This window comes from Hippopotamus amphibius, chromosome 8 (genome assembly GCF_030028045.1).
Source record: "Hippopotamus amphibius kiboko isolate mHipAmp2 chromosome 8, mHipAmp2.hap2, whole genome shotgun sequence".
Lineage (NCBI taxonomy): Eukaryota > Metazoa > Chordata > Mammalia > Artiodactyla > Hippopotamidae > Hippopotamus > Hippopotamus amphibius.
Genome location: NC_080193.1, coordinates 8,963,533 through 9,069,484, shown reverse-complemented (window position 1 = coordinate 9,069,484; position 105,952 = coordinate 8,963,533). Strand labels below are relative to the sequence as shown.

Below are 105,952 nucleotides of genomic sequence, written 5' to 3'. Positions count from 1 at the left end.
GTGGGCGTGGTAGTTGTGGCGCACGGGCTTAGTTGCTCTGTGGCATGTGGGATCTTCCTGGCCCAGGGATTGAAGCTGTGTCCCCTGCACTGGCAGGTGGATTCTTAACCACTGCGCCACCGGGGAAGTTTGCCCAGAGATTTTTTTTTTCTGGAATCTGCCTACAGAAATATCTGTATGTGGGCCCTGGGATGGGCCCGCAAAGATGTTGGTGCCGTTGTTGTTTAGAACATGTGACAAAAAGGGAAACGGCTTGTGTGCCTATCACTGTGGGAGCGTTAAGGAAACGGTGGTCCTGTCGAGTGAGAGGATACTCTGAATTCGCTTTTGGGGAAACAGTCTGAACAAAAATACTATTGTTAGCATTTCCCAATTTACCTTTCACATAAATGATTTCATGTGAAAAATCACTATAAAGTTGGTTTGATGGCGCTTCCTTGAGCCAATGAGGAAAGCATCCGTGCTCAGTGAATTGTTGACAGATGCGGTACCCTAGGGGTGAGGGGACTTGTCACACAATAGGTGACTGGGGGACAGGGCCCAGGTCCTGGGTCTGGCCTGCAGCTCATCCTCCCTGTGGTCTGCGGTCTATCTTACGTAAGGGGAAGGGGCAGCCCTGGCATGGGGGACTCACACCTGGGAGTCACCTGTTTGAGGTGTGAGCCCAGGCTTCTGCTACCCGGGCTTTGGGCATCCCTAGAATGGAGGCAGTTGGTGCCTCTGGGTCGGGTGTGGGGGCAGAGCGGGCCCTGGGTGAGGTCGAGAAGGGAGATCCATCACACATTTCCCAGGCCACCCTGCACGTGGATGTCTTTGCACATACCAGGTCCTACTGGGGGGCTCGCCAAGGCGAAGGGTACAAGCATTGCGTTTTCAGAAGTGCTGCCAATGACGTCTCCAAAATGTGCCAACCATTTCCATTCCGTCTTGGTCTAAGAATGGTTCCATTTCCCCACACCCTTGACAGCACTGCGAGTTTCCAGTCGAAGAGATGAGAAGTGGTGTTCCATTGTAGTTTTCGTTATGGTTCCCTGATTACCGATGAGAGAGGGGCATTTTTCTTTTTAAAAAATATTTACTTGGTTGTGCTGAGTCTTAGTTGCGGCACGTGGGCTCCTTAGTTGTGGCACGTGAACTCTTAGTTGCGGCATGCATGTGGGATCTAGTTCCCCGACTAGGGATCGAAGCTGGGCCCCCTGCATTGGGAGTGTGGAGTCTTAACCACTAGACCACCAGGAAAGTCCTGAGAGAGGGGCTTTTAACCTCATGGAGTTTCTCTTCTATGAATTACCTGTTTCTATCCTTAGTTTCCATGTGTATTGGTTGGGTACCCACTGCTTTTCAAATTTTTTTTTACAGATTTTTTTCTTTTGATGTGGACCTTTTTTTAAAAAAGTCTTTATTGAATTTGTTACAATGTTGCTTCTGTTCTATGTTTTGGTTTTGGGCCAGGAGGCATGTGGGATCTTAGCTCCCTGAACAGGGATCGAACCTGCACCCCCTGCGTTGGAAGGCGAAGTCTTCACCACTGGACCGCCAGGGAAGTCCAAGGTTTTCAACTTTTCTGAGCCACAAAATCCTTTGTTTGAATAAACTCTTCCTAGGAGTCCTAAGTTGAATGAAAGCAGAGCTGCATGCTGGAGGAGGGGGTGGGGTACCCTGAGGGCACCTGTTTGTCCCTCTTCCCTCACTGCAGGGAGCCCCAGGGCTCAGTGGAGCACAGTTTGCAAACAGTCGCTATAGTCCTACCACTCCAGCCACAAATACGGGAACCGAGACCCAAAGCCACCCAGAGCGGTAATGGCCGAGGCAGGGCTCCAGCCCAGGTCACGTGACGCTGTCCGTGTTCATTCCAGAAGGATCTCTAAGTAGATGATCCATCCATGAGTGACAGTTTCATCACTTCTTGTCTATGCCCTTCACTTCACTTGTTGTTTTGTGATGATGGCGGTGGCGGTGGAGTGATGGTGGTGGTGGAGGCGATGGTGATGAGCGGGTCATGACGTGGGTGGTGGCGGAGGTGATGGTGGTGAACATCCTTGTGCTGTTCCTGATCTTCACGGGCACGCTTCCAAAATTTTCCCGTGGGCATGATGTTTGCTGTCGTTTTCTGGTAAATGTCCTTTTTTTCAAGTTAAGGAAATTCCTTTCTATTCTTAGATGGCCAAAATTTTTGAGTTGCAAATGGGTATTGAAGTTTATCAAATGCTTTCCAGTCTCTGCGAAGATGAGACAGTTCTTTTCTCTCACTGTGTGGCACTAGATGAAGACATCCTTGAGACAATCCAGAGGAACTGATTTTGTCTCAAGCAGGGAACCTCGCTCTCCTCCACTTTCCCTGTTCCTTCTTTCCCTCTCCCTAAACACAGACACTTTTCAGGCCCGAGGAGCCGGACAGTAGAGGAGCGTGAGGCATCGGAAAAGAAATGATCTCCCGGTGCTGGGTCAGCGCTTTCCGCCTGCCTGACTTCTACTGCTGTTTCCTGTACTAATCCCAGGGGGGACCGCCCCCACCCCCCCATCTGGTTCCAGACATAGTCCGAGACATTCTGAGGTTGCGTTAAAATGCTGGTGGCAGACAGACAGGGGAGGATCTTGAAGCCTCGCATTCCTCTCCAGGATGCCGGAGGAGGGGGGGAGGCCGGGCGGGTGTGCGGTGGGGGAGGAATTTGTCTTGGAGGTGGGGTTGGTCCGGGGTATGGGGAGAAGGGCTGGTTGCTAGGCAAAATCGGCAGAGATGAATCATGTTCTGGCACAAGTTGGTTATGGGCTAAAATGAGAAGTTATCCAAGGATGTGGAATCTTTTTGTTTGAGCTGGAAGGGAATATGGATTCATCGGGTCCAATCCCCTCGTTTTGCAGACAGGGGAACTGCAAATATAGAGAGGGAGAAAGGTTTGCCCTGAGAGCAAGGAGCGGATCTCTTGCCTCCTAGCTTTTTCCAGGGACTGTGGCCAGAATAAGCCTTTGGCACCGCCTCCTGTATTGTGCGCGGTTACCGTTCTAGACATCCGAGATTTCATGGTGAATCCTCAGACGGGCTTTCCCTGAGCAGGAGAAATCCAGAGCGTTTCGCTCTGGGGTGACTGAACAATGTGATGCCAGGGTGGATGGGGGAAGCCTGTTTGGGGAGATGGCATTTGAAGTGAGACCTGGGTGCAAGAGGCAGCCCTGGGAGGCTCTGGGAAGAGGGCTGCAGGCAGTGGGACCAGCCAGTGCAAAGGCCCTGCGGGGGGAATAAGGTTGGTGAGTTTGAGAGTCGGCAGGGAGGCCAGTGGGCTGAGGGAGGCAAAAGGGGACAGGCAGGGCCTTGGAGGCCAGAGAGAGGCTTGATGGGAAGCTGTTGTCTGACATTAATTAGGGGGCGTGATCCCCTACATGACTCCTTCTCCTGCTCCATGGTGCTAAGGGCCTATCCTGTGGATGAATAAGCAGTTAGTAAGCACCTACTGTGTGCCCACCTGTCCTGGGCACTTCATTTGTGTGGTCTCATTTCACCCTGCGACAGCCCCTCCCAGGCTGACTGTCGGAAGAGGACAAATGGGAGAGGCCCACGCTTGCCTATGGCCACTCTGTGCAGGCATCCCTGACCCAGGCTCTGTCCCTTGAGGCCCTCTGCTCAGCTGGAAAAGGACTGGCCCGCACGAGCAGCTTGTCCTTTGGTTCAGCTCCTTAGGAAAAAGAGTGGGAAATGTCGAGAGGAAACTCAGATCCCGGAGGCCGCCCAAGAAGACTTGCCAGGGAGCAGGGCCACGCTGGCCTGAACCTTTGGGGTTGGAATGGATGAGCACCCACTTGAAGGAAGATGGTCCCCAGGGGCCCTGCTGTGGTGGGAAAGTGAGAATCCAGGGCTGAAGGGCATATGGGACAGTGTGAGAAACTCCCACAAAGCTCCCTTGCCTCCAGATAGTAAGCCCAGCAGATGCCTGGAATTCCACCATTAATGATTCACTCATTGGTGGTAAGCCTTGCTTTTGACTCCTCTTCTTGTAAGATGCAAACCTCCTTTGGAAAAAAGAGTGCGAAGATGAAGTCTCAAACCCAATAGTGTGACAAAATTTAGAGATTTTAAGTGATAGAGGCCTGGATGCTGGATGACTCCGAGGGGCCATCAGATTTAGAGCTTCCCATGGGGTCAGTGGAGACTTTTGTTGGGGCTATCCTGCCGCCCATCTTCTCCCTCTTCCCAATCCTGCTTTCTAAACTGGGCTTCCACAGGTGTTGATCCCAGGAACACTCCTGAGTAAACACCCTGCTCGTTGACTCCATCTGAGAGTCAACTTTCTGGGGAATCTGACCTGTAGCAACGAAGGTGATGATGGTGATGTTGATGATGGTGGTGTTGATGATGGTGGTACTGTTGGTACTGATGATGGTGATAGTGATGATGGTGGGGATGATGATGGTGGGGATGATGGTGGGGATGAGGATGGTGGGGATGAGGATGGTGGGGATGATGGGGATGATGATGGGGATGATGATGGTGGGGATGATGATGGTGGGGATCATGATGATGGGGATGATGGTGGGGATGATGGGGATGATGGCAGGGCTGGTGGGGATGATGATGGTGGGGATGATGATGGTGGGGATGATGATGGTGGGGATGATGGTGGGGATGATGATGGTGGGGATGATGGTGGGGATGATGGTGGGGATGATGATGGTGGGGATGATGATGGTGGGGATCATGATGATGGGGATGATGGTGGGGATGATGATGGGGATGATGATGGTGGGGATGATGATGGTGGGGATGATGATGATAGCTAACATTTATTGAGTGTTTATTACATGCCTGGCACTGTGCTTTTTTTACTTTACTTGTGATCATTCTTTTAATCCTGACAACAAACATATGACCTAGGAGCTAGTATTCTGCTGATTTTTCAGGAAGGGAGATCAAGGCTCAAAGACGTTAAGGACAGGGCTTCCTAGGTGGCGCGGTGGTTAAGAATCTGCCTGCCAAAGCAGGGGACATAGGTTCGATCCCTGCTCCAGGAAGATCCCACGTGCTACGGAGCAACTAAGCCCGTGCGCCCCAAAAAACAAACGAACAAAAAAAGAGAGGTTAAGGACATGCTTAAGGTCATATGAGAGCTCATGGCAGAGCTGGGGTTAGGAGCCATGTCCCTAGATCCCCATCCAAGATTGTTCCCTCATCCTGCGGTCCTGCTCAAAGAGGCTGTATGTGGTGGGGAGGTGTTTTGGGGGTAGGGAGTCCAGCCTGACTTCCCCACTGGGGGTTCCTCTGATCCATCAGTCTAAGGGCCCCGGGGGCAGGATGGAGGCCCCTGGAACCTCTTTTGCACCAGCAGCTCCAGGGCATTAAAGGGTTGTCCTCATTGGAGGCCTTCTGGAGTTATTCTGGGATCTGGGCTTCTCTGAGGTGAGGTCAGGAGCTGGAGTGTCTAGCACAACATTTTGAAAGAGCTGGGCAGTGAGGGTGCTGGTGGTATTTGAGGCTCGGCCTGGGGAGTAGCTGTGCCCTGCGGCTGACCAAGCACTGTGGAGAGAGCTTGTCCAGCAAGCCACGTGTAACAGAAGTCATGTCTGTGTGTCCCCTGCACGGGGGCAGCCAGACCATGACTTTGTGTAATTTTCGGGGCCTTGCTGTGAGGGCATGTCTCAAGGCAAAGGCATCATGGGTTGGAAGCCTGGAAGTTATAGTATTTTATTTTATTTTACTTTTATTTTATTGTATTAAGTTTATTTTATTTTAAAATGTAAAATTTAATTTTATTTTGCTGTGCTGCGCAATATGCAGAATCTCAGTTCCCCAACCAGGGATGGAACCTGGGCCCTGGCGGTGAAAGGGCTGGGCCCTAACCACTGAGTCACCAGGGAATTCCCTATAGGATTTTAAAAACAGTAATAGTAGCAGCAGTAGTAACAATAGTAGTAACAGTTGATACCAGGAATGGTACTAAAAAGACCAATGCTAATAGTAACAATAATATCAGCAGGAGAGAGAATAGAGCAGTGGCAAGCTGAGAGCTTGGGCTGGAATCCTGCTGTGGCCACTTCCTGGCTCTGTGATTTGGACACATCCCTTTACCTTTCGGTTTCTTCATCTGTAAAATGGGATAATCATAGACATTTTAGGATTTCTGTGCAGAGGATTGTAAATGGGCTAATCTGTATAAAACACCCAGCAACTGTGTCTGGTATGTCGCTGGGGCTGAAGAGTCACGTATAATCATGACAATCACTGTGACCTCTATGAACTGTTTTTATATGCCACGGCCTTTACAGGCATCATCTCATTTAATGGTCACGTCAACTGGACCAGGTAGGTGCCATTCTCATCCCATTGTGCAGATGAATCAATGGAGACCTGGGGTGGTTGAAGTCTCTAGCTCAAGGTCACACAGGGGTAGGCCGCATTTGAACCCACCATGTCTGACTCCGATGTGCCGAGCTCACTCTGCTCTGCCAAGCTGCTGCCTCCCTGGGCAGAGATGGTCTTCTCTGGGGAGGTGGCTCTTTGAGGGGTTGACGGATGTCATCTTGGGGGATGGAGGAAGCAAGTGGACAGGCCACAAAACACCAATGAGAGATACGCTTCACATCCATCTTCTGGTTGGGGCTGGGGCTCACCTGCAGGGTCCCCCGGACTCTGCCAAGACTCAGTGGGACCCTGAAGTCTTCTGTCCCATCATGGGGGTGGACAAGAGTCTGCCCTCTTGTCACAAGTTCAAGGGGCCTTAATCATCAAAAGTCACCCCTCATTTGCTTGGCTTTTTAAGAAGATGCTGTGATAGAGATGGCTCGTTTTGACATGACAGTGCTTAATGGGAAGTTGTAACAGTGCATTTGGATGTGGCCAGAATCCAGGAGCAACATCTAGGAAAGGTTAGAGATATGGTCACAGCCATGGTGTGGTGCTTTGAAGCGGGTGGGAGGTGAGCAGAGGACCTGAGCTGGAGCTCTGACCTATACCACTTCCTTGCTTTGTCACCTGAGGCAAGCCGTTTCACCTCTCTCAGCCTCTGTTTCTCCATCCATCCATCCTCCCTCCCACTCATCCATCCATCTACCCACCCATCTATCCACTCACATACTGTCCATCCATCCACCCTTCTACCCATCCTCCACTCATCCATCCACCCACCCATCCACTCACACATCCCTCCATCCATCCATCCTCCCATCCAGCCAGCCAGCCAGCCAGTCAATAAGCATTCATGGAGCCCCTAGCAAGTCAAGAGCTGTACCAGATGCTGGGTCCCATAATTAATAGAAGACTAAATTATGAACCATCATACATGGCATGCTGGGTAGCTATTAATAAGAATGAGGCAGGTCTATAGGAACCGATACACAGAAATACAACTAAGAGGAAAATAAAAAGATGCAGAAGTATGTGTAGTATGCTACCATTTGTGTACAGAAGGAGAAACAAATGGTCTATTTAAACACATGTATATGTGGATATGCCTAGAACATTTCTGGGAGGATACCTGAGAAACAAGTACCAGAGATTGCCTCTGAGGAGGGAGACTGGGGAGTTAGTAGGGGTGGCAAGGAAACTTACATATCATCCTGTTCCCTTTCAGGCTGTTTGAATTTTTTGAAATAGTATATTACCTATTTAAAATTGAAAAAAAATATTAAAAAAAGAGTGTCTGAGTAATGATATAGAAAAACAAGGAAGGAGTATGGGAAGGAGAGGGGACTGTGGGAGCAGTGGGGGCACCTAGCTCAGCCTGGGGAAGTCAGGGGAGGCTCCCCAGGGGAGGTGGAGTCTGAGATGAGGCTCCCAGGCTGAGTGGAGGTTAACGGAAGATGCCTGGCGGAGGGTGCAGCATAGGGCCTGAAGGGAAGGTTCTATGAGGCTGGAGCAAAGTGATCAATGTGGTAGTAAGGTTGGAATTTGTGTGAAGGGCATGGGAGAGCCATGGACAGGTTTCAAGAGGGAAAGGGACAGCGTCAGAGAGGGGAATGGATCCCAGCAGTGAGGCTGGAGGCAGGGAGGCCAGTGGGGAGCCCAGGAGAGGGATGATGGAGGCCCCGACTAAGGCAGATGTGGGGGGTGGGAGGGGGAGAAAGGGAGGTTGGAGATGGGAAGTGACACCTTCTCACAGGATGGTGAGTCCCCACAGAAATAATTTCAGCAAACTGTTTTGCAAAGTGCAGGGCACCTCACAGTGGTTCTCACTCAGGGCTGCACCCTGGAAACTCCTGGGGAGCTTTGAAAAAACGCCAGTGCCCAGGCCGCACCGGCACAGCATCAGATTTAATTGGGCATTGGGGTTAAATTGGGCTCCTGGATGACTGAGGCACGGCCAGGGCTGCGGTGCTCGGCGGTGAGTTGGCCAAATGCATGGATTGGGGCTCACCCTGTGTTGGGGTTCTCCTTCCCCCAGGTGCTCAAGGCACAGGTGAGCCTCGGATGGTGTCGCGTTCTGCCAGAAGGAAACAAAGCAGCAGAAGCCTGTGGCTTTTGGGGTCACCCAGCCCAAGCTCGTGGTTTGGGAGTAGCTGACCTCCTGAGCTAGTTTCCTTGTTGGAAATAATGCCCACCTCAGGGGGCTGTCCTGATGGGATTACAAACGTAAGGGCCTGGCCCAGAGCGCAGGCGCGCGGGGCTGCTGTAAGTGACGTGTCGGGATCTCCCGTGGAAGAGTCTACATGGAGATGCTGAGCTCCACGGGATGCCGAGATCGCTAGACCTGAGCTCACCTAAGGGGACATGGTGCCCTCGTGTGGCTCAAACTAGCTGTGTCTTTAATGGAAGTTCATACAAAATTTTCATTTCTTTTAGCTGCACGGCCACGTATTTGGAGCTTTGGGCTATTCTGGTAACATTGCCGTGGCTGTTTGTGAGCAGCTTCTGATGTGTAGAATTTAGCCTCTGCTCTCAGAGGATGTAACCGGGACAAAAATGTCTCATTTAAAAGAGTCACAAAAGAACAGTGGTGGGGAATTGCAGGGTGGCCACATATAATGAGACAAGCGCAGCCTAGAGGGACTGTGAATTAAACAGTAGAACATGCCACACAGGAAAACGTGACATGGTTCCACCCGGTGGCTCTAATCTGAGAATCTGATGAAGGCCCTGCTCTGTGGCCTTCCCCGCAGGCCGGGGGGGTGGTGGGGGGGCTTTGAAGTTCTGTTCCCTTCCTCAGAACCCAGAGGAGTTTTTTCATTTTTCTTTTTTTTTTTTTTTAAACAAAGGAGGTATATTTAAGAGAAGAGGCAGCCAGCCTATGCCTGAACATCGGGAAAAACAAAAACATCTCACTTTTGAAGCTGGAGATCTGAGTCTTAGTCGGCATTTCGGGATCACGTTTTCACTAGAAAATTGGGCCTCCGTTAGTGGGGCTTTTGGCTGGTGCGTGACTGTGGGCACCTCAGCATGTCTACCCCGGGGGCAGATGGGGTGGGAGGAACGGTGATTAGGACATGTACTATTTGTCCCCGGGCCAAGGATGGATGTTTTGAAGCTTTAGGTCACTGTACACGTGGACGGTTCCGAATGAACTACTTAAGTAGCACAGCTATGCAGGTGTGGACAAAAGTTTCTTCCCGATGGCTGGGCTTATCTGCCTCCACACAAAATCACCCAGGAGGTTCTCAAGAGTTGAGTCCTGGAACTGCCTGCCCAGACCTACAGCAGAACCCTGGGACTAGAAATCGACATTTAAAACTCATCCCTCAGGCCTCTTTATGGATTTGGTCCACAGCTTTAGGTTAGTGACCAAGCCAGCATTTCTCAGATTTCAGGATTTCACAAACTAGTCAAATTACAAAAAGAATCTTCTGGACTCACTTTGAGTTGTCAGCCTGTTATTTTGTAAAGAATGAAAAGTGAAGGCCAGCTCCTTTCATCTTCCTCCTTGTTTTAGAAAACATTAGTGACAGCTGGCTTTGAAAAAAATCTCCGTGCGGGGTCTTCACCGCCCAGTGCGCTCCAAAAGCTACGTGTCATCACCGTCCAGTATGTGAACAAACCCCAAGGGGCTGAGGACTGCCCTGTGAGGTGGGGGACCCTAGAGACGAGGCTTACCAGAGACAAACACTGTCTTACATTCCTTTATTACATATATGCAAATCTGTTTTATGTACAATACTTGGTCCTACCATATAATCTTACCAAGGCATTCGACTGGTAATCTTCCCCGCAATAGATTCAGGGAAAGTTAGATATTTGTGCACTTCACGAGTACCCAAACCTGAGACTTAACTATCGATTTCAGTTTTGAGGCCATATGCACAATGTGAAATAGACATACACTCGGTTAAGGCGATGAAAGTGAGAAGCCACAGGATTCAGAACTAGACTGTGTATTTTGCTTGTATTAGAGTTACACCGTGATGACAAATGCTGTGTGGATCTCACCGCGCTTTTATTGTAGTGCAAGGGCTTCTGAACAGCTACGTGACTGCACGGTGAGGGGGCAAGCAGCCTGTGAGACCTGCAGGAGGCTTTGCCGGGGGCTCATTTCTTCTCGGCCTCTGCTTTCTTGGGTTGTTGTTTCAGTTTATAATCAGCCAGGGCGGCCTTGATGGCATCTTCGGCCAGCACTGGAAGGAAGAGAACGAAAGAAAGCCAAAGTTTCTAGGATTTGCAGCAACAGTCGTAGGGAGAGAATCTTTAAGAGCTGAGGCAGCGGTGCTGGGATGGGCTTAACAGCCACCTCAGCGGGCGGCTGGGCACGGAGTGAGCCCCGCCGGCCGAAGGCTGTCGCCTGAGCCGGATCCTTCCTGAGGGGCGGCTCTAGGGACAGGCTGGGGGGCAAATACCCGAGATTCTAGGTTAGTCCCTTAGCCTCCTGGACAATCATGTTTTCCTGCTGGGACAGGGTGAGGGCTTTATACGTCAAGTGTCTGACACACAGGAGGGACACAACAAATGTTCGTCCTCAGCTGCCCGCACAGCAGTCAGGATAAAAGCGTGGACACTGGCGACGCTGGCAGGTGGGGCGCAGGCCGTGCCAGTTTGTGGATGGGATGGCATTTGCGGGCCGTCTCGCACTTGGGAACTTTTGTTTTGGAGCCGATATGAAAAGGGAGGCTTTGGGGAAGATAAACACGGAGAGCTGGAATGGCTGCAGAGCGCGCTGGCTGAAGCTGTCGGTACCTAGGAAGGCCTAATGAAAAGGCGGGGGTTCCTCCGGAACCATGTGAAAATGCTGACAAGCTGCGGCCCTTATTCCTCGGTACCTGCAGTTTCAGCGCAAGTGGAAAGAACCCGGGTGTCAACAGACCTCCATCCCTGCCCTGGCACTCACTTCTCCTGCGAGTCCTACCCTGGCAGGAGGCCTGGCTCTCTGCTGATTTTTAACTGATTTGGTCAGTCAACCTCCATCAATAAGTGAAGGCTACTGTTTCCCATTCCCTCCTTCCCCTAGAAGGTTGAGATTTAAAAAGCTTTAGACTGAACTGGAAAGCCAACTATAAGCCTTAAGGCATCTGGGCTTTCTCTGAGGAAAGTGAAGAGAGGGGGATATTGCACAACTGTCATTTCATGTCCACAGATGCAGACCCCGACAGTGACAGCATCTGGAAAGCAAGCGAGGAAACGCACAACAAACAGGATTATGGTGGAAGCCGCTTTTTCTCCTTTACTGGTCCCAACTTCACCACAGCAGGGTGGGAACAGCACAGATTCTGGAATCAAAGACTGGGGTTTGGACTCTGGCCCTCCCACTGAGGAGCTGTGTGACTGGGGTGCTTTAACCTGGGCCCCCGTTTCCTCCTCTGTGAGGGGGAGAGGTAATGACACCTGCTGGGGACTGGAGGACGTTTCCTGAGGGTTAGCAGTGAGGCCACGACGCGCTCGGCACGATGCCCGGCCCACACCACCCCTGCAGGACTCCCCTGGAGACGGCAGTGAGACCCTGGGGCTCCAACCCACTGGAGGTCGTGAAGACGGATGGCACAAGCTCTAACCCTCGGAGGTTATAAAGGCGGACACCACGACCCAAAAGGACTCGCCATTCCCCTGCCACAGATCAAGTGGATGCCACTACAAACTACCCCCGCTGTCTGAGCCCGCCAGCATCCTGGAGGCGACGCTTACTGGAGCAGTGCAGTTTCACAGGTGGGAGGCACAGCTCCTTGGCGATGTCCGTGTTTTTGATGGTCAAGGCTTCCTCCACCTGAGAGGCAAACGGGACAGATGGGCAGTTTTAGTGATGCTTTGTCTGGTGGGACAGAAAATAAAAAAAGGCCAAAGAGGCCCCCACGATAGGGTGTCAGGGGACGATTTCCATTTAATAACCCTGAACGGAGGACTCCCACTTCCACATTCAGGCTGCAGCTGGGCTCCTCAAGTACGAAGCGTACACACCTGCACTGTTCGGCTGGGGTGAGTCAGGTCTGCTAAGACGCTGCCAGGAGCCGGGAGCAGACCCCGGAGGGGTCTCTGAGGCATCCGCTTAAGGCCAGCGACTCAAGCCTTTTTTTAAAAGGCAGTGATTTCCTTCACTGGTTTTGTGACTATCAGCTTCTCTGCTGTCCTTATACTAAATGTTCAGAATAAATCCCATCAACTCTAAGCGTGGATGGCATCAGGGAGGTGGAAGGGGCGGCACCTAGGCCGGCAGCGGGCCAGAGCACAGTCAGCTCCTGGGAGGTGAGCTCTTGGGGCTCATCCCCTGCCCCAAGGAGAACCTTTCTACTCCAGGCGGACTGAGAAGGATGCCGGGGGTTTGTTGGGAGCCTGAGGGCATAAAAGGAGGCAGGCCTGTGTGGAACGGAGCCCTGCTGCCTTAACAGCCAGATTTCCCGGCCTGCACCCGTCTCCCAAGTCCACTAACTCCACTGAATTAAGCTTCAAATTCTGTTCCTGGAAACTCACATGCGAGGCTCTCAAGATTAGAGAAAGGCCCTCTCCCCACTTTCCGATCATATTCACGGCACCTGCAGAGCCAGGCCCTGGGAACACAGGCACCCCATCTCATTTCCTCCTTCCTTGAGGATAGTTCTGGACAAATCACTTCACAGCCACTTCCGGCCAGAACAGGTTAGGCCTCTGCTTCCTGGGCCCTGAGGAGCTTGCCGGCCAGGAGGCGCTGAGCCAGAGGGAGCCGGCGGCACGTGGCCTGGCACAGGCCTCTGTGACTCAGCTCCCTGAACCTGGGCCCTTGGGGCTGCAAAGATGAGCACCAGCAGGCTGGCTTGTCTGAGAGGTTTTAACCACGATGGGATCTGAGAAAGGCTGATTGTTGTTTCGTGAATTCTTGTGAGCCACCCGCAGTCCTTCCTTCCTCAACACAAGGGAGGAAATAAACAAAACGACAATGCTGCCACCCCCCAGACTCAGACTTCTAAGAACTGGTAACATCAGCGGCCTTGAAAAAAGCCAAAGATTTCACTTCTATTGTGTTAGAGGGGGAAGTGAGGCTCTTTTTTCAATTTAGTTAAAAACAGAACACCACTAAAACCCCCAAACAGATAAAAACAACAAAAAACCTCCAACTAAAAAACACTTAAAATTATCCATAATTTCCAATGTGGAGAAGAATTTAATAAAAATCTGGATAAGCAAAATTAAAAAGAGAGTTCTTAGACTCTTTGGGAAAAAATGATAGGTTTTTGTTTGTTTGTTAACACTAACTAGGCCTTTCCCTTAACCGAGAGCCAGGTTTGTGGGGAATGTGATTTAATTCTAATCTGCAAAAACCTTACCGTCTTCCCCTTTACCCATTCGGTGGCTAACGAGCTGGAGGCGATAGCAGAACCACAGCCAAATGTCTTAAACCTGGCATCCACGATCTTCCCCTTTTCATCCACTTGAATCTAGAAAAGAGGAAGGAGGTAGCAGCAGATCTGGTGCCGCCCTGTAGAACCTGGTGCTCTTGGAGGCCCACCGGGGCGCTCCCTAAGAGCTTAGTCCTGCTTTCACACTTAAATGTTTGGGCATTAATTACTGCGTTTCCACTGTTTCAAAGAGCTCAGTGATGAAAAGTTAAAAGGAGGAACAATGGTACAGAATTATACAGGCCTCGCTGGTAAAGATCAACCAAAAATATGCCTCTTCCTAACCCCAACCCTAGCCTGATTTTTGGCTATGAGGTTCTCCTCCCAGTTGCTGGGTCAATGTGCATCTTTAAACACTGGGAGAGTCTGCAATAAAGGTCTCTGGTTAATGCTTTTTCCTTCGGCACCAAACTACAAGTAGTGGTTCTCTCCTGCCTTGTTTCTGTTTCCCAAGATAGGCATGAAGCCCTCTGGCAGGGTGCCCACCACAGTGACGAAGGAGGTGTGGAGAAAGCTACGGTTTATCCGCAGGGCCAGGCACTACCTGCATGTCGTCTCCAACGTGGGGGAGGTTTGATTTATTGCGTTTCCTGTCTCTTTGGGGATTGCTAACTGCACGGTTGTGGTTTTCCTGTGATTGGTGAAATTCACAAAAGATCTTACTTAGCTGAAGTTGGAATTTAGGCTGATTCAGTGAGTACAAAAGTGAGATCAGTTTACTGTGTCAGAAAGGGTCAGCGTAGTTTACTAGCATGACTAGGACTCAGCCCCTGCTTGAATCATTTATAACACTGACTTGTCCTACCTCATAGGAACTGAGATGGGGACCAGATGCGATGCGGTACATGTAAACGCTAACTGTGAACTACGGAGCACTGGTCAAGCAAAGGGGTCACTGTCACGACCAGTAAAGATGGAAACCAGGGGTACCTGTAATTTCATGACATCCCCACACGCTGGAGCCCCCACCAATCCAGTTCCAACATTTTTAGATGTCTTATCAAGGGACCCCACATTCCGGGGATTTTCATAATGATCAACAACCTGAAACGAGAGGGTGAAGAGAAATCACAATCACTCTTTTCTGCTGTGGGTCCTCCCGACTTTGATGGCAAGCTCCTCAAAGTCAGCAAGCTGAACCTGGCAGGGCACCCCTAAATGCCACATTTCACCTGGGTAGGGATTCAGAGATTTGAGATACTGGAGAAGAATCAGCAAAATCCTGTCTTAACTCGCAGGACTCTGAACCGCAAATAATTACCTGAACTTTAACCACCCCAAGGCACCAGACTTGGGCTCAAACAGCATTTTTTTTGTAATATCCAAAGGAAATCCATTCTCAAAGGATAAGGATTGCTGTTTGAAAATCCTAAAAATAAGTATGGTCCAGAAATGGAAGGGTTTCTCAGAAGCTTTAAAGAGAATGCTACAGGAGGAACAAGGCTGTGGAATAGGTCCATTACGATCTCGTTACTATGTTGCGGGTCCCTGAAATTTCTCTGGTGCAGCAGCGCACCCCGGTGACGGAAAGGCTTGCGCGCGCCAATTCATTCCGCGTGTACTGTCAACAACACGCAGCCCTGGGTCGGGCAGGAGTGAGGTCAGTGGGCAAACGCGCACAAGCCAGAACAGAATAAACATCTGTTCGAGCTGGCACACGGAAGGCTTTCAAAACCTTGAAAAGGTTTGTCTCCCAGTTAGCAGTAAGCATCCCCATCTTTTAGCCCCCTGCCCCACCTATCCGACCACGGAGTTTGACTCCCAAGCCCAAGGACCTACAAGATAATATCCAATCTGGACTTTCTGCCCTGGGTTGATTTACCGCATTCTTTAGTTAACCGGTTCCCCAGTGAGAGAGTCTCCTTTACACCCCCGGAAGGTAAGGGCTGCAAACTACGCCCCTCTCTCTACTCACAGCTCACCACCACCCCAGACAAAAAAAAACAAACAAAACAAAAATAAAAACATTGTGACTGTTGGTTACATGTCCGTCTCCACTCGGAGGCTCTGAGCTCCTGCGACAGGAACATCACCCCAAGTGGCCTGCACGTGCCGGGCATGTACGGGGGGGCGCTGCTAAGACCCCATCTGACACGTGGGGAAACGGGTCCAGCACAGGGCGCTGACTTGCCCCAGGTCACCTGGCCAGGGCAGTGGCCGTGGCTGAAGCCGGACCCCGCGCCGCTGCGTGTCGGGCTGGCAGGTCACAGCAGGACCCTGCGTCCCGGGCTGTTGGTGGGGTCTGAAGGCTGGATGCACGAGATCGCAGCCAGCAGCCGGGCCCACGGGCAGCGGCCACTAGATGAGCGGGAGCTGTCATTCTTGTTGCAGACGCGGGTAGTGCCCCTGCGCAGCCAGGGGAAACTAGTCCAGGCAGACGCGTGCCCCCTCCATCGGGGCCGGGGGCGGCCGGTACCCTGGGCCGCAGTGCGGGTTCCCGGGCCCCGCGGAGCCCGGCGGCCACTCCTCCTTATAGGCCGGGCCTCCGCTAGGACGCCTGAGTCCTCTGGCTCGTCCTCGCACTTCCGGCCCCCCACCCCCGGCCGCTGCGGGCCCCTCGTCCGCTCCCGCCCGCCCCTACCTTCTTGTGATAGAGGCGAGCCGGAGCTGACAGCTCCCTGGCCGGCAGGCGCGGGGCCCGGAGTAGCAGGGCCGACGCCGCCCGCCTCAGACGGCCAGCTCCAGCCGCCGCCATCTTGCGGGCTGGCGCCTGCGCAGGTCGAGCGCGAGACCGAGCGGCGGGGCGCGCGAGCGAGTCGGCTCCCGGCTGGGAGCGCGCGCCCTCTAACGTCCCGGCGACTTCGCGCCTGCGCCCTCCCGCTCCGCGCACGTGTGAGCGCTTTGGTCCCGCCTTGACTACGCCCCTGCCGGGCGGATTGGGCGAGGAGCCCCAAGGTCTGGAGTCTCAGGAGGGTTTGTCCTCCGCGCTGGGTTCTGGATCTGAGGGGTCTGGGGCTAGAATTGTGGACCCAAGTTCGCGTTCACAAAGCCCACCGCCGGAACGCGCAGAGGATCAACCTAGTCCACCTTTCTTAGCCCTATTTTGCAGCTTAGGAAGTTGAGGATCAGAGTGGTTTAGTAACTTGTCCTAGGTTGCCCAGAGCGTTAGACTCAGTTGGGATTTAAACTTCAACAATCCTCAGTTAGAATCCCTTTTCTGCTCCTAACTGGCTGTGTGATCCAAGGTGAATGACAGCGTCTTTCTAAACCTCGGTTTTCTCTTTTGTACTAATTCAAGGACAATTCTTTCATCCACTGAGAAAATATGTGTTGAGCATCTTTCTGTCAGGGCGCTTTGGAACCCACCGAAAAGAAAAACAGACATGATTTCTAACGTAATTAAACTTGCTGAGGGAGAAAGGTGATAGACAGACACACCAAGGCTTTCCTACCCCCCAAAATGGGAAGCTTAAAGAAACGAATACTTTTAAGAAGTGTATGTTTATATCTCTATTTCTATAGAAAAGCAAACTGTCACAATTTCTATGACAAGACATGGCAATGAAGATATTCCAAGTACATGTTCACTAATGTAATTTATTAATACTGGTTTGCAGAATGTGATCCTCGAAAACCAGAAAACTCACACGTGTATTTAACTGCTGGGCATCAGGCATTACATAAAGGGGAGGAATCTCCTTGGGAAGTGCGTTTTTCTCATGAATGGTGCAATCGACCCTTCCCCCGAGAACCTGGACTTTTCTCTGTGTTTGAGGCTCAGTTGCTGGGGCGACTGAACTACGCGCCAGGTCAGAAGAGGCGGTAAGGGAGGAATTTATTCCAAGAATCATTTAGACCTTCTCAAGATGGCGCCAAACCCTTCATGACAACCATCACGTTCCCTCCTTGACTTCCTCTTTGGCTTCCACTTCCTGTCTAAGGACCCAACTTATGTCCGAAGTTGTGGCGGAACACATGCCCTGTTAGTTTTTTTTCTCTGACGAGAACTATTAAAAGTATATTTAAAAGTATATTAAAAAGAACATGAATTCCGGGTATTTCGAGATTTCGCCGTCATCCGAGGCTCACAGTTGCTCTCTCGGTGGCAGGAGAGCGGGGTTTTGATCAGGCGCACGCTGCGGGCAGCCCCTACTCCAGAGGGTCTTCGGCGGCCCAGTGAGGACCCGGGAGTCTCGGAAAGCGCAAGATGGCGACGGCGGCCGCAGCATCGGCTTCGGAAGCGGAGGCTGAGCCCAAGGCCGGGCCCAAGGCCGAGGGAGAGGAGGAGGAGGCTAAGGCGGCTAGGACTAGGAGGAAGGTGTTCTCGCGGGCCGTGGCCGCCGCGACGTACAAGACCGTGGGGCCGGAGTGGGAGCAGCAGGAGGAAGGCGTGAGTGAGAGCGATGGAGATGAGGAGTACGCCATGGCTTCCTCCGCCGAGAGCTCCCCCGGGGAGTACGAGTGGGAGTACGACGAAGAGGAGGAGAAGAACCAGCTGGAGATTGAGCGGCTGGAGGAGCAGGTGGGTGTGGGGGTGGGCGGCGGGCTCCTTCCCTCAGGTTCCCAGGCCCTGGCCCGCCTCCCTAGTCCCCGGCGGTAATAAGGTCGCCAAACTGCAATTCATCAGCGCGGCTCCCGTCCTTCGAGCGCTTACTGCTCGCCAGGTGCTTTGCAACCGTTGTCCCATTGAACCCTCGCAAGAACCCGGTGGAGGAAGTAGTGTATTTTATGGGAGGAAACTGAAGCTCCTGGTGGAGGGAATTCTCTTGCTCAAGATTGCACTTCGTTCAAGTGGCGAGTCAGGCTTTGGACTTTGAATCGACTCCAGAACTCCAGCTCTTAGCCACACCGTTCAGCTGTGTCCAGCTAGAAATAGAATTCTGTTCCTAAAAGAGAGTTATTTGCCTGTAGGAATGACGGCGATGATGAGCCATGGCGTGTTAGGGAAACTAGTGACCATGACGGTGGTAACGAAAATGAGAAGGGAGGGATTTCAGCGTCTGGAGACTAAGGCCCCAGTTCTAGCTCTTCCACACCTGCGTGCACTCGGGCCCGTTTCTTAAAGTTTTTGAGCTTCGGCTTTCTCATGTGTAAATTGGGAGAAACGATTCTCGCAGGTAGAATTGATATAGTGGTACTTAAAGCCCCGGTGATTAAATCACTCGTGGCTACGTGATTTCTGATCTGTACCCTTATGGGATACAGGTGGTGGTATCTCCTGTGTAATCCAGGATCCCAGCAGGAAACAGGTGGCTCATTCAAATTAGGAAGGTTTGAGGAAAGGTGGATGAAGGGATTACTGTGTATAAATAGGGCGGGGAAATCAGGCGTCAAGGCTGCGTACCCCAGGGCTAGTAACAGCAGGGCCTTTGGATGTCAACCTTTAGGTCTGAAAAGGTGATGGGAGTGACTGGTTTTCCAAAGAGTTGTGGAGAGAGCATCTGAGAGAAGTTGAGACATTTGTTCCACGGGTGCAGCCCCAGTTTCCCATCAGGGATTGGAGTGGAGAAGAAGGACCCTGACCTGCCTGCCTGCCTGCTCTCTCTCTTTCTCCAGACAGTCTGCTGGTGCCTTCTGCTGGGCAAACCCGGCTGGAAGCAAGAGAGCCAGAGAGCCAGAGAGCCCATCGATGTGGTCCACACGGTGGGTCCCAGGACAGGGAGGAGAGAGGGTGGAGTGGATTTGGAGGAGCAAACAGATGGAGCACATTGTTATTTTACAGATGAGGAAACCAAGGCTCAGAAGGAATGATGAAGTGATTTGGTCAGAGTCACTCATCAGGGGATTTGAACTTTTCAAGGTTGTCTGTGGACCAAATGCCCCACTGGCTATGAAAATGATGTGAGGTTGTTAGCCTGGGTTTCTCACTTAACTGTGCTGGGTGTGAGATTCCTTATAACATCCCCTCTGGAGGTGATGTTTTTGTTAAGTAGTGAAACAGTTGTATCATCTCTTGGTAAACTTTTTCCACTTGTCATCCCATCTGAACCAGCTGGGGGAAGGCAGGTGGTTACCCATTCTGCTTTTTATAAATAAGAACGCCAGAGTCCATTCAGTCTTTTATTCATTCAGCAAATGCAGTGTAATACGAGGTGCCCGGCTGTCTGTGTCCCTGTCCTGGTGGAAATGTGTTCTTCTGGCCTTGGGCCTTTCAATAAGCCGTTAGCTTACGCGGTAGGGGAAATAGGATTACCTCTTTAGGGTAAGAGGATGCTTGGAAGCAGAGCGATTAAGTACTTCGTGAGGGTACCCAGCTTACTAGAGAGGAGGATGAATCAAGGCGGAGGTCTTCTGGCTACTGGTGTTGTGCACTTGCCAGCCCTGCCTCCGGCCACCAAAAGTGACCACACAGGACGGGATCCAGCAGGTGATAGTGAATAGAAGAGCCTCGGGCTCTGTTCTCTTTTTCTGAGGTCTAGAAATGGACTTTTACGATTTTTCCAAAACTCCCTACCACCTCCGAATCCCACGGCTCCTGCTGTAACGCGTCTCCTGGTGGAGCGTGATGGTCAGTAACTTCCAGAGAGGCCTGCGAAACACTCAGCCTTGTATTTGCAAATTCCAGTTCTCACCCAGAGCGTATTTTATGAAAGCTTGCAGTTAGCGCTGGTATCTGTCCAGGTAGCAAAAGCGGAGATTTCCCACCATTCGATTTGTGGCCCAGAACTAAAAGTGGCACCTCGTGGTGCCTTACAGGTGGTGTCAGCGCTCTGAGCCTGTTGTCCCAGTTGGCAAAGGGAGGGCTGTTGTGGAGCTTAAGTGACAAGGTGTGTAAAGCTCCGGGCAGCGTGACACACAGTAGGTGCAGTGCCGAGACCTGCTCCCTTCTCCTTCCCCTCCTTTTCCTTGATTGCAGCTGAGTGTCCTCTCCACCAGGCCTCTCTGTCGCCTCTCTGCCCCGAGTCCGGGCCCGGGTCTGGGTCCAGGTCCAGGTCGTGCTGTTAGGGAGTTAGGAAATCAGTTCGCAGAGCGCTTGTGCATTGGCTAAGCCGCCTCTTTCTTTCAAGCATCCTTTGTCATTAATGATGTTCTGAGACCAGACCAGACTAGACTGGCACATGTGCTCATTTGTCAGCACAGTTGAACTCTCTGGAAGGTCTCTTAAACGCATGTCAGTGTGCATTTAATGTACATACTCTCAGAGCACCTCTCCATATATAATGTCTTCAACATTTGAGCCTAAAAATCAGAAGTTTAGACCAAAAATCATCTTAGAGACAGTTCCTGTACTTCAGTGACTTTTGTTATGTTTCTCTTCTGACTGCCCGTGGTGTTCGAGGGAGGGGCGCTTGCATAGACATTACTCAGGCTAGGCAGGACTCGCCCACCCCTGTTAATTCTCAGAAAACATGTTCAGACCCAGGTGTGTTGCGAGTGATGGGGTGACAGGGAGAACTGTGCCTGCTCCTTCTTGAGGATAGTAAATTTTTCATGGTCTTCGCTTCTTACACTGTTGTTACTTGTGTGGCACACCTGACAGCCAGTTTTGAGACATCAGTGTGTTTCGGCAGTCCACTTGAGATCCAGAGGTGTACTCCAGCGCCTTCCGGTACAGACAGGGAAGCAGAACCGGTGGAGGTTAGAACGCTTGTGTCCTTCCTGACCTAGTCCTGTCCTTTTCCAGCTCATCATGTCATCATGGGGTGGGTTCAGCCTGTCAGGTTTTATAAATTATGAGCAGGAAAACATTGCTAAAAGATTTTTTAAAAGATTACTGATCATGGGGTTCTCTGTTATTGATTCTTCTTTACTATCTATTTGCCTGTAATTTGATACATACAAAGCAGTTCACATCTCTAAATTGTAAAGGATGGTAATGAGATAAACACCCTTGCTCCAAGAGTGGGGACTTCATAGTACTGCTGCCGGTCCCTACAGCTTCTCCCCGGTTCTCCTGCCCTGCCTTGACCCCCGCCCCTGCCAAACCCAGGTAACTACTTCCTTGATCTTGTGTGCTTCCTTCTCTTTTAAAGTGTATAGTTTTCCCCCATAAAGCTTTTAAAAAAGTGGATGGTGCAGTGTGTAATCACCTGGGAGTGCTTTCCACTCAGCAGTGTCTCTGAGATTCAGCTGTATTCCTTGTAGCTGCAGGTTTTGACTGCTGTGTATTCAGTACACCAGGGTGGGAGTAGCCTACAGCTTCTCAGTTCTGGCATTTGAATTGCTTACAGTTTTTTTTCCTATTACAACAAGCTACAAGGAACATTGTTGCTGTTAAACTGTGCCACTCTTGAACCCTGTAAGAGTTTCTCTAAGTCAGTATTTTTCAAACTGGGGCCATGGTCATGGGTCGTGAATTCATCTCAGTGGATACACCCAGTGCCCCTCTGTGATACACTTTCTGTGTGTGTGGGTCTGTTTCTGGGCGCTCGCTAGTGTGCTCTTGGTCACTTTGTCCTGTGTCAGTTCCACAGTCTAACTCATTACTGTCGAGACAGATGCTCCTGTGTGTAGGTTAATGCAACAGCTAGTGTCTAGATTACTGAGTAGATTGTCAGAGGGCAGTGTTAGTTGAATGAGTTTTAGGTCATGTGTCATCTCCAGAGAGGGAAATATTTTTTGCTGAAATGTTGGTGGCAGATGTTGGAAGAGTAGATGCTAGTCTGGTCTTGGTGTATAGACTTGATGTAACCCCATACGCCAACTCATTTGAAAGCTTTTTAAAAAAAATCAAACACTTCGTTTTGAGGTAATTGTAGGTTTTCCTGCATTTGCAAGAAATAATGGAGACAGACCCTGTGTGCCCTTTACCCAGGTTCTCCCCGTGGTGACCGTTTGTGAAACTCCAGTGTAAGCTCACAACCCACGTATGGATGTTGACAGAGTCAACACACAGATGGGCTCTGTCACCTCCGGATGCCTCCTGCTGCGCTGGCAGGGCGGCAGCTCCTGACCTCTAGCATGCACTAATCTGATCTCCATTTCTGTAGTTTTATCACTTTAAGAATGTTATGTAAATGGAATTATATAGTATGTAACCTATAGTGTGTAAGGTTTTTTCACTCAGCGTAATTCCCTCAAGATTCCTCTGAGTGTGTGTTTGGTAGTTGGTTCCTGTTTGTGGCTGAGTAGTAGTCTGCAGTGTGCGTGTCCCATGGTTGGCTTACCCATTCACCCATTGAAGACCTCTGGGTTCTTTCCAGACTTGGCCATTAGAAATAAAGTTGTTGTGCACATTCTTGTATAGGTGTTTGTGTGAACACAGGTTTTCTTTCTCTGGAAAAGTGCCCAAGGGTGCACTTGCTGGATGATGTGGTAGTTGTGTGTTGAATTTTATAGGAAACTGCCAAAAACAGTTTCCGGAGTTGCTTTGCCCATTTTGCATTCTCATCAAGCAGTGTATCAGTGATCTAATTTTTTTTTGCATCTTCTTTGGTATTTGGCGGTATCACTGTTTTTCCTTTTGGCCATTCTGATGGGTCTGTAGGGATAGCTCATCGTGGTGTTGGTTTCTATTTCCCTGACCGCTAATGTTGACCAATATCACGTGCACATACTTGCTGTCTGTGTCCACTTTGGAAGTACATGTTGGTTCATGTCTTTTGCCTACTTTTATTTTATTTGGATTGTCTTTTACTGTTGAATTTGGAGTTATATCTTTTAGATATGTGGTTTGTAAATTTTTTTTTGCATTCTGTAGCTTGTCTTTGCATCCTAAGAGTCTTTTACAGAGCAAAAAGTTTTAATTTTGATAAAGTCCCAACTTTTTGAATGTTTTTATCATGAATGGTTGTTGGAGTTTGTCAGATGCATTTTCTGTATCAGTTGAGATCATGATTTTTGTTCTTCAGCCTCTTACATAGTGGAATACAGTGATTGATTTTCAAAGATTGAGCTAGCCTTGCATACCTGGATATAACTCCCCTTTAGTCACGGTGTGTAATTCTTTTTGTACATTGAATTTAGTTGTATATATTTTCCTCTCTACACTGTGCTAGGTGCAGTCCACTTATTTTGATTTGCTGTATTTTCACTTTCACTCACTTCTGTGTATTGAATATCTTAAATATTCTTTGAGATTTCCTTTTTGACCCATAGATTATTTGGAAGTGTACTACTTAATTTCCAAGGGTTTAGAGATTTTCTTACTGTTATTGATTTCTAGTTTGATTCTGTTGTTACCAGAAAACATACTCTGGATGATATAATTTTTAGAAAATTTGTTGAGGTTTGTTTTATGGCCCAGGATGTGGTTTCAGTGAATGGTCCTTTGGGCACTAGAGAAAAATATGCATCTGTTACTGTTGGGTGGAGTATTCCCTATAGGTCAGTTAGATCATGTTGGTTAATGGTGTTGTTGAGTTCTTTTGTATCCTTGCTGATTTTCTGTTGCTGAAATGCGGGGGTGGGGGGGCGTGGGGAGGAGTGTTGAAATCCGCAGTATAATTGTGGCTGTGTCTGTTTCTTTTTTTAGCTCTGTCAGTTTTTGCTCCATCAATTTTGAGATTCTCTTGTTTGGTGCGTACACTTTTAGGGTTGTTTTGTCTTCCTGGTGGGTTGATCCTTTTATCATTATGTAATGCCCCATTTTATCTCTGATAATTTTCTTTGCTCTGAAGTCTACTTTATGTGGTGTTAATATAGCCACTTTTTTTTAAAGAACTTTTATTGAGATACAGCTAACAGACAATAAACAGCATATATTTAGAGTGTACACTTTGGTATCCCAGTCTCCCAGTTCATTCCCCCCCAACCCTCCCTGCTTTCCCCACTCAGTGTCCATATGTGTGTTCTCTACACCTGTGTCTCTATTTCTGCCTAGCAGACTGGTTGATTTGTACCATTTTTCTATATTCTGCATATATGTGTTGATATACAATGTTTGTTTTTCTCTTTCTGACTCACTTTGCCACTTCTGCTTCTTTTTGAGTAATGTTTGCATGTTGTATCTTTCCCCATCCTTTTACTTTGAACCTACCTACATCCTTGAATTTGAAGTGAGTTTCTTGTAATCAGCAGAGAGGTGGGTTGTTTTTTTAATCCACTCTGCCATTCTCTGCCTTTTAATTAGTATATTTAGACCATATATTTGTAAGGTAATTATTGATATGTCTAAAGCCTGACATTTTATTTTTTCTGTTTGTTTCCTCTATTTTTTGTTCTTCTGTTACTGTTTTCTTGCCTTCCTGTTGGTTACTTTAACATTTTTAGAATTCCATCTTGATTTGCTTATAGTGACTTTTTTTTAATTTAATTTAATTTATTTTTTAAAAGTATTTGTTTATTTTTGGCTGCTTTGGCTTCGTTGCTGTGCGTGGGCTTTCTCTACTTGTGGTGAGAGGAGGCTACTCTTCATTGCAGTGTGTGGGCTTCTCAGTGTGGTGTCTTCTCTCATCATGGAGCACTGGCTCTAGGCACGCGGGCTTTGGTAGTTGCGGCTCATGGGCTCAGTAGTTGTGGCTCGCGGGCTCTAGAGTGCAGGCTTAGTAGTTGTGGCACATCAGCTTAGTTGCTCCGCAACATGTGGGATCTTCCTGGACCAGGGCTCGAACCTGTGTCCCCTGCGTTGGCAGGTGAATTCTTAACCACTGTGCCACCAAGGAAGTCCCAATAGTGATTTTTAGAGTATTGCTTTAGTTTCTCAGTGGTTGTTTTATGTATTACAGTATATTTGACTTATGTGTTATCTGTGTTTTATGCCTGAGTGAAGTGTGGAAGTCTTCCCATTTAGGTCCCTTTACCATTCCTCCTTTTAAATGTCATCGTTTTGGGTATCGGGTAGTCTTCAAATTTTTATTTCCATTATCATGTACAATTTATGAAACTCATGAAGAGAAGGATCATCTGTTGTACTTACCCATATTTCTACTCTTTCTTCCTTCCTGGTGTTCTGAGATTTCTCTTATTTCCTTTCTGTTTGCAGAAATTCCTTTGGCTGTTCTTTAAGAGTCAGTCTGGTAGTGACAAATTCTTCTAGTTTTCCTTTGTCCCAGATGTACCGTAGCTTTGGAAGCAATTATCTTAACTTACTTTTAGTTTGAAAAGTTTGAAATATAAAAATAAATCTTTATGTATCACTCAGCTTTATCAGATACCAATCTGTTGCCATTCTTGTTTCTTTCAAAAGGGATTTTCATTTGTTTGTTTAGTACAAGAAAAGAGCTCTTACTGATGTACATGACATGTGCTACAGGGTTGATACTAAATTCCCTTTCAAAATCCTCGCAAGAACCTTATGAGCTAGAACCTAGTGGTATATCCCATTTTACAGATGAGGAAATGGAAGCTTGGAAAAGTTAATAACATGCCTCAGGTCACACTTTGTGTTTGTTTTTTTGTTTCACTAGAATGTTTCCTGTATTTCAGAGAGAACCCAAGTGTGTTTTGACAGGAATTGGTGTTTGAGTGAGCTTTACATTTATTATAAAAAGCCTCTCTCTTGTAGATTTTTCTCCCTGAGGGTAAATGTTGCCTTGCTATTTTTGTGGCTCTCCCGGATTGCACATATTTTGTGTTTGTGGCAGATGTGGGTCATCACTAGTGGTGAAGAAAGCTGAGTTATTTTGATGATGGCATTTTAGATTTCAGCTTCTGTCGCTTTTTCTTTTAAGCTGTCTATCAACGTCTATGACTACAACTGCCACGTGGACCTGATCCGGCTGCTCCGGCTGGAAGGGGAGCTTACCAAAGTGAGGATGGCCCGCCAGAAGATGAGCGAGATCTTTCCTTTGACTGAAGGTAACATTTCCACAGTCAGGCTGCCTTTATAAACACAGAGAATTGAAGACTGTCGTTTTCTTTCAGTGCTAAAAGTAGGACATGCTCCTTATAGAAAATTTGGAATGTTTAAGTATAGTGGAAAGAAGAAAGTCCATCATCCATAGTCAGCGATTTTTAGTTTATCGTCTTCTACTGTTTTGCTAAACATAGTTGTGGGCATGAAATACCGACTCCTGTTTCGAATCCTGATTTCTTTATCCTAACGTTATGATACAATATTTCTACGTAATTAAACTCCGCCCCCTTCCCTTTCTGTTTCCCATTCTAGTATTTATGTGTTTAATCTGTTCTCTCAGGAACAGATAATTGTAAATGTATTGTAACTAACCTTTCATAAACAGTTTTTAAATGTTTCATACCTTATTTGTTCCACAACAGTTGGGCATTTAGATTATTTCTGTTTATTTGAAACATAATTACAGGGAGCATCTTAGTAGTTAAATCTCCATGGATATACGTAATTGATCTTTTAGGGACAAGTTGGAAAACACAGGTCCTAGATCCAGCTCTGTCCGCTTCTCCCTCCCACAAAGCATAAGTGCTGAGTTCAGAAGCTGAAATCAGATTGCCTGGCTTCATGTCTTTCTGGCTGTGTGACCTTAAGCAAATTATATAAACATTCTAAGACTCAGTTTTTGCAGCAGTAAAATGGGGATAACGGTAGAGTCTGCCTTGTAGTACATGGATTGGACGAGGCATTCTGTGTGCAACACTGAACACGTGCTTGGCATGTCTTAAATGCTTAGGTAGATGCCATTGTTGTTAATGTCACTGTCACCTATCTCACAGGATTTTGACAAAGATTGAGTGAGAAAATATATAAATACTTTGCAAAATATAAAATGCCCAGCAGCTTGTAGGGCTATTATGACTTAGTGATTTGATCTTATTCGGAAGCGTAAACTTTCTGTGTGCTTGGTGCAGGTTTTAAGAATTGAATTTCTGTGAACTGGGTCAGGTTGTATAAGGTGGATGAAACATTCGCATGCTGACGCCTTGCAGTGCAGTCCCTGCTTTCAGTCCGCCTTCTATGCGGGGGACGGTAACGCAGGGGCCCCTGGTGTCTTACAGAGCTCTGGCTGGAGTGGCTGCACGATGAGATCAGCATGGCCCTGGATGGCCTGGACAGAGAGCACGTGTACGAGCTCTTCGAGAAAGCGGTGAAGGATTACATCTGTAAGTTCCCTGCGGGCTCTTCCGGGGCCATCTGGTGGGCTTAGCTAGTATCACCTGCTGCTGTGGATCGTGCTGTGAGGTGCTGGTATCCAGCAAAGAGCATTCGTCCAGTGATCAGAAAGATTGGAGTTCAGTTATTATTATCATGGTCTGTGGTTTTCAATTGAGGCTTTTGGTTTTAAAATGCAAGTAGAAGAAATATTTGAAGGAAAGATGTGAATATACGCACCTCCAGCAGTTATCTGGCAGGGAGAACATACCTGGTATTTCTAGATGACTGAAACTTACCTTTTACACATTGAATGGATTTTTAGAAGCTTTGGACAGAATGCTTTCTGTTCCCTCCCAATAGTAAAGAACTTAAGTTTTTAATTTTAAAATTATGATAGATGTATAGGAAATTGCAAAGGTAGTTCAGAGAAGTCCTGTGTACCTGGTTGATCCAGTTTCCCCCATTGTCTTATGACCATAGTACAAACTCAGCACCAGGAAATGGACCTTGGTACAGTGTGTGTGTGTGTGGGTGGGTGGGTGGGTGGGTGGGTGGGTGGTGTGTGTGTGGGGTGTGTGTGTGTGGTTCTGTGAGACTTTATCCCATCACTGCATGGAGATGCAGAACCTTCCATCACGGCGGAGATCTCCCTTGTCTGCTGGTCTTGACATGTTACCTGTGAAGGTGCCGTGTGGATGCCTTACCTCACTGTAAATCCTGTTTGATGGTATAAATACCTAAATGTTTTCTCTACGTACATTTAGGACTGTATCAGACAATGCCATGGACAAAATGTTTTTAATAAAAATTCAAAAAATTTTACCTTTTTCGTCACATGTCCCTTTCCCCTGCCTGATTTTCCTTACTCCCTCTGTGCGCATCCCCCTCGTGAGAAGCATTGATACTTAGAAGGTAGACTGTCCTGAGGGAGGGAGTGTTCTCTGTACCTTTACCTGCCAAGAAGAATTGATCAATTTTCTACTTTTTATAATCTGAATAAGGAAAATAATAGATGTTTTGTGACTGTGAAATGATGCCGAGTGTGCTTTTAAAAGCTGTTCTTGAGCCTCTGCTCTGATGCCTCCCATTTGGCCGCTGAGAAACTCCGACGGAGTTCCACATGCGTGACGCTCCCGTGTCTTCTGACGTTCCTGATACCCCTTTCTCACGTCGCAGAGTCATGGTCAGCAACTCCAGTTCTCTCTCCAGGGACCTTTTTCCCTCCCCGGGCTGTGATGGTTGTCGGTCCCTTATGGCTCTGTCAGTGCCCTCAGGCCCCCGCGGTTCCTGAGTGTTGATGTCAGTATGCTGTCTCCTTCCACCAGCATGTCTAAGAGGCCAGATAACCACGCTTCTTAGATTATGTCTCATAAGTAGTTTTGAGTAAGGGCCTGAGGGGTTCTCGTGTTATTTTTAGGAGCTTTAGTGTATGGAAATTGTGTCACTTGTTTTGCCTGCTGCTTAGTTTTTAACTGTGTTTTGCATGTTTGGAGATGCCTGGTGTAGACTTTTTTCCCTCAGTGTGCCCTCAATAGTGATTTCAGGCTGCCTGGGGGGTGTTCAGTGTGCCATTTAATATGACCTTTTGGCTCTTCAAAGATTGTGAAAATTGGGCTCCTGGGTCTTTGGGGGAGCCTCGTGCAGAGGCTTCATCCTGTGTCGGAAGCTGGGATTTGGTGACACCTTCTTTTCTTTGCCTCTCATAGTCATCGTGGACTCTGCACCCTTGAGTTTTCTGCGCTTAAAGTACTGTTCACAATATTTGCTCCTCTCTAGATAATGTAAATGTTGGGAGGGGCCGTGATGTAATCTATCAAAAGTTACCTTCTCTGTAGAGGGGGAGCTGTTTCATAGACCCTCTGTACACTTGACGAACCCTCAGTAAGGGCTTCAGCTCCAAGAGCTAGTTCATTTCCATTTTTATTTTGCAGCCCATATGGCAGCTCTGTACCAGTAAGTGAAAACAGAGTAGCTAACAAACTTTTAGCTAAATTCTTTGAAATAAACTTGTTTCATTGAAAAAAGCCTCAGGGAAACACAGCATAATTTTCACATTGGGTTTATCTTTTTAGTATTTTTATTTTACAAGGTGTATAGCATTGAAAATTATTTTGCTCTCTCTGGAAAGTGACTTAATAGGCAAAATGTATACAGTAAGAGGGACTTCCCTGGCAGTCCAGTGGTTAAGACTTTGCGCTCCCAGTACAGGGAGCATAGGTTCAGTCCCTGGTCGGGGAACTTAAGATGCTGTGTGCTGCATGGTGTGGCCAAAAAAAAATGTATACAGTAAGAATCAATGTATTCATAAGGAGTTTAATTCACTAGTCTTGAAGCTGCAGGAGTGAGTATATAGAAAGTTTAAAAAGAAAGTAAGAGAAGCAAGGCAACCGGGTCTTTTGTTGTTTTTTTTTTAGAGATTTAAAATTTCGAGTTATGGGATTGGTGCGTTTAATTTTGTTCTTTCACTTTGACCAGAAGGCTTAAAAATGAATCAAGATTTAAAAGTTGAAAAATTCTAGGCTTTGCAGTCTTTCTGAAGATTCACTCAGATTTGTAACTGTTTTCGTTGAAATCTGTTACTAGGTTCCTTCAGTTTTAATAAGTAAGCTTTATAATCAGTCCTATTACGTATCACCACCTGGCACCTAGTGTGTATGTTGTCGGAGCTCACTGCTTATACCTAGTAGGAACAGTACGGTAGACTTTGCTTTTAGGCTGCAGTGTTGGTGCAGGTAACTGGGACGCTTGTTGGGTCTGCTCTTCCCTTTCTCCGTGAATGAGTACTTTTTTGGTGGGGTCGATTCTCCTGTTCTGTGTCAGAGCAAAAGTTTTGATGTTTGGGCATTTCATATCCTGAGCTAATAATAGAACGCTTCTCATTTTTAGGTCCTAACATTTGGCTAGAGTACGGCCAGTACTCGGTTGGCGGAATTGGTCAGAAAGGTGGCCTCGAGAAAGTCCGCTCTGTGTTTGAAAGGGCCCTCTCGTCCGTTGGGTTACACATGACCAAGGGACTCGCCATCTGGGAGGCTTATCGCGAGTTTGAAAGTGCCATCGTGGAAGCTGCCCGGGTGAGTGACCAGTGCTTGCCTTTTCCCAGCCAGGGCTGTCTTCGTAAGTGATCTTGGAAGAACACAGTTAACAAAATGGTCTTTGCGTATCACTTAGTGGGTTGGCAGTAAAGTAAATAAAATTACGAGTCTGTGGAATAGCAAGAATATATTCTTTGACTAAAAAGCAGATGACCCTACAATTTTTTCTTGGTATTTAGAAATCCTACTCTGTTAGTTATTGGTTCCAGGTGAGTGTAAAGGGATAACCAAGTTGCTCCAAAAAATATTATTTTTACATATGTATATCTGTATATGTATGTCATGTCCCATAGTAACTGTGAGAGATTTGACCCCATCATAAATGCATTTTTTTTTCAGAACTTTTATTGAGATACAGTTAACATACAATAAACTGCATATATTTAGAGCATACAATTTGGTATCCCAATCTCCCAATTCATTTTTTAGACTAGACTATGATTTATAGAATTTTACAGTCCCCTCTCCAGTGTCTCTTTTCCACGACATGTGTCACCACAAAGTTGTTGGCACCCAGTGAAGGCCTCGACTATTAGACCACTGTGATGAAAACAGCCCAGTCCCTTCTCGGTTGTGTCGCTGCTGAGAAACGTGCAGTGGTGCCCTCGCCCCGCCCTGACTGAGGCGTCGGGGCTGAGCCTCTGGCTGCCGTGTGCGGCGCCCCTCGTGGACTCGGCTCGCAGGCTCCCCTCAGCCTGCTTGCACCTTCTGGCTGCTGTACTTTCACTCAACGCTCTTCCTTCAACTGGGAGTCTGTGTCCTTCTCTTGCCAGCTCCAGAGAGCCTGCAGGTGCGTCCCCAGTGCCAGCTCCTCCAGGCGTCTTTCCTGATTTCCCCCCTTCGTAGTAACAAAACTCAGCCCTAAAAACCAGCTTGAAACAAGCCATGATCCTTTGATCCTTGTGAAACGTTGCTTCTCTGATGCTCACGTTCTGTCTCGTTATAGTCATTTGGGGACATTGCTTAGATTCCTTCTTGCTCTCTCCCATCACACTTAGTAGAGGTGATGTTTACTTTTGAGCCTCCTGAAGCATTTGGGACAATACCTCATGTATAAGAGGTCCTATGAATTTTTTTAGTGTGAACTAAAAATGTGCTGAAATTTTTTTTTAAGTAGAAGAACCAAAGTTTGTCATTTACTACGAATTTGCTTCTTTAGCCCATAGCTGGCTTCCTTTCCCCTTTTGATCGGGAACAAACCTTTGATTCACAGCTGGAGAAAGTCCACAGTCTCTTCCGGCGACAGCTGGCGATCCCACTCTATGGTAAGAGAAACTGACCCGTCAACAGCCAGCTCTTCGTGGTTCTTAGAACGCTTTGGGGCATGTCATGTGGTTAGGCCTTTGCTGGCATCTCATGAGGCAGATGTGGCTGGTGTTCATCTTCTCACTGGACAGTATCACTGTGGACAAGGCCCTGGGGAAAAACGTTTCTTGAATTGTTCCTGCTCAAGAGAATTAGAGGGTCAGAGGCAGGACTAGAAGCATATTTCCTGACTCCTAGTTTCCTGTGTTAAGACATTGTTGGGGAGGCAGAGATAGGGTCTCTGAAAGGAGTAGGGAAACTGACCCTCCGTGTTTTCTGGGGGAACTTTATTGAATAAGAGTTCCGTTATGAGCATTTTCTCTGCAGGAGGAAGCTCCATAACAGAGTGGAGGCTATGCGTGGGCTTACATTAGTCTTCCGTGGAGGTGATTGGTTCAGGGACGCGGTCGACTGGAAGTAGTTCTGTCTGAATTTCTTCGGGGGGTGGGGGTGGGATTGGGAAGGATTCTCCTTTTGTGTGGAACACAGTTTGGCAAGCCATGCCTTTGAGCTTGAACGTGAGCAGCGCTGGGAGGACTGCTGAGCGTGGGAAGAGTTGGGTGCCGCTGTCTTGTTTGATCTCTGGGTGTGGTCACACATCGCACACCCTCAGAACCTCTGGGCAACTTTATTTGAGCCCAGGCGTTGTTTCTCTTTTTGCTTCCTGGTTTATTTGGATTTGATCTGACAAGCTGTGCAGTGGCTCTGCAGTCGAATCCTTGGGTGACATTGCAGGAAACGCTGTAGCTATGCTGACTTGTAGATTTCATCTCATGCACCAGTGTGAGGCAGGGCAGCGTGGTGAGTAGAGCCTGGGTTCAAAGCCTTGTTCTTCCGTTACTGTGGCCAGTCGATGTAACCCTCTGCTTGTGTTTCCTCATCTACAAAATGGGGATCATGGTAGACTCTGCCTCACAGAGCTGTGAGGATTGAGTGAAGTAGTGGATGCGAAGTGTTAGAACATAGCAAGCAGTAGGTAAGAGTGGTTAAAGCGTTGCTGTTAGTTTCATTTACTCTGACTGGTTAACTAGTTGGTAGGACCGCCTGGGGCAGTGCTTTGAGGCAGTCTAAGGCCAAGTTAGGGCTCAGCAGAAGAGCTCAGGATTCCATCAGTAAGAGCCCTGTGGCCACAGATGTGGGAGGGGCCCGTGGCATCTGAGTCTCAGGGTTTACTCTGTGTTGGTAAAACCCAATGGCAAGACCCATGGGGCTGAATCTGTCTCTCAATAGATATGGAGGCAACCTTTGCAGAGTATGAAGAATGGTCAGAAGACCCCATACCAGAGGCGGTAATTCAGAACTATAACAAAGCACTGCAGCAGCTGGAGAAATATAAACCCTATGAAGAAGCACTGGTAAGTGTTGGCCTCTGTTACAGTAGACGTCTCTTTACAGAGTTTTCCCTAATCGATAGTTGCAAGTAAACCAGTATCTTTAACGTTTGTTTTATTATGAAATATATAGTGTATAAATGTATACATTCAGTTTACATCCTAATAATAAAGTCAGCGTCCGTGTACCCATCACCCAGGTTAAGAAATAGCGCATTGCCAGTACCTTAGAAGTCTCCTATGTGCCCCTCTCCGATTGCCTCCTCTTCCCTCTCCCGAGAGGTAATCACTTTCCTGACTTTTGTGATAATCATTCCCTTGCTTTTCTTTATAGTTTTACAACCGATGCACGTATCCTTAATATATTGTTTAATTTTGCTTGTTTTTGAACATATATATAATGGAATCATGCTATATATTTTCTTTCATTCAACATATTTTAGGGTTTTACTCATGCTGACAAGTATAGTTACAGTCTGTTTTCACTGCTGTAAAGTTGTCTGTGTATAAACAATTTATCCATGTTCTTAGGTGATTGGGTTGGTTCCAGTCTTTTGCTAGGGGGAGTAGTGTTGCTCTGACCATTCTCAGACATGTCTCTTGGGACATGTGAAAAGGAGTTTCTCTAGGGTACGTATGTGAGAGTGGAATTGCTGGATCCTAGGGTGATGCCGAACTGTTTTCCAGGCTATCAGTTGCTACTCCCGCCAGCAGTACCCAAGAGTTCTCATTGCTCCGCCTGCCTGGGATATTGACATATCTAAATTTTAGCCAGTCTGATGGATCTGAAATTGTAGTTTTAATTTGCATTTCCCTCGTTACTAATGAAGTTGAGCACCTTTTCACACTTATCGGCCATTCAGATTTCCTTTTTTTTTTTTTTATTTTTTAAATTTTTTTTTTTTTTGGGGGGGTACACCAGGTTCAGTCATCTGTTTCCATACACACATCTCCGTACTCCCTCCCTTCTCCGACCCCCCCACCTCGAGTTCCCCCCACCCTCCTTGCCCCAGTCCTCCAAGGCATCTTCTATCCTCGAGCTGGACTCCCTTTGTTATACAACAACTTCCCACTGACTATTTTACAGTTGGTAGTATATATATGTCTGTGCTACTCTCTCGCTTCATCTCAGTTTCCCCTTCACCCACCGCCCCCTCCCATACCTCGAGTTCTCCAGTCCATTCTCTGTATCTGCATCCTTATTCTTGTCACTGAGTTCATCAGTACCATTTTTAGATTCCGTATATGTGAGTTAGCATACAATATTTGTCCTTCTCTTTCTGACTTACTTCACTATGTATGACAGATTGTAGTTCTATCCACCTCATGACATATAGCTCCATCTCATCCCTTTTTATAGCTGAGTAATATTCCATTGTATATATATGCCACATCTTCTGTATCCATTCATTTGTTGATGGGCATTTCGGTTGCTTCCATGTCCTGGCTATTGTAAATAGTGCTGCAATAAACATTATGGTACAAGTTTCTTTTGGGATTATGGTTTTCTTTGGGTATATGCCCAGGAGTGGGATTACTGGATCATATGGTAGTTCTATTTGTAGTTTTTGAAGGAACCTCCAAATTGTTTTCCATAATGGCTGTACCAACTTACAGTCCCACCAACAGTGCAGGAGAGTTCCCTTTTCTCCACACCCTCTCCAACATTTGTTGTTTCCAGACTTTGTGATGATGGCCATTCTGATTGGTGTGAGGTGATACCTCATTGTGGCTTTGACTTGCATTTCTCTGATGATGAGTGATGTTGAGCATCTTTTCATGTGTTTGTTGGCCATCTGTATGTCTTCTTTGGAGAAATGTCTATTTAGGTCTTCTGCCCATTTGTGGATTGGGTTATTTGCTTTTTTGGTATGAAGCTTCATGAGCTGTTTGTATATTTTGGAGGTTAATCCTTTGTCCGTTGTTTCATAGGCAATTATTTTTTCCCATTCTGAGGGTTGCCTTTTAGTCTTGTTTATGGTTTCTTTTGCTGTGCAAAAGCTTTTAAGTTTCATGAGGTCCCATTCATTTATTCTTGATTTTATTTCCCTGATTCTAGGAGGTGGGTCAAAAAGGATGTTGCTTTGATGTATGTCATAGAGTGTTCTGCCTATGTTTTCCTCTAGGAGTTTTATAGTGTCTGGCCTTACATGTAGGTCTTTAATCCATTTGGAGTTTATTTTTGTGTATGGTGTTAGGAAGTGTTCTAATTTCATTCTTTTACATGTTGCTGTCCAATGTTCCCAGCACCACTTATTGAAGAGGCTGTCTTTTTTCCATTGCATACTCGTGCCTCCTTTGTCAAAGATAAGGTGCCCATATGTGTTTGGGCTTACTTCTGAGTTCTCTATTCTATTCCATTGATCTTCCTTTCTATTTTTGTGCCAGTCCCATACTGTCTTGATCACTATGGCCTTGTAGTATAGTTTGAAGTCAGGAAGCCTGATTCCACCAACTCCATTTTTCCTTCTCAAGATTGCTTTGGCTATTCGGGGTCTTTTGCATTTCCATACAAATCGTAAGATTTCTTGCTCTAGTTCTGTGAAAAAATGCCATTGGTAATTTGATCGGGATTGCATTGAATCTGTAAATTGCTTTGGGTAGTACAGACATTTTCATGATGTTGATTCTTCCAATCCAGGAACATTGTATGTCCCTCCATCTGTTTGTGTCGTCTTTGATTTCTTTCATCAATGTCTTAAAGTTTTCTGCATACAGATCTTTTGCCTCCTTAGGCAGGTTTATTCCTAGGTATTTTATTCTTTTGGTTGCAATGGTGAATGGGAGAGTTTCCTTAATTTCTCTTTCTGCTCTTCCGTTGTTAGTGTATAGGAATGCAAGAGATTTCTGTGCATTAATTTTGTATCCTGCTACTTTACTAAACTCATCAATGAGTGCTAGCAGTTTTCTGGTAGAGTCTTTAGGGTTTTCTATATATAATATCATGTCATCTGCAAAGAGTGACAATTTTACTTCTTCTTTTCCAATTTGGATTCCTTTTATTTCTTTTTCTTCTCTGATTGCTGTGGCTAAAAATTCCAAAACTATGTTGAATAATAGTGGTGAGAGTGGACACCCTTGTCTTGTTCCTGTTCTTAGAGGGAATTCTTCCAGTTTTTCCCCATTGAGAACGATGTTGGCTTTTGGTTTTTCATATATGGCTTTTATTATGTTGAGGTAATTTCCTTCTATGCCCATTTTCTGGAGAGCTTTTATCATAAATGGATGTTGAACTTTGTCAAAAGCTTTTTCTGCATCTATTGAAATGATCATATGGTTTTTATCCTTCAATTTGTTGATATGATGTATCACGTTGATTGATTTGCGTATATTGAAGAATCCTTGCATCCCAGGGATAAACCCCACTTGATCATGGTGTATGATTTTTTTAATGTGCTGTTGCAGTCTGTTAGCTAGTATTTTGTTGAGGATTTTTGCATCTATATTCATCAGTGATATTGGTCTGTAGTTTTCTTTTTTCGTGACATCTTTGCCTGGTTTTGGTATCAGGGTGATGGTAGCCTCGTAGAATGAGTTTGGGAGTGCTCCGCCTTCTGCAATATTTTGGAAGAGTTTGAGAAGGATAGGTGTTAACTCTTCTCGAAATGTTTGATAGAATTCGCCCGTGAATCCATCTGGTCCTGGGCTTTTGTGTGTTGGGAGATTTTTAATCACTGCCTCAATTTCCGTACTTGTGATTGGTCTGTTCATGGTTTCTATTTCTTCCTGGTTCAGTCTTGGAAGATTGTATTTTTCTAAGAATGTATCCATTTCTTGCAGGTTATCCAATTGATTGGCATAGAGTTGCTTGTAGTAGTCTCTCATGATGTTTTGTATTTCTGAGTCCGTTGTGACTTCTCCTTTTTCATTTCTAATTCTGTTGATTTGCATCTTCTCCCTTTTTTTCTTGATGAGTCTGGCTAATGGTTTATCAATTTTGTTAATCTTCTCAAAGAACCAGCTTTTAGTTTTACTTATTTTTCTTATGGTTTCTTTCCTTTCTTTTTCATTTATTTCTGCTCTGATCTTTATGATTTCTTTCCTTCTGCTCACTTTGGGGTTTCTTTGTTCTTTCTCTAGTTGTTTTAGGTGTAAGGTTAGGTTGTTTATTCGATCATTTTCTTGTTTCTTAAGGTAGGACTGTATTGCTGTAAATTTCCCTCTTAGAACTGCTTTTGCTGCATCCCATAGGTTTTGGGTTGTTGTGTTTTCGTTGTCATTTGTTTCTAGATATTTTTTGATTTCCTCTTTGATTTCTGTAGTGATTCCTTGGTTGTTTAAGAGTGAATTGTTTAGCCTCCATGTGTTTGTATTTTTTGCAGTTTTTTTCCTGTAATTGATATCTAGTCTCATGGCGTTGTGGCCTGAGAAGATGCTTGATATGATTTCAGTTTTCTTGAATTTGCTGAGGTTTGATTTGTGACCCAAGATGTGATCTATCCTGGAAAATGTTCCGTGTGCACTTGAGAAGAAAGTGTAGTCTGTCGTTTTTGGATGGAATGTCCTATAAATATCAATTAAGTCGAGATGGTCTAATGTGTCATTTAAAGCTTGTGTGTCCTTATTTATTTTCTGTTTGGATGACCTGTCCATTGATGTAAGTGGGGTGTTCAAGTCTCCCACTATTATTGTGTTACTGTCGATGTCCCCTTTTATAGCTGTTAGCATTTGCCTTATGTATTGAGGTGCTCCTATATTGGGGGCATAGATATTTACCATTGTGATATGTTCTTCTTGAATGGATCCCTTGATCATTATGTAGTGTCCTTCCTTGTCTCTTTTAATAGTCTTTACTTTCAAGTCTAATGTGTCTGATATGAGTATTGCTACTCCAGCTTTCTTTTGGCTTCCATTTGCATGGAATATCTTTTTCCATCCCTTTACTTTCAGTCTATATGTATCCCTTGGTCTGAAGTGGGTTTCTTGTAGGCAGCATATAGAAGGGTCTTGTTTTTGGATCCATTCAGCCAGTCTGTGTCTTTTGGTTGGAGCATTTAATCCATTGACATTTAAAGTGATTATTGACATGTGTGTTCCAATTACCATTTTCTGAATTGTTTTGGGTTTGTATTTGTAGGTGTTTTCCTTTTCTTGTGTTTCCTACTTAGAGAAGTTCCTTTAGCACTTGTTGTAAGGCTGGTTTGGTGGTGCTGAATTCTCTTAACTTTTGCTTGTCTGGAAAGCTTTTGATTTCTCTGTTGAATCTGAATGAGATTCTTGCTGGGTAGAGTATTCTTGGCTGTAGGTTTCTCTCTTTCAGGACTTTCAGTATATCCTGCCACTCCCTTCTGGCCTGCAGAGTTTCTGTAGAAAGGTCAGCTGTTATCCTGATGGGTTTTCCCTTATATGTTGTTTGTTGCTTTTCTCTTGCTGCTTTTAATATTTTTTCTTTGTGTTTAATTGTCCTTAGTTTGATTAATATGTGTCTTGGTGTATTTCTCCTTGGGTTTATTCTGTATGGGACTCTCTGTGCTTCTTGGACTTGGTTAATTATTTCCTTTCCCATGTTGGGGAAGTTTTCCACTCTAACCTCTTCAAATATTTTCTCAGACCCTTTCTTGTTTTCTTCTTCTTCTGGGATGCCTATAATTCGAATGTTGGTACGTTTAAGGTTATCACTGAGGTCTCTGAGACTGTCTTCTAATCTTTTTGTTCTTTTTTCTTTTTCCTGCTCTGTGGCAGTTATTTCCCCCATTCTATCTTCCAACTCACTTATTCGTTCTTCTGCCTCAGTCATTCTGCTGGTTATAGCATCTAGAGTATTTTTAATTTCAGTTATTTTGTTATCCATTGCTGTTTGTTTTTCTGAGTTCTTATGAACTGTTTCTTGTACTTTCTCTATTTTGTTATCGAGATTTTGTATCATTTTTACTATCATAACTCTAAATTCTTTTTCAGGCATTTTTCCTATTTCCTCTTCATTTATTTGGTCTTGTGGGTTTTTTTCCTGCTCCTTTGCCTGCATGGTGTTTCTTTGTTTCCTCATGGTTGTCCAAACTTTTGGGGTTGTTTGTCCTGGCGATAGAGGTGTTTATAGAAGACTGTCCAAGCCTCAGACTAATGTCCAAGTATTGGATTAAACGAATATTAAGTCTAGGAAACACATACATGTATAAGACACACAATTACTGAACCCGTTAGGACATAAGGCTCTAGAAAGACCTGACAGAACCCCAGGGTGCTATCAGATATTCAAAGAGAAACCCAGCAGAAATTGACAACTGAAACAGAACAAATCAGAGACAAAAGCAAAAGCAAACAAACAACAAATAACACCCTACACATACAAACATCAATCCAGAGAGATTTTGTAAGCTAGGATCAAATATAGAAAAGAGCCGGAGTACCACCAGAGAGAATGGAGATTCTCAGAATGTAATTAGACAACTGTACTAAGAACTAAGATAAAGACAAAAGCCTAATATTAAATACCAAGGCAGTGCTTCATCTGGAGAGTAGAGCAAGGAGTCTGAGCAGACCGATAGTGTTGCTTATAAGTATGTTAAGATAAAATAAACTTAAAAAGGCTGGAAGAAAGGGGAACAGAAGAGTGTAATGTGGTTGGAAATATGCAAATAAAAAGAAAGTAATAGAAATGTATAAAAGATAGGGATGAAAGGAAAGTATGAGAGAGATTTTGTCCGTACTACCAAAAACTTAGCGGCTATGTCGGGCTCCTTGCAGCCCTCTCTGGTGTCTGAGGCCATCTGCTGGTGTTCAGCTGGTTCTCTTTGGGAATCACTGCGTCCTTCCGTGCATTCCCAATGCATCTGTGGAGAGGGATGCACTCCACGTCTCTCTACTTCGCCGCCATCTTTTCTCCCCCCAGATTTCCTTTTGAAAACATTTTTTTTTTTTTGACGTGCCTTTTAAAGCCTTTGGCTCATTTTTCTTTTGGTTTGCCTTTTTTCCAGTTGATTTGTGGGAGTCCTGGGTTTTAATCCATACTTTTGTTTGTATGTGTTGCAATTTTTTCCTCTTTTCCATTTTTTTTTGAGGCATCTTTTTTTTAAATTTTTATTATTTATTTATATATATTTATGCTGCGTTGGGTCTTTGTTGCTGCAGGTGGGCTTTCTCTAGTTGTGGTGAGCAGGGGCTACTCTTCATTTCAGTGCAAGGGCTTCTCATTGAGGTGGCTTCTCTTGTTTCGGAGCACAGGCTCTAGGTGCACAAGCTTCATTAGGTGCAGCACATGGGCTCAGTAGTTGTGGTGCATGGGCTTAGTTACTCCGCAGCATGTGGTATCTTCCAGACCAGGGATTGAACCCGTGTCCCCTGCAGTGGCAGGCAGATTCTTAACCACTGTGCCACCAGGGAAGTCCCTGGAGGCATCTTTTGATGACCAGTTCTTAATTTAATCTAATTGGATTTACCATTCTTTCCCTTAGGGTTTGTGCTTAAAAAATCTCTTCATACTCCAAGGATACTAATATACTTAGCTCTGTTTTTCTTCTGAAAGTTTATAGTTTTGTCAAAGTTCATCTTTAGGTTTTCATCTGGAGTGGATCTTTGGGTGTGGTCTGAGGCAGGGTCCAGTTTGGTTTTTCCACATGGAGAAGCAGTTGTTCCAGCGCTGACTTTAGCAATTCCCTCCACCCCTCGCTCACGTGCTTCCCCACGTCTGTCGTGGATTAGCTGTCCATTTCCGTGTGGATCTATTTCTGGGCTCTCTGTTCTGTCCCACTGCTTTATATTACACTATCATAATGATGACAGTTTTATCATTAAATTTTGGTCTTCAGTAGTGTGAGTCCCACCCATGTGGTTCCTCTTCAAGAGGGTCCTGGCATTCTTCAGCTCTTAATACTTCCATTAAATTGAGAATCAACTTTTCAAGTTCTGGAAAAAAAAAAAACAAAAACAAAAAACTTTTTTGGGGGGGTGGCCACGCAACATGCAGGAGCTCAGTTCCCTGACCAGGGATTGAACCCAGGCCCTTGGCAGTGAATGTGGAGTTCTAACCACTGGATTGCCAGGGAATTCCCTTGAGTTTTTGATTGAAATTGCATTGAATCTGTAGATCAATTTGGAGAAGAATTTACATCTTTTAAATATTGAATCTTCCACTCTGTGAACATGGTATAGGCCTCTACTGTTTACGTCTTCTCTTTCTGTGAAGTTTTATACATTTATGAATTTATCCAGTGTCTTGAACACATTTTTAGATATATTTCTAAGCGTTTTTGCTATTATAAATGGTATCTTTTTAAAGATTTTCTTTTCTAGTTGTTTGTTCCAGGTATATAAAGTGTAATTTTTTAATATTAATTTTTTAATCAGACTTGCTCAGTCCTTATTAATGTTAATAATTTATAGATTTGGGGGGATTTTCTGTGTTGATAGTGATACACAATGTTATTTGTAAATGGCATTTGTTCCCCTTTCTTGGTCTTAGAATATTTTATCTTCGTTTACCACTGCTCAGACTTAGGCTTTTGTTTTCTTGTATTTCTTGTCCTTTAGTTGACCCACAAGGCATCGTTATTAAAGCTACATTTTGCAGTCCCAATTTGGTTACATTTACTGCATGCATTTCCCGTTTTCTTTGCTCTTTCTTTTCACATCATAGATCTTTCATCTGGAATCACTTTTCTTTTGCTTAAAGTCTGCCCTTTAGCATCTCCTGCACTGCATATTTGCTTATAACAGATTTTCTCAGTTTTTGTTTGTTTTAAAAGGTCTTTACTTTGGTCTCCCTCTTGAGAGTTAATTTCTCAGAGTATAGAATTCTAGGCTGACAGTTCTGTTCTCTCAGCAGTTAAATATATCTTTCTGGCGTCTGGCTTCTGTTGTGCTGCTCAGAAGTCAGCTGTCTAATTCTTGCTTCTTGGAACAAAATCCTTGTTTGTTCTCTGGCCAATTTTAAGATCTCATTGGTTTGGTTTGATGTCTGGCAATTTCACTGCAGTAGATCCAGGGGTGGATTTCTTTGTATTTATCCTGCTTGAGGTTTGTTGAGCTTCTTGGCTCTGTTTCTGGTATCTTTCATGCCTGGTGAGTGAGAACACAGGCTTTGAGAGCTGGGCTGCCTCAAGTTTGAATTTTAGCTCTAGGCTAGTACTCAGCCTCTTGTGACTTGGTTGCCTTGAATGTAAAATGGGGATAGAAGTGATATCTGCCTCCAGGGATTGTTGTAAAGATCAAATTCTTAGTATTATCTCTTAAACTGGCAAAAGCTTAACCTTCCCTTAGCTTAACCACCTTCAGTTTTTGTCCATAGTATTTGCTTCTTTGCCAGTTTGTTGTTGATTTGCAAGAAGATTTTTTTTAATATTTACTCTAGTGTTTTAAGTTGTTTTCAGGGGCAGTGTGTCTGGGTAACTGATTTGTCATTATTAGTAGACACTGAGCCTCTCCAGTGTTGTCCAAGTTCCGAGCATGTGTGCTCCCGCTCCTTTTTCACGTGTCAGTGATTGGTACTTAATTGTATTTCACAAAGCTTCATTCGTGAAATCCTTAGCCAGTTGAATTTTGTTTTGCCCATCAGCAGAGTGTGGCTGAGGAGAGAACAAGTTGACTAAGAGGATTTTGCCTAAAAAGAATTTTGATTGTATGTCTGTGGATCAGCAAACATTGAGCATAGCCTCCTCCGTCTCCTGCGTGTACCTGTGCTCTGCCAGGAGCCGGTGTTTGGGAAGATGAACCTGCAGTAGCGCAGGGCACCGAGGCACTGCGGTGTGGTTGCGTTCACCCTACTCGCTAGGCCAAGGAAGTGATCTCTGTGTTGGAAGGGTGGCTCGCAGTGATCACTAGCAGAGGTGTTTCTCTTTCATTCAATTCCTGATCGATGGGAGGTTTAAATTCCCCATGGTCTAGGGATGGAGTTTAAATAGGGTTTATGGAGCCTTTGTAACTGTTGCCACGAAGAGGCACTTTGGATTCCCATTCTGCCCATCAGTGTATAGACCCGATGTGGGGAGTGGTGATTCTTATCTTGGTGTGGCCATTCTCACCAAAATTTACCGTGGAGGTGTGTGTGCTTTCTGACCGTGTCACACAGCTCACTCCAACGTCCTTGCCGTTCTCCTCTGTCCCAGTTGCAAGCTGAAGCGCCCAGGCTGGCTGAATATCAAGCATACATCGATTTTGAGATGAAAATGGGTGACCCCGCCCGCATTCAGTTGGTCTTTGAGCGCGCCCTGGTCGAGAACTGCCTTGTTCCGGACTTGTGGATCCGTTACAGTCAGTACCTAGTAAGATGCCCTCCCTGTTCTAATCTCACTTTATTTTTACCGATGTAGGTTCTGTGTAAAGAAACCCAGAAAGAGCACCAGGAGTTGGCTGCGTGCTGCTCCTCGCTGGGCTCGCTGAGGGAGTCTCCTGGTGTATTAGGTTATTTTAAACTGATCACTAACTGTAAAAATAAGTTTTTGCATAGCCTTACTATTGACGATTTTATAACATTAATTTTTCTTTTAATTTTTATTACGGAAAAATGTAAATACATAAATGTAGACAGATTAGTAAAATGAAACAAGTAGCCATCACCCAGCTTCAACACTTAACTAATGGCACTAGTTCCATCTATAATCTTTCTAGTTTCATCTCTTTCCTTATTTCCCTCCCTTCCATATTATTTTGAAGCAAATCCAGAAATCAGATTTTGATGGTAAATATTTGTATATGTGGGTATAAAAGATTTGAATCGGGATCTAAACGAGATCCATATGTTAGGATTGGCTGAGGTCTCTTCAAGTTCTTTGATCTGTAGGTTCCCCTCTCCACCTCTCTCCTCTTCTCCCCCGAAACCCCTTGCAATTTTTTGTGGAAGAAACCAGTCCTGTTAGGAGATGTCTTTGGTTGGCTGGTTGTGCTGGGAATGTCTTGTGGATGGTGAAGTCCTAACGATAAAACTCTCTCTCCCCACCCTGGTGTTCTTTGTCATAGGATCAGCAGCTGAAGGTAAAGGATGTGGTTTTATCTGTGCACAGTCGCGCTGTTAGAAACTGCCCGTGGACAGTTGCCCTGTGGAGCCGGTACCTCTTGGCCATGGAAAGACATGGAGTTGATCATCGAATGATTTCGGGTGCGGATGTTTTTGTGGGAAGATTTCCAAGCTTTTTGTCCCGGGTCAGAAACATGGAGCTTTGCCAAAGTCATTAAGCCAGTGTTCCCCGCGGGGTTACCTTGGGATATTGGGTATTAGTGATGGAAAGGGCTCAGAGTGGGAGATAAAGTAGTTGTCTTTTTGACTTTTTAGAACTTTTTAACTTGTTAACGTTCATTTTGATCGTCCAGGGAGTCATGGTCCTTTCTCCAGCTTTTGTGGCCTGGAGTGCTTTAATGCAGGGCACCTTGTGGGATGAGCCCTTTCCAGAACACAGTGTGTGCACCGCTGCAGTAGCCTTTCCTGTGAACGTTTCTCTCCAGCTCATTTCACTTCGTTGCATCCCATTATTACTAGTACTGTTTTTTAAGCCATATGGTACTTTATAATCAGTAGAGGTTTTTATAATGATCTTGATAACTTTATATTAGCTTCTTTTTTGAATTGTCAACAAATCCTGGCCTTTTTGTCAACTCCAGTGACCTTCGAGAAAGCTCTGAGTGCTGGCTTCATTCAGGCCACTGATTATGTGGAGATCTGGCAGGCATACCTTGATTACCTGAGGAGAAGGGTCGATTTCAAACAAGGTATTGAAGTTCATGGGTTTCATATCAAAACTGAGCTTTTTCTTAACGTGCTTTTTGGTGGGGTATCCCAGTTGTCCACACCTCTCACGATGGGGCAAGTGATGTAGACCAGCCGTTGGTTACGTTTTTCCTGAGGAATTGTAGCTGTTTCAGTGTATAGCAGTCTGTGGGTTGTAAAGGGAGACAGTAACGGTTCTTCCGTTTTATGCTGGCTCCTGTCAACCTCTTTAGTCTCATTTCTCCCATCTCCCCCTCTGGGTATCCTAAATAGTTCCTTAAGTAGGACTGCTGTGTTCATTTTAAATCGTTGACGCTTCATGGGATCCGCTGCCTTCCTCCCCTCCTCCCTCAAAAAAAGAAGAGCAACCAGACCCTCCCTGCCCCGTCCTCGGTCTAACTGGTGTTTGCTTACTCAGGCAGGTGGCTTTTAGCCATTCTGCCGGCTCGGGGAGACCTCCTCTGCTTTGGTCCCACACACAGCGCCCTTGTCACCTTTGTCCTTGTACCGTCTGTGCTGTGCTCTCTTCCTGTGTCTGCCCCCCGCCCCTGTGCGATGTGGGCAGGGACTGGCAGTTTTGTTTCCATGTCCCCAGCATGATGTCAGGGAGTTTCAGAGTAGGATTGAAAAGAACAAACAAGACGTGGCCTGTGGTTTCCTAGAGCCGAACTTGCTCTGCACTTTCTCACAGACTCCAGTAAAGAGCTGGAGGAGCTGCGGTCTGCGTTCTCCCGCGCCTTGGAGTACCTGAAGCAGGAGGTGGAGGAGCGTAAGTGGGGCCCCCTCCTGCCTCGTCCGCTTGTGCTTCCTGCGCTGGTCCGGGTACCTCTGCAGTTCAGGGCTGTTTGCCTCTCAGTTACTTTCTGATTTCTTCTGCTTCTCTTCTCCAAGGTTTCAGCGAGAGCGGAGATCCAAGCTGCCTGATCATGCAGAACTGGGCTCGGATTGAGGTAAATGTTTTTGACACGTGGTCCGTTTCCTCCCCCATCGAGGGACCTTTGTCCTATAGTGTGGCTGAAGCTGAGTCGGGACCCCAGGTGATGGTCCAGGCTCTGCGAGGATTCGTGTGTGTGTACCTTGCTCGACGCACATTCGTTTGTATCTCAGGGAGAGCCCTAGCCCCCAGCTGGAGGGTGCACGGCAGCTGTGTGCACGCCGGGCCCTCAGTCGTGTGTCACCTCCTCCCTTCCTGCTCTGCACCCCCTTGGTGAGCATGCTCCCGGCACGAGCAGTTCGCCAGGCCTCTCACTGTGTGCAGAGGGTGAGGTGGACCCTGTCCCTGTGCTGTCAGTAGTGAGGCTTCATCCAGTGTGGAAGACAGACAGTATCACAGGTGATTAGAGGATATAGTGAGTCGGATGTTATTGCTGGACCGAGGACCCCAGGGTGAGTAGGACGTGGATCCTGCCCTCGATCAGCTCAGAGGCTTGTAAAATTCTCATGCCTTCTCCTCTGAGGGAGCGTCAGGTATCAGGTAGTAGGTAGATGGGATGGCTGTGTTGAAACCATGTTAAAAATGCTGCAGCTGAGGCTCAGAAGTTAAGAGCTGGCATCTGCTCCTTGGTCTGTCTGTCTTTCCCTGCCTTGCCCTTCAAATTAAACACTTACAGTTAAGCTAGATAAAAATGAAAAACCAATGCCTGGCCCCTACTACCGTAAGTGCCTGTGGGCTCCCGAGCATGGCTCTCGGGGTGAGTGTGGACAGACAGCCTGAGGCTGCCGTGCGTATGTGTGCGCCGGGCTGTTACCGTGGGGCGTGGCCTGGGAATGTCCCGGGTGATGCTTTTGGGGTGGAAGGCTTTTAGCCATGAGTACCTGAAATATGTTTTGTATGTCAGCATCGTAAGATCCGTGTCCTTTCCTAACTCATTCTGCTCATGCTTTCAGGCTCGACTGTGCAATAACATGCAGAAAGCCCGGGAGCTCTGGGACAGCATCATGACCAAAGGGAACGCCAAGTATGCCAACATGTGGCTCGAGTATTACAACCTGGAAAGGTAATCGCCCGGGGTGGGGGCGGTGTGTGTCAGGTGTGGCCCAGCTATCAGCCCGCTCCCTTTATCGCCTTGTCTCTCCTTAGTGTCTGGGGATTTATAGGGTGGGGCATAGAGAACCAGACCTAATACTCTGTGCCTGGGCTCTGCTTAAACCCGTGCGTTACTTTCAATTTATTTTGGTTGGTTTGTTTTGATTTTTGGACATGAATGTTTTATTTGACTTTGAGGGAGGTGTTTACTTTTTATATTTGCTTTGTCTGTAAAAGCAGAAAATACTAAAAAGCAAAGAGGAAATATCCCAAGTTTTCTGCAGTGACAGACCTACACGTAACCACCGTTAGTTAATGGTTTGGGTATATTCTTTGAGATTTTCCTATGCTTAAATTTTTAAGAAATGATGATGCAGTTACAGTATATATGTTCTAAACCTCTAAAATCATTGCAATATTTATAACATGGGGAAGATATAAAGAATATGACCAGCTTTTTTTTTTAACTGGAATATAATTGCTTTACAGTGTTGTGTTCGTTTCTGCTGTTCAAGTGAATCAGCTATATGTATACCTATATCCCCATATCCCCTCCCTCTTTGACCTCCCTCCCCCACCCCATCCTGCCCATGTAGGTTGTCACAGAGCACTGAACTGAGCTTCCTGTGCTTTATAGCATGTTCCCGCTAACTATTTGACGCATGGTAGTGTATGTATGTCAATCCCAATCTCCCAATTTGTCTCACCCTCCCTTTCCCTCCCCCATGTCCAAATGTCCGTTCTCTACATGTATGTCTCTAATCCTGCCCTGCAGATAGGTTCATCTGTACCATTTTTCTAGATTCCACGAATATGTGTAAATATATGATAATTTGTTTTTCTCTTTTTGGCTTACTTCACTCTGTTTGACAGTCTCTAGGTCCAACCACATCTCTACAAATGACCCAGTTTCTTTCCTTTTTATAGCTAATATTCCATTGTATATATGTACCACATCTTTATCCATTCATCTGTTGTTGGACATTTAGGTTGTTTCCACGTCCTGGTTATTGTAAATACTGCTGCAGTGAACACTGGGGTACCTGTGTCCTTTTGAATTATGGTTTTCTCATGGTATATGCCCAATAGTGGGATTGCTGGGTCATATGGTATATTTTTAGTTTTTAAGCAACCTCCACGCTGTTCTCCACAGTGGCTATGTCAATTTACATTCCCACCAACAGTGTAAAAGGGTTCCCTTTTCTCCATACCCTCTCCAGCATTTATTGTTTAGATTTTTTGATGATGACCATTCTGACCAGTGTGAGGTGATACCTCATTGTAGTTTTGATTTGCTTTTCTCTAATAAGTAGTGATGTTGAGCATCTTTTCCTGTACCTCTTGGCCATCTGTATGTCTTCTTTGGTGAAATATGTATTTAGGTTTTCCACCCATTTTTTCATTGGATTGTTTATTTTTTTTGATATTGAGCTCCATGAGCTGTTTGTATATTTTGGAGATTAATCCTTTGTCTGTTGCTTCATTTGCAAATATTTTCTCCTTTTCTGAGGGTTATCTTTTTGTCTTGTTTATGGTTTCCTTTGCTGTACAAAAGCTTTTAAGTTTCATTCGGTCCCATTTGTTTAGTTTTGTTTTTATTTTCATTACTCTAGGAGGGGGGGTCAAAAAAGATTTTGCTATGGTTTATGTCTTTTTTTTTTTTAATTTTTAAATTTTTAACTTTTTTGGCTGTGTTGAGTCTTCGTTGCTGTGTGCACTTTATCAAGTTGCAGAGAGCAAGGGCTGCTGTTCATTGTGGTGTGAGGGCTTCTTATTGCGGTGGCTTCTCTTGTTGCAGAGCAAGGGCTCTAGGCACGTGGGCTTCAGTCGTTGCAGCACATGGGCTCAGTAGTTGTGGCTCATGGGCTGTAGAGTGCAGACTCAGTAGTTGTGGTGCAGTGGCTTAGTTGCTCTGCAGCATGTGGGATCTTCCCATACCAGGGCTTGAACCCATGTCCCCTGCATTTGCAGGTGGATTCTTAACCACTGCGCCATCAGGGAAGTCCCAATACCATACTGTCTTGATTACTGTAGCTTTGCAGTATGGTTTGAAGTTGGGGAGCCTGATTCCTTCAGCTCCATTTTTCTTTCTCAAGATTGCTTTGGCTGTTCGGGGTCTTTTGTGTTTCCATACAAGTTGTAAAATTTTTTGTTCTAATTCTGTGAAGAATACCATTGGTAATTTGATAGGGGTTGCACTGAATCTGTAGATTGCTTTGGGTAGTACATTCATTTGCACAATATTGATTCTTCCAGTCCAAGAACATGATATATTTCTGTATCTGTTTGTCATCCTTGATTTCTTTCATCAGTGTTTTATAGTTTTCTGAGTACAAGTCTTTGCCTCCTTAGGTAGGTTTATTCCTACGTATTTTATTCTTTTTGTTGCGATGGTAAATGGGATTATTTCCTTAATTTCTCTTTCTGATTTTTCATTGTTAGTGTATAGGAATGCAAGAGATTTCTGTGCATTAATTTTGTATCCTGCAACTTTACCAAATTCATTGATTAGTTCTAGTAGTTTTCTGGTGGCATCTTTAGGATTTTCTATGTGTAGTATCATGTCATCTGCAGACAGTGACAGTTTTACTACTTCTTTTCCAATTTGTATTCTTTTTATTTTCTCTGATTGCTGTGGCTAGGACTTCCAAAACTATGTTGAAAAAGAGTGGCAAGAGTGGACATCCTTGTCTTGTTCCTGATCTTAATGGAGATGTTTTCGGTTTTTCACCATTGAGGGCAATGTTGGCTGTGGGTTTGTCATATATGGCCTTTATTATGTTGACATAGGTTCCCTCTATGCCCATTTTCTGGAGAGTTTTTATCATAAATGGGTGTTGAATTTTGTCAGAAGCTTTTTCTGCATCTATTGAGATGATCATATGGTTTTTATTCCTTGATTTGTTAATATGGTGTATCACATTGGTTTGCATATGTTGGAGAATCCTCGCTTCCCTGGGGTAAATCCCACTTGATCATAGTGTAAAATTGTTTTAATGTGTTGTTGGATTCTGTTTGCTAGTATTTTGTTGAGGAGTTTTGCATCTGTGTTGATCAGTGATATTGGTCTGTAATTTTTTGTGATATCTTTGGTTTTGGTATCAGGGTGATGGTGGCCTCGTAGAATGAATTTGGGAGGGTTCCTCCCTCTGCAACTTTTTGGAAGAGTTTGAGAAGGATAGGTGGTAGCTCTTCTCTAAATGTTTGATAGGATTCGCCTGTGAAGCCCTCTGGTCCTGGACTTTTGTTTGTTGGAAGATTTTTAATTACAGTTTCAATTTCATTACTTGTGATAGGTCTGTTTATATTTTCTAATTCTTCCTGTTTCAGTCTTGGAAAATTGTACCTTTAATTCAGTATATCTTGGACATTGCATGTCAATACCTTTTTTTTTTTTAAGTTTTATTTATTTATTTATATTTATTTATTCATTGGCTGCCTTGGGTCTTCGTTGCTGTGTGTGGGCTTTTTCTAGTTGTGGTGAGTGGGAGCTAATCTTCATTGCAGTGCGCGGGCTTCTTATTGCAGTGCGCGGGCTTCTTATTGCAGTGGCTTCTCTTGTTGTGGAGCACAGGCTGAAGGTGTGTAGGCTTCAGTAGTTGTGGCTTGTGGGCTCTAGGGCACAGGCTCAGTAGTTGTGATGCACAGGCTCAGTTGCTTTGAGGCATGTGGGATCTTCCCAGACCAGGGATCAAACTGGTGTCCCCTGCATTGGCAGGTGGTTTCTTAATCACTATGCCACCAGGGAAGCCCTTTTTTTTGTTTGTTATGAATATTTTTTTTACCCCCGATTTAAAAAATAATGTGTGCTCAAGTTAAAATAGAACATTTAAAAAATGTGAGATAGAAAGGGAAAGTCTTAAAGTCATTCCCCGGAGATGACTGTTATTAAAGCAGCTTGACCATTCCCCTAGATCAGCAGTTCTCAAATGGTTTGGTCTCAGGCCCTCTTCTGCACTCTTAAAATATGAGGGTGCACCTCCACAGCTTCGGTTTGTGTGAGGTGCGTGTATTAACATTTACCATGTCAGCAAACTCAGCGAGCAAGTACAGAATATTGTTATTCACTTAAAAGTTGCAATAAATTCATTACATTTAATAGAAGTAACATTTTCATGAGAAATGACTGCTTTCCAAACTCCAAAATAATGTAGTGAGAAAGCGGCCTGGTCTTATACTTTTGTCAGAACCTTTAGCCTGGCTCCGTAGCAGACAGCTGGACGCTCCTGTCTGCTTCGGCATCCCCTCTGTTGTGATGTTTTCGTTGAGGAATATGAAGGAAATGTGGCCTCACACAAATAAGAGGTTAGAAGAGAGAAGGGGGTGTTATTCAGATAATTGCGGCTGTTCTTCTTTTACACTACAGCAAAATGTAGCAAGTCGTAGTCAGAGCAGGACTTGAGCAGACCTTTTCCCCACACGTGATTGCCTGACGTGTGTTATGTGTGTAGGAAGTGCTGACTCATTAAGTCCTGCAGCTCTTCCAGATGTGGATGCATTTCATTATCCCATTTGTTCGTATCTGCGCTGATCTTCGTAGAAAAGCCTTACAAGTAGGAAGCTGTCAGACTCACGGTGGCAGATAAAGATTTTCCAAAGTTCTTATTTTCACTTGAAAGCTCCAGTTTTATCACTGTCAGCAAAAACTCGAAATGGTTTTCCTTGAAGTGACAGCCTCACTTCATAAATTTTTGAAAGTGTCTGCCAGATACCCAGGCCTGAATCACCATAGTTCTTGTCACTCAGCTGTTCTCTCAAGTGAACATGATGTCCTGTGAAAAAAAGCCAGTCCAGCTCCCAGCGCAAACAGTAACCGGTTATTTCTTTGCTACAAACATTGTACTTCGGTATAAAGAGGTGCTTGATGTCACACAGAATATTAACAAGATGTGCACCGTCTTGATTTGTGCTGAGTCACTGTGGCTTTTGCGCCATCAGCGCAAATGTCAATACATTGAAAAAGTCTGATTAATGTTTGGTATTATTATGAAAGTCGTTTTGATTTTGCAGAGCTCCTGAAAGGGTCTTGGAGACCCTCGGGTCTGTATGTTGAGAACCACTGCTCTGAATTTTTTTCTTAGTGTCCTAATATATACAATGTTTATGTATATTTACAAAAAATTGGAAAACAGAAATGAGAATGTACTCTCTCATGACTACTGGGATGAACAGAATGTTGTTTGAGATGTGCTGTCCTGGTGAGCAGTGTGTATCTCCACGTCACTGTAAGGAGCTCTGACTCTAGGCCTGAAATCTGATAGTCCCCTGCGTCAGTGGCTCTCCCCTCGAGTGGGACTGTGTCCTAGGATTTCTCTAGGGACTTTATCAAGTCACCCACAGCTCTTGGATCCCCCACATGGGTTGCATGCGTGGATGGAGTAAAGGCAGGATGCCTGGCTGTGGACCACTGTCCCCAGGGGCCTTTTCCACTAGCACCAACTTGCCAAGGGAAGGAGTGGTTTAGAAGAAAGCCTTCATTTTTGAGTAGAGGGGCTCCCTGGCAAAACGAGAAAGCGTGAAAAGTATCAGCACAGAGAGCAGGGCATCTGCTCAGGAGCTGGAGTTGGCGCTGGGCTTTGATATTGTGGTGGTCGCTGTGTGAAGGTGGCCCTCCCTCTGCGCCTTCTGCTTTGTGTGCCAGGGACCCCAACTGTGTGCTTTCTGCCCTAGGGCCCACGGTGACACCCAGCACTGCAGGAAGGCTCTGCACCGGGCTGTCCAGTGCACCAGCGACTACCCAGAGCATGTCTGTGAGGTGTTGCTCACCATGGAGAGGACAGAAGGTGGGGAGCTCGGCGCCCTGCCCTTGGCTTGGGGTCTTCCCGTTTGCCATTTGGTCTCAGGACTGTGGGCTTAAGGACAGACGGTGTTTATAGCGCCAGCCCCTCAAGGGGCCTCTGTGATGAGACCATCATGCAGTGCTTGCCAGTGAGAGGGGGAGTCCTGCAGCCCTTCTGAGACTCTCCTCGTGTGAAGGCCCGTGATGCTGCCCTGGCACAGGCCTCCCAGGGCTCTCTGGTGGGGCTGCCGTGTGCAGCATCCCTGGCTTCCCTCTTCCCACTGGGTACCAGCAGTGCTTCTCCCACCCCACTCCTGACCAGCAGAACCATCTCCAGGCCTTGCCAAGGGTTCCCCGGGGGATCAGGAGAGCCTGTGCTTCAGCACACGGTGACACGTATGCCTCCCTGTGGGTTTCAGCGCCTCAGTGTTCAGTTTGAGTCTGGATTCTGGGTATGAACCCCTTAGAGCTGGGAATAGACACCCAAGCAGCAACAACAGTAAGAAAAACAGTGTTTATGCTCTGAGGAGCTCTTGAAATCTTTCAGCCTTAGTACAGATGTCTTGTACCTTTTGTAGTAGAATGTTTTCATAATCTTTGCCACAGAGAGCCTGTAATAGAACCTATGCTGGTTTTCAAGTCTCTTTTCTAAAAGAGAAGAGATGTTCTAAACCCACCTGGAAGGACTATTTAAGTTCTGAAACTTGAAACCTACACGAATGAAGTCTTCGTAAAATGGAGAGCTGATTCTCCAGTTGTTATTGTTTGATGGAAGAGGTCTCTTCTGGAGGTGTGGGGACATTAAGAAAATTTTATATATCCTTCAAAATCCAAAGACGTGAAAGTTTGCTTCTTCTTCTTCTCAAGGTACTTTAGAAGATTGGGATATAGCCATTCAGAAAACAGAAACTCGACTAGCTCGCGTTAATGAGCAGAGAATTAAGGTAACAATGCTCTTTATTTCAGGTCTTTGAACCTCTGGTAGCAATTTTGACTGTGTTTGGTATGAATGTCCTTTGTCAAAACCTTTGGGGTCAGCATAAGAAGTGTCTTTTACTTGGAGTATTAAGTATGAAATGTTTGAATCAATATTTAAGCCTGTCAGCTTTTTATTTTATTTTTACTTTTTAAAAATTATTTATGTATTTATTTTGGCTGCATTGAGTCTTCATTGCTGTGCAGGGGCTTTCTCTAGTTGTGGCACGTGGGCTTCTCATTGCGGTGGCTTCTCTTGTTGCAGAGCATGGGCTCTAGGCACTTGGGCTTCAGTAGTTGCAGCATGTGGGCTCAGTAGTTGTGGTGCACGGGCTTAGTTTCTCTGCGGCATGTGGGATCTTCCCAGAGCAGGGATCGAACCCATGTCCGCTGCATTGGTAGGAGGATTCTTAACCACTGCGCCACCAGGGAAGTCCTACCTGTCATCTTTTTAGATTTGCTTAAAACTTTACACCCAACAGTAAATACTTCATGTAGTGGGGGAATTTTGGCCCTATAGGTTATTAGAATAGACAAAGAAGCTAAAAAAGGAGCCTTGCGAGTGGAACATGAACACCCTCAAATGAATCAGGGCCCCAGTTTTATAGATTTTCTTTCTTTTGGGAGTCATCCTGGGGGTTCTGTGAGACGTACGGTAGACTTGAGATGCTCTGCTAGGAAGCCTGAAGAGGCTGGGGCTCAGCTGGGGAGACTGGGAGCAGCCCTCCCCTCGTCCTCTCCCTGGTCCTCTCCCTTCTCCCGGGTGGTGACCGTCCGCCCTGTGCTCCCACCTCTTCCATCACGAGCCAGTGGACGTCACATAACCGCTGCATCCAGTGATGCGTTGTATCCCGATTTTCCAGGCTGCAGAGAAGGAAGCAGCCCTCGCCCAGCAAGAGGAAGAAAAGGTTGAACAACGGAAGAGGGCCCGGGCAGAGAAGAAGGCGTTAAAAAAGAAGAAAAAGGCCAGAGGTGCAGACAAGCGCGGAGCGGATGAGGACGACGAGAGGGAGTGGGGCGACGAGGAGGAAGGTAAAGCCTGGAAGGGCTTCCATGGGGAGGCCCGGACCTCCAGGCGGGGCGCAGAACTGCAGACAGCTTGATTCTTGCACCATTTGAGAATTAGTTGCTTGTGAGGTGCCCACCACCCACCTCCCTGCCCCTGCCTACCCTACACGTGGGTGCCCTGTGCCAGACGCCGCCCTGTGGAGACAGCCCTGCCCGTATGCCCCTGGGCGCCACCCCCTGCACTGTGCCTGACGCCACCGCCCCCTTCCTGAGTGGCGCCTCCTCCCGCGTGGGCTCCCACACCCCACCCTGTCCCGTCGCTGCCCCAAGTGTGGACATCCCTCTCTCCTCAGGCCCTGGCACCCTGCACCACCCCTGCAGCCCTGCCCTGCAGCGACACTGGCCTGCCTTGGCCCCGCCTCATGGTTTTGACATGTAGAACTTTCTAGCCAGTGTTTCTTTTAGCCCTGCCATTTCAGGCATGGGCAAGCGTGGGTCACATTTGTTTCAGCAGAGTCGGTCAAGGTAAAGAATTGTCTCTGGACACTAAAGGATGCTAAGCACTTTTCTAGTTCAGAAGTTGTCAGCCAGAGGGACGTAGTAATGGAGTCATCGTTCTGTTGACCAAGCATTTCACCCGCGTCTTTTTGGGGCCTTCAGAAATGACCCTGGGTAGCTCGCTGCCCTTCAGGGCTTCTGGTTTAGAGCGGAAGGCAGACGGGACCTGTGAGCACAGAGACGTGTCACGGGGCCTGGGGGAGAGACAGGTGTGAATCACGGTGGAGGCCCGGGGAAGCACCTGGGGGTCCGCAGCCCGCAGGAGAGACTTCATGGGGAAGCGACGCTGCCCCTCGGCATCGGGGGGAGGAGTGAGTGACTGTCAGGTGAGAAAGAGGGGAAGGGGCCAGCCAGGGTCAGCAAAGCACGGGGCACAGGACAGCCTGGCATTTTCTGTGAGCAACCAGCGTTTGGCTGTGGGCCTGAGGCACGGTGGAGGCCCGGGTGCCGGGGCTGGTTAGGCCGGAGCGGCAGGCAGGCCGGCGGCCCCGTCAGGGCATCTGGAATGCAGCTGCCGTCAGGCTCCATCGGAAGGCAGTGGGGAGTTGATGGAAAAGTCTGGAAGCAGGGGGCCCACACCTGTTGGGTGTCAGTACCGTCTCCCTGGAGGCCGTGGGGAGAGTGGGTTGGAGGAGAATGTTGTGGAAGGACAGGCGACAGCCGTGGACGTGGGTAGGAACTAAGCACTTTGTCCTGCTTCCAGGGGTGGCCCGGGGAGCACATACTTCAGTGTCACCGGAGATGCTTGTTTTGTACATGGTCCCCAGGCTCCCTCGTCCCCTCACGGCCCTGGGCTTTTTAGGGTAGGGGGTCCTTAGGATGTTCCAGCCCAACTTGGAGACCCCCTGACCTCTCACGTGATTAAGCGTGGACCATGAGGACTTATGTTATCACTTGCACCTGAGTTCGTCCCCTCACCGAATGGAACTGGGGCCTGGAAAGGAGTGGGATGAGGCAGGTGGGTGAAGAGAGGCCTGCCAGAGGGCAGGGGGCGTCCGGAGAGGGGCTTGGGCGCACCGGGGGGAAGAGCCGTTTCCCTGCCAGGCGCTTGCCTCGCGCAGCTCACCCACGGGAGGAGACGGTTACGGTTAACGCGTCGTCTTTTCTCCCGACCTCCCACAGAGCAGCCTTACAAGCGCAGGAAGGTGGAGAACAGCATTCCCCCCTCCGGGGAAGCTGCGCCGGGCCTGGCGGCAGACCCGGGCCTCTCCGGGCGCAGCGCCGCCGCGGCCGCCGAGCCGCCCTCTGAGCAGAGGGAGCAGCGGGCGGCCGCCCGGAGGCGGGACGCGGCCAGGGTGCCGCACGACAGCAGCAAGGACGGCGTCACCGTCTTCGTCAGCAACCTGCCCTACGGCCTGGGGGAGCCGGCCGCCGCACTGCGGCCGCTCTTCGAGGCCTGCGGGGACGTGGCCGAGGTCCGCCCCATCTTCAGCAACCGCGGCGACTTCCGGGGCTACTGCTACGTGGAGTTCAAAGAGGAGGCGGCGGCCGCGCGCGCGCTGGGGCTGGACCGGCAGAGCGTCGAGGGGCGGCCGATGTTCGTCTCCCCCTGCGTGGACAAGAGCAAGCACCCGGACTTCAAGGTTGGTGTGTGCGGAGAGGCGCGCCTTTCCGTAGGGCTGCGGCGGGGCCGACTGAGCACTTCTGTCCTGCAGCACCTCGCATTGAGAATACACGTGCACCATCTGTTATGAACGCAGCTTTCGTGTTACCTGGGTGCGTGCTGAGCTGGCTCGCTGAGGTCTCAGCTGCAGGTGGCTCACTTCCAGCTGGTGTTCGTTGACAGGTGGTGGTGAAGTTAGGAATTGCGTGACGGCTGCTTGCCGTTGGGTGGTCAGGAGGGATGAGGGACTGCGCCAGGTGGTGTGAGTGTCACCTCACTGGGTCCTCACCCGGACTCTGAGAAGAGTGGCTCTCATTCTTGCCATTTTACAGAGGTCAGTGCAGCCTTTGAGAAGGGCCAGTTAACGGTTGCCGGCACCCAGGGCAGGCTCTGGGCTCTGGCCGGGCCCGTGGACAAGGCCTGACCCTGCGGCATGGTCGTGATCTCCTCTCCCGCTCCTCCTGTAGGTGTTCAGGTACAGCACTGCCCTGGAGAAACACAAGCTGTTTGTCTCGGGCCTGCCGTTCTCCTGCACCAAAGAAGAACTGGAAGACATCTGCAAGGCCCACGGCACTGTGAAGGACATCCGGCTGGTCACCAACCGGGCTGGCAAACCCAAGGTCAGTGCCCTCCCAGAGCCCGGGCAAACCTCTGTTCAGAGATTACTTGGTTCTAGAGTGGCTAAGAAACAGACAAGGAATTAACAGAAGGATAGGTGTGCTAGGCTCTCTTTCCGTTTGGAGTCAGATTAGCCTGTATGTGGCTAGTTGTGCTAAAAAGAACAGGGTGTTTGAAGAAAAACTACCACGAATTAGCAGGGGCTCCAGTGTGGCCCCAGGCTGTGGGGCCTTGGGGTAGGCACCCCTCTTCTTCGCAGTCTCCTCCCTCCTGCCTGGACCCCTCTTTTCACTAGGCCTCTGGCCATCTCCCCGAGTCCCTGCAGTGGCGTCCCCTTACCACGTCCTCCCCGCTGGTCCTCTCGACCTCTTGTGAAATCTTTGACCATGTTTTGAGTAGTTGTTTAAGAAGAGTTTGGCTTTAAAAAAAAAAGAGACTGATTCTAAACCCCAAAAAAAAAAAAAAAAGTTTGGTTGACTTCTCAACCCGCCTCCCTTTTATCCAGGGTGATCGAGAGTTGAAGAATTTGAAATAAGGGCAGCCCCGAAGGTGCAGGGACATCGGGGCTCACCTGTGTCCAGGCCTCCTCATCTGTTTGCTAGATTTATGTTGGTCCCTCTGTCTTCTTTCTTTCTTTCTTTCTTTCTTTCTTTGGCTGGAGCAAGCAGAAGATGCACTGAACTTAAAGTTACCTGAAGATACAGTCAGCTGCAGAAATAGGGAGACTAGGGCTGTGAAACAAATCTATAGACAGAGGATGGCGGTGGTGGGGAAGGGAACCCAAGGGTGGGGGACCTGCCCTGAACCAGCCTCTGGACCTGAGGGAGGAGGTTGTGTCCTGGCCCTGCAGCGCTGACCGGCCCGGGCTTTTACAAACTTCCAGGGCCTGGCCTACGTGGAGTACGAAAACGAATCCCAGGCATCTCAGGCTGTCCTGAAGATGGACGGCATGACTATCAAAGAGAACGTCATCAAAGTGGCCATCAGCAACCCGCCTCAGAGGAAGGTTCCAGAGAAGCCAGAGGCCAGGAAAGCTGCAGGGGGCACCATGGTGCCGCGGCAGATCTACGGAGCGTAAGTGTTGTGTGCTCGGTGGGGCAGACTCCCTCCTGGCAGGCACCACGGTGACCGAGTTTCCCGTCAGTGCAGCGAGGTCACAAGGAAGGGCCGGGCCTGCCGTGCCGGGGGCGCGCACCCTTGTTCCTGGGGCAGCGTGTCCGCAGCAAGGCCACGCTGAGGGCCAGCCTGGAGCTGGGACCCTCCCTCGCGCTCGCCGGTTTACAGGGGTGGTTTTTTTTTTTTTTTTTTGACAGTGATTACTTTAAAGTCCCCTTTGGCAGGTGAGTCCCTACCGCAGGCTCCAAGCCTGACAGCCTGTGCTGGCCGTGCTGATGGAGCGCTCCAGCTGTCGTCCAGACAGACGCTCTCTGCCCCGCCATAGGCTGAGGCAGCAGGGTCACAGGGTTACTCGGTGAGGGCTGTACAGTCTCAGCCGTTTCACCCACCTGTGTGTGACTGTGTTGCACAGGCGTGGCCCTGGCCAGAAGTGTGGAAAAGGCAAAGTCTGTTAAAGTGATTTTTACCTACTAGCGAAAGTCAGGGAGAATAGGGCTCATCTTACCCTCCTTGCTTTTTGTTCTTCACCTCTTACTTTGGGTTAATCTCAGACGGTTCTGGCTTGTTGTCATGAAGTGTTGCCTCAGAACACCTGTGCATTATTTGCTCTTCCAGGCGGGGGAAGGGGAGGACCCAGCTCTCTCTGCTGCCTCGCGCCCTGCAGCGCCCGAGCGCCACCGCGGCCCAGGCTGAGAACGGCCCTGCGCCACCGCCGGCAGGCGCCACCCCAGCGGCCACCGAGGCGCCCAAGATGTCCAATGCCGATTTTGCCAAGTTGCTTCTGAGAAAGTGAGTGGGACTGTGAGAGAAGGGAAATGCCTTACTTGATGCTGGCCAGGAAGACGCCCGGTACCCAGCTGGGCCCTGGCAGTGCAGGGCCCGGTGTAGAGCCTGTGGCCACATGCTTCCCCTGGTTTAGGCAGGACGGGAAGAGGGTGTCCAAGGAAAGAGGCTTTAAGTGCTCCCTCACATTGAGGGCAAGAGGATGAAGGTGATCACTCCACAGGCTGGGCGCACGGTGTAGTTTCCTAAGATATTTTTGTGTCTTAAAGAGTGAGAAACAGAAGTGAAACTCAGACACACCGTTCTGAGACCCACTTGTCCAAATATTTTTGGCCAGCTCTGGTCCCTTTTTATAAGACACTTCCCTTACACCCTGCACAGCACATGTGCCCGTCACTCTTTTAATTTTTAAAAGACAAAATGGCAGATGCTAGTCATTCACCAGAATGGCCTATTTTAGTAAAGGGGTGGGGACAGGGGACATCCCATAGAAAACATCTGATGGGCTTTTGTTCACGGGGGCTGTGCGTTTTTATATTACGCATTTGTAAATGACACGTCAACCCATTGTTCTGTTTCCTAAAAGCAAAATATTTGTGACATTTGATTTGTATGGGAATTCTGTGCACCATCTGCTGTGGACCATTTTTTTTGCCTAGTGACTAGTGAACTGTGTTCTTTGTCTAAATATTGAGTTTCAGCCCTTTGGTTTTGTTTAAATACCATGTCAAGTGCAAGCTTCCATTCTCCCCATTTAGCTTTGTTTATTAAACTGAAGTTCTCTTAAAAACTTCTTGTCAAAAGGCACTCATGTGCATTCAGATACGTGTTTTGAAATGGGTGTACCTTGCTTTACCTAACAGATGTGTAAATAGAGCTTTTGTAAGTCAAATCCTATTGTCACTTTGATTTGAATCATTTCGGCTGATATTTTCAGTTTTAAACTTCAGTTTACAGCAGCTTGGTGCTTGCAGCTTTCAAGCTTTTTTACCCACATCTTTTACCAGGTGTTGATAGCTTTGAACGTGACATTGCCAGTTCAGTAGGGAAACTGACTTCATAAAAACACTCTGGGGGAGAAGATTGGAATTCTTTTCCTGTGTGATGAAAATCAGCTCATTTATCTGTTCCTAAAGGTTTTATGCATCAAACTTTCCTGTTTTTTAGCTTAACATTTTTAAAGAACAACTTGAAGCAGGTCAGTAGACAGAAGAGTAAACTAAGCCCCGTGTGCCTGTCACCGAGCTTCTGCAGCTCGCAGCCCCTCTTCACCTCCCTCCCCTCCCCGTGTTGAGAGGGACAGCCCAGACCTCGTAGTGCTCTCCCAGTAATATTGTAGCACGTATCTCTAAGGACTTAAAGGCCATGGCCTTTATCATTTCTAGAAACGTTAGCAGTAATACCTTAATGTTGTCAACCATCCAGGCAAATTTCCTTTCCTGTTGTTTTGTAAATAAGGTTTTTAATCGATAGGTTCTCTGTACCTCATCTTTATCTTTTGCCAGAACACCTGTTGTAGGTGTTTTTGAATTCAAGCAGCCAGAAGAACCTGCATTCTCTGGGATGGCCAGCCATCCACATCCCTGCAGAGGCCCGTTCCGTGGGTGAGAGGCTGTGAGTCAGTCGGAGACCAAGGGGCCACTAGCCTTTTCTTATCAGCCCAGGTCACGTGGTGCTAGCTGTTTACGGTTTTGTTTTCTTGCGGTTGCCAACCCTCTGATCTTGCTTCATCCTCTCAAATGTCCACAGGGGCTTTTTACAGAGGCGGACCTCTCAGACTTGAGCAGGACCCGATTTAGGCGCAGGGTGTTGACTGTTCTAGGAATAGATTTTCAGGAACCTAGGAGTGGGTTTTTGTTGTCCCTGGGGGAGAAACTGGTGGTAAATAGATACATGAAAAACCATCTCAGTGACTCGAGTCTTAGTGCAAGATCACTGATGACGTGCCTGTCAGCATAACCAGCCAGTTCTGTCGTTTTCTTGTTGAAATTACTGTCTTGGATCTGTGTTTCTCCCAGAACAGTGTAAAGAATATGGCTAAAGTTCTGAGAGGATCCCTCCTTCATCCTTAGGACAGATGGGAACATCTCTTGAAAAAGGTAGCAGAGCCTCAGGCATTTATGTAACAAAATACTTTATTAGTAATTTGTTAAAATAATACCCTTCACATAGCTAAAGTGCAAATTTCCTTCTCTAGTACAAAGCAAGCACTTCGATCAGGCTTCCTTGGTGTACTTATGAGGAAAAAGACCATAGAAGAGTTAAGGTGTAAGAAACACCTTATTGGCAGCATACAGATACAAAAATATTTTTATCAAGGTTTGCGTACTTATCACTTGGGGACATTTCATACATCTTTTCACTTACTAATCTTTCAGAAGACTACTCTGTGCTGACTATACAATTAAATGACTGCATAAACACTTAACTGCATCCGAATAGCATCCTCGTTACCATCAGGGCCCGAACGCTCAGCCAACACTCGGTGGATGTTCACTGTCACTCAGACACCAGCAGAGCGCCTACAGTGTCAGACATCACCGGCTCGGTCACTGGAAAAGGGAGCCGGTGGTCTCCAGCCGTTCAGGCTAAACAGCAGCAGTCGTGTTGGCACCTAGGCCAGGTAGGATTGGAACAGGAGTCTTTCTGCTTCCATAATGACAGCTTGGCTGTGTTACATGTGACAGTTCATTTTTTTTTTTTTACAAGTTGCTAGGAAAGTAAGGCCACTCCAAGGCAAACTGTTCTGCTTCCCCGAGGGGACAGTGGCTGGGGGCAGGTAAGTGGATTAAAGGGGTGCATCTTGGCTGCTGTCAGAGGTGTTTCTTGGTTCCTACAAACTCCTCACAAGTGGTTGTTGGGCATTGACTTGGCCTCTGTCTTCTCACGTGTCCTAATGCTTGATTTGCAGCAGGAGTTAATTGTTGGGTGACAAACCCAGAAGAACCTTTAGACTAAAACATCTGGTCTGAATTGCTGCAAATGTGAGAAACAGCAATACAAAGAAGCCAGGCTAGGCACGCCCCTGTTCTTAGAAAAATAGTCTTGGTGCGGAAAAATAATAGCCTCTGGTACCGGAGTTTGCAAACTATGGCTCAAAGAATCTTCCTTAAAAGAAGCAAGGTATCTAACTAGATATACTGAAAATGTTCATTTCATGTCTCAGAAATTTGCTCTACCATAAGAGTTAGTCACTACACTGACCTCTTCATAGGGGAGCCAACACCTGGAAGAAAGAACGCTTTCAGTTGTGTCTTAGAACCGTGCCGACTTCCCAGGTAGTCATAGACCCTCTCAGCCAGTTCCAGAAAGGGCTGGAAGGAGTTACTCCTCCAGACCTCATCCCACAACTCCCCATCTTAGTGCAAATTCTGCTCCAGAACCTGTGTTCTGGTCATACAAGGAGCACTGAATGCCCCCAAAGCCTGTTGGGACCACCCCAAGGATCAGGGCCGCCAGCACAGACAGCTGACGCCACACATTTACCAGCTCAAAAGGAAATAAATAACTTGGCCCAGTTATAAGTTATCTTAGGGACAAGGCTTAATAATTTAGTTTTCTTCTTTAAAGAAACATTTGGAGGTAAAGAATGTGTAAGTTCCTTACCCATCTCCTCCTGCTCTGGGAGATGACTAGGTTTCTAGAGGTGCTGAGTTTCTTTGACTTTGTTCCCCACTTGGGACAACTCTTGCCACCCGGGGAGGATGTACAGCGTTAGGGCCTCACAGGCAGCATCTCCTTGAACCCAGAGTGGTTGGGTCTGGCCTCTGGCAGTGCCACAGGGTACTCTGTAGTGGCGAAGAGCAAGGTGTCCAGGGTGGTCTCCGTGCACTTGGCAATGAAGCGGATGAACGGCCTGACGTCGCCGTCGTTGGCGTCCTCCAGCACGTGGTAGTACTCGGCCCGCTGCTCCTTGCGGACGCTGACGGGCGGGTAGCCCGCCTGCATGAGGATCAGGTTCATGAGCAGCCGCGAGGTCCTGCCGTTGCCGTCGACGAAGGGGTGGATGTGGACGAGTTTATAGTGGGCCAGGGCCGCGAACTCGACCGGGTGCAGGCTCATGGCGTCCTCCGAGTTGAGCCACTGGATGAACTCCTGCATCTGCTTCTCCACCTCCTGGGGGTGGGGCGGGACGTGGTGGCCCACCAGGACCTGCGTGGTGCGAAAGCGGCCGGCTTCCACGGGGTCCACGTACCCCAGCACCCGCCGGTGGATCTCCAGCACGTCGCCAATGCTGACGGAGCCGACGCGCGACAGCAGCGTGGTGTTGACGTACTTCATGGCCGCATGCATGCCGATGACCTCGTTCTGCTCCTCCAAGCTCTTCCCCGGCACAGCGTAGCGGGTCTCCAGGATGTGCCTGATCTCCGAGAGGGTGAGGGTGTTGCCCTCGATGGCCACCGTGTGGTAGATGTGGTGGTAGTACGTCTCCTCCATGACCCGGCGCAGCGCGGAGTTGCCCTTGGGGATGGCCATGACCTTCTTCACCTTGCTGTCGATGATGCTGAAGTACCGCTGGTCGATCTCCTCCACCAGCGGCAGCGTGCGGTCACGGTTGACCAGCGCCTTCTCGTGCTGGGGCGCAATGGTCAGCGCTCTGGTGTACAGGTAGTCTGCCCAGATGATGTCCTTGTCCTCTTCCGAGAAGATGCCAAACTCGTTGAGTCCGTCCACGAAGCCCGGGTCCATCTTGAGGGCGTGCAGGAAGAGCTTGTGGGCTTTGTCCCGCTTGCCCTGGCGTTTCATTTCCAGGGCTTGGTTCAGCGCTGCTTTGGCTTCCAGCTTGCTGGCTAGAGGAGAGCCAGAGAGGCGGGGGTCAGGGAGGGACAGATGTTCAGGGGAGCCATCACCTGAGCTGGTCTCCCCCACAGCCTCAAGGGGCTCGATGCAATCATGCTGTACAAACCTCTTCTGCGTGCCTGTGTGTGCAGACAGGTCTGTCCCCTACAGCCCAGGGTCCACTCGGCCTCAGCCATTCTCTACCGTGGGGGCATCGGCCGGGCTCCCCTATGGCCGCAGTCCCTGTCAGGCGGCCCTCCCTTACATCTGTCCCCGGTCATAGTCCTTCTGGTGATTTCTTATGGAGGTGCGGGTCCCTTCCCCTGCCTCCACCTTAAAGCCCTGGCTGTGAAGGGCTCCCCACTGCTGCTAGGCCCTACGGGCCTTCTCATTCCTGGGCCTTTAAAAAGTTTTTTTAACCTAATGGTTTTCCACTGGACCCTGCTCTACATCTGGCCCCTTTCTGCTGGCCCTTCCACCCCCAGCGCCAGCCACACCTATTGGGCTTCTTTTAGTTCCTCAAGGGCCCAGGGCTCTCCTACCCTGTGGTCTCTGCCTGGAACACTTTCCCCTCAAACCTTTTCCCTTGGGTCTCTCCTCAGGTACCCCCTCTTCCAGGGAGCCCTCCTGGTGTACTCCTACGGTTCCCTTTGCATCCGTATCACCACACGCATCTCAGCCACCTCTCACCTTGTCTAGCTGGGAGCACAGGGCTGACCCTGTGCCCTGCACACACGACACAGCGGCCCTCTAAACACCTACAGGATTAACGAGGAGAGACGGCCAGTCCTACCTGGAGAGGCCTTGGTCTTGACCACCAGCAGTGCTGCATCCCTGGAGGTGACACTGAGCTCTGTGGACAGGCTGGTGCACTTGGTGACGGCAGGCTCTGCCCTCTCCAGCTTGCTCTTGAGCAGGTAGAAGCCTTTGAGCGCAGTGAGACACTGCTCCTCCAGGGCCCCCAGCGGCAGCAGCAGGGCCAGCAGGGAGCCCAGCACCATGCTCAGCAGCGTCACCCACAGGAAGCGGCCCCAGACTGAGACCCATTTTGGCTGGGTCACCGCCATCACCGTCGGCATGAGTGTCATCTGGACCCAGGGGTGGGCCCCTCGCACGTGTGCGCAGCGGCCTGGGAGAGAGCAGGGTCTGCGAGGAACCAGGAGTTGTAGGATGTGAAGCAGGGGAACCGACGCCTTCAGGACACATTTCTGGCTTCAGCAGAGGCTCAGAGCGCCCCCCCCCCCCCCCCCCCCCCCCCGCCTGTTAACTCACTATGACGGGGGTGGGGTGGGGTGGGGTGGGGTCAAGGCCAGGATTGGTGTGACTCTGGGAAAAGTAACACTGCCGCCGCCCAACACTTTACACTGTGTACCAGACCCTGTGCTAAACCCGAAGGGCCTCACGCTTACTCTCCTGCCATCTTCAACAGGAGCTGAGGCTGCCTCACGCTCTAGCTGAGACAGGCTCAGAGATGTGAAGGCCCTTGCCCAGAGTCACCTAGTGGGCAAGTGATGGCCTTGAGCTGAGGAACCCAGGGCTCAAAAGCCTCCCCACTGAAGCTCAAATTTCTGTGGTCTCTGACTCCAAAGCACTGCGTGTCCTGGACATACAACACACACGTCCAGAACAGCTAAGGCAGTTCTGAGGTTCACTCTTTGATAAGCACAACTGTTCGGAGGCCTGATTTATTGCCAGCTGGGCCACCACCTCTTCCTGCCCTCACCCTGGTATTAGCCACAGTGCTGTTCCCCACTCTGGCCTTCTTTTCCTGGCCTGCCCAGCAGGCATCCCGTCTAGAGTTTGGGCAGTCAGCATCTCAAGGGGAACTCAGGCTGTGGGCCGGGGGAGGGGGGGGGGTGGTGACCTTTTGCCTTCTGTGACAATAAACAGGTGCTTGGGGCTGGCAGTGGGAGTAGAGGGGTCAGGTCTGCAAGCACACCATGCTAACAATAAGCATTTATTAGGCAACTGTGGTGTGCTGGGCATTGAGCTGAGAGCTAGCCCTGTCTTATCTCACTTACCCAGCATCACCCCACGGAGGGAAGCTGCCCCTAGGCTCCCATTTACAGATGTGGGAAACACAGAGTAAGTCAATTCCCAGACGACCCACAGGGAGTAAACCGAGGCAGTCGGGAACGCATCCCGAGTGCACCTGGGTCCAGAGTACCCAGGTCTTCACCTCCATCTTATTCACAACCAGGGCCCAAGCACCGGATCTCATCTGCTCCCGGTACTGGACCAAGCCCCAGGACTGACTGATGAGGTTTCTGAGCGAGCCCGGCTGGTTGCTAGAGAACACGTGAAAAGACCCGGAGCGCGCTCTCATGGGGTGAGGGTCGGGCTCCCCGGCGGGGCTGGAGTTCTCCGGGGAGGCACGGGTGTCTCAGCCCTCACTAGTTAGGAAGGGGGAAACTGAGGCCCCGAAAGGGGAGGACACTGGACTGAGGTCCTGAGGAGTCGCCCCTTTCCGAGCCCCACCCGGAGCTCGCAGCCCCATAGCACCTTTCTCGACTCGCCCCCACCTCACCTGGCGGCGCTGCCCGGCCCTGCTGCCGTCTCAGCGCTCGCAGCCTCCGCTGGCCGCCAGCTCCCCCGACCTCCGCCGCCGGCCCGCGGCCCCGCCCTCGGCGACTCGCCATTGGCCGGCCGGCCACCCTCTTCGCAGCGGATTGGCTTCCTCAACTTGTCTGCGTCTCGCATTTCCGGGTTCCCGCGTCCGCCTCCGCTTTCCCGGGAAAGACGCGCCGTGGGCCACTCCCATTGGCTGACTCCTGTATTGGTCTCGTGCCCGAAAGGGCCAATAAGCAAAGAGTGGGGCGGCGCCTGGCCCACAAGCGGGAGCCCGGGGTGGGGAAAAGCCCGGCCTATGCGGTTTGGGGGCGTTCTGGGTATCGGGCCGGAAACTCGAGGTTCTGGTTGCCTTTCCCTTAGGTTTCCTCCTTCCCGGCACCCCTCTCGCCCTCGCCGGGGCCTCAGTTTTCTTAGGTGTAAAAGGAGGATGCTGATGGTTCACACCTGTCCACCGTGTTACTCTGACTTCACCTTCCGCGTTCTCAGCCTCCTCTCTCTGCTACCAAGGGCCGCCCTTTTACCCCCACTCCCGCCCCGTCTCTCACCTTCTCTCTTTTCTTCCTGATTTTTCACTTTGCATCCTCTGGAAAAGAGCCAGGCTGGTTCTCTTGCTTCCCAGAGAGATAGAGGTTTTTTCCTGGAAGCATGAGCTGAAAAACCGTAATCCACAAATATTGAAATTAAACATCCAGGACGTGCCCAGAAATGCTAAGCATCAGGATGTTAGCAGTGCAGATTCTGGAGGCAGGGAGACCTGGGCTCAAATTGAGACTTTGTCACCTCCGCTCTGTATGATCTTGGGCAAGTGTCTCTGAGCCTCAGTTTCTCCATCTGCAAAATGGGGACAAACAGCCTTCCTCACTTTTGCCCTCAAGTTTAGGATTTGCAGAAGGCCTCATTCTTCCAAGATCTGACCCCCTTCCTCCATGACACACATTGCCCCCGGGAGCCAGTACAGGGCAGTAGTTGTGGGTGTCACCGATGGAGCCATACAGCCCTGGCTTCAAATCCCAGCTCTGCTACTTGCGAACTGAGTTACATTCAGCAAGTGACTTGACCTTGCTGATCTCCCTTCTGCTTTTCTGTAAGATGGGGGTGGTGTGATGAGAGCATCTCCTCATGGGGTTTTGTGTGAGGGCCTCTGGCACACACACTTAATAAGTATCCACTGCTGCAATATTTCCAGAAAAGACACCCAAGTCATTGCTGCTTTGTTATCTGCAGAAGAAACTCAGAGCTGCTAGGTCGCTCCAACCACTGGGGAGAGACCCCACTGTCCTTTCGTGGGTCTCAGTCTGATTCCAGTTGAGGGAAGCCACTGACCCAGAGCGCAAAGGAGAGCATCCAGGGCCCGGCCAGAGGTCGCTGTCAAGAAGGACACCATGGTGGCGGGGGTGGGGTGGGGTGGGGCAATGCACGGTGAGGGACCCAACAGCTCTGGTCCTTGCCCTTTGGGCTCCCTGTTTACATCTGCTAAGTGGCCCCCATTTCCCCAAACTACCAGCCCTTGGCGTGGAGCGAGGCACTTAGCAGATGCCAAGAAAGCGAGGCACAAAGCAGATGCCTTGAGCAAGAAATATCTGAAGCAGGACAAACCATGGAGTTTTGAAGAAACACAATCAGGATGGTGGTTATTTCTGGGGCTTCTTGTTTCTATCTTTTGCACAAAGGCCATGAACATTGTTATCTCAGAATCCCCTGAACTGCACTTCAGGTGGCATAAGCAGTGATGCCCTTGTGAAAACCTTCCCCAGAGGAGGGTCTTCTCTGCCAGCTAATTATGGGGGATGGCTGATGGAACGGAAAGCAGTGAGGCTCTGGGGTCAGATGGACGTGTGTGTTCAATGCAGGGTCCTCCACTTACTGGCTGGATGACCTTGAGTAGGGCACTTACCGTTGCTGAGCCGGGGTATCATGGAGCTTGTGGACCTCCGTCCCCTCCCAGGCACAAGGTGATGTAATCACTTGCTTTTAAAGGCACCATCCTCTCCATTCCTTGGAACGCCAAGTGTAAACTCTTGAATGAGCTTAGACCGTGGTAGCAAATCTAGAAGTTGAACCAGTAATGAGAAATACTGCCTGGAAGTGAGACACTAGGGAGAGGTGGGGAGTCTGGAGAATGTGAGAACACTTGTCCAAAGTGGGCAGCGGCTTCTCAGCTCTAGCTTACATTTATTATGCTGGGGTGCAGCCCAAAAGTTCACAGATTTTCTAGTTTTTCCAAAGAAATGTCAGGTCTAGATTTTAAAGCAAAATGTCTTTATTTTTAAACAGTTGGCCTGTCTGCCCATCAGCTACAGAGGGCTGCCAGATTGTAATCCCTGTTGTAGGCTTTTCAAGTGTGCTGGAGATGGTGGTAGGGAACACTGGAAGAAATATCGCAAAAGACCATCTCAGCAAATGGCTGCACTACTGTCTGTGGACACCAGGGGACAGTACTTCACCTGTCATCACTTCCTCCATCCCCTTGCCAGGAGATCCTTCTCAATTTTCTTTATTTTGTCTACATTCAGCTGTGCACAATATATGGTCCCTGAAGTGATATTGAAAAGTGGGCTTTCTCCATCTTAAGCATTCTGTACTGGGTGGAAATTGCCTCCCCGTGGTCCACAGAGGAGTTTTCTAAAAGCTTACCTTGACACTTGACAAAGAACCTGGAAAGTGGCTGCCTGGGAAATGTGTCCATTATGCAAAACAAACAAAACAAAACAAAAAAACCCCCTTATGCACCTTTAAGAAACAGCGGTCAAGTGCTTCTTCCTGGCAGAGTCAAATTCCGAATGACTCAACTTCATTTAAAAGAAAATACTGGTTCTCTCTCTCCTCTCTCACGGGTTCCTCTTATTCCTTTGCCTGGATGTTTCTCCTTCTTCTAACCTAACACTGCTGCCAAAGAAGAGGTCCCAGCAGCCCTTCTCCCTGACTGCTGGTTAATCCTTCTTATCACACAAGCTCAGTGAGGTCAGGGCCAGTTACTGAGGCATTCCCCCGGCCCGAGAGACAGGGGTTTGGAGACCCCGTGTAGGTGTCCCTGGGCTGATGGCTCGCGCTCTGGATTTACGGTGCTTCTCGTGTCCTAAACTAAATTTCGGAGTTGATTTTCATCATCGAATGGATTTCAGACATGCAAGTAAGTGTTGTCCTCAGAGCAAGTCATTTGGGGAAGCCATATATCTTATTTTCAAAAAATTAAACCTAACTTCTTTTCTTAACTAACCAACGACTTTATTTCTTAAAAGCAAGATGGGATTATTACAGATGTAATAGAAGGCACAAATAAACAGCAACAAGAAAAAAGAAAAAACCCATGCACAGGGCATCCTCTGGTGGCCTAGTGATTAGGATTCCAGGCTTTCACTGCTGTGGTCTGGTTTCAATCCTTGGTCAGAAAACTGAGATCACGCAAGCTGATCAAAACAAAACAAAATAAACAAACAACCCCCCCCCCCCAAACCCCCATGCACAAATATACAAGATTTTCTATACATATCTATTTTTAAATTAAGAAATATTTCAGACACACTGAAAGCATAGATAATACGAGTACCTGTGTGCCTGCCACCCGGTTTAAGAAATACTGTATTGTGTTACCAATGTACCCTGCAAAGCCCCACGGCGTCCCCCTCCCCATCACGAGCACTTCCCCCTCCCAGGGGGAACCACTATCTTGGATTCAAAGCTTATTATACCCATGCATGGCCTCTTGCTTTTGTTCATATGTATATATTCCTAAATAATATGTAGCAATTTCCTATTTACCTGTTGATGGGCATTTCAACTGCTTCTAATCTTTCCCTAATACAAACAGCACTGTAGTGAAATTTTTGTATGATTTTGGGGGCACATGTGTGGAAGTTTCTCTCAGGCAGAGTTTCTCAAAGAATCACCTGGGGAACTTTTAAAAATACACCCCTACCTTGGCCTGCTCCGGACCAATAAAATTTTCCAAAATTCCCCTTAATACTGCAACATTTTTATTACCATCTAGAGCTCAATATTTACTTAAAAAAATACAATAAAATGTACAAATCTTAGGTCTACCATTGATAATTTTGACAAATGTAGATGCTTATGTAATATGCAAACTCCTTATGAAGTAGAGAACATTACTGGGACCCCCAAAAGTTCTCTAAGTCTGTCAGTCCATGTACCTCCCCCCTGCCCAGCCCCCAGAAGCAAATACTCAATCTCTCTGTACCTTAACTATAAGTGAAAATAATTGTAGCTGTCACACTATCTTATTATTGGTAGTGGTAGCTACCATTCATTAAGCACTTATTGTGTTCTAAGTAGTTTACATGTATTCTTTTATTGGATTTTTGTAATGATGCCATGAAGTAGATATCCTTAAACCCACTTTACAGAAGGTAAAACTGAGGCTTAGAGAAGTTAGGGAATTAGCCTAAAGTCACACAGCAAGCATGTGGCAGAGCCAAGTTTCACAACCTCCTGACTCAGAACTTATGGTTTTAACCACTATAGGACCCTACAATTTCAGAGCTGACAGGTTACACTTTAGCTCCTCAATTTTATGGGTGGAGAAACCGAGGCTAATAGAGGGGAAGGATGGACCTGGGACACAAATCCAAGTCTCTAGATTCCTTATCCACCAACACATCACTTTCTTGTGTAAAAGTACTTTTGGAAAGGGAGGGAGGAGCAAGGAGGGAAATGTAAAAAGCCATCATTTCTTCTTAATTTCTGGCTATCCTAGGGGCATCTGGGTCCGTTCTGTATCAGCTATCCATTGCTGTGTAACAACCCCCAAACTTAGCAGCTTAAGAAAATGATGAACATTTGTTATTTCTTACGTAGTTTGTGTGTATCAAGACTCTGGGAGAAGTTTCGCTGGACAGTTCTGACTCAGAGTGTCTCTTGAGATTGCAGTCACAATGTCCACTCTGGGCTGCGGTCAACTGAAGCCTCGACTGGGCTGAGACTCTGTTTCCAAGGTGGCTCACTCACAGGGCTGGGAAGTTGTTGCTGGCTGGTGGCCAGGGGCTCCAGTTCCTCTCCGTGTATGTTGCTGCTTAAGCATCCTCAAGATATGGCGGCCATCTCCTCCCAAAGTGAGTGGTTGAAGAGCGTGATGTCTTTTATGACCTAGCTCTGGAAGTCACACACTGTCACTTCTGCCCAGCTCTCTGGGTCATGACACAGACCCACCTTGGTACAACATGGGAGGGGACTACCTAAGGTTCACCAAGAGGTAAAGATCACTGGGGGTCAACCTGGAGGCTGCCTACCCTACTCCCACTGCCCCTGCCCCTCCTCAGTCCCGAGAGGTCTGCCCAACAGCCCAAAGGACTGGACTTCAGGCCCCCTGGGCAGGGAGCTTCTGCAGGTGTGAGCTTCTCCACCTATGAGAATAATGGGCTCCCAGGTACCAACTGCTTTTTCCCCAGCTGTTTAATGAAAGCTTTCCAGCCGTGTTACTCTCATTGGCCAGAGAGCCTGCCTTCTCCTGCCTAAAAATATGGTCCTGTTGACATGGAGACCGGCTCTGGTACGTACGATGCTGCTTTCGGCCACAGCTTCTAAAAGATGTGAGTAACACCCTCTCCTCTTCCCGCATGGTGATGGTGACTCAGGGTGGCCGCTAGGCCAGCATGGAGTGTGGACCTTGAGGTGCCACTGCCTGCATCCTCAGATTTCCCGACTTCACCAGATTCCAGGCTGCCCCTCCTGCAGCGTCCATCAGCGAGGCAGTCAGTGCCTGAGGGATGCTGGGTAGAAGGCTGCAGAGCACCTGGGTCCAGATCGCAGTCCCTCTGGACGTACCTCAAAAGCTCTCAGTGAAAGCTTCCTGTTGCCATAGTAACGTGGAGACATGGAAATTAATATGGGTGCCTTGCTAGCCAAGAAAGCCAAGCTTTTAATATGCAGTGTTCTCCTTCACATAGATAAGAATTCCTAAGAAGGCTTTGGAGGGATATCAAAAGGTCTTATTCAGGTATTTAAAAATTATTGTGAAATGAGTGCAGCCCTAATCAGAGACATGGTGGAGGGTTTGGAGGAATTGGAGGAATAACTTCATAGCCAAGGCAACTTAAAAAAAAAAAAAAAAAAAAGCTTGTCAGAGATAATTCACATAGCACACAATCCACCCATTTAAGGTATACAATTCCATGGGTTTTAGTATATTTAGAGTTGTAAAACCATCCCCACAATCAATTTTAGAACTTTTTACCGCCTCCCCTCCCAAAGAAACCCCTTCCCTTTTAGCAGTCACTCCCATTCGCCCCCGCACTGTCCTCCCTCAGCCCCTGGTGATCTATTTTCTGTGTATACATTTCTCTATTCTGGACGTTTCCTAGAAATGGAATCATACAATATGTGGTCTTTTGTGACTGGCTTCTTCCAGCATTTTTATTCTTTGCTTCCTTAAGGTTCTCCATAGTTCCTCCGACAAAGGTGTCTCCGTTTTCTTTAAGAACAATTCATTGTCTGGAGATGTGGCTGACAAATTAGCCCCCGGGGTTGGAGCTGAATGTAAGGGAGCAGATTCCTCCGAGGCCCCCTGCGCTGGCCCTTCACGCTCCCTTGTTAGATTTCCCTTCATGAGATACAAGCTGTTTTGGCAGCTGGCAGCAGTGTTAGAGTGACAGGGCCACCTCATGGATCTCCTCGGCTCAGCCTGGAGGTGAAAACACCGGCTGTGCAGACTGACCTGGGTTCAAATCTGGACTCTACCATGTCTTAGCTATGTGACCTCAGGCAAATGACTCCACCTGTCTGAGCCTCAGTTTCTCTAGCTGTAAAGTGGGACCTATATCAGGATTGTAGGGGGAATGAAACCCCGTGCTTTTAGCTCACCTGTGAATCACTTGTTTTATGATTTACTTAACATGTTTCTTTAAATCAGTTTTTAAACACAGAGCTTGGGACTTCCCTGGTGGCGCAGCGGTTAAGAATCCACCGGCTAATAAACCCAGGAACACGAGTTTGAGCCCTGATCCGGGAAGATCCCACATGCCACAGAGCAACTAAGCCCGAGCACCACAAGTACTGAGCCCTTGTGCCACAACTACTGAAGCCCACGCACCTAGAGCCCATGCTCCGCAACAAGAGAAGCTACCGCGATGAGGAGCCTGTGCACCACAACGAAGAGTAGCCCCCACTCGCCACAACTAGAGAAAGCCCACATGCAGCAATGAAGACCCAACGCAGCCATAAACACATAAACAAAGAAACAAATAAAGTAAACACAGATCTTCATCCTAAGGCAATGATGTTGGTGACATCACAGGTGCAAAGTGTTTGTTCTTAACACACATTGTAACTGTACTTAAAAAGTGTTTGTCCCACCAGAAATTAAACTTCTTAAACAAGGCCAGGAATTTTTGTGTATTTCACTTGCTGATAGAGCTCCATCACAGTGCCTGGCACATAATAGGTGCTTAATAAATGTTTGTTGAATGAATAAATGAATGAATGACCTTAAATCATCCTCCACGCTTTGGGAAACATTGAGATAAAGCATAGAAGGCGTGCTTGGCTTTTGGCCCACGGTGAGCATTTGATAAATGTTGGCTATTATGGTTACTAGCTTGGGTAGTCAGAGGACCTGGGTCCTCAGGTTGGAAGACCATTTGCCCTGCTCCTACCCAGCAGCCATCTTCCTGCCTCTTTGATTCCGGAGGTAGGGAGGGGGATGACTCAAAGCCACTGAGCCTGAGACATCTTCTGGCTCCTTCTGAGTACTTGGTCTAGATGACTGGACTGAGCTGAACCTTGACAATGGGAAAGGAGCCGTGGTGTCGAGATGGAGATGTTCACGGTCCACGAGGGCTCAGGGTACACAACGGCCAGATCACTCCTTAGCCATTATTTATTATCGTTGCAGGCAATCTTGTGAAAGAGACGGCAGGCGTTTGGGCACATAGCTGCTTCCAGATGTCCGCCATAAATGTTCTGTACTTGCTGAGTTTCCAGGAACATAAAACCCGCTGTCAATGGACTTGCCCAGAGCCTGTATTTGCTGCGTTTTTGTTCTTGTTTAGTTATTACATTAAGTCTTCTGTGATTACAGAGCCGACAGCTGGTAAGGATTTGCATATGGCATGAAATTAAGTTAGTTCGTTTTAATGTCTAAACTGAGCAGGGAGTGAATCTGTCTGGTGAAAACTCTGTTTCCCTTATCTGTGTTTGCACATCTGCTTTGGGCACTAGCCTCTAAGGTCTTCAAGTCTGATTTCTCCCCACTTCACCCAGCAGGACAGGGGACTGGCTGCCTTCCAGAAGGGATTTTGCACTTCGGGCTTAGAATGTTTGCTTCTGGGTTTCAGAAGGAATTAAGACTTAAGGTCTACTGTGAAGCGACCAGCATCCTGGCCCCCAGCTTTGTGTCTTTCTTGGCTGTGTTGCCTTGGGCAAGTCACTTTCCCTCTCTGGGCTTTGATTTCTTCATCTGTCAAATGAGGGATAGGAAGTAAATAAATGTGCACCTATGGGGGTGACATTTGGGGTGGGGCGATATTTCATTGCGTGGGACTGGGCAGAGTATTATACAGTCTTTAGCATCCTTGGTCCCTGGGTATCATATGCCAACACCCCCCCATGACTGCCAACCCCAAAACACCTCTGCACATTTCCTGATGCCTCTGCAGCCATCACAATCAGTGCCCTGCTCGCATCCCTGGATCCCTTCACTGTTTTTACACACACTGCCTCCCAGCCCTCTCTCTCCAACAACCAGCACCTGTGTCTCTTTGTTGGCACACTGCCCTCAGACTGCCACAATCCATTCTGCTGGGAATTTATGTTCCCTACCCCTTAATCAGTGACAGGGAGGTGTGGGAGGGGGAATCAATGTTTCTGCTCCGTCTCCACTGACCTGGTCAACTCTAAGATGTGACCTGCAGTGTCCCCAGAGCTCCCTGGGGTGTAAGTGAAGGCTCCCCTCTGTGTGACTTTGCCCACTGGTTTGTCATGGGAACATTCCCTAATACATCACCTTTATACAAATTCTTAGCAAGTCACTTTTGCACAAATTCTTAAGACCTGCTTCTAGGAAAACCAACTGAAGGCAGCCTCCAATGGGGAGTTAAGAAAACCCACCATTGATGACCTCTGAACTATAACCTCACTGATTTACTTATTCATCTGACAGATCTTCGGTGTCTAATATGTACCAGCTCCAGGGCTGGGTATACAGTGGTGAACAGGGTATGAACCTGGCTGAGCGAGGCTGACAGACAGTAATGAGTAAGCTCAGAGGGTGTCCTGCGATGACTGTAGACCAGGTGCTACAAGAGAGAATACAACTGGGCGGTGGGCTTTATGTCAGATTACTGGGGGAGGGGTGGGCTTCTAGGACCTGGGGATATTTATGCTGGTCCCTAAAGGAGGAAAAGGAGAGGGTGAGCCAGGCCCCGAGAGCAGGGAAAAGAGCTTATCAGGTGGAGATGGCGGCGGGGGGGGGGGGGGGGGGGGGGGGGGGGCGGTGCGGTTGGTGAGCCCATCACAGGTGGGAGTGGCCAGCTTGATAATGCAACCTCTGTATTAGGGTTCTCCAGAGAACTAGAACCAACCAGAACTAGTAGGAGATCTCTCTCTCCCTCTCATATCTACTTACCTATCTATCTACCTATCTACCTACCTATCTATCTATCACCTGTCTATCTACCTACCTATCCACTTATCTGTCATCTACCTATTATGAAGAATTGGCTCTCCCAATGGAGGCTGAGAAGTCCCAAGATCTGCCAACGATAAGCTGAGACCCAGGAAAGCAGGTAGTGTAATCCAGCCTCAAAGCCTGAGAACCAGGGGAGCCACTGGTCCATCAATACATCCCAGTCCAAGGCAGGAGGAGAAGAGATGAGATGTCCCAGCTCCCTCAGCAAGGCAGGAAAAAAGGGGCAAGTTCCCCCTTTCTCTGCCTTTGGTCTTACTCAGGCCATCAACTGATTGGACGATGCCCACCCACACCAGGGAGGGCAATCTGCTCTACTGAGTCCCCAGATTCCAAAGCTCATCTTGCCTGGAAACACCCCCATGGATGCACCCAGAAATAATGTTTAATCTGGGCACCCCCAGCCTGTCAATTTGACACATAAAAGTACCCATCACAACTCTAATGCACAGTGCTGCAGTGGACACCCTTGTACCTGAGAGTTTTTAGGCTGTGAAAATAGCTGTGGGGAATAAATGTCCTGTGGTGTAATGCTGGGTTGAAAGGTTTGCCCATTTACCAGTTTAATCACTGTCACCAAGTTGTCCCTCAAAGCTGCCAGACAATCTGCAGTCCATAGCTTCCCTGATGTTGGATATTATTAACCTTTAGAATTTTTGACATGTGATCGAGGGAAGACAGCACTTCATGGTTTTAACTTATAGATCTTTGATTATTAGTTTAGAAGCCATGTGTATAATTCTGAAATTGCCTGTGTATGTCCTCTCCTCAATTTTGGGGGGTTAGGTTTCTGCAATATTTCATATGCATTGTAGGATCTCTTTTTTTAAGAAAATGCTATTTGTCATGGATGCTGTTACTATTTTTCTGTTTGTTCTTTTACACTATGTTTCATTTACTTATTTATTTTTGCTACAGAGAGGTTTATATTTTGATGCAGTCAAATATATCAGGGGTTAGGACTTCCCTGGTGGTCCAGTGGTTAAGAATCCGTCTTGCAATGCAGGGGATGTGGGTTTGATCTCTGGTCAGGGAACTAAGATCCCACATGCCACAGCACACCTAAGCCCACACGCCACAACTACTGAGCTCACGTGCCTCAATGACAGAGCCTGCATGCTGCAAACTACAGAGCCCATGTGCTCTGGAACCTGCACGCTACAACTGCAGAGCCCACACATCCTGGAGCCTGTGCACCACAACTAGAGAAGAGAAAACCTGCACGCCGCAACTAGAGAGAAGCCCGCATGCCACAATGATAGATCCCGTGTACCGCAACTAAGAACTGACTCAGCCAAAAATAATAAATAAATAAAAATGTCAGCGTTTTTCTTTGTGTATCTGGATTTTATATTATGCTTAGAAAGTCCTCCCTGTATATGGAACCACAAAAGAACCAGAATTGCCAAAGTAATCCTGAGACAAAAGAACAAGGCAGGAGGTATAACCCTTTCAGGCTTCAAACTATGCTACAAAGCTACCGTAATTAAACAGCATGGTACTGGCACAAAATCAGACACACAGATCAATGGAACCAAACAGAGATCCCAGAAATAAACCCATGCAGCTATGGTCAATTAATCTTTGACAAAGGAGGCAGGAATATGCAATGGAGAAAACATAGTCTCTTCAACAAGAGGTGTTGGGAAAGCTGGACAGCCACACGTAAAATGAAATTAGAACATTCCCTCACACCCTATACAAAAATAAACTCAAAATGGTTTAAAGACCTAAATATAAGATGATACCATAAAACTAGAAGAGAACAGAGGCCAAACATTCTTTGACATAAATCATAGCAATATTTTCTTAGATCAGTCTCCCAAGGGAAAAGAAATAAAAGAAAAAAATAAAGAAATGTAATCTAATCAAACTCAAAAGCTTTTGCCCAGCAAAAGAAACCATCAACAAAATAAAAAACCCTACAGAATGGGAGAAAATATTTGCAAACAATGCAACTGAGAAAGGGTTAATTTCCAAAATATACAAATAGTTCAATATCAAAAAACCCCAAACAACCCAATCAAAGAATGGGCAGAAGACCTAAAAAGATATTTTTCCAAAGAAATAATGTATGAGGGTGAATCAAAAATTATCTGCACTGATTATATTAAAACTTCTGTTGGCCACCCTGTCTTATCAGCACTTTCCATTCAAGGCTACTGTCTCCCCAGTCACTGCTGTGCAGGTGTGAATGTGTTACATCAGTTCATTTGTAACTGCAGTGTGAGCAAAAACGGATGCCTCACTTGTGATTTGCATGAAAGAACAGCAGCATACGGTGATTCATTTTGTGTGGTCTGAGGGTGTACCTGGTGCTGCTATTTTATCAAAGACTTTGTGTGCAGTATGGAGAGTGTTTTGTCATGAAGAAGTGTATATGAATGGATAGAGAAGTTCAAGGAAGGTCGCACAAGTGTTAGCCATCAAGAAGGAGCCAGACACCTGTCCATGTGAAGACGTGAAGACAGCAGTGCATTCCTGGCTTGCAGCTCAGCCTAAAACATTTTTTAATGAGGGAATACGAAAGCTTGTTGACAGATGGACAAAGTGTATTGAAAAGCAAGGAGATTATGTTGAAAAATGATGTATTTGTCTTTTCTAAAAAATTTATTAAAATAAATTCTACAGCCAGAGTGCAGATAATTTTTGATTCACCCTCGTATGTTGGAGAGGATGTGGAGAAAAGTTAACCCTCATACACTGTTGGTGGGAATGAAAATTGGTGCAACCACCATGGAAAACAGTATGGAGTTTCCTTAAAAAACTAAAAATAGAACCACCAAATGAACCAGCAATTCCATTCCTGGGTATATATCCAGAAAAAAAAAGAAAACTCTAATTTGAAAAGATACATGGAAGCAACCCAAGTGCTCATCAACAGACGATTAGCTTAAGGTGATACACACACACACACACACACAATGGAATATTACTCAGCCACAAAAAGAACGAAATATTGCCATTTGCAGCAACATGGACGGACCTAGAGAATATCAGGATGAGTGAAACAAGTCAGAGAAGAACAAATACTATATGTGGAATCTGAAAATAATACAAATGAATCTATACACAAAACAAAACAATAAACTGGGGAAAAAGCCCAGGTCTTTCACCCAAATGGCAATAAAGCTAAGGGGACTTGGTCTTGGGTTGGACTTTCCAGAAGACCCAGAGACAAGGACTTATGTGTCCCAGGAGAGTAAGGGAGGCAGGCAAAGGGGGGAGGGGGTGCCAAACAAGGCACAACTTCAGCAAAGTCCCGGGAGGGAAGCCTCAGCCTGAATCCTGTGGGGGAGCCCTGGGACATACTGGAAAGGCTGTACATCAAAAAACCCCCAGACTGACTTGGTGTTCTCTTGTCACTATGTGACCTCAGGTAAGTCTCTGAGCCTCTTTGAGCCCCAGTCTTCTCATCTGAGAAACGGAGGCAACTATTTGTCCTTCCCCTCAACCACCCCAGGGCTTTGTAAATTGTAAAATACAAGACAAATGTCAGGTGTTTACCTTTCTCTGGGTTGGGTTATCTATTTCATGCCTTTGTTCTATATTTTAAACCGAATGGGATTGTGTATTGTATTAGTTTGCCAGGGCTGCCATGAGAAAATACAGACACTGGGCAGGAGGCTTAAACAACAGAAATACATGTTCTCACAGTTCTGGAGGCTGGAAATCCAAGATCAGGGTGCCGACAGGGTTGGTTTCTGGTGACAGCATTCTCCTTGGTTTGCAGGTGGTGTTTTTCTAGCTCTATTCTCTTTCCTCTGTGCACACAGGGCGGGGCAGGCAGGGGAGGACAGGAGAAGGGGGGAGGGATGGGGAGGGAGGAAAAGGAGAGATTGAGAGAGAAGGAGAGAGAGATGGATCTGGTGTCTCTCTCTCTTCTTATAAGGACACCAATCCTATCAGATCAGGGCCCCATCCTATGACCTCATTTAACTTAATCACATCCTTAAAAGTGCCATCTCCAAACACAGTCACAATGTGGGTAAGGGCTTCAGCCAGCATGTGAATTGTTTTGGCTGGGGAGGGAGGACACAATTCGGTCCATAACACTTATGTAAAATGCTTGCATAATACATAGCAGATGCCCTATAAGTGTTAATTTCTCCCCTCACCCCCTCCATCCTCTTCCCTCCACCACCACCCCACCCCAACCCCCATGCCTTCTGACCAGTATTACATCCCAGGCTCTGTTCAGAGCTGTGGAACCAAGTGGGAAACAAGACAGACACTGTTCCTGCCTTCATTTCCTTGGAAACTATCTGACCTTTCACTCACGGTGAAGCAAAATCAATAAGCTCAAGATTGGGTTTAAGATCCCCAAAATGTGATGTCTGAAACCAGAGCTGGTACACCCAGGCCTAGCAATCAGGTCTGCCTTATGGCTGTGTTTTGAAGGGGCCCAGATTACGCTTAAAAATTAAAAAAAAAAATAGTGGCTAATTTGAAAATAGGGTTTCACTTAAAAATGCTTTGTTCAAACTTCTCTTGAAGTAATCAGATGAGCCGCAGCCCCAGGCCTGCATTCTAGTGAGGCCTTTGTTGGTCTGGGCGGCAGAGGGGCCACCCCTGGGGGAATAGATTGATGTTCTCCCATTCATCCCATTCCCTGCCTGCTCTGGCTCAGTAGTTAGTATCTGCCTGTCCCCATAGTTGTTAAGATTTACAACTACTGGTTTAAATAAATATGATTCAAATTGAAGAGCCTGACTGCGGGGTCTTACTTTTCCCATATGAAGAATGGGGTCAGTAAAATCTTGTTTTTTATTCTTTTTCCATGAGCTTAAGATCATTGTGGGGTGGGGTTTGGGGTGAGGGTGGGGGTTTGTGGGAATATGGGAATCATTATTGTGGTAGGCTGGTTGCATTAATGGTCCCAGTTAATGTTCTACATGTATTTATGTAGTTCATTTTGTAACACTCAGTCACCTCCTGTTCTGGCTCTGGGCTTGACTGTGTGACTTTCTTTGGTCAATGGCATGTTAGCAAACACAATGCAAGCACAGGCTGGAAAAACTGTTTGCCTGTTTCCACTTGCTCTAATGGATTCCTGCAGTCACCACGAGGGTGTGCCTGGGCTAGCTGGCAAATGTGCCCAGACCAGAGCGTGAAAGGCATGTGCACGTGAGAGGCACGTGGGAGAACCCAGCTGTTCCAAAACCAGCTGACCACCAGACATGGGGGTGAGCTCAGCTGAGGTCAGACCTGCCAGCCAACTTGCAGACCTGTGAGCAGTAATAAAAATAGTTCATTTCAATCACTGAGGTATGGGGATGTTTGTTACACAGCATTATTTTAGTAGTAGATGATGGCTACAGTTGCATTCTGTATAGACTCCCTCCCTCCTTCTTCAACTCATTTATTGAGCATCTACAATGTGGCAGGGATACAATAATGAACAAAACTAGATATGGTCCTTACCCTTAGGTTGTTGACAACATCGCTCCTATTTCTGTCACTCACCTTGAGAGACTGAATTCAATAAAGAGGTGACTTATTTTGTGGTTAGAACAACACATTCTGTTCTGGGCTGATCTGAGATGGGTCGTCTCCCCTAAAGTGCTTTGTTCCTTCACTCTTTCCCATTTTAATTGCTCCCTGAGCCTCTGCAAAAATTACCACTGGTAGAAACAGCTCCTCCAAGTAATGGAAATCCTTTCAAAATGATGTGTTCAACCGGGATGTTCTTAAGTAATTTATGTAAAGAGAGAGCAATTCCTTGTATGTTTTTTATAAGGTAGGGAGAGTTTTATGTACTTTAAAGTATGATGTATTGTGATAAATTATGCTTTGGTCTGAGGTCTATGCAGAAAAGCGTGGCATTTCTCTGAGTTCTGGGAAATACACTGTAAATAAAAGTGGTGGTTTATTTCTTGGCTGGGCATTTTTTCTAATAATGTAAAGAGATGTCAACACCCATTTCTTCAGGGCAAAATATGAGGTTCTCTTCCCTTCTCACCACCGAGAAGGAGTGATTAGGGCTTGCTGAGTTCTTTAGACTCTTACTGGAAGGGGGCTCTGGTCTAGAGCCTGTGTCAGATTGTGGTCCTTGTGTTTCCAGCTGGCCCATCTGAGTTCAGGCACACTAGGGAAGTTTGCACCCTCTGACCACGGGCTCTTCCTACCTCCTTCCTTCTCTTTGGATGGCTGCTGTAGGCAAATCTCTCTGTAAAAGTGGAAAAGCCAGTCACAGTCCCATTCCTAGCCTCAGTTTCCCCATCTGTAAAGCTACCCAATGATAATTCACAACCTCTCTAGCTATATCCCTCTACAAATAAGCCCAGCTGTAATTCCTTCCCTGGGTTTATGCATTTTTAAATGCATTTCTTCGAGATGCATCTTGAGGACAGAAGACAGAGAGAAGTGGGTCTCTCTGGTAGCATTCCAGGCAGCGTGATGGGAAGTTGGAGGTCATTTTGATTTGGCGTGTGCTTGGGGGATGCTGCTGGATGCTCCTGGAATGTGTTATGTGGCTGGATGCCTTCACTGCCAGCAGGTAAAGGAAGGAACTCTGAACCGGGTGTGAATCCTGGTTTGGTCACTGTGTTGTGAAACCTTGGGAAAGTCAAACCTTAGCCTCAGTTTCTTCCTCTGTATAATGAGGTGGCTCTTCCAGCTCTGACTTTCTGGAATTTATTTAGGTCAGTAATGTCCTTGCCTGTGTGTCTGAGTGTGAGAGGGGATTTTCCTCCAATTCCTTGTCTTCATCTTGGGGATAGAATCCAGAGTAAATTGGGATTCTTTTGAATGAACGCCTTAGAAACTCAGTTTAGTTTGGCTGAAGCAAGGTGATTTGTTAGCTCAGTGGACTGAAAAAATCCAGGGTCTAGCTTCAGGCATGGCTGGATCCAGGTGTCCACCAGAAGGCATTGTGACTCCATCTCTTTGTCTCTCATCTCTGCTTTCCCCTAGATTGGCCTGTACTCTTAGGCAGGCTTTCTCTACACAGTGGTGAAGATGACTGCCAGTAGCACTAGACCTTTATCTTACTAGTTTAGTAAGTTAGATAGAAAGGGAAAGCTATTTCCTCAGATGTTCTAGCAAAAGTCTCATGGCTGTATTTCATTGGCTTCACTTGAGTCACATGCCCATCATTGAACCACTCTGATTAGCCAGACCTGGGTCATGGGCTCACCTTGGAACTAGAGGCAGGGTCAGCTCCATCTAAACACTACCAAGTGAGAGAAAGGCAGAGTTTCCCTGTAGGAAACTGAGGCTCTGAAGCCAGAAGACTGGGGAATGGGTGCTGGGCAGACCTGAACAACAGATGCCCAACCCTGGGGCCAGGCAGGGATCTTATAAACGGAGCTTCAGAGGCTACTGTGCATTTTCCATTCCTGAAGTTCTGGGATGTCAGAGCTCGATGAAATCTCAGGTGCTAAGCAGCTCAACCACCTACCTCCCAAGCTTGCATTTCGCCGATGAGAAAACTGAGGCCCAAGGAGAGAGGTCCATTTGCCCAAAGCCTCTGAGTAGGAAACATCCAAGTCCTCCACAGCCTCAGAGGATGTGTGGCCAGTGTTCCAGCTGATCTCTGTGTCTCTGAGTGGCTCACATCCAATGCTCCATGGGATGGATCCTTACTGACAATGACCCTTCCAAACCTGCAGCATCCTAGCACAGACCTCTTACCACCTATCATTCAGATGTGGTCCAGAGATCAGCAGCAGCAGCATGGCCCAGAGCTGGGTAGAAATACAGAATTTCAGGCTCTACCCCAGACCTTCTGAATTGGGATCTGCTTGTGAACAAGGTCCCTGGGGGATTATGAAACGTGCTGTTCTACATCACGGACAACGGGTTTCCCGGTGCCTGTGAGATGCTCCACTCCTGCATCTGGCCAGGATTCCAGTCAGCCCTGAAAAGGGCTCTCTTCCCTTACAACCTTGCAGCAGAGGAGGATATTGAAGGTGGTTGTGTGCTATAGGATGCTCTTGGTTAGGAAGGTCTTCCTCGAACCTGACCCGCCTCCTTCTTGCTGCTGTTTAGGCATGGTTGCCATGGTAATGTTCTTTCCAACATCAGCACCAAATGATGTGAGAGAGTCCTGAGACTGGGGTTGGGTCCTAGGGTTTGATGAGCTCCACGAGTTGGGAAAGTTCCCTTTCTGGGCTTCACATTCCCTTAGACAGAGTTAGCAGTTCTTACTTTGCTCTTCCCATAGACCCAACACCAGGGTCAAGTGAGATCAAGGACATGAATATAGGATGAAAGCCTGAAGCACCATAAAAATCCACCACTGCCTTCCTTGACCTTGGGATGTTTGAAGTTGCTTCTGGCTTCACTGGCTGGGTGAATGTCATCAGTATTGATAAGGCCACAAAGAGCCCAGGCCATTAAGCAGAGCTCTACCGAACACTGATTACAACGCTCAAGTCACACCCAGCGGAGGCCAAATGTGGCTTCTTCTCTGAGCCCGGGAACCATTCCTAGGAAATGGGAGGCTGCATGGTGTTTTATCAAACATTTATGGCTATTGGTTTAGGGGGGGTGAGTTTACAAGGCCCTGTGGGCTGAGCATCGGGAAATTAAATTTCTTGCATTTTGACTCAATCCTAATCACATCGCCAGCCATGGGATTTATGAGGCTGTAAAGTCTTAAGCACGTTGGAGGCTGGAGGCTTTGCTGATGGCTTCCAGCCTGTGTCCTTGACAAGCGGCATCCTCCAGGAGCTCGGGGCTCAGCGGACCATTGGTTCAACAAACCCCTGGCAGGTGCCTACTGTATGCTGGGTGCCGGGGGCCACTGGGGAGCAGCGCAGATTATGGGACCTGCCCTCTCGTTGCCTGCATCTTCCTCAGCAGAGAGGCCTGGCCAAAGGATTTCAGAAATAAACACAAAAGTGCAAACCGTGGTTAAGGGAGTGAGGGGAAGTTCAAGGTGATATGGAAAGGTAGAGTGGGGTGAATGGTGGCCCCCCACAAAGATATGTCCATGTCCTAACCCCGGGAACCAGTGAAGGTGACCTTATTTAGAAAAAAGGATCTTTGCAGATGGAATCAAGTTAAAGATCTTGAGATGAGATGTTCCTGGATTATCCAGGTGGGCCCTAAATCCAGTAAGTGTCCTTATAGGAGGGAAGGGAGGGACTTCCCCGGTGGCGCAGTGGTTAAGAATCCGCCTGCCAATGCAGGGGACATGGGTTCTATCCCTGGTCTGGGAAGATCCCACATGCTGCGGAGCAACTAAGCCCATGCGCCACAACTACTGAGCCTGCGCTGTAGAGTCCGTGAGCCACAGCTACTGAGCCCACATACCGCAACTACTGAAGCCTGTGCACCTAGAGCCCGTGCTCGGCAACAAGAGAAGCCACCTCACTGAGAAGCCCCTGCACTGCAATGAAGAGTAGCTCTGTCTCGCCACAGCTAGAGAAAGCCCATATGCAGAAATGAAGACCCAATGCAGAAAGAAAAAAGAAAGAAGACAATATGGAAAGGTAGACTGGGTTGAATGGGGGCCCTCACAAAGATATGTCCATGTCCTAACCCTGGGAAGCTGTGAAGGTGACCTTATTTGGAAAAAATGGTCTTTGCAGACGGAATTAAGTTAAGAATCTTCGGAGGAGATTTTCCTGGATTACCCAGGTGGGCTCTAAATCCAATGACAAGTGTCCTTATAGGAGAAAAGGGTGGTCCAGTGGTTAAGACTCTGTACTTCCACTGCAGGGGCATGGGTTCAATCCCTGGTCAGGAACTAAATCCTGCATGCTATGCACTGTGGCAAAAAAAAAGAGAGAGAGAAGGGGAGAAGGACATGTGAGGAGGATAGGGACAGAGGGTGGAGTGATGCAGGCACAGCCAAAGGACACTTGGAACCACCAGAAGCTGGGAGAGGCAAGGAAGGATTCTTTCTTAGAGACTCCAGAGGGATCAGGGCCCTACTGACACCCTGATCTCAGACTTCCGCCCTCCAGAACTGTGAGAGAGTGAATTTCTGCTGTTTGCAGCCATCAAGTTTGTGGTGATTTGTTATGGCAGCCCATGCAAACTAATACAGGTGTAGTAACAAATTATGACCTCATTTGGGAAATCAAGGAAGGCTTCTCTGAGGAACTGACTTTTGAGCTTGCCAATGTAGTATAAGTAGGAGTTCAGTTGGCAAAAGGGATTGGGCTGGAGGTGAGAATGGGGACAGGGAGGGGAGAAATATTTATGAATAAACAGCATGTGCAAAGGCACTGAGGTGGAGGAACGGACCTTGCTCTGTCCACAGCCCCTCTTGGCCTTCTGTCAGGTTTTCAGAAGCATCGAGCTCTGTCCCACCACAGGACCTTTGCTGATCTATCTTTCCTTGCTCTTCCCTTGCTCTTCCCTCTTTGCTCCAGGTTTTCCACGTGTCTGCTTCCTCCTTCAGATTTCAGCTGAAATGAAATTTTTGGTGAAGCTTTCCATGACCACCCTAACTAAATACATTCCCTCCCTCATTATCTGTTCATCAATTTGTTCCTGTTATAGCACTTAAAATAATGGTAATGAGAATAGCTGAGACTGAAGTAGCCCTCGCTACGTACGAGGCACTCTGCTAACTGCTTTACAAATATTACTTCATTTAACTTTTCCCAACACTCCTGTGGGACACATGCTAATTTTTAGTGGTTGTTAAATTCCCATTTTACTGATGGGAAAAACTGAGGCATAGAGAGGTTGGGTCACATGATAACAAGAGGTGGAGCTGGGATTTAATGTATGCAGTCTGGTTGCAGAGCCTGTATTCTTGGAAACGATGCTATGCTTGCCGAAATCAGGAACTGGATGCTTCTTTGCCACGTACTTGTTTGTGGTCACTCTTCCCCCCCTACTAGCCTGTAAGCTCTGGGAGGGATGGTTCCTGGCCTGTCTTGCTTACCACTGGGCCCCAGAGCCCAGCATGGTCTGGGCTGATGGGGACTTCGAGAGCCTCGAGCCCTCCTGATGGCAGTGTCCCTGCACCCTCTCTGTCGGGCTCAGCAGGTGACAGCGCTGGGTCCTGGGAAGCACTGGTCCTCCACTTCGATTCCTGCCCAACCCAGAGTCCTCAAGGGAAGTGTATATGGCCCTTCTCAGCCTTCTGTCCACTCCTTCCTGGCGGGTAGCGGGAGGAGGCCCTGGTGCAGTGTTGCCAAGAAGCACAGGGGGTCACTGCCGCCCCAGAAACCTGCCCTCACCACCCAGGGTGGGCTGGAGGGTGTTAGGGGCTGGCAGGACTGCAGCCCAGAGACCACTTCTGTGGCTCCAGCTCCTGAGGCCAGAGTTTGGACATCCAGATTGAAGGCCCCTGTCTTCCAGGAAGCCTGGATATGCCACTGCAGGTGTCCCGAAGCATCGGTCAGCGATATCCACAGCAATGCTGCGTGAGCAACCGCGCTGCAAGGCAGTGTTACTGCCTGAGCCGCGCACGGCTCACTTGTGCTGATTATCCGCGGTGCAGCCAGCTGTGGCTCCGCTGGGCTGGGCTCCTCCACACCTTTGGCCTCTAGGGGCCAGCAGGCTACCTAGAGCGTCCTCTTCTCGCGCCGATGGCTGAGCCTATTCTAGGTCTTTGCATGTGCCGTGGTCACTAGCATTCTATTGGCACTAATCAAAGTCCGTGACCAAGGCCACCATCCGTGGTGGTGGGGGTTACAAATCAGCTGCCTCTTGTGGGACGAACCTGGCAGAGGACTAATTTCTCAGCACTCCTGTCTGCTGAGAGTGTGGACCAGAGGCCCCAGAGGCAAAGAAATGCAAGCAGATGATGGAAGTCGGAAGAGGGGCCTTGCACACGGGCAGGAGGCAGGATGTGGCTGCCACTGAAAGCATCCACCGCCACCATCAATTAGGGACAAGGGCAGTTACTGGTTCCGAGCTGGGCCAATCAGGGGCTGTATTCCTGGGATTTGGATCTTGAACACAAAGACCAAAACAAAAAAGAAAAGAAAGAAACCCCACCAACCGGAGTTCATTAATCTCCAGGCAGATGTCCCAAGTGCGTCCCATTAGTTTCTGCCGCTTACGACACCTCCCCTCCCCCTCCCTGAGCTGCCCTTCTGGAGCCTGGAGTTTCAGCTTCTCCTTCTGTTCTATTTGTATTCATCCACCAGGATTTACTAAGCACCTACTGTGTTCCCTGCCAAGCCACTGCCAGCAACCAAAGGATGCTGATGGGTGTGGGGTGATCCCCTTCCTTGCTCCCCAATACCCCATTTAACCCCAGAGGGGAAAGGGATTCACCCACACTTTGGAAATGAGCATGGACCCGCCCTGTGACATGAGGGCACACAAAATGTCTCATTTCTTCATTTTCCCCAATCAAGGGAAAGCTGGATCCGCCCTGCCCTGCCTGGCTGGTGAGATGTTCTTAGGGACCTTACCCTATTCTAGGTATTAAGAGATCAGATAACTCACAGGTGTCCTGTGGAGGTCACTGTGCAGTTTCTCCTTGCCTTGACCTGTGTGTCTTTTGGGGAATGTCCATGAGTTGGCCATCCGACCCTTGACAAAAATGATGACGTTGCTACAATAAACAGGCTTACACACTGTGTGTACACCTGGCATTTACCCCATGGGGCTGAAAGTGACCATTTACTTATCTGCCTTCCTGGCTAGGCTGGCAGCTTGGTGAGAGCTGAGATCCGGTCCGTCTTTCTCATTTCTGTCTGTCCAGCAGTGCTCAGCACGTAGCAGGCTGTTCGTAAATGTTTAACAATAGGTGAAAGAATCCCTGGACTTGGAGCAGAAGCCCCGTGTCTGCTTTCCTCTGCTCTGTGACTGTGGATAACTCACTTCTCTCTGTGCTTCAGTTTTCCCGCTTGTGGAACAAGCAGTTGAACTTGATCATCTCCGAGATGCGGTCTAGTGCTAACATTCTCTCTGCGCTCAGGGCACAGGCTAGGGTTTCACTTCCTGCCCCCTTGTCACTGGGCAGGGTCATGTGACCAGTTCTGGCCAATGAGTTGGGAACGGAAATGACAGACGTCAGTTCTGGGCTGTGCCATCTGATTGCTGATGAATGATGCTCCAGGGCTCTTCCTCTCTGCCTCTGGCTATGGCAACCGGCAAGGCTTGAGGTGGAGGCAGAACCCTGCACATGGGGATGTGGAGCCAAGGTCTTAGTTGAGTGGAGCAGGGGCACGAAACAAACCCTGATGGTTAGAAGTAACTAATTTTGGGCCTGACTGTTACGCAGCATAATGTGGCCTGTCCTGCCTGCTACAGTTATTCTGGGTGGCCTGGGAGGGAGTTTCCAGGGGGCACGGTGCAAGTAAGGAGACACTTTTTTTTTTTTTGTAAGGAGACTTTTGAGAAGGTTATTTCATTCCTGGAGGTGAGAGATGAGGGAATAGCGGTGTGGAGGCGGGGAGAAAGGAATGAGGCGGTTACGAGTTGATGCTAAAGAGGTCATGACTCACAAATGAATATTAGGGATAATAGAAAGAATTATTTTTACCAGGCCTACCTGTGTCTTTACATGAAGAGCTTTCCAGACCATGGATTGAGCTGGAAATTCGTTCCACAGTCTCATATTAGAGAATACATTCAACTCATCTTTTAAGAACTTGGTCCTCTCAGGACTTCCCTGCCGGTCCAGTGGTTAAGACACAGTGCTTCCAATGCAGGGGGCATGGGTTCGATCTGGGGCTGGGGAAGTAAGATCCTACATGCTGGGCAGAGAGGCCAAAAAAAGAAAAAGAAATGGGTCTCTGTTTTCACTTTCCATAAAAGACAAAGGAAAGTTCATTCCAGAGGGGCAAGGGGCCTAGGCCCACCTCTCACACGGCCAAGGTGCTGTGCTGTCTGCTGGCACAAAGGAACACGGCAGGTGCCGGTCAGCTGGCCTCGCAGCAGGCATTAGGGAGATGGACTTTGGCTTGATTATATTATCTGGCTGTCCCCAAAGAGGTGAGAAAATAGGCCTAAATCCCTCTGGCTTTGTGCCTCACGCTCTCCCATCAGCACACCCGACCCTTCCATGACCGCCTTGTGTAAGACATGGCTCAATCAGAAGATGGTTTTTCAGAACAGCTGCCGAGAAAATGGGTTAGCCGGGGAAAATCTTATTAGAGGGAGAATTGTGTCAGGAGACGAGGAAGAGGGAGATGCAGTTTAGCACTGGACCTTCTCATTAAAATGACTGTGCATTTTTGTAAAGGAAAAACAGCATTTCAACAGGACAAAGGAGAGAGAAGCCCTGCGGATGATCCCAGGCACCAGAGGGCACGGCTCATGCGGCAAAGGTCAGCTCAGCCTCGGGTGTGCGGTTGGATGCTCCCACTGGCTGCCTTTCTCTGGAGAGCTGGAAGCTGGGTGAGGACGTCCGTTCCAGTGGGACATACCCCGGCGTTTGCTCCAGCGTGTAGAGCTGAGCTGTGCAACATGGCAGCCACTTGCCACACGTGGCTATTCGCATTCGAGTTAGTTCATGAAATAAAATGAAAAGTTGAGTCCCCCAGCTGCACGAGCCATGCTTTACGTGCCCAATAGCCACGTGTGGTTAGCGGCTACCACACTGCACAGCACAGATACAGAGCATTTCCATCACCACAGAACGTTCTATTGGGCAACTCTGGTGCCACTGTCAGGGAGACTTAAAATGGAAGATATTCAAACAAAGCAAAACAAAAACAAGAGGAGAGGGTCTTTACTGGCTCCAGCTTAAGGAGCCTACATACCGCTCACTTCTGTCTCCCACTAAGTGGCAGAACTGGAGTTAGAACTCAGATCTCATTTGATTCCAGAACCTGCCCCCCCAACTTTAACCTCTGTGTAACCTGGACTGCACGAGGCTGCTATGAAGCAGCTCGTTTTGCTACATACTTCATGAGCGAGGGAGCTCAACACTGACAGGCCATCCACGGAGGACCGCTCTCCCCGGGCTGTGGACGGCATTCATTCCAGGCACTGTGGACTGGCTGTGGGCAGCCAGGGAAGGCTCAAGGCAGGGATGCAGGGGCCGGCACAGCAGCGGGAAGTTGGGCCAGGGTGCCCAGACATGGTAAGTGTGGAGGGATGGGGAGGGTACCTGGAGTGCCTGCTTCAAGTGGCGGGAGAGTGAGGTCAGACAGATCTTGGGGTGGGGGTGGGGGAACATTGGCTCTGCCCCTTACTAGCTCTTTGGCCCCCACCTTTTCTCTTCTTGCCCCATCTAATCTCTCTCTGAAGTTCGGGGGCTCCTGTAAAATGGGAATTAGAGGGACTTTCCTGGTGGCGCAGTGGTTAAGAATCCGCCCGCCAATGCAGGGGACACGGGTTTGATCCCTGGTCTGGGACGATCCCGCATGCCTTGGAGCAACTAAGCCTGCGTGCCACAACTTCAGAGCCCTCGCGCCACAACCATTGAAGCCTGCACACGCCCTAGAGCCCGCATCAAGAGAAGTCACCACACTGAGAAGCCCGAGCACCACAAGGAAGAGTAGCCCTGCTCACCACAACTAGACAAAGCCTGTGCACGGCAACGAAGACCCCATGCAGCCAAAATAAATAAATCATTTTAAAAATAAATAAACAGGAATTAGACCATGTTGATGATTTCCCATTGATTTAGAATCAAATCCAAATTCTACTAAGACCTACAAAGGCTCACGTGACTTGGCCCATCCCCTGCTCCCACCGTTATCTTCCTGCACAACCTCTTATTTGTACCTTCAGGGCCCTCATCACCACCTGGAATCATCCTTCCTTGTTTGCTTTCCTTTTTTTCTTTTTTTTTTTTCATGTGGTCCATTTTAAACTTTTTATTGAATTTGTTACAATATTGCTTCTGGTTTTTTATGTTTTGGTTTTTTGGCCATGAGGCATGTGGGATCTTCACTCCCCGGCCAGGGATCGAAACTGCACTCCCTGCATTGGAAGGCAAAGTTAGCCACTGGACCATCAGGGAAGTCCCCATTGTTTGCTTTCCTGATTATTACCTACAGCCCCTCCTAGACTGGAAACTTCTTGAAGGTAGGGCACGCTTATTTTAGTCCTTACTATACACCCAGTGTCTGGCACAGTCCCCAGAGATGCAATAAAAATACTTAAAGAATAAAAGAAGGGTCTTACAAGCCCTTGATGCCTAACTGCTTTGGGGCCTCAGTTTCCTCATCTGTAAAATGGGAATAAACTAGAAATAATGTGCTAAGATTATTTGTAAGGTAGAAACAGAGTTATGAAAAGTGCACAGCACAGTGGATGCTCAAATTGGCTGTTACTATTACAGAAAACTTGCAAGTTCAATATTTGCAAGTAACTTTTTTTTCTCTAAGCCATTTGAAAGACAGTTGCCAGCCTGAAGCCGCATCAGAACTGAATACAGTAATTTTCCTAAAACGAGAAGGATAATCCCAGATAATCACAATAAAACTATCAGGACATAATTACCCAGGATCAGGACATTAACCCTGATACATGACTACCACCTAATCCTCAGACCCCGTTCAGGACTCACCATTTGTTCCAATGATGTCCAGGTCAGGATTACCCGCTGTGTGTAGTAGTCCTGCCTCCTGAGTCTTCTTCAGTCTGGGACATTCTTCAGTCTTTTTTTGATCCTCATGACCTGAACACTTTTGAAGAGACAGGCCCATCATCTTGTAGAATGTCCCTCAGTTTGGGTTTTTCTGGCGTTCCCTCGTGATGAGATTCAGGTCGTGGGTCTTCGGCAGAAATAGCATCTGAACGATGCTGTGTCCTCCTCATCCAGTCCTGCCAAGTGGCATGTGACTTTGTGTGTCCCATCACCAGTGATGTTCTCTGTGGGCATGTGACTACAGTGGCTTTTGCCAAGCGTCTCTACTGTGAAGTACCTCTTTTCCTCTTTGTCCTTAGTATTTTTTGCAGGAAGGGTCTTTGAAATGATATAAATACTGTCATCAGATGGTTTCCATTCCTTCATTTATTTTTACCAGAATGAACTAAGTCTTTGCTATTTTATTGAGTTGGTTATAATCCATTCCTATTATCATTATTTTGATGCTCATATAGCCTCATTTTGGGGCCAGTGAGAGCTGCCTTCCATGTCCCTTAACGCTACTTCCCTTTTGCTTTGAGCCCTTTTTCTCTTTCTAGCACGACAATGTTCTAGGCTCCTCTCGTTCTTTCCCTGAGGTACCCCTGCAATCAACCATTTCTTAAAGGAGCCCTGATTCACTTTAGTGGAGAATATCTAGAAATAAATATCTTTGTGTTAGTGTGTTTATTGCTATTGGGGTATCACTGCTCTGAGGGCCTCTCAGTGGACAAATCTAGGAGATGTGTGTGTGTGTGTGTGAGCGCGCACATGTGTGTGTATATGTGTGTGCTTACAACTGTATTTATTTCTAGATTTTTTCTATGTATTGAAAACCATAAAGTCACATTAATACCTCTGATTCTAATTCGTCACCATTGAGTTCATTCTGGTTTTCTCTCCGTGTTTGTAACTTCCTTCTTTGATGGTGAGAAATCTGGCTGTCATTATCCTCAATATATTTAAGTGTTTGATCAGTGAAACACTTCTGCTATTACAGCTGCCACCCCTACTTTACAGGGACCCTACGCTCATGCATTTACCCTCCTCTCCTGCTTGGGCTCTGATGGCAATTTTTATTATTATTATTACTGTTGTTATGATCGCCCTTGGTAGGTTGATGCGGCAGCGGAATAGATGGGGGTGTCTCTCATTTAGACAACCCGCTTTGATCTGGCTAAAGGAGCCCATCCTAGAGGCTCGTGGGTGTCTGAGTTTTTTATATTCATAAGATGCTTCTCCCCAGCCCCCGCTAAGAGGTCGAAGTAATTAAAAATCCTTCGTAATTACCCAACGTTCAGAAATTGGTGGCTGGTTCCAAGTGCCATGCCTTTTATTCTCTTTCACCTCCCCCGCAGAAATCTAAGGGAGGGAAAGTAAGTAGCAGCTGAAACGATCCCCCACTCACTTTCTATAAAGAGGAGAATTAGCTGCTCTAATAATCATGAATATTAATGTATAGCCAATTTCACTCAATTAAAATGATGATCTATAATTTTGCCTCAGAGCTTTATGGAGGCCATTTCAATGACTATGAGTGGAGTTTGGGTACTTTTCAGAGTTCGCGGGTTTAGCTTAACTTCTCTCCCCGCCGCCATCGCTGGCTTCCGTGTAGGATGGGTTCCTCACTGTTCCCTGACCAAATCACTCAGCTCTTGAAGTACACATTTCCTCTGCTTTTAGGGTCCAGGATGGACCATTGTCGTGGCAAGTGCCTGAGATTCTGCATAGCTCACACCAGTTCCCTGCTCCTCTGAGGCACGGGGTCCCTGGGATGTGTATCCAAGTGGCCGTACTCGTTTCAATGAAGTTCTACCCTCCCTGGAGAGAGCCAATTGGCCAAAGGGAGCACCTGTAGTCCCGGATGGGCCAATTAGAGCCTATTCCCTGGGATTTTGGGATCGGGCCTAAGAAGGTCCAGCGTCAGAGGGATGCCTCTGAGCAAAATTATAAAACTCAGGAGCTGTAGGCAGCTATCTTATCTTCTGCTACATAAACCGGGTGGCCCAAGTATCAAGAGAGAGAAACAGCCTGAGGGCTAGACATCCTGAGGGCTTTCTGCCTCTCCTGGGTCCTGGCACATCTGCCTTGGGTTCCTTGAAACACTTCTGTGTCTTTATACTAAAGTCCGCTTTTATTCCTAACGTTAGATGTAGGAGGCTTCTGTTACCTGCATCTAGAGAGCCGTGGCTAACGCAACTGTCGACGGCCAGGCATCTGTTCTTATCTCTGAGACCTGAGTGGGCATTCCTGCCAAGCCTCAGTGTTCATAGCAGCGCTGTCTCCACCAGAAGAAAGCCCCAGGCCGGGCCAGGGAACAGAGCATCAGTCCTGGCCTCCAGCTCTCAGGTTCTATTTCTATCCATCCATGGACAATTCTGTTAAGAGAGAATAAAAGTAAGACAACATTAAGATCAGGCCAGTGGAGAAGATCACTCAGAAGCTTTGATAGTTTTGATGCCAAACAGTGGGTTGCTTGACATGTTATTTTGTAGCTGGTTGTTTGGGGCTCTTGCAGACACAGCTGCTGTGTGTCAGTGGCTCTCTTTGCTGTTTCCCTACATGTCCTGTCACTCTCCATCCCCTCACCCTGCTGTATTCTTCTTAGCACTCATCACTGCCTGATATTAAAATACCTACTTTTTAGTTCATTACGTATTTTTTAAAATAAATTTTTCTTTCTTTCTTTATTGGATGAGTTGGGTCTTCATTGCTGTGCTCAGGCTTTCTCTAGTTGCGGCGAGTGGGGGCTACTCTTCATGGCGGTGCGTGGGTTTCTCATTGCGATGGCTTTTCTTGTTGTAGAACATGAGCTCTAGGTGCATGGGCTTCAGTAGTTGTGGCACATGGGCTCAACAGTTGTGACTCGCGGGCTCTAGAGCACAGGCTCAGTAGTTATGACGCACAGGATGTGTTGCTCCGCAGCCTGTGGGATCTTCCCAGACCAGGGATCGAACCCGCATCCCCTGCATTGGCAGGTGGATTCTTAACCACTGAGCCACCAGGGAAGTCCTGGTTCATTATGTATTGATTGTCCCCCTCAACTAGAGCAGGGACCTTGTCTGTCTTGTTCATTTCTGTGCCCCAGTACCTAGAACAGGGTCTGGCACATACTAGGTTGACTAACAAACATTTGCAGAAAGAAGACATGAATGAATGAATGAACAAATGAATTTAACCCCTCTTTGGTAAACCCCAAGCAGAGGCTCTGGCTTGTGACCAAACGCCTCACAGAGGTCTGACTCTTCTTTTGTTTAACCTTCTTCCAGGTACCCAAGGGCCACTCGTAAGGAAAAGTTCCTTTTCCTGGGTGTGCCCAGAGAATGTGGCTTGGCACACAGCCTTTGGATTCAGCGCACCTGGGTCTGAATCCCAGCTCTGCCACACTAACTGTGTGCTCAGTGGGTAAATTACTAAACCTCTCCAAGTTGCATTTCTTCATCTTTGAATTGGGGATGATAACAGTTTCTATTTCATTGAGTTGTTGTGCAAACTCTGTGAGCCAAAGAACGTCAGTTCACCGGTACTTGCTCAATAAATGTGAGTTATTAGTATAGCTCTATTAAGAGACATTACCCTCCACTGCTGAGCAGCCCTGGTTCATTTGGTCATTAGCCCATGAACTGACTAGTTAATTCGTCAACATGTATCGAGTATTTGTGTCCGTTAGGATCCAGGGATGTAAATAAGGCAGGAAGAGGATCTGCCTCTCCCAAGGAGAATTTGCTTCATAGATAAGACCTCTCAGAGAGATGGTCAAAGGCATGGCTATCTCACTGGCTCTCCGGGGCCACCAACACAGGTCCTTAGGGTAGGGTTTTGAGGTAACACCCAAAGCGGTGCTGGGGGTTTTAGAGAAATCTGGGAGTTGGGAGACATGGGTTTGGTTCTGGTTCCAACTTGCTGTTTAAACTTGGGAAATGTAATTCACCGTGACTAACCCATTCTCCTCCCTGGAAAGAGTGGGTGTGGTACTAGATCAGTTGGCTTCAAGCCTCATGTACCTCAGAATTGTTTGTGGGTGCTGTTAAAACACAATACAGGACTCTGCTCTGCAGAGAAAGATTCAGATGTTGGAGGGAACGATGCTCTAGGTGACTCTGATGAGGCCCTCGGGACACATTTTGAGGGACTATAAAATACGTGATAGTTAAAGTTTCCTCTCCGTGGCTTGGTGCTCTTAAACACAGCATAGCTGCCGCCTTTAAGACTGTACCTTCTGTAGAAGCTGAACATAGGGTGTAGCCTCTTGCTGGATTTTTCCTCCTCTCTCACTCAACCTTTAACACCCCCAGGGAGCTTTCCATGGTTCTGAAGTTAGTCTAGGGCTGTGCAGAAATTTCCCCGGCTGGCATCTACTGGGTGGCTGTTCCTTCACAAAGGGAGATCACATCAACAGGGCTCCTCCTCCTGCTCTGAAGTTGTCCCAGCCTTTCCTCTGCGTGGTGAAAGAAGAAAACAGTGTTCTTATTTCCACGCCAGGTTGCCAGGGCGCTGGTTTCCATGACAGCAGAGAGGGGGAAATGAAAGCCAGGCTCTCACCTACAGAGGAATTAAAAGCCACCCTCTTGGAGAACAAAGAATGATTCCAGGAGGAGCCTGGAAATTGGAGAGTGCAAGTTTTTGATTCATTTAGCCATGTAGTGTGGGGCTCCAGGGAGGAAAAGGCCTGGGGAGCACTGAGGGAGGGGTGGTTTTGTTGGGACTTTCACGGGGAGAAGGCTACATAATAATGTGAATGGCAACAGCAGGGACTTACCTCGTGGTCCAGTGGTTAAGACTCTGCACTTGCACTGCAGGTAGAGCAGGTTTGATCCCTGGTCAGGGAAATAAGATCCCACATGCTGTGCATGGCCCCTCCCTGCCCCAGAAAAAAAGGGCAATAGCAATGATAACATCTCCCATGTCCATCACAGTTGAAAACCTGTGGCAGCCACTTCAGACCCTCAATGTGTACACCCCATGGATTTTACTCAGGAGGAAATGGGGAGCATGTGGAGAAGTGATTCGTATACTACCTTCATGCCGTCTCTTTAGCGCCTGGGACTTCTCAGCACTTGACTTCTCCAGCAGTGCTCAGGCACTGCCTCTTCTCCCCCTCATCCAAATCTACTAGTCCCCTATCTCATTCCCTCCCATCACCACTAATGACATGTCTAAGAAGCCAATCTTAGCTAGAGAGCAATAATGAATTGAAAGGATATTGTCTCGGGTCAAGTTTACTCCTGGAGGCAGTATCCTAATCTAAAATGATGACTTCAATGGCAAAAGGAGTGACACTTTGCCTGATCATGGAGAAAAAGAATTTTTGAATATAGGTGCGTTTCCCCATTCTGCTTACACGAAGAGCTGCTCTTATTCACGTAACCTCGGAGAACTGTTCTATATAACCTCAGGACAGCCCTATGAGGTATGTACTATTATTATCTGCATCTTACAGATGAGGAACATGAGGTCCAGAGAGGCTAAGTAAATTGTCAAAGTTCGCACTGCTAGGAAATGCCAGAGCTGGGATTCGAACCCAGGTCACTGACACTCCAGCTGGACATGAGTGTCAAGTTCAACGGGACAAGAAGCCACGATAAACCCTTCAAGAAACTCAGCCTGCTTGAAGCCTGAGGGCCCTTCTAGGGCTCTGCTGAGATTAATTTCCAAGTGGTTTCCATAATCAGGAGGATTTGGGATCACCGAAAGGCATCTGGAAAGAAGGGGTTAGGGCTGGGTTCATTTTGGAACAGTTACTCAGCACAGGGTGACATGCAGTTGGCTGAGTCCTGAGGCAGTAAACACAGAGGCCTCACAGTCACAGCAAAAAAAACTCAGGGCCATGCTTTGCCATTCTTGGAGGGCCTGACAGCATCTTTAGACTTATCTCCTCAGACTCCAGAGGTTAGGTGGCAATGTCAGGAGGAGATTTTATCTTTCCAGAGGCTCCAGGGTTGTGATCTGGGGGAAGAATTAGGGTCACGCCATCATAAGAGGTTAGGATGTTCAAGGATCAGAGATGAACAGGATCCTAGAAATAGTCAAGTCCAACACATCCCAAAGTGATTTTGTGTCTATCAGAAGGGATATATAAGATGATTTAGGTGTTACATTAGTCAGGATGAGCTCGCTACTGCTGTAGTAATAAGCAAACCCAGAAACATCTGTGGCTTTAATGCAACAAAGTTTCATTTTTCCTACCCAAATTCTGATGAGGGTCTCTTGAGCCTTCAAGGGTGGTGTTCCTCCGTGCAATGGCTCAAGGACTCAGGGTGCTTTGATTTTTGCGATGCTGCCACTTCACTGTGTATCTTCCAGAACGATCAGGCAGGGGAAGAGAGAATCAAAGGGCTGTATGTGCTATAAAAAATGACTATAGATGCGGAATTTAAACATTTGGCTCTGAACAAGAACTGACTTGTAGGCAGGAAGGAGGAGGGTATTCACCAGCTACGGGGTTGGGACCACCCTGTTCCTTTTCTTAGCACATTGCAATCACAGATTTTCATTTATCCCTGAATGTAACCCAAGATTACCTCCAAGATTTTCTCTGTGGTTAGCAGGGGAGAAGATGCCTTGACATTCAGGAAGAGAAGATGAGGCTTTGTGACATTCAGTAGAGGAGGGGAACGTGGACCTCATAGCAAACTCCTAAAAGGCTATTATTTGAAAGGAATGCTGATGCCGTATATTTGAAAGATGGAGACACGGACAGAAATTCGAATGCATGCATAAAGATTCACAAAGACACGGAGGCCAATACACAAAGACACACAATTCACACACACATTCAAGCACACCCAGGCACACACACATCCGCAACAGCACATTGACACGCGCCTCCTCTCTGTGTGATTAATTTTCCCAAGGCTGGGAGGCGAGGCCGAAAGGTCCCTGAGGTCCCGTGGGGGCAATGAACTAGGTGTGGAGTGTATAAATCTGGGGTTGGCAGAAGAATGAGCTAAACCACCCCCATCTCTCTTCCACTATTGTCCCATAAATCTCTCCTGGCCCCTGCCCCGCCCTCCCGGCAACAATCTTCACGTGCCACCTCTCCCGGGTTTATTAGATTTAGGTGCTGGAGTGGTTTGTGTGTTCCCCTGCCTGGCGGAGCCTGCCTGACAGGGGCAAATTTACCATCCCTGCAGGCTGCAGAATCAATGTTGCTTTCTCCTTGCTTGAGGGATACAGTGGGATTTGGGGGCAGCAGCCATGGTGAGGTCGACCTGGGTCCCTGCTCCTGGCAGAGGAAAGGGAGGAGGTTCCTGGCATGGGGCAGAAAGGCCCTCTCCCCAGCTCACTGTGATATGGCCACGTGCGGACCCCAGGACCCAAGGCCCAGGGGTCAAGAAAATGAAGGCAGAAACGAGCTGGGAGACTTTTTGGAGACGTCACTCAGCCCACGGCCTCCACAGCACCAGGACATATCCTGGGCAGTGGGTGAAAGCACTGACTCTGCACTCGGCCTGCCTGAGTCTGAATCGCAGCTCACCTGCTGAGCGGCACTGTGACCCTGGGCTAGTTACGGAAGCACTTGGAGCCTCGGTTTCCCCATCTGTAAAATGCGGATGACCATGGTACATCCCATACAGTGCAGTCATGGGTGTGTGACATGTTTAAAGCATTTTAGTGCAGGGCCAGACCCTGGGAGACACAAGTCTGTAAGTGTTGGCTGTCTTCCTCAGACGTATAATGCCACAGAATGAGCGTCAGATAAAAGCCACAAACCCAACTCAGAGAGAAGCATTCACAACAATGCTAGAAGCTTCAAGGAGCCAGTGGCTGCTGAGTCCTCACCATCTCATTAGGAAAAGCCTTGACTGTCTCAAGTCTGCCAGGGCCAGACTCACTGGGGGCCCAAGCCCAGTGACAAACAGCACCCCCTGGGGTGCAGTCAGTGGAGGGGTGGGGCCGGCTTCAGGGCCTGCAGGCTTGTTTGGTTAACTGACTCTTACTTGGGTGTTTGGTGCCGGGCATGGATGTCACCATGCGGAGCCCACACAGGGCTCTCTTCCTCCCTCCCACTCCCAGTCTTTCGGCTTGTGGGATCTTAGTTCCCTGACCGGAGACTGAACTCACACCCTCAGCAGGGAAAGCACAAAGTCCTAACCCCTGGACTGCCAGGGAATTCCCCCTTTTCAGATCTTTACTGAGTACCTGCTAAGTACTGGGTGCTTGGACAAAACAGACCTGGTCCCTGGCCCAGTGGTGCTTGTATGGTGCTCTGGGAAGACAGACCATCAACAAATAAACAGGTGAACAAGGTAACTGCAGGTGGTGAGAAGCTCTTTGAGAGAGTAACCCAGCTGATAAGATGGGGGTGACTGGGAGGGATTTTACATGAATCAGGGAGGGCCTCTTGGAGGAGGTGACATCTGAGTTAAGACATGAAGGGGAGAAAGAGCCGGCCGTGCAGAACACCTGGGGGGCTGGGAATTTCAGGGAGAGAGAAGAACAAGCGTAGAGAGGCCCTGGGGTGGGGGAGAGCTGGGGTTTTCCAGCAACAGGAAGATGCACAGGGTGAATGAGGGGAGTGCTCTAGGAGAGAGGTCCAGAGTGCAGACAGATCGTGTCCTGCCCTGCAGACCAGGGTGGGAAATGAGGGTTTTATTTTAAGTGTGGCCAGAAGTCATTCGCTGGAGGCTCCATGCCAGGGAGAGACACACCATCCAATTTACACTTTAAACAGAGGACTCTGCTGCTGTGTGTGAGTGGCCGGCCTGGGGAGGAGTGAGGGTGGAAGCTGGGAGAGAGGGAGGAGGTGGCGGCAGAAATCCCAGTGCCTTGGCCCCAGGTGGCCTCAGCTGAAAGGAAGAGCTGGATTCCCAATGTATTTTGAAGGAAGAGCCAACAGGACTCGCTGACAGGTCGATTGGATTGGGGTAAGGGTGATAGATTTGAACCTGTCTGTCTTCATTTAGGCCCAATTCTATTTTAATATTAGCCTTTCTATCACGATTAATAATAGTATTACGCCTCAGATTCCTGGGAGGGTGAGAGGAACGGACCGTAATGAAGACTCGAGGGAAGTGATGTCAGAGGTCTGGGTTGTCACCCTGGCTCTGCTACGACTTGTTAAGGGACGGAGGCTGAATCATGACCCTGCCCCACCTTGGTCCGTGGTTCCCTTGTGAAACATGCATGACCACGGTACGGAGTAGAGGGAGGCTTCGAGGATAACTCGAGTCCAGGCACCATGAACTTCCGGAGCATGGAAAGCAGTGAGATAGACGTGCGTGTGGTGGGATCGTAGCAGGAAGCCTGCATCCCTTTGCAGGCCGGTCCTTCCCTTCCCTCCGCTCTTTCACTGTTGTTCCGAGGATGCTCTTCTCCCATCAGCTGGCACCAAAATGCAGTGATGGGCGGAAGCTTGCGGATGCCTTCTGTCCATCCCCAGGCTCAAAGACTGGATGAGGACACTGGGCGGGGGGAAGGAGAGGATGGTTCTGAGGGCTTTCCTGAGCAGAAGGGCCTGCATGGAGGCCACTGGGAGGGAGGATGCTTCCACCATGAGGACCGGGGAGGGGGTGGGGGTGGGGGAGGAGGGGCTGAGTGGTGAGTGGTCCTGGCAGGGGGGACTGAGCTTCTGGCCCACCCTTTGGGAATAATTTGGCATACAATTATTCTAGCAATTCTCCAGCCCCCCAAAGAGAGGGCAGGGGGCTCGGAAACCTTGGGGGAAGAGGGAGAGAAGCGTCATGTTGTTCCACGACTAGGGGTGACTGACCAGAGCCCCTGGGAAATTTCCCATGAGCTTGGGCATGGAGGGACCCTCTGTCACTGTGAGATGTGTACTCTTGGGACTCCGCTGTCCCATCTGGGGAACCTCTTTTCAGACATCCATGAAACCGTGATTATGTCCAAGGATGTTTAACGAACCTTCTCCTCAACTAGAGACATCCTAACTGCCCATTAGTCTGGACTTGTCCAATAAATAACATCACATCCACACTATGGAATACTATGCAGCTGTGAAAAATAAGGTCAATCTCCACGTCACCCTGATGGAACATCCTTAATACATAATGAAGTGAAAAAAGGCAAGTGGTAGAATCATAGGTGTAGTGTGATCATTTTTTTTGTAAGGAAAACAGGCACGGAGAAAGGAGCTCTACATTAATCTGGTAATGTCGACAGCGTCACAGGGGTGGGCTTGGGGAAAGGAGTGGGGAAGACTATTGACTTTTTCTTTAAACTTCTAGCACATGACAATGAGCATGTGTTACTTCACAATTAAAAACTCGAATGTGTGTTCTCGAAAGTTCAAGATGTTCTCAGATTCGTTAAACTCCAAGGAAATTTGCATCCGAACCCCAGTCCCTGGTAAGTATCTGGAAAAGATACTGGATGCATGATTGAAAGAGGATGAGTGAAATTTTTAGCTCAATATCTACTTTCTCGGATGGTTTGTAAAAGTTTAATAAAACAGGAGCCTTGATGCAGTCAGTAATTAATGAATATCTCATCGTCAGAGGTTTGTATCGAACATAAAGCAATCTCACTAAGGCAGGAGATAGACGGGCCCCAGGGTGAGCAGCTGGAGTTCGTTCCCTGTGGACCCATACTCCAAGATGAAGATAGGAGAGGTGGAGCCCTGCTCAGATAGGAGATAAGAGAACTGCATAGTCCTCATTCTCTAAGTCAAGGAGCCCTTCCCAATGAAAAAGCTCCTTGAGGGTCAAAAAGGGAGTCATGTCAAACTATCCATAAGCCTCTTCACTGGAATCCATCTTGGCCAAGAGATACGCGCTCACACATGGGAGAATCCTGGTATGGACTCAGAATCAGGCAAATCAAAATGATTGGCCAAAGGAAATCCAGAAGAAGTGCCCCATAAAAGTGATTTAGGGACGTCCCTGGTGGTGCAGTGGTTAAGAATCTGCCTGCCAATGCAGGGGACATGGGTTCGATCCTTGGTCTGGGAAGATTCCACATGCCACGGACCAATTAAGCCCGTGTGCCACAGCTACTGAAGCCTGTGTGCCTAGAGCCCGTGCTCTGCAACAAGAGAAGCCACCGCAATGAGAAGCCCGCACACTGCAATGGAGGGGAGCCCCCACTTGCTGCAACTAGAGAAAGCCCATGCGCAGCAACAAAGACCCAACGCAGCAAAAAAATATATAGATAGATATTCATATCTATCTATATAATTTTTCAAAAAGTGATTTAAACTACCACGAGGGCACAGCTCTCTGGGCTCACCTGTGTGTTTACCCACATGTACTGTACTCTTTTTCCTCCCAATAAACACTTCACTTGTATCACTACTTTCCGTCTTTGTAGGAATTTTTTTCTGCAGAGCCAAAGGGCCAGGGCCTTGTCACTGGCCTCTGGTCTAGCAGTTAGGATTCGGTACTTTCACCACCGCGGCCTGAACTCAGTCTCTGGCCGGCAACTGAAATCCTGCTTCAAGCCGCTGCAGGCTGAGGCCACCTGAGATCATCACCACCCAACACAGTGACATGCTCCTGTTCCAGCTGGCCTAGGTCAAGGCTAGCCGACAGCCTGGAGATGAGCGGTCATCGAGTTTCCTCCTGTGACCATTCTCCATCCTCTGGGTTGACAATTCCGCCACTATAGTGAGAGAGATGGGTGAGCGAGTGTTTGGGTGACGCTGTGACGTCCAGCTCTGGCAGCTGTGATGCGCAAATGTGATGTTACTACCAGATGGAGCTGCTGCTACTTGGACAGAACTGTTCACTACGGACAAACGCTCTCACAAATAGGCTTCCTCTTCCGTCAGCAAATAGGTTGTTCATTAGTCTGTTCATTGGCTCTGACGTTGCCTCCAGAATAACCGTTGAGATGGTGGGGGTAGGTGGCGGGGCACGGATGGGTGGGGGCTTACCTCGTCCCACCTCTCGTCTGGCCACCTCCTTCCCTCTGTCAGAGACAAGAGCCCTCATTTACCCCTGGGATTCCACACTGGTCCAGACTTCGCCCATCACCTGCCCTACCTGTCCGTGTCTCCCCAAGCCAGGGAGGCCTCCCCCTTCCCCACAAACAATTCATTTTTGGATTCCCTTGTTTATGCTTCCATTTCACAGATGATGAGAGATGGGTATGCTGTCTGTCTTAAGCATCCTACCAGGAGCCTCCGTGAACACAATGTTGAATCAAATTAGTGACTCGTCTGTTATCTGTGTCTGTGTCTTTATTCTTCTTCTGCCACTGAGTTCATCAGTACCATTTTTTTAGATTCCATATATATGTGTTAGGACACTGGAAGGTGGGGAAGGAGAAGCTGGGACAAAGTGAAAGAGTAGTACTGACATATATTACACATGTAAAATAGACAGCCAGTGGGAAGCAACTGCATAACACAGTGAGATCAACTTAATGATTGGTGATGACCTAGAGGGGTGGGATAGGGAGGGTGGGAGGGAGGCTCAAGAGGGAGGGGATATGGGGACATACATACAGCTGATTTGCTTTGTTGTACAGCAGAAACTGGCACAGCAGTGTAAAGCCATCATACTCCAATAAAGATTGAAAGACAAAAAATAAAATGTGAAAAAAAAACGGGTGACTTGAATGGTGAAATTTCACGGATTCCGATGAACAAAGGGCTAGAAGATCTTGGGGCTAGGTAGCGAGTACCGGTTGTTAAATAACATTTCCCCCCCATTTATAAAAAGTTGCGTGTGCTCAATACAAAACACAGAAGCGCAAAAAGAAAATTAAATACAAAATTCCTCTATAATTTCTCCAGTCAAAAATTACACTAGCAATACACACACACACACACACACACACACACACACACACGCTATGTATATATTTACCCAAAATAGCAGACTTTGCACATTCTTCCGTAATTGGTTCTTCTCATGTGGGCATATGCCCACAATTATATTCTTTCATATCATCTATTTTTTTCCAAATGGAAATATTTTAAATAATACAAAAAAAAAAAAAAAGATCTGCTATTATCCCAATCCTCTCGGTAACTATTATCACTTAAACAAATCTTTTTTAGGCTTTTTTTTATGCACATGTGCACTAGAGGAGGGTCTCTATAGAGTCTTGGCTTCTTTTTTCCACCCCCACATCCTCAGCACCTACAGGAATGTCTGGCATGTAGTAGGTGCTCAGGAAATATTGTTGAATTAATGAAAAATATAAATGCATATTTAATAGTGTTCCGGGAGTAGAGTCAATTCACA

The 105,952-nt window shown here is 47.7% G+C and overlaps 3 protein-coding genes across 10 annotated transcripts; 1 reads left to right on the top strand and 2 right to left on the bottom strand.

Annotated features, from left to right (window-relative positions):
- Nucleotides 1–10,066: 10,066 nt before the first annotated feature.
- ISCU (iron-sulfur cluster assembly enzyme) lies at nt 10,067–16,556 on the bottom strand. Its single transcript, XM_057746995.1, has 5 exons — nt 16,292–16,556; nt 14,641–14,754; nt 13,639–13,749; nt 12,029–12,107; nt 10,067–10,530 (listed from the first exon to the last, which is right to left on the bottom strand). Exons 1-5 carry the CDS (start codon nt 16,403–16,405, stop codon nt 10,445–10,447), a joined length of 504 nt encoding a protein of 167 aa, XP_057602978.1. The 5' UTR covers nt 16,406–16,556; the 3' UTR covers nt 10,067–10,444.
- A 1,288-nt stretch (nt 16,557–17,844) lies between these two features.
- SART3 (spliceosome associated factor 3, U4/U6 recycling protein) lies at nt 17,845–74,049 on the top strand. 7 transcript variants are annotated; one of them, XR_009055061.1, is made up of 21 exons: nt 17,849–18,172; nt 26,202–26,328; nt 27,442–27,546; nt 30,425–30,609; nt 31,790–31,895; nt 33,166–33,290; nt 43,307–43,462; nt 44,157–44,295; nt 44,796–44,903; nt 45,593–45,670; nt 45,793–45,851; nt 46,789–46,898; nt 52,598–52,710; nt 53,574–53,650; nt 54,545–54,713; nt 56,370–56,830; nt 57,318–57,470; nt 58,352–58,542; nt 59,200–59,373; nt 66,347–66,475; nt 73,583–74,049. XR_009055061.1 is itself a non-coding variant. In XM_057744969.1 (20 exons), the coding sequence occupies exons 1-20, from the start codon at nt 17,858–17,860 to the stop codon at nt 73,587–73,589; spliced, it is 2,958 nt and encodes a 985-aa protein (XP_057600952.1). In that variant the 5' UTR covers nt 17,849–17,857; the 3' UTR covers nt 73,590–74,049. The 7 variants fall into 7 exon arrangements, 6 of the variants coding, with proteins under 6 accessions (XP_057600954.1, XP_057600952.1, XP_057600950.1 ...); XM_057744969.1 differs by lacking the exon at nt 66,347–66,475; XM_057744967.1 differs by lacking the exons at nt 66,347–66,475; nt 73,583–74,049 and adding an exon at nt 64,749–64,978 and having other exon boundaries at nt 31,844–31,895.
- Nucleotides 62,548–66,754, bottom strand: FICD (FIC domain protein adenylyltransferase). 2 transcript variants are annotated; one of them, XM_057744973.1, is made up of 3 exons: nt 66,674–66,754; nt 64,940–65,292; nt 62,548–64,153 (listed from the first exon to the last, which is right to left on the bottom strand). In XM_057744973.1, the coding sequence occupies exons 2-3, from the start codon at nt 65,191–65,193 to the stop codon at nt 63,082–63,084; spliced, it is 1,326 nt and encodes a 441-aa protein (XP_057600956.1). In that variant the 5' UTR covers nt 65,194–65,292; nt 66,674–66,754; the 3' UTR covers nt 62,548–63,081. The 2 variants fall into 2 exon arrangements, with proteins under 2 accessions (XP_057600956.1, XP_057600955.1); XM_057744972.1 differs by having other exon boundaries at nt 62,548–64,157; nt 66,674–66,748.
- Nucleotides 74,050–105,952: the final 31,903 nt, after the last annotated feature.

Bases quoted from the DNA above. Each gene is read 5' to 3' on its own strand.
- SART3 (XM_057744966.1), top strand. From the start codon at position 17,858: ATGGCGACGGCGGCCGCAGCATCGGCTTCGGAAGCGGAGGCTGAGCCC. The intron at 45,671-45,792 runs GTAAGTGGGGCC...CTCTTCTCCAAG, and splicing joins GAAGCAGGAGGTGGAGGAGC to GTTTCAGCGAGAGCGGAGAT. The intron at 56,831-57,317 runs GTTGGTGTGTGC...CTCCTCCTGTAG, and splicing joins GCAAGCACCCGGACTTCAAG to GTGTTCAGGTACAGCACTGC.
- ISCU (XM_057746995.1), bottom strand. From the start codon at position 16,405: ATGGCGGCGGCTGGAGCTGGCCGTCTGAGGCGGGCGGCGTCGGCCCTG. The intron at 14,755-16,291 runs GTAGGGGCGGGC...CTCTCGTTTCAG, and splicing joins CTCGCCTCTATCACAAGAAG to GTTGTTGATCATTATGAAAA. The intron at 13,750-14,640 runs GTACCCCTGGTT...CCTCTTTTCTAG, and splicing joins GGGATGTCATGAAATTACAG to ATTCAAGTGGATGAAAAGGG.
- FICD (XM_057744972.1), bottom strand. From the start codon at position 65,234: ATGACACTCATGCCGACGGTGATGGCGGTGACCCAGCCAAAATGGGTC. The intron at 64,158-64,939 runs GTAGGACTGGCC...GCTCTCCTCTAG, and splicing joins CAAGACCAAGGCCTCTCCAG to CCAGCAAGCTGGAAGCCAAA.